The sequence below is a fragment of the Rhinolophus hipposideros genome (genome assembly GCF_964194185.1).
Source record: "Rhinolophus hipposideros genome assembly, chromosome: 16".
NCBI lineage: Eukaryota > Metazoa > Chordata > Mammalia > Chiroptera > Rhinolophidae > Rhinolophus > Rhinolophus hipposideros.
The window spans coordinates 49,926,389-50,063,827 of record NC_138062.1 but is presented as its reverse complement, the minus strand read 5'-3'; the positions used below and the strand labels follow the sequence as shown (position 1 = coordinate 50,063,827).

The window sequence follows — 137,439 nt, the reverse complement described above, 5'->3', positions numbered from 1 at the left end:
GCTCCATGGCTCCTGGTCATCACTGGACTCTCAAGAGTCAGGGAGACCCCAGCCCGTGGGAAGCCTCCCCAGGCAGCCTAATGCCCACCCTTCCCCATACAGCCATCCCGAGGCAGGAGAAGAATCGAACACGGGGTACCATTTCTGGTATGTGCTGCCCACAGGAACTGGTGACTGGCCGTATACTTAGTGAACTGGTGGCCCGTTTGCCACAGGGTTCAGACAATGACCTGGCCAGAAACTTCTCCCAGGGTTCCACAGACTGCAGCCTACATGTGAGCAATTCCAAGAGTTCTTTGTGCAGTTGCAGTTCACTCAGCCTTTCCACCATGTCTGTGGCCAGCCTGACCCCTGTCGACCTAGTGGCGGAAGAGTCCTGGGAAGTCAGCTTGGATGAGGGATTCCTCTCTGGGGAGGCCATGGGGAGGTCCCAGAGGTCTGGGGACCTGGAAGAGACGGACAGAGCAAGCCATGGGCACATGACCCCAAACCTCTGCCACCCGCCTCCCCCAGCCTCAAAGCTGATCCCCATTCTGCACCTCAGCTCAGTGCCTGGTCACATGACCTTCAGTGTCCACTGGGACTCAGGTGGTCAGGATGAGACGGAAATGTCCTCAAACCAAAGCTCCATGGGTCTGAAGGAGAGCTGGTTCCAGAAACCCTACAGGACAGGACTGAAAAGAAGTCTGTCTGTGGGTAATGTGGTACCTCGCTTATATCAGCAGCCATCTGTGACCAGTAGGTTGATCCCAAACCCATCCCAGCCATCCGTAGCCAGTAAGGTAGTCCCAAACCCTGGCCGGCTTTCTATGTCCAGCACGTCCACTGCCAGCCTTTCTGAGCCTTCTATAGTTTGTAAGGTGACCCTCAGCCTTGGACGGCCATCTAAGGCCTGTGGGGTGAGCCCCAGCCTAGCTCAGCCATCTATGATGAGTGGGGTGGCCCCTCGCCTAAGCCGTGCGACTCTGGGTAACAGTGTGGGTCCCAGCCTAGGTCAGCCATCTGTGATGAGTGTTACGGGCCGTGCCCGTAGTCACCCAATTTGGGACCCTGGGGTGGGTTCAGATCTAGTGTCATTGAGGGTGAGAGCTGTGGCCCCTTGTCTGCGTCATCCATCCTTTCTGACCGAAGTCACCTCAAATATACCACATGTATCTGGCACTGGCGGCATGGGCCCGGGGCTGAGTCAGCCATCTGTGGCCGCTGAGGTGGACCCACGTCAAGGTCCTAGGATGGGTTGTGGGGTGGCTCCATACCTCCAGGCCCCTGAGCTCAGCGAGGTGTCCCCTGGGTTTCATCACCCACTCAGTGTTGGAGGAAGGTGCCCAACCACAACAGAACATTCTGCTGTCACTGTTTCTGCCTCAAACCTCAAACAGACATCTGTGACCATTGGGGAGGACTCTTGTCTAGGCCAGGGAACCAGGATTTCTCAGGGGATTCTGTTGGGGAGCACGGCCACAAGCACATCCCAGGGCACTGTGGCTGCCAGCATGCTCCCAAATGTGTCTTGGGGGACCCTGGCTGCTGACAAGTCCCTAAGTATGTCTCGGGAACCTATGTCTCCTGTCACGACAAGGAGTATGTGCCAGAAAAGTGTGGCGACTGCTATGGGCCCAAGGCAATGTCAGGTGGACAGTGTCACGGCTCCCATGCCATCCTGGGCCTCTTTGGTTCATGAAAAAGCCTTAGGGGTGGGCCCTGGCTTCTCTCCAGGTTTAGTGCCCATCGGACTGGGTCTGAGTTCACCCCAGGTTTCCCTGGCTCACGTGGGCCCCAGCGTATCTCAGGTAAATGTTGATCTCCCAATATCTGTGGACCACCAGTGTCCTCCTGTGTCCACGGCCACCACATCAAGTGACCAACAATCAAATGCTTTCAGCCAAGATCCTGTGATGGGCGTGACCAGTCTTCTGGCGCCAGGTTCTGTGGCCAATAAGATGGTCCCAGGTATCGTGGCCAGTGGCATGGCCCCCAGTCTTCCCCCAGGGTCCATGAGCAGGGGTGTGGCCCACAGGCTTCCACTAGGTTATATGGTCAGTTGTGTGGCTCAGACCCTTCCCCCAGGGTCTGTGATCGGTGGTATGGACCAGGGCCCTCCCCCAGGGTCTGTGATGGGTGGTATGGGCCTGGGCCTTCCCCCAGGGTCTGTGATTGGTGGTATGGGCCAGGGCCCTCCCCCAGGGTCTGTGATCAGTGGTATGGGCCAGGGCCCTCCCCCAGGGTCTGTGATGGGTGGTATGGGCCAGGGCCCTCCCCCAGGGTCTGTGATTGGTGGTATGGGCCTGGGCCTTCCCCCAGGGTCTGTGATTGGTGGTATGGGCCTGGGCCTTCCCCCAGGGTCTGTGATTGGTGGTATGGGCCTGGGCCTTCCCCCAGGGTCTGTGATTGGTGGTATGGGCCTGGGCCTTCCCCCAGGGTCTGTGATCAGTGGTATGGGCCAGGGCCCTCCCCTAGGGTCTGTGATGGGTGGTATGGACCAGGGCCCTCCCCCAGGGTCTGTGATGGGTGGTACGGGCCAGGGCCCTCCCCCAGGGTCTATGATCGGTGGTATGGACCAGGGCCCTCCCCCAGGGTCTGTGATGGGTGGTATGGGCCAGGGCCCTCCCCCAGGGTCTGTGATGGGTGGTATGGGCCTGGGCCTTCCCCCAGGGTCTGTGATCAGTGGTATGGGCCAGGGTCCTCCCCCAGGGTCTATGATCGGTGGTATGGGCCAGGGCCCTCCCCCAGGGTCTGTGATGGGTGGTATGGGCCAGGGCCCTCCCTCAGGGTCTGTGATCAATGGTATGGGCCAGGGCCTTCCCCCAGGGTCTGTGATGGGTGGTATGGGCCAGGGCCTCCCTCCAGATCACATGGCTAGTGCTGAGGTCTGCAGCCTCCCTCCAGGTTTTGTGGCCAGTGGCATGGCCAGGACGCTTTCTCCAGGTTCTGTGGTGAGTGGGGTGCCCCCCAGACTGATGGTAGCACCTGGTGCTGGTGGGAAGAGGCAGAGTCCCTCTGTAAGACCCTCCACTAGTCTGACCTCTCCAAGCCTGCTCCTAGGTTCAGTGGCAAGTGGGGTGGGCCCAGGGGTCTCTTCTGGTTCTGTGACCTCTGGTATGGTTCCAACATTTATGGCTGGGGGACTGAATCAGAGTCTGGTTCTGGGGTCCACGGCTAGTGCAGCTGGTCCACCCTCCACAAGTGGAAGTGTGGCCCACAGCCCTCCGCAAGGGTCCATGCTCATTGGACTCACGCCCCGTCCTTACCACAGAGCCCTGGCTGGGGAGGAGTCGACAGCCCCCATCCAGGCATCCCATGCCACTAGCCTGGCTCAGGTTCATCCCCAGGCTTTAGAAACTAGCGGTAGAGCCAGAGGCGTGCACCAAGTGCCCATGGTTCTGCAAAGAGCCTCACAGTTGAGCTGCACTCCTGGAACAGTGGCTTTTGAGACTAGAGATGGCCAGGTCATAATGCAACCAGAGGACCTCGATGAGATTCTGTCCCAGGGCTCCGGATCTAGGAGGGAGTCCCTGGTCCTTGAGGCAACCCCATGGATGTCTGAGAGCCCCCTAGTCCCTGACCTTGACTACAGTCGTAAGTTCCTGGCAGAGGACAGGAGTGTTCCCCAAAGCCAAAGGCTGCCGTTGGAGGAGGTGGCTCCCAGCCAAGCCAAGTCTATGACCGGTGGCATGGCCCCTGTCCTTCCCCCATCCCCAAGTTTTGCCTCGCACACTAAGGCCAGCAGTGTCACCCCAACTCTGCAGCAGAGGTCAGCAACCAATTGGGGGGCCCCCAGTTCCCACTCTGTCGCTGCTCGTGAAGCCCCCAGTGTGCCGACAGAGTCTGTCAAGCACACAGGGGCCCCCTTGGCTCATCAGGCGTCCGTGGCTCACATCGTACCCTGGAGCCCCTTGGCCACTAGCGTTGTCCCCCAGAGCCCCTTGGCCTCTCACATGCCCCGGAGCCATTCCCATGAGCTGGTAGCTTCTACCATAATCTCAGGATCACACAAGCTGGCCCCTGGCAGTTCTGTGGCACCCAGTTTGCACCTGCGGTCTGTGTCTGTGATGGGGACCGCAAGCACTTCCCGGAGGTCAGGGGCTGCCGGTGTGGCCTCCCATGGGCTGCCTTATCCATCCAAGGCCAGCAGGACAGTATCAGGTGGGCTCCAGGTGGAAGCTGTCCCCAGTGCGCTTTGGAAGCCAGAGTCTGGGAACCTGTCTCAGAGCAGCCAACACCAGTCCCTCGGCCCTAGAAAGTCCTACGGATCCAAGCATGGAGGCATTGCCTCCAGAATGCTAGATGGTTCTGTAGCCAAAATTGAGCCCTTCCAGCAGGTTGGGGAGCATGCCTCCAGGTCCACACAGGGAGGTCCCAAAGTTTCCGTGGGTGCACCGCCGGCCATAAGGCCAATTATCCGAACTGGTGATCTCGCGTGTGACATGGCCATCCCTAGGCTGCACCATGGGGTTCGGAGGGTGTCTCTGGGCTATGAATCTTCACCCAATGGTTCCCAGAAGCCCCTTTTTAACTGTGAGTCGCTACAGGGACCTCAGGATTTCCATAGTGCCATCACTGCTGTGGACAGTCACAGGGCACCCCTGACTCCCACTGTACTCCAGGGCCCTGTGAACGCCGGTGTGGCTGGTGGCCCAGCACGGAACTCTGCTGCCCCCAGTGTTGCAATCGGCCCCATGACCAGTGCCGTGGCCCCCGGCGCTGTGTGGAAACCAACCAGGTGTGCTGTGCCATGGGATGCTGTGGGCAGAGAGGCGGCGCTGGACCCCGGACGGTCAGGGAAGCTGGTGACGTCCGTGCAGACTGTGGAAAAGATCATTGTGCGAGCTGTGGTCACGATCCAGGCGTGTGCACGTGGCTACCTGGTGCGCCAGACCATCAAGGTGTGGCACCAGTGGGCCGTTGTCATCCAGGCTTCCTGGCGTGGCTATCGTGTCCGGCGGGACCTCGCCCGGCTCTGCAGAGCTGCCACCATCATCCAAGCCAGGTGGCGAGGCTACTTCATCCGACGGAGCTGTGCCCAGGAAATGCTGCCCCTGGGCACATGGGCCAAGGTGGGCAGCAGGGCCAGGTCGACCCCCAGCCACCGCTGCTTCCAGTCCTGCCAGCCACAAGTCTGCGCCTTCTGCCAGCCATTGAGTACCGGGCTGGGGAGTTTCCCCAGTGTGGTGATGCTTGTGGGTTCCAACCCCCGCACGTGCCACATGTGTGGTCACACCCTGCCCACACGGGTGGTGCAGGGCATGGGTCAGGGCACCATGGGCAAGGCAGACGTGTCGAGGGGCTGTGACACCCAGCTGACCCATCAGAGTACTCAGCAGCTCCATGGCCAGAACAAGGCAGCCACAGTCATCCAGTCTGCCTGGAGGGGCTTTGTTGCACGTCACCAACTGAGGCAGCAGCAGGTCGCGGCCAAGATGCTTCAAGCCACCTGGCGTGGCCACCACACCCGGGCCTCCCTCACCACTGATGCGCTCCTGGGGCCAGCAATGTGGGACAACCCACAGAACACACAGTGGCCAGGAGTCTAGGACCTTGGTTGCCCGGTACGGGGACACCAGGGGAAGTGCCATGTGGCTCTCTGGGTCTAATGAATAAAGCCCTCCACAGCCTGGGTCTTGGTCTACCTGTGCTCATGGGAGCAACTTAGGTATGGGGGGGTTGGAATGGGGGGATCTGGGACATCCTGGATGGGGGGCTCTAAAGCTTCCAACCTCACAGTTCGCACCCAGGGTCAGTGTCTGGGTGAGGACGCAAGCCCTTCCTGGAGGCCAGAGGCCTCACATGTGTCTCTGTGTCTGTCCACGACTAGTGGGGCGGTATCCAATTGGTTCCAGATGGAAGACATCCCCTGCACGTTCCAGAAGCCGGTGTCTGGGAACCTGGCCCAGAAAGGTCACCACAAGTCCCTTAGCCCTAGACAACTCTACGATGCATGCATGGTGCCTTGTTCAGGAAATGCTAGGGATTCCAGTCTTGTACTCATTTGGGGGGAAGCAGGGCCCCACACCCAAGGGGCCCCAGTCTGACAGAGCCAGACACAGATGTTCCCAGCCCACAAGGACAAGGAAAGGGTTTGAAACCTCCCAGAGGGGGCAGCCTGGATGGAGGAGGGGCAAAGGGGGTCACGGCATGGTTTTGGACAGTTATGGAGGGGCCCACAGATGTTTGGTGGCTACAGGGAGGAGGGTAATGGGAAGGGACAGGGGCGTCCTGAAGGGAAGTTGAGGGCTGCAGGGTCATGATCTAGGCCGGATTTTTAGGGAAGGAGGTGTCCAGGTGGAAAGGGGGGCAGGAACGGCACTCATGGGAAATGGTAGCGCCCCCTCAGAAGCTCCGCTGAGACCTGATGGATATTTCTCTGCTTCCTCTGACACCACCATAGGTAAACAGGTGAGGAGGAGGCAGCCTTCTAGAAAGCTGAAGGGGGTTCATACTGCCCAGCCACACACCTGATGTCTAGGCCCCTCCCTCAAGCCATGCTAATCTTCCAGCCCTGCACCCCCCAATCCCAGCCTCACACCCCTGTTCTTTCTCCCAGAAGCAAGGTTGGGAGGGATCCTGAGAACAGCTGGAGCACCCCCACCCCTCCACGCGCCACCCCCACTCTGAGGCTGCCACTTCTGTGACCCCAGGATGACCTCAGCCAGGGAGAGGCTGTAACTGCCTCATACCTGGTATGAGGTCCCATTTCAATCCTGTTTCGGTTTGCCAGCCCCCAAGGGAAGGAGGACCCCAGGGGGATCATGGGAGGGGGAACAGGGGTTCACTGCCTGGTCACTAAGCATCTATGGCTCCTAGGAGAAATTCGCGGCGCCTGACTAAATTTTTTTCTGTTGCTCCGTAAGATGGTTCCTAGGGTGAAGAATTGAACTACTTTTTTCTAAAATTTATTTGATAGTTGACATACAACATTATATTAGTTTCAGGTGTTCAATATAGTGATTCAACAAGAGTTGAACTCTTGTATCACCTCTCCTCCTATGAAATCATCACTCGTTCTGACCTGTGTCCTAGCCCCAAACCTGTAATACCAGAGCAGAGGCCACCACACATGGGACACTTATTGAAGGCAAGGGCTTCACTCATAAAGTACCACATGTGTCCCCATTTCATAGCTCAGGAAACTGAGGCTTAGGCGAGTCTCCCAGGCTGGGCTGGACCAAATTAGAACCAGCTGCCTTGGCCTATGCCAGCCTCCTGGACACAGCAAACTGCTGGCACAGTGCATAGAAACGTCCACTGGATTTCTGGTCACTTCTCCAGCAGCTCATGAGACCCTGCCTTCTCTGTGCCAGGCTCAGCAGAGCTTGTATCCTCCTCCACCTGCTCTTTCAAAGCCCATTAGTTTTCCTCAGTTCACTTTAAAAGTTCAGCCCCCCAGAGTTCTGGCTTGGCTTAGGGTCCACAGTGTCCCCTGAGGCATCTTCATTTCAACACAAACTTCTCGTCATCTGGATGCTTTCTCAAAGGATGGTGGGAGACTGGCTTCTTAGTCCTGACTCCTTGGAGGTCCTTGAAGGACCCTCTTCCCACCTTCCCAGTCACCTCGAGCCAGACTCTTCCCATTCTGAGACTCACTTGCCCATCTGTAAAATGGGGACGAAGTCAGACCAGGGCACTATGCCTCTTCGAGGCTCAGCTATTATCCCCACAGGGCCTGGGAGACCGGACAGAGAAATGGGGGTCTGTGTGTGGACCCAACCTCTTGCTGGGCCCAGTGCTGGATATTATTTCCGCATTTCTGCTGCCTGGGATGAGGCAAGAAAGGAGACACAAAGACCTGTCCAGGGCAGAGTGTACAGGGTAGGGTAGGAAGTGGTCGATGAATGACTTGCACGTAGTGAAGGTACCCAGCAGCCTGGAACTGGGAAAGAAGCAATTGTGGGAGGTGGCCCATAAAGTATTTACCCACCCTCAGCCTGGCCCCTGGGCTCTGCCTCGGAAAGGTAGGAGGCAGGGAGCGGCTGGAACAAAGTTGAGGGTATGTGGTTCTGGAGCTTTGATCGCCGACTGTTGCCAGAGTCCAGGCCTCTGTCCCCTGATTGAAACTCTGAGCTTTGCCCTGGGGACCTTCCAGGTACCTGTGGAACAAGATTAGGGCAGATCTTCCCCGGGGAGTTCTGAGGCTGGTCTGTGTCGCTGAGCCATGTGCAGACCTGCATGAACTCTCAGAGGCACTGCCAGTGATGTCCATTTTACAAGGCTACTTGGAATCCTAGAAGGTTTCAAATATTGCCCAGCATGCTCCCTGGGTTGCACCCGTTTCCTGTACACAGAGGGCTTCTGGAGCCCTGAAGCAAAAGTGGGAGCTGGGAGGGTCCAATCTGGACAGGAACCTGGTCTACGGGACTTCAGACAAGGGCACCTCCTTTTCCCACGGAGCACTCGCATGGGATACTAAATCCTCTACGCCCCTCTAGGAGGTAGGGGATTACTGTCTGGGGTAATAGGAAAAGAGGGATTCAGAGAGGGGGTCACCCACCCTTTTTCCTAATCATCCTCTCCCTGTACCTTTGATGCTGTTTTCTTTCCAGGTGTTATGAGAGACACCAAGACCTCAGCTTCCAAACCTTGGACTTTTCCTCCTAGCCACAGCTCCCCTACTTTAATGGAAACTTCCACCAACCATTTCAGCCCCCAAAGTTCAAAGACAGGCTCTACCATCCACCCCAGTACCCTTAGTTCAGAGGCAGACTCCACTATCCCCTACAGCCCCTCAAATTCAGAGGCAACCGCCACCATTTATCCCAGCTCCGACTCCACAAGTTCAGCGTTCACGCCTGCCTCCCCACAACCAGAGACACTCCGCCACCCCAGTTCTGGCTCCCCCAATTCAGAGCTCACCTCCACCTCCCACTCCAGCCCCCTGAGTTCCATCACCTTGACCCTGCACTGGAGCCCCACTTCCTCCAGCCCCAGAACGGAGCCCCCCTCCATGCCGTTGGCCACCACTGAGTACTCTGTGGCCTCTGGCCCTGGTGAGTACTGGGAGGTTTGGAGGGTGCCAGGGAATGGCCGACGTTACCAGGCTGCAGGCCTGGGGTCGGCCACCAGGGAGAGCCACAGACCTGAGTATGTGTCGGGATGCGGCACTCCTCCACCCACCAGGGGCCTAAAGCTTTTCAGACCTTCTTCATTCCGTGCACATTTATTAAGTGCCTAGTGTGTATCAGGTCCTGTGGGACACAGCTCTGTTGAGAGACAGGTTATAAGTAAATTCCATATTTGTTTATAAAAGAACAAAATAGAACAGAATAAGGAGTCGGAATATGAGTGCAAATGGTTTGACATTTTTAGAGTGGTCAACAAAGGTCTCAGTTTGAAGGAAGTGAAAGAGGAAGCCCAGCAGGTAGCTAAGGGGAGAGCAGCCCAGGTAGCAAAGGTCCTGAGGTGGGACTGTGCCTGGAGTGTTTGAGGAAGAGTGAGGTGACTGGAATGGGGTGAGTGGTACTAGTGGGGAGGCAATGAGGATAAAGATGGGGCAGTGTCACCACACAGGGCCCCAGGGGTTCAAGGAGGCCAAACCTTTTTTTTGGGGGGGGGCGGGTTCTAGAAAAATCTGTTACTCAGACTAATATGTTGTCTCCAAAATGTTCAAAGAAGAGTGCGAACACGAAGTGTGATGACCCTTTTTCTTCAAGCGACAGGATAAAGAACATCTTCACAAAGTGTCCCATGTCACACGCATCCCCAGAAGGCTGCTGCGTTTGGGAACAGACTTCTAGATTTTTCTCATTTTGCAAGAACCCCCAAGAGTGGTGAACAAGGGCAGCGAAAAAGCAGCAAATTGAATGAGTTCTTTGTAGACAAAGACATTCAAAAGTGAAAGGCTACAAATGCACTTTGAAAAGGTTCCAGCAGCGACTACAGAGGGAAGTGAGCATGACTTCCGGGAAGGGATGTAAAAGGCTCTGGGCGCTGGTGAATGTCTCAGGCTTGGGAAGGGTGCGATCCAGGGCTGCCTCGGAACTCCTCCCCTCAGCTCCAGGGGACACTGGGGCCCCCGAGTTGCATAGGAACCCTGGTGTGGTGGTGGCCATGTGTCTGCTGGTATCCGTTTTGCTCATTGGGGTTGTGAGAACGGCCATGAGGTGCTGCCACCAGGGCGTGTCTGAGTTCCAAAAGCTGGATGAGGGGTCCATGGTGACATGGGGGCTGGGCTGGAGGGGGGAGTCACCCTCCCAAGCAGGATGAGCCCCTGGTGACTGCATACCCCCTTGTGTGTGTTCCTTTTCCGGGGGACCATGAGCCAAAGGTCATTCTTCGCCCATTGCCCACCAGAGTGATCCCTGTGGGGCCGAGAGAGAGAGGGGTGCTTGGATGGAGCCGGGATACCTGGGGAGGGGCAAAGCTTATAGGAATAAAGCCCCTCCTGTTCCTCTGAGGCCTCCTGAGTCATGGATTCATGTGACAGACATTTTTGGGTGACTACCACATCCTGGGGTCATAGTGGGGACCATTTCTCTATCCTCATGGTGCCCACAGTCTTGAGGGGCAGGGACAGACAACATCCAGGGGATCAAATCACACCATTTCAGATGGAGCTGAGGGCCACAGTCACGGGTTGGAGCTGTGGCCATATCCCAGGGGCCTGTGTGTCCAGGTTTGCTGACTAGGCAGGGAGGTCTCTGGGGAGGCAATATCTGAGCTGAGACCTCATAGAGGGGAAGAAGCAACCCCAGGGTGGAGGACAAAGGAAAAGGAAAAGCCGGGAGGGAAAGCCAGGAGGCTGTCCGAAAAGCAGGCACAGCAAGTGTGAAGGCCCCGGGGTAGGAAGAACTTCAGATGTTTGGGAAACAACAAAGGTGAATGGGACGGGGCAGGGTGAGTCAGGGCTCTGGGGTCCATGGGAAGGAGTGTGGGTTTTAGCCAGAACACCATGGGGGTGTTGAGCAAGTGCCAGAACCTGGGTGATCTTCCTTCAAGTCTTTAGGGGGCAGACCAGCAGAGGGAGAATGCTTTCCAGGAGGCAGGGGCAGTCCTATGCAAAGGCTTAGAAGCAGGAAAGTCCCGGAAGCATGCCGAGAACCGGGTGTCAAAAGATCCCTCCCACTGCTCAGTCCTGCTTTCCAGGTCTGAACCAGGTCCCCCTCTCTCCCCTCCTGTGGACAGGAAGGAAAACCAAGTCTGGGAGGGGCAGGCGCAGGGCTAGAGACCCTGGGCATGTCAGTGCATTCTTCCTGCTGCCCACCCCTGACTACTCCCTAGGACCTCCAGGCTTCTGTAGCAGGGACACAGAAGCTCTGTACTGCTTGGCCATGGCTCAGGCCTGGAGCTGCCCCCTTCGAGCTGGGTTTACCCTGATGGGAAATGGGTGGTCAGAGTCCAGGGTCAAGGTCACCCAGCACATTGGGTGAAACCCGCCTGAAGGAGGGTCATGCTCTAATGATTCTTGGGGGCAGAGGGGATGGCGGGGCCTCCTGGGCAGGTAGCAGTTCTGGTGAAACATTAACTTGTGGCAGCTCAGGAGGCAGTAGCACCACAGGAATCCCTTTCCCCTGGCCACAGGGCCCCGTAGTCTCTCCTGCGAACGTGGGTTTCCACTGCAGCTCCAGTGCCCGCTGTTTGTGGAGGGCTTGTTGACCAGAGAGGGTCATCAATCTGCCTGGGGCAGCACAGCATGGTGAGCAACTTTCCTGGTGCCTCAGGGATCCCTGAGGGCTACCTCCAAACCCGAGATCACACTTCATGGGCTCTGCTGTCAAGCATGGTCCCAGACCCCAAGCTGATAAAATCCTCCCATTCTTACATCAAAGCTGCACCTCTCTCTATCTTTGTCTCTCTCTTCTCTGTCTTTATCTCTCTTCTCTTTCTCTACCTCTCTGTCTCTCTCCATCTCTGTGTCTCTGTCTTCGTCTCTGTCTCTGTTTGTCTCTCCATCTCTTTGTCTCTCTCTCTCTCCTCATCTCTCTGTCCTTCTCTGTCTCTGTCTCTCTCCCTTTTTCTCTCTCTGGCTCTCCATTTTTCCATCTCTTTCCCTTTCTTATAAGAAAACACAGGAATAATTAAACTTAACACCCACCCATCCTGTTCCCCCCTACACACTTGGTCACCCCCCAGCCACTCTCTCTCACACTGGTCTTGGTGACACCTTGATGGCCTCCTGGTCACTCTACCCACCACCTCCTGGCTCAGACCTAAGGGTGGTATGTGGGTGTGTCCAGTCCAGTCCTGGCACTCAGATAGTTAAGGGGCTCCACTGGAGGGGACCCTGGACCGCCCTCTTGGGCAGGTCCAGTCCTTCCCTCCCCCGCTCCCTGGGAGGTCATAGAATTCAGCGGTGGCAGTGAGTGCCAGGCCTATCCAGGCCTCATAGAGCTTATGTGCATTGGGGGTGGGTCTCAGGTGGTGGATGGGGGTCCCCAAACCCTCCAGAGCTAGACTGGGACCTGAATGACTTCTCCATGGGACCCAGGGCCAGGGGACTTTTTCCCAAGGGTCCTGATGCTCCCTGTTGACCCGGCAGAGAGTGGGGCAGAGGCTTGGGAAGGCACAAGCTGCTGCCCCTGGACAGAGGCCCCCGCGGAAGTCTAAGTGGTCTTCCGTTCTGGTGTCTGTGCTGTGTGTGACCCAGGCTATCTTAATTGAGCATCTGTGAGCTCCAGGAGAGGGTGCAGGGTGCAAGAGTGAACTCCCCATCTAGGAGTGTCTCACAGGGGCATGACTGGGCTTCCAGGACCTTGGGGTCCCACATCCATCTCCCCAGGTTCAGAGACGCCTGCAGCATGAGGCGCAGTGGAACGGCACTCTCCTTCCTGCTAAGTGAGGTGAGCGGTGGGGGGTGGCCTATACACGGCATTGGGGAGGGGATCCCAGCACCCACCTACTCTAAAACACCCAGAGCTGCCTGGAGATCCGCTTACAAGTGGGGAAACTGAGGCCCACAGAGGCCACTACAAGTCTAGGACTCAATCCAGGTGTCCAGCCCAGCCAGGACTGCAGCCACTGCTTTGGGGAGTAAAGGACCAGCAGAGGAGGGTTAGCAGGGACTCCTCAGAACTGGATGCCAGGTTTTGGATTGCCCAAGGAAAAGAGGCCGCACCTTTGTGGCAGGGCCTCTAGCCCCATTTTTGGAAACTGAGACAGGATTAAAAGATGGTAGTTAGCAGGATTTAGGTAGGGAGCTCATCCCGCAGGAGCTGGATTTGAATCACGGACATCTGTGTGGCTGCTAACCTCTCTGGGACTATTTTCTTGTGTAAGAAAAATGGGTTAAAATTGTGCTGTTTGAGAGAGGTCAGGATGGTCCGGTCCCCTGCAACAGACAAGGTTCCACACATATTAACACATTTATTCATGCTCCAGCTCTCTGTGGGAGAAGGATAATTGTAGCCACCACTTACAGATTAGGAAACGGAGGTTAGCCCTCCCTCAGGCTGAGCCCGAGCTTTGAACCTGGGCCTTTGGGAACCTTGTCTGTGCTCTGAACCCCTGTGGTGGAGCCACGCCCTCGCTGCTGCGACTGCCCACACACCGGGTCTTCCTCTGTAACATGGTGTGTGGGAAGGCCCTGGGCAGGCAGCCCCAGGGACCCCTGGCAGCTGTCTCCTTCTCTGAGCTGCGCCTTCCTCCTCTGTAAGTGGGAACCCCCAGACACTCACTTGATAGCATCGGTCATCCCCAGGGAATGCCTACTGTGCGCCTCACTGCTGGGCATCGGGCACACAGAGGCTCGAGGGCTGGCGGGACAGATGTTACACGAAGAAAAAGGATAAAATATGGGGGCAGGTGAGTGTGAAGAAGGCTGCCCAGGTGAGGTTGGAAGGGCTTATTAGAGGAGGGGATATTTAAAGAATGGATGAAAACAAGCAGCCAGCCGTGGGGAGAGCTGGGGAAAGGGTGTTCTCTGCAGAAATCACATCTCTTGCAAAGGCCCCAAGGTGGGTTTAAGGAGCAGGCGCAAGGTGGCTGGTGGGGCTGGGGGCAGGGTGAGTGAGGGGAGAGGGAAGAAAGTGGTGGGGTGGGCAGGGACCAAGGCACAAGGGGCCTTGGGGGCTGCCATGGGAGGCGTGGATTTTATTCTAGGGGGGCTGGGAGCCACTGGAGCAGGCAAGGGACAGTTTTGGGGTTTGTCTTAGAGGCAGAACTTGGGGTTGCCACCAGAGCCAGCACATATTAATAACTTGAGCACCAGCAAGATGGACAAATCAAAACCAGCTGGGCCTTCCACAAGCCCAAACCCAAACATCTGGCTGTCTCCACTGGCTCCCCCTAGGAGTCACGTGACTCTTAAACCAAACCTGAATTGGCTCAGCTCGTAGTGCTTCCCCACAAATCTTCCCCATTCGGGGAAATCATAGCCCCACCCACCCAGCTAACTGTGACTACTAGTTCACTGGGAAACGACTAGTCACCTGTCATGATCACTAGTTACCTTTGAGTCCTCTGTAAGACCCCCAGAGCCATGGCCTATTTCTCAGACTCCAAAACACATCCTAAATCCATCCATGGGCCATGTCCCCCCAGCTGCTGCCCAGCCTCTGCCCGGCCCTCAACAGTCCCTGCTCCCTGAGGCGCACACAGGGGGCTTCTTAAAATCACAAAGCAAATCACATCCCTGGAAAGCTCTTAATCCACTCCCAGAATCAACTCTCAACGCCTCACCACACCCCTGCATCAACGGCCCACTCCACTCTCACTTTCTGCTGTTCCGTAAATCCGCCAGCTTGTTTCCACCTCCAGGCATTTGCACATGCTGTTCCCTCTGCCTGGTGTGCTGTTTCCCAAGCTCTCTTCTGGTCAACTCCTTCTCCTCGTTCAAGTCTTAGCTCAAAGTTACCTCCTCAGAAAGTCCCCTAACTATGCCTTAGTGACATTATCTCCCCCCCCACCCCATCAGTCTCCAGGCCATTACAAGACTTAATTTTTAAAAAAGATTCTATTGGGGAAGGGGAACAGGACTTTATTAGGGAACAGTGTGTACTTCCAGGCCTTTTTTCCAAGTCAAGTTGTTGTCTTTTCAATCTTAGTTGTGGAGGGCACAGCTCAGCTCCAGGTCCAGTTGCCGTTTTCTAGTTGCAGGGGGCACAGCCCACCATCCCTTGTGGGAGTCGAAACCGGCAACCTTGTGGTTGAGAGGACGAGCTCCAACCAACTGAGCCATCTGGAAGCTCAGCGGCAGCTCAGCTCAAGGTGCCTGTTCAATCTTAGTTGCAGGAGGCGCTGCCCACCATCCCTTGTGGGACTCAAGGAATCGAACTGGAAATCTTGTGGTTGAGAGCCCACTGGCCCATGTGGGAATCAAACTGGCAGCCTTTGGAGTTAGGAGCATGGAGCTCTAACCGCCTGAGCCACCGGGCCGGCCCACAAGATTTAATTTTATTTCTAGCATGATGGGAACTATCTTTTCATATCTGTTGGAAGAATACATGAATGAATGCAAATGTGGGCAAGTGGTTTTCCCAGATGGAACTCAGTTTCCCTGAGCAGAAAACGGGCAGCTGACATCCGTGGGCCTCCTGTCCTGGGAGGGGCCCCACTGTCCACATACACCCCACCTTCTCCTTCCCAGAACACCCTCCCAGCTTCTCAGCACCTGCCCACCAGGGAGATGCTAAGTGTTGATTACTTAGATTTCTGCATCAGAATTCAGGTGCCCGTGGGAGAGGGTAGGATGTGGGATATGGTAGGATATAGGGGAGGGTACGGATGGTCAGTCATGCTCAAATGGGGGAGACAGTCAGGAATCCTGGGTCCTAGAAGGATCAGATCGGTGCAAACAGCTGGGGATCACAAAGCTGAGGGCCACTCAGTGCCCGTGTGCATGTGTGCGCTGAGCGGCCCTCAGTTGTGTGACCCTGAACAGGTCATTTCTCTCTGAGCGTTAACATCCTCCTCTGTGACACGAGAAAAAGAGTAGGAAATGAGCTTAGCCGTATGCCTGCACCTAGCAGCTCTGAGGCGTCAACTCAAGTGCACTCCTTTCAACTTCTTCCCCAACCCTTTGCCCTGGCTCTGGCCCCAACCAGCCTTGAGGTCTTAGACCTTAGTTTCTCCATCTGAATATTTAGTCTGATGGTGGAGACAGACTCATTGGTGAGGTTCAGGGGGCCTCCCTTCTAAGCCCCACCTCTTCCACAGCTCCATTTACTTCTTTGACCCCTAGCACACATTCCCTAGGCTGTGGATTCCAGGTTTTGTGCCGCGTCTTGGGGTCAGAACCACGGACAGCGGGGACTAGCTCATGGGCCACCACCCACCCTGTCCTTTTATCACCAAGGACCCTGGGAATTGGTACAGTTTTCATCCCTGTTTCACATAGGGAGAAACTGAGGCATGCTCGCCCTAGACCACACAGCATGAATTGAACCCAGCTCAGATTTGTTGGGCTGGAGAGCTCACTCTCTGGATTCATCAATTCAACCTGATTGTTTGATTTTAAAATGTCTTAAGTGTTTACTCAGAGCATGCCTACAAACATCTCCTTTAATTTCTCCTATACAGTCCTTCCTTCAAGAAATAAACTGACTCTCAGAATCCAGAATCCCATCTCTACCATTTATTTACCAACTGCAACCTTGGACAATTACCAAACCTCTGAGCCTCAGTTCCCTTATTTGTAATATGAAGATAATGGTATAAAATGGCTTTATTGTGCCCTCGAGAGCTTGTACACTCAAGGGTCTGCAAGGGATCCTTAGAACAGTACCTATGTGGAGTGAGAGTGCAAGAAAGATTACCTATCGGTACTGTCCTTGTTATTCACTTGCTTACTTACTGCATGTTTTAGTTTTATATTTTGATCAATAATGTACATAGGATAGAATACCATTACAATGAATATTATTATAGCAAATAGCAGTATATATTACATGTTATAAATAATAAATATATTATGTATTAATTAATAAATAATTATTTCTGCAATGACTGTAATGGGCCAGACACTATTTGCACCCTGCAAGGTTGAGGTCCAACTTCCCATTTCATAGATGGGGCTCAGAGAATTAAAATCAGGGGATAAGTAGGGCTGAGACACAGCTCTCTGGGCCAGTCCAGGTATTTGGGTGAGGGAATCTCAGAGCCTCATGGTCCCCAGGGTCCCAGGGAGGTCCCAGGACTGGAAACACTAATGTCTTGCCACTGTCTCCCCAGCGGGTCCAAGAGTCTGCAGATTCTAGCTCAGCCCCCATGAGTCCCCTTGGCAGTGATATCATCCGGAGATGCTTCTCGTTGCTGCCACCACTGTCGAACCACCTCGGGCATCCTGGAGAGACTGAGCCCAGCGCTTGTGTGGTATTTACCATCGGAGCTCGAGGAACAGAGCAAAGCCACGGCCCAGCTGCAGGCAGGTGAGGAGGCAAATGGGGATCAAGGGGGCTGGTCCTAAGAGAGAAAAGCATCTCGTCTAGCTGGGCCTTTCATGAACTTGTTCAGAAAGCATTTATTAAGCACCTACTATGTGCCAGGCCCTGTACTGAGGACACAGCCATGGGCAAGCAGGTGCTCACAGGCTGATGGTGGAGACAGATTCATATCAGCTGGAGAGATCAGAGTGCCATGGAGCCTGGAGGAGACTTCTGACCCAGCATTGGGGGGGATAGGGGGTGAGGAAGGACTGCTTGGAAAAGGTGGCATCTAAGCTTAGCCTGAAGGATGAAGAGAAGTCAGCCAGGAGGAGCACAGGGAAGGGTATGCCCATTAGAAGGAACAGATTGTGCAAAGCCTCAGACTTAAGAGGATCAGGTGTATGAGAAGCTGAATACAGATTCGTGTGGTTGAAGGGTGGGAGGGGAGCCTGAGGAGTTGGTCAGGGGCTGGACCACACAAGACCTCATGGAGTGCAATAGGGAAAACCATAGGTGGATTTTCAAGGAGTGAGTTGTATGATTGGCATTTAAAAAAATTCCCTGTGGCTGCTGCGAAGAGAACTGTCAAGGGCAGGGGTGGAAGCAGCAGTAGCCCAACAAGGAGGCAGTTCTGGACAGAAGATGATGGTGCCTGGATCAGGGCAGGAGCCACGGGCTAGAGAGAAGTAGGCAGATTCAGAAGGTATTTACGAAGTAGACACACCAGGCATTGGTGGACACCAGCAGAGGATAAGAGAAAGGGGGGCCTGGTGTGGACAGCTCCTGGTCTTTGATACTTCACAGGTGACATCCTTTTTCATCCTTGAAATGATGCCAAGAGGTGGGGACACCATCATTCTCCCGACTTTCCAGAATAGAAAGCAAGGCTTTGGGTGGAGACGTGATAGCTAGCCAGCATCCGCACCCACGTCCCCCACCTCTGGGCCAAGTTGTCCTTCGCCGTCAGTTTTGGAGGGTAGGGGATTGAGAGGGAGGGCAGGGACTGAACCATGAAAGGAAAGTACAGAGAAGAGTCTTTTGTTTTGCATCACCCAACAAGATGTGACAGTCCTGGGGCTTGATCTTGATCTTGGGCTCCCTGGCCCAAACATTTTCCACTTCTCCAAACTGGGGACACAACTAGGGTGCAGTCTCCAGAGGTAATAGCCTCCTGAGCCCTCTGAAAAGATGAGGACTCTTCCTGCTCCCAAATGTGCTGCATCAAGTGGCCCCAAAGAGCCCAGAGCCCACACTGCCCAGGCCTGTTCTTGTCCACACTTACTTCTGATAACCATGATAGAAAACTTTCACCCTCCCTTTGCCACTCTCAGGAAATTATCCGTGAGATTAGAATGCCTGGTGGGCAGGACCTTGAGTTTCTAGAACTAGGGAAGGAAGGGGCAGGTCTGTGAGGGAGGGCCCGGGCTGTCACAGGGCAAATGAGATCTTGCTGTTTCTGATGAGGGTCTGGGCATTTGTGTGGCTATAAAAGGGTGCCCCTCTCCACCTACTGTCACTGTTGACAGGCCCAGCCAGAGGCAGTGCCCCAGACATGTGAGAGTGCTGCCACAGCCCTCCCCATTTCTCTATCCTTCCCGGCTCCCTGCCTGGCATGGGTGGGGGGGATGTATTAAGACTCCAAAGAAACCCCACCTAGGGCTGAACTGCTAAGCCTACCTTCCTGAGCTTGATGGAAAGACCGCCATTTGAGCTTACCTCTGAAGACCACAGCCCTTGACTCTGCTTCCAGACTCCTCTTGCTACGGTCACTGGGGAGGGTTGAGGACCCGCCGCTGTTAAGCTTTCAGCACCTCTGGGGCGGACGGCGCCCTGATCTGAAAGTGCTTTGGAACCGGTCTCCCTGCCCTGGCTTCAGCACCAATAGGTAGCAGACACTCCCTCGCTATCTCATCCACCCGGCGCCCCTGAATCTACTACCTTTGCCCCTTTCAACATCAAAAGCAGGGACAGAGCCTTGTCACTGGGGGCCTCCCAAGACTCTGTCTCCCTGCTCTCCATTTGGCAGCAAGAGTGAGGGCAATTTCTGTCTTCTCCATTCCAAGCGCATGTCTTGATTTTTTCTTGTTCAGCAGTAGAAGAAACAGCAGATCATTCTCAGCGCGGGGGGTCTCCCCAGCCCCTCTCTCCAACCCCCACGCCCAAGTTCTTTTTCCTCCGCTATCCTTCAGCACCACTGGGCACGGACAGCTCCCCTGTGTCAGCCCCACCGTGAGCCCCTGTTTCTACCTTCTCCCTCTCAGTACCGCCTGTGCGGACAGCTCCTCACTGTCGCCTCCACCCCTGGCCCTGGCCTGACCTGGGCACAGACACTCCTCGCTCCCGGGGACCGCTCCCACACCCTGCTCTCTCTGCTCCCCTCCTCTGGCGCATGGAGACCTCGGGGGTCCAAGAAGGGCCAGAGGCATCCAGCGAGCTGAACTGCGCTCTCAGCCTCCAACATTTAGCCCGATCCCCGAAACACCTGTGGCGGCAGCTGCGGCGCCCCATCCGCATAGAGCAGCCTTTCCACTCGGACCCGGACAAGGCCGCAGCGACTGGGACCGGGACCTCAGGCCCCGGCTCGGGAAGTGGCGGCGTTCCTGGCCCACCTCCTTCCACAGGCGGTAGGTGTGGGGGGGCCCTCCCTCGGCGTGGGGGAAGGGCGCGCAGGGCCTGGCAGGAGTGGGGGAGGGTCTTTGTTTCTTCAGGGAGCGGAGATCTCTGAGGCTTAGCTGAGGTTGGTGCTTTGGAGGAAAAAGCTGGTTTTGTGTGGAGTGGAGCTGGGGGTAGAAGTGTGTGCCCGGCTGTGCCAGGTGCAGTTGCCTCTGAGTGTGTGTGTGAGAGTGAGCAGCTGCCACCTTGTGTGTGCTCTGACCTGCTGTGAGACTTTCCACAGCCAGCCGCATCTCTGTGGGTGACCAGACGTATTGTGGTGCATGTACACCGGTTATGTATGTATCTGCGTGTTTCCCCTTGTGTTGCCTGTGGGTGTGTGGACGGGGGGACTGTCCTCGCTCCGGGAGAATCTTCAGGTGTTTGTGGGGTCGTGGCCACCTGGAATATCTGAGAGGGCCAGGGCAGGTGGTCCACAGCCCTGGGGGGAGGAGCCGCCTCTGTGGCCTGTCCTGCCACCACGGCCACCCAGCCCCCCCGCCCATGTAGCCTACAGGAGGCAAGGAAGCCTCTTGGGGAGCCTGAGCACAGGATGTTTCTTCTGTATAAAAAAGGATGAAATCAAGAGGAGGGGGGTAAAAGTGGGGGAGGGGCTGCTTCTGTTTCATATAAAAGGGGGGTGAGGAAGATAAGAGAGAGACAGAGAAACAGCAGGCACCTTGGGGGTGGCCAGAGGTAGGAGTCTCCGCCATGGCCTGAGGGCAGAGGACCAGTGTCCAGGAGCCCCAGGCCCTCCTTAGGTGGGAGGCGGAGCCAGAGAAGACCAGATCTACAGTCCTGGGCTTGAGGTCAGGCTGGTGACCTTAAATGAGTGGTTTTTCTCTCTAGACCTTCATTTTCTCTCACTTTGGTCCATGCACCTCCTGGGCCCACTGGCTTCTTGATTAACAAGCCTGGCCTAAGCCGCTAGCCTGGAGTTCTAGCAGCCCTAGGCGGCATCTGGGGCAGCTGGGCCCCATGACCCAGAGGGGTTGGAGCTATTCCCAGGTGACCCAGCAGGCCCCCAGCCCCCACCACCCAGCCCTCAGCTCCTCCTGCCCCCCCTCTCCTGGTGACTCATGATTTTCCATCTTCAAGAAAAAACAAATAGAGACTGGGTTTGGGCCCTTCTGGGGGTGGGGGGAGAGCCCACGTGGCTCTGGAAGGTTCTGAAAGGAGTGTGTTCCTGTGTGTGGGGGGTGACTGCGGGCCTGTGCGTCCTGTCCGTGGGTATATGTGCTGATGTAGGGGAGGGGCTCAGTCCTCAGGATGTTGGGTTCAAGGCCAGCCTGCTACGTGCTCCCCAGCAAGCGAGACTTCCCTGAACCTAGCATCAATGAGACTCAAACACACTTCTGTACTTTCTGCATTTTTTTGGAGAACTTTCTATAGGGGAGCTTGGTCCCCCACTGTGGCTCTCCTCCCCACTGCCCCAGGTGGATCATCTGGGTCTGGGAGGGTCCTAGCATCTCGTTCATCAAGCATTTATTAGCCACCTACTGTGTGCCAGGCCTGTACTGGGGAAACAGCCATGAGCAAGCAGGTGCTCACAGGCTGATGGTGGAGACAGACTCATACCAACTGGAGAGATCAGGGTGCCGTGGAGCCCAGAGGAGGCTTCTGACCCAGCATTGGTGGGTAGGGGGTGAGGAAGGACTGCTTGGAAGAGGTGGCATCTAAGCTTAGCCTGAAGGATGAAGAGAAGTCAGCCAGGAGGAGCACAGGGAAGGGTATGCCCATTAGAAGGAACAGATTGTGCAAAGCTTCAGACTCAAGAGGATCAGGTGTATGAGGAGCTGAATACAGATTAGTGTGGCTGGAGGGTGGGAGTGGAGGCTCTCTATTTATTTCTTAAGCATCTATTGAACACATACTGAGTGCTGGTCCCTGAAGGCACAGCTGGGAGCAAGGCAGACCTTGTCCTATTCTTGAGAGGCTGGTGGGCAAGGCAGAAACAAATCAAATAATCATTATACAAAATGTGAAATTGAACCTGTGAGAGGAGGGTGCTTTGAGAATATTTCTCTGGCTGGTCAAGGAGGGCTTCCTGGAGGGGGTGATTCTCCAGCTGTGACCTGAAAGATGAAGATTCAGCAGTGGAAGAGTGTTTGGGCAAGGGCATGGGGTGGGAATGAGCCTGGCTGGTTCTAGGAACAGCAAGGAACAGGGATGAAACTGGAGCAGAGTGAGCCAAGAGGAAAGGGGCAGGGTGGCCAGCAGGGGTCAAGCCTCACAAGAACTCCTGGAGAGGTATAGATTCAGATGAGGGGGCAATGGGGAGCCATAGGAGAGTGTGGAGCAGAGGAGGGTGAGATCAAAACCATGTGAGCATCTACGAATGTGACTCAGCCCCCACTCTCTTATCTCTGTCCAGACTCTCCATGGGGACTTGGGAAAGTCATCTCTCCTCTCCAGATCTCAGTTTGTCTGTAAAATGGGCATAACAGCACCTACTTCCTGTCTCGCTGGGGCCACCTAGTGGCAAAGGAGAAAAGTGCCTGCCCAGGGCAGGGATGCTCAAATGGGGGAAATAGAGACAGTGACACGATAAGGGCACCAGAGACTGCTGGGCACCTCCGCAGGTCATGCAGCACATAGGGACACCCCTCCTTCAGCCTCTGCCCTTTGCAGGGCAGGGTTTGGGGTCTCCCAGGGTCAGGCAGGTCAGAATTCCAATGCTGAGTCCCAGCTCTGTGGCTCAGATTCTCCATCCAAAAAGCTATTAATATCTCATTACTGTTAAAACTGTTAATAAAATATTTACAGTTGAATCTATTAGTGAAACATTAATATGAAACTATTGATAAAATATTAATGTCAGAGAAGCCTCTGGGACTTCAGAGGAGATGGAGCCAGTTAAGCATTACGTGGGAGAGGGCTCAGGCCAGGGATCTCACAAGCTCTACCACTCATGGCTGTGTGGCCTCAGCCAAGTGAACATACCTCTCTGTGTTTCAGTTTCCCCATTCCCTAAATGAGCATAATAGTCCCCACTTTTGGGAGTTGCTCCAAAAATCAAGTGACTTTTACATGCACAGCCCTTGGCTCAGAGCCAGGCAAGTAGGAAGCACTGTTTGTAGTTATGTGTTTAGTCTTAACCTTCCATTTCACATCTGTGACTTCAGGGGAGGGACTGAATCCCTCTGTGCCTCAGTTTCTCCTTGGGGACATGAGGCTATGCAAGCCCTTCCCGTGGGACTAGGGTGGTGTCAAGACTCCTTGGACAGACTCTGACCCCAGTGTCTCCATCAGGCCAATCCTGGCAGCCTCTAGCCCTTGGGGACCGGCTATAATTAGGTGCAGCCACAGCAGCTCCAGATGGTATTTTTGTTTTGGGGACAGTGAGTCTGGTTCCCACCAGGTGTCTGGTTGCAGGGCCATGGGGACAGAAGGGGGCTCCTGGCCAGGCGCTCGGGACTCCTTGTCCTCCTGAGCCCCAGCCTGACCCCTCTCTGAGGCTCCACTTTCTCATCTGTACAATGGGGATAATAGTGTGGCTGTGAGGTCAGGAGAGGGTCAGGGTTTCCTCCCTGTGGCACATCATGTTCCCCCACTGAAGCCCTGATCACCCCAAGCCGTATCTCATATTCTCCTAAGTGTGCCAGACATGTGGGTGCCCCACAACCGGTTCAGTCCCCCAGGGGCAAGGTCCAGGCAGTGGGGGATGTCATCCCACAGCAGGGGCACCATTGGGCTCAGAGCTTCTGTGTGGCCTCAGCTGGGAGACCCAGCCTCCCTGGGCCTCGGTGGCCTCTGCCTGTGACACAGGCGTTCCAGTTCCTGCCTCTGAGTGTGACACCCTCTGAAACTTGATTTCCTTTCCTGAAGAACAGGGCAGGGGCACCCCGACCCCAGCATTCCAAGAGTAGAACACCTGGTATAGGCCCCTGAATCTCCCCAGACAACAAAGGTGAGGCCTCCCTTGCCAGCCCCCCCAGGGTCCTTCTTGGGGCAGGGTGAGGTAGCTGATGATGCTTCCCAGAACGGAAGGTCTGGCAGGAGTGGAGTGCGGATGTTTGTCCAGTGGAGACAGCAAGAGAGGGGAAAGGATCCAGAGACAGGGCCTGGGGAGTGTCAGAGCAGGGGACAGGGGTCATGTGGGAACTTGTGAAGGGGGACTAGAAGAGGGGGAGCTGGTTTCAAGCCCCACTTTCCTGTCCTGAAGCTTTGTGTTAGTTACCACCTATGTCTCAGTGTCCCTACCTGGTAAAGGAGTAAGAGTTTGTTGTTTCTGGGCAGCCCCTCGGTGCTCTGGCCCTTGGTTTCTCCATCTGGAAAATGGACAGAGTGGGACTGGCATCTCTGTGTGGGATCTGGGCAGCCCCTCAGCAAACTCCCTGCCTCCAGTGCTCTGCTCATAATGGAAAGTGCTTCCCTTTCTGATTTCGGTGTCTCACTCTTTTCAGCCAAGTTAGCTCAGTGAGTTGCATTAATGTGGGACATGTTGACAGAGGAAAACGGCGAAAGATCAGGGTTCTGGGCCGCCCTCAAAGAGGGGAAGCAGAGTGGCTCCGGGCCTTGTGCCTCAGTTTCCCTGTTTGTCCCCGTGGAGGCGTCCCAGAGCGGTGCAGCGGTGAGGAGGGGCGGGTGCGCCCTCTGCCCTCTCCTCACCAGCTCCGCCCCCGCGGCTGTCCAGAAAAGGTCCCGCGCAGTCTGCACTCTGTCCAGCCTTCACGCTGTCGCAGTGATGCAGGTCCCCACCGCGCCCACCCCGACCCCTGGGACTGACTCCCCCAAGGAGTCCCCGCGCGGTTCTCCGGGGCTCTTCAGGAAGCTCCTGGTGAACCAGAGCATTCGCCTGCAGCGGCGCTTCACCGTGGCCCATCCGCTGTGGTGAGGCGAGAGGAGGGCTGGAAGGTCCCTGGAACCACCCGGCTGGAGGTGGGAAGGGCACTGTCAGGGCAGGGGGGTCAGAGCATGGACGCTCTGCTCCTCCAGCTCTTTCTCGGTATCTCTTTCCCCGTCCTATCTCTGTTTCTCGCAGATGGTGACTCTGTCTCTCCATCTCTGTCTCCCTCCACCCGCTGTCTGGACGCAGGCGGGGAGGGGGGTGGGGAACCAGCCGCTGTCGCTTTCCAGCTGTGCGGCCCAGAGCAGGACGGGCTGAGACTCACTTCTCCTCCTGACCCTTTGGCCGGGGGCAGGCAGCCTGAGAGTCCCGGCAGTGAGGGTCACTACTCCCCTTGGTGTCCCCTCCATCCATCCTGGCTCTGGTGAAGAAATGGCCTGGGGGCTTCACGGGAAACCCTGGGTGTTCCGGGAGGAAGATCTGGTTTGGTGGGGGCTTTTGAGGCAGAGTGTGCCTAGTAGAAGAGAATAGTTGCATGTCCCAGGCTGTCAGCGGACCCGCGCGGCCTCACTCGGTGGCGTCCTCGAAAGACTCCTCACCGCTGTGGGTTCAAATCCCGACCCTTCACAAAACCACTGTGACTTCGCAGCGGCACAGGGGCGAGGCTGGGGTCAGAGGTGGGGCTTGTGGGCACCGACTATGTCTGTTACATTGCTCTGGGTTAGTGCTGCATTCGCACCCCCTTGATAATTTGGCAGCTGGAGGTCTCTTCTCCAAAGTCACATGGTGGCCAATGACAGCTGGCGGGGGTGGGTACAATCGTGACCGTGGCCCCCTGATGGTGCTATTGCAGTCCGGGAGTTGGGTCCCGGGCCTTGAAAAGCGCCCCCATTGCATCAGACGCCTGCGAAGGGTAGTCCCTGCCCAGGGTTCTGGAGACACGGCAGGGGCGTCGAGGGAGTGCCCTCGGGTCTCAGAAGGTGAAGGTGGAGGATGGCGGGTCCCTCCGAGGACCCCGTGCCTCACTTTACGTGTCTAACCGATAGACAGAGGCGCCTTTCCCACAGTCAGGGCGACCTCACCACGCGCCGCTAGCGTCACGGAACCACCGCCTGACCTCCCCCCACTCCCCATCCCCCGCTCCTGGTAGTTTAAAGCAGAAAGAAAAATAGCTTCCCCCGCGGCGACCAGACCTTAACCCTCTGTGCCCGCTCCTTGGATTCGAACCCAGCACCCTGTGGCCTCCCCCGGCCTCAGGTTCCCTAATTATTCATAGATGCGCTTTCCCAGAACCTTTGAGGAGAGGCGGGAAGGGTCGCTACCCCGAGGCCTCCCCCTCGGAGGACGGATTAGGGTATCCTCTGCTAGCCGACCCCTAGGAGCGTCCCTCCGCCCTCCCCCGCGACCCTGCCAGGCAGGGAAGGGTTAAGAAGCCCTGCCCTTCCTGTGACGTCACGAAATGGGCGCGCGCGCGTGGCCGGGGCTTCTCTTGGAGTCGCTGAAGCCAAACTGGCTGAGAGCAGTCGGACAGAGCCGAGCACGTCCGAACTTAACTGAGTGAGGCCGGACATAGCCGAACTTTCCCAAACGTATCCGAACCTGCCCGAGCGCGGTCGGACGTAGCTAAGTTCTACCGAACTCACCCAACCGAATTCAGCTGGACCAGGTCCAACCCTGTGTGATCAGCTAGAATTTAGTCAAACCCGGCCCTGCTTGACCTAGCTAGCCCGAATCCAGCTGAACCAGAGAGAATCCAGCCGAATCCCGTGATGGGGTCACCTGGCGGAGGATCAGGTGGACACTGGCTCTTGGCCAGAAGCCCCAAGTCGTGGGTGGTCCCTGTGTCTCCCTGTCTCCTTCCTGACACCCTCTCAAATCCCCTGACCCATAGGCAACCCCTTTGCTCGGTTGCTAACACGCCCTCCAGCACCTCTGTTCTCGCCCCACACCCCCTCCCACTCTCTGATCGCTGACCCCACTGGGAATGAGCATAGATCCCCCCTTACTCAGTCAGAGTGTGGTGGGAGGGAGAGGCAGGACTGAGAGCTGGGAAGTGGGGAATGGAGGTTGCCTGGAGATGGGGGCGTTGTGGGGAGGAGGATGGTCTCCTGGGAAGAGGGCGCAGCCTGTGCCAAGGCCGGGAGGAGGAAGTGAACAGTCAGGGCATACCCGAAAATGAAGCAGGGGAGTCCGGGAGTGGGCCAGATTGAGGAGGGCCACGTAGGCTGAGGGTAGGGTCTGGGGCTGGGGGAGGGGACAGGTGATCCAAGGCCTGAACAAAGCTGGTTGGGGTTGAGGGAAGGTGCGCGGTGGTCTCCTGGCTGTGGGGGGCCTTGGAACTGGCAGGATCTAGGCAGGACCCAGGCCCCTCCACAGAGGGGAGCCGAGAAAGTCATTTCCAGTTCCTGTGAACTTACCATGCGATCTGGAACTCTGTTTCTTCCTTAGTAGTATGGGTGCCTCGTGAACTCCATCAGTGAACTCCTTAAAAGTGACCTCAGAGAAGAGTCTACCATGCTCATATTAGATGTGGGGTGGCTGATGTCCAGAGAAAAGCTGAGACCTACCAATGGTCTCATGCAGCCACTTGGGGAGAGACCTGAAACTCAGATCCTGGAGTCCAGATTCGTCCTAGTGGAAAGACTGGGTACAGATGTGCAGACCAAGGCATAAGGGGTGCGGGGTCCCTGAGTACAGGCACTGAATAGAGGTGTGACTGTGGGGCAGGTGAACAAACCGAAGGCTACTCCTGCCCGGTCCACCATGTGACCTTAGAGCAAATGAGGCAGAACAGATATGGGCCACCACTAGCCATCAGCTTGCCAGGATCCTCATTCTGACCACGCCACCTCTGCTTCCAGCTTTGACCTGGACAATGGGCTCTCATGCAGGAGAAGCGCCCTGGACCCTCAGTCAGGGCCTGGCCTTGGCCGGGTGGTCCAGACCCCTGGCCAGTACAGTCAGCGGCGAGAATCCTTCCTGTATCGCTCCGACAGTGACTATCAACTCTCACCTAAGGCCATGTCCCGGAACTCTTCTGTGGCCAGCGACCTGTGAGTCCAAGGCTGGTGGGATGACACCTCCTTGTCTCTTCTTCCTTCCTTTATTTCTCCATTCAGCACACCTCCTTCAAATGGCCATTTGAACTGGGCTTTGAAGTTTAAGTAAGAGTTCGGCAAGGCAGCTCACGTATTCAGTTGAGCATACCTAGAATGATATATGGTGATCTTCTGTGCTGGAATTTAGGCTGGGGTTGGGTGGCAATCCAGAAACATTAAGTACAATTGGCAGCAACTGAAAAAATACCTTGATTTGAGCTTCCCAGTAGCCATAATGCAAAGGGAAATATAATATCTGTCTTCTAACACCCCTCCTGCCCTGGACTCAGTTTCCCCATTTGTGAGGTAGGCATAAAGTGGTAGGAGGGGCTGTGGTGGGTTTCAGGGGAGAGTCAAGTGACGGGAGCCCAGGGACCAATAGGACACCCCAAGGAGGAGTTGTGAAGGAACTATGTGCTCAGCTGAGGGCATAGTGTGAGCAAAAGCTGGAATATGGGAACGCGCAGGAGGTCTCCCTGGTCACCCTTTCTGATGTCCCATCTCCCCACAGACATGGAGAAGACATGATAGTGACACCCTTTGCCCAGGTGAGTGCCCACTCCTCCCTCTCCCCGTGTGAGCCATGCAGGCAGAGTCGACCCTCCCTTTGCAGTTCTGATCATACCCCTTCCGACAGGTCCTGGCCAGTCTGCGGACAGTTCGGAGCAACGTTGCGGTGCTAGCCCACCTGCAAGGCCACATGGCAGCCAAGTATGCAGGGGATGGGCGGGGGTGGGGCCTGGCAAGGAGGAGAGGCCTACAGGTGCAGCACCGGGGAGGGGCTGTGGAAGAGAAGGGCAGGGCCAAGATGAGGGGGTGGAGCAGGCACACAAGATGGGCTGGGGGCGGGGCCAAATGGGTGAGGCGGGCCACCCCTGAGCGGACTGTACTGCAGGCAAACATCCATCGGGAACCCTCCATCTGGCAGTCAGCCCCCTCCACCTACAGGTAATGCTCCGGCTCCTACCCCTTGCTCCCACTGTGGGTACTGCTGTGAATTTCCTCCCCAAAGTGATCTCCCCTGCCCCTGAGTTCTTAGGCTGTGCTCATTGTAACCCCTTAAAACACCCTCGGGGATAGAGTCTTATGGGGTGGCTGAGGCCCAGAGAAGGGCAGAGACCTGCCCATGGTCACACAGCCACTTGGGGACAGATCGGCAACTCAAATCTTGGGGTCCTGAGTGGCCCCATTGGGAAGGGCTCCAGAGTCCAAATGTAGAGAGGGAGGCATAAGGGACATGGAATCCCTGAGTGGGGTGGGGCAGGCCCCTCACTGACTCTGCCCCCAGAGGACACTGGGCAGAAGCTGGCTTTGGAGACATTGAGCGAGCTGGACTGGTGTCTGGATCAGCTGGAGACATTGCAGACGCGGCACTCGGTGGGGGAGATGGCCTCCAACAAGGTGAGTAGGACCAGAGGCCAATATCACCTGCCTCCGCCCCCAGTGTCCCCTCATCACTGTCCTTACTTTGCCCTGCAGTTCAAGAGGATGTTGAACCGGGAGTTGACTCACCTGTCTGAAACCAGCCGTTCTGGGAACCAGGTGTCCGAGTACATCTCCCAAACCTTCCTGGGTGAGCTGTGGTGGGTCACTGTATGGGCAACATTACAGAGGTAGGAAGAAGGAAGAAAAGAAAGACTTCTATTGCAGAGCTCAGTTTGGGGAAGACAGAGCCAGACGTGAACACCCCCAGCTACATGAGTGAAGGCTGGACCAGAGGGAGGAACAGGAGGAACTTTTAGGAAGAGGAGGACATTAAAGCTAGAGTTTTGAAGCATTAGTAGAAGTTTTCTAAGAAGGAGATGGAGGAAACCAGATAGCTGGGTCTTCAGCTTGGGAGATGGAAAGGACATTGGGCTGTTTGGGGAAAAATACTGAGCCCAAGGGGCCATGTCCAGTAGAAGTGGTCACCAAGATCAGCCATGAACAGAAGAAAGGGGTAGCTACAGTCCAGACAGGAACTTTACTCTGAGCTTACTTTGATCCAGGTGAAAAGAAATAGGTTGATCCCAAGGCTTTGCAAAGTCCGGGACCTGAGGCTAGGCAGGACAATTCTAGCAGGTAATTTGGCTTCTCTGAGCCCCACCCTGCCCTGCCTACAGACCAGCAGACTGAGGTGGAGTTGCCCACGGGAACCCCCACAGAGCCCCTGAGGCCCATGTCCCAGATCAACAGCCTGCGTGGGCTCCCCCACAGTGCCAGCCTCTCCACAGCAACCATCCCACGCTTTGGGGTCCAGACTGACCAGGAGGGGCAACTGGCCAAGGTGGGTCCCCAACCAGAATGCTGAGACCCGGGTTTGAGTCCTGGAACTATTCGGATGCCCTATCTTAGGCCTCAATTTGTCCATCTGTGTACTGGGCAAATGGGGCTGAATATAAGTCCTAGGGTCTGAGGGGCTGCAGGTCCAGATCTGGGGAAGTTGGGCTGGGGTCAAGCTCTAATTCTTCAAATTTTAGGAACTAGAAGATACCAATAAGTGGGGGCTTGACGTATTCAAGGTGGCGGAGCTAAGTGGAAACCGGCCTCTCACAGCTATCATATTTAGCATCTTTCAGGTATTTCCTGTGCCCTTGGCTTCCAATACCCTTGGGTTTTCTTCACCCCTCCCTACCTCAAAACCTCAGGGATACATATACTTCAACTCCTCCCTAACTCCCCTGTATGGGATCATTTGAGCAGGGCATTGAAGGATGAATAGGAGTTTGCTAGGTTGTACAATTCATTGCTGATTGTCAACAAGCCTCAGCCCTGGGCCAATGCCTGGATAGAACAACTGTGGGGGTCAGGGATGGACCAGAGAGGAAGGACAGAGACAAAGTGAGTTCAGAATTGAAGGCATCCTGGAAGAGGGGGCATTTGTGAGATGGATAGGAGTTCAGAAGGAGAGAAGGCGTAAGAACAGGACCCAGAGGCTGAGGTCCTGACTGGGGACCTGTGATGGACCAGGAACGGGACCTGCTGAAGACATTTCAGATCCCAGCGGACACACTTGTCACTTACCTGTTGACCCTGGAGGATCACTACCATGCCGATGTGGCCTACCACAATAGTCTGCACGCCGCCGATGTGGCCCAGTCCGCGCATGTGCTTCTGGCCACACCTGCACTTGAGGTATGGCCCTGTGGGCAGCCTAGGCAGGTACAGGGTGCAGGGAGCCTGCCCCTCACCTATTCTGTCTGTGCCCACTCAGGCCGTGTTCACAGACCTGGAAGTCCTGGCCGCCATCTTTGCAAGTGCCATCCATGATGTGGACCATCCTGGGGTCTCCAACCAGTTTCTCATTAACACCAGTGAGTCAGGGGACCCTGCCTCCACCTGTCAATCATGTGATCTCCGGCAGTCCCATCCCTGCGTTGAGCCTGGTCTCCCTGTTCATGAAAAGTTGTGACAATCTTCTCTCCCTTAGATTCTCAGAGTGGGTCCAAGTATACACTCAATAAATGAGAGAATAACAAATGTGACAGACCTGTCCTGGGCCCACTGAGATTTTAAAGTTTAGGGTCCTTTGAAATATCTGAAAAACTCAGTTAATAAGTAATTATTGGGCACCTCTTGTATGTAAATGACCCAGGAGAGCAGGGGATGAGAGTGGAGACCTCTCATTCGAGGATCGCAGAATCTAATTAGATGAAAACTCAGTTGTTCATTCAATCAGCACTCATTATGCACTGTCCCCTGCCATGCCAAGTCCTCAAGGAGTCCCCAGTCTCAAGGAGGCAGAGCAGAACACAGACGCCCCCAGCCCTGTGGAGTCAGGACATGGACAGAGGGAGAGACAGGACCCCAGAAAGCTTCCCGGAGGGGGAGGGCATTGGAGTTAGGGCTTCAGTACATGAGTAGGAGTTTGCCAAGTATTCACCAAACCTGCCTTTGTGGAGTGAGTTGGGGGCGCAGTTCTTGATGCTCTCCACCTCCCCCCCAGACTCAGAGCTCGCGCTTATGTACAATGATGCCTCAGTACTGGAGAACCACCACCTGGCTGTGGGCTTTAAGCTACTGCAGGCAGACAACTGTGACATCTTCCAGAACCTCAGCACCAAGCAGCGGCTGAGTCTGCGCAGGATGGTCATTGACATGGTGAGGCTACAGAGATGGATGCAGTGGGGCAATCTGGGCCTGGCTGGGGGTTCAGTCAGACCTGGACATGTCCCTATTCTGAGTCTGAGCTTCCTGGTCTGTAAAATGAGGTAATGACCTTCCAAGCCCTAGGTGGGGTGTCCAAGTCCTAGGTCCTAGCTGTGGTTACAGACAATTGATGTGGAAACTGAACTTCTGGGGTTTCAGGTGCAACTTTTTCTGAGCCTTTAGTCTGTCGATTTGATATTTTTCAGGCTGGAAGATACCAGTAAATTTTGGGGTCTTGTGCCACATCCATTCATTTTACAAGCATTTATTGAGCAACTATTGTGTGCTTGCCCTGTTCAATGACCAAGACAGTTCTGGTCTTTCTGAGACTCTGCTTTGTGGGGGGAGATGGACATGTGGGTGGGAGCCATGATGGAGAGCCATAGGCAGAGCTGTGATGGAGAGATGCTCAAGGTCAAGTAGGGGTTCCCCAGGAAGAAACACTGAAGCTGGGCCCTGCAGGGTGGAGAGGGCCATGGGTTTGGGAGGAGTGTTCCCAGTAGAGGGAACAGCATGTGGGGAGGGCTCAGAGGAAATCAAGGATCTAAGGGAAGAGGAACTAAAAGTTTGGTGAGACAGAGTCGGGGCCTTGGGCGGTGAGCACCCCAGTGGGAACATCATTTATGGCAGATGGAAGGTTTGGGAAGAAGTTTTGAGACTTATCAGATTCTCAGAGTAGCCCATGGGCCATGTGTGGGTCACTTCTGGGCTGGGTCCACATGAGCCCGGCAAAGTTCATTTTTAAACAGCCAGAGTGCCCTCCAAATGGCTGAAAACAGCTCTCCCAGACACGTAGTGGCCATAGGGAGGTTTGGGGAGCACCAAGTCAGGTCCCTCTCAGTTTCAAGTTCACCTGTGGCCCCCATGTCCCTCTGGATAAGTCCCCCACTCCTCTCTGAAGCCCTCTCCACTCCCACCACCCTCCACTGCCCTTGTGTTCTCTTGCTCTAGCCATAACTGCCTTCTCTATGTTCCTCAGCTTATCCAGCCCCAGGGCCTTTGCACAGGCCATGTCCTGGGCTGGGCCTCCCTGCCGCCCTCAGGCACATCTCACCTCAGCTCCCACATTTAATCTCTAACAGGTGGGTTGCACTGTGTGAACCCAACAGCCTCGGAGATGGGACCATTGACTCAATCCCTCTTGTGAGCTGGATTTGCAGCCAATCTTGTTATATCCCACCATTTCACAGATGAGGACACTGAAACCCAGAGGGCTGAGGGTCCAAGTGGGTGTGATGTCTGGGAATGAGGGGCAGGAGCAATGCTTACTCCTGGCATGCCCCCCTCACCTGGCCCCAGGTACTGGCTACTGATATGTCCAAACACATGAATCTCCTGGCTGACCTCAAGACCATGGTGGAGACCAAGAAGGTGACGAGCCTGGGAGTCCTGTTGCTGGACAACTACTCTGACCGCATTCAGGTGTGTAGCCAGATAGACCCTGGGGCCTCAGTTTCCACGCCGCCTCTCATTTAGCTGCATTTATGAAGCATCAACAGTGCCAAACTTGAAGAAATGGAGGCACTGAGAATCATGTGATTGTGCCTCAGCCATTCCCTCCCCTCCCGGGCCTCAGTTTCCCCACCTGTAAAAGGGGTGTGTGTCCATGGTGCCAGCCTATAGGAGACGGTTAACCGGGCCTGGGGGTGTCTGGCCTGAGCCCTCCTAAGCTTCAGTCTCCCCAGGTCTTGCAGAACCTCGTGCACTGCGCTGATCTCAGCAACCCCACCAAGCCACTGCCACTGTACCGCCAGTGGACGGACCGCATCATGGCTGAGTTCTTCCAGCAGGGTGACCGTGAGCGCGAGTCAGGCCTGGACATCAGCCCCATGTGCGACAAGCATACCGCCTCGGTGGAAAAGTCCCAGGTTGGAGGGCGACAAGGAATGGGGGAGGGAAAGGAGTAGGCAAGCCGACACGTGAGTTCCGGCTTGAGCCCTGGCGGGCCAATGAGGGAGTGTGACCTAAGGGCATGGTCTGCCCTGGGCCAAGTGGAGTCAGCCTGGGCTGCAGGGAGAGGGATCTGCACTCACAGGGTTTGGAAATGTCTGTTCTGAGTAGTGTGGGGGACCCTGAAGGGGCTCTCAGTCTGGGGGACACGTACATCCAGCGATGAGGGGTTAGGGCTGAGGTGGAAGGAAAGCCTTAAAGGTTGGGAGAGTCCAGAGGTGGGGAGGGGAGGCTTCTTAAACGAAGGGTTGTTTGAAGAGGGTTTTGAAGGATGAGTAGGAGTTGGGAAATGGCATTCCAGGCAGAGAGAACAACCTGGGCAAAAGGCCTGGAGGCTGGACGGGTCTAGGTTTCAGGGTTAACCTCTTCCCCCACAAGCCTGTACCACCCTACAGGTGGGTTTCATTGACTACATCGCCCACCCGCTGTGGGAGACATGGGCTGACCTGGTCCACCCAGATGCACAGGACCTTCTGGATACACTAGAGGACAACCGCGAGTGGTACCAGAGCAAGATCCCCCCCAGCCCTGTGGAGCCCATCAGCCCAGAGCACGGCGGCCCTGACAGATTCCAATTTGAGCTGACTCTGGAGGGGGCAGAAGAAGAGGAGGAAGAGGAGAGAATGTTGGCCCAGGAGGCCTCGGCGTCCCCTGACACTGAGCTCTTATCCGCTGAGGCCAGACCAGACCCTAGGGACTTATGCCTGGACAACCAGAGGACCATGGGCAAGCCCTGCGTGGACCATGAGGGCAATGTGATGGCTGAGCCCTTTGGCACCTAACAGCCGCTGGTGAATGGGGAGACTTTCTAGGAAGAGGTCCCAAGTGACCCACGCTTTGCCTTCTCCACACAGAGGGAGACAACCAAGCTTCTAGTTATAGGCAAGTCTCAGGGTCAAATTGGAGGCGTCTGTCTGGGGTCCACTCTGACCCTGGGCTCTGCTGAGAGAGCTCTCCTCCTCCAAAGTCAGCTCTGAAGCTGGGGCTGGGTCAGGCCCAACTTCTCCAGTGATCACTTTTGAGCCACATCCATCACATTTTACTTCCATTCCTTATCAGATGTTTATTGTGCACCTACTATGTGCCAGGCCTGCACCTGCTATGTGCCTCTGGGGTAGCCCTGCACAAGGGGGTGGGGAGTCAGCTCCAAGGAGATGCTCTCCACAGGTGCCCCCTATTCATCTTCTGGGCAGCTCCCTGCAGGAGAACGGAACCTTGAATGGGGGAATTTTTGGCACCAAAGCTTTGTCCAGTCCCAAGCCTAGCTCTGGAGCTCTGGGGGAGGGTGGCAAGAGAGCAGCAAAGAGAGGGCTCTATGTGGGGGCATCTCTGAAGACTGATGTGGCCTGTCCCTGCTTGTGTATCGATTATTGCTTTAAGTCTCTGTAATTTCTGTTTTAAGGATGCCCCTGCTCCCTGTTCTCTCTGGCTGCAGGACCTCCTGCTGGTACCCACCCCCCCACACACACACATTATCCCTCTTATAGACCAGCAACAAAAATATGCAACCCCCCCCATGATGGGTCTTTGCATCTCCTGATTCTGAAGGTGCCCCAGACTCCCCGTAGGGAGGCCTTTTGGGCCTCAGTTTTCCCAGTACTTGGGGGAAACTCAGGCCCAGATCCTAGTTTGGGCCTGATCTGGTCTTATGGCCTGATCCTAGTACTTGGGTAAACTTTGGTTGAGGGGTGGTGTCTTTGACCGCCCTGAAATATCTTAGAAACGTGGGGCATTGAATGTTTCTCTAGGGTTAAATAAATCCTGTTACCCTAAACTAGCATCACACCTGCTTCACAGATGGGAAAACTGAGGCACGGAGCGGTCCTTTTGTCTGCTCAAGGCCACGTAATTGGGCGCTGGACATAAGCCAGCGGGGCACCCTGGCGGCAGGAGGTGTGGCTAATTGGGGGGGCGGGTCCTCCTCTCCTGGCCGGTTGCCCCTCCTGCATCTCACCTGTTGGAGGTCAGCCTGGGGCGGGAGTGACCTCACCCGGAGCAAACGAGTTGGCTCTGCATTCAAGTCTCAGGTTCTTTTCCAGTCTCTGGAAGGCTTAGTATTTCCCACACTCTTGCCTCCTTCCCAGAGTGCCTAAAAATGTATACGTGACACGGGTTTTTGCAGTAGCCTCTGGCTTCCAGAATAGAATAGCTGGCTTCATTCCTAAATGATTCCACTGATAATTCATCATCATCACAATTAATGATCAAATTCCACAGAGGGAGAAACGTCATCTGGGTCATGAACTTGATGCATTTCCTTCCAGACCTTTAAAAGGCAGAGATTTAGGGGATGATTATAATTTTTTCTCCCTCCCCCTTTACAAGTAATATATGTTCACCATAGAGAATTTGGAAAGAATGGAAACATAGAAAGAAGAAAATAAAATTCTGTTATAACCTCATTCATAGACCTTCTGCCTTCAGCATTTCACCTTATTTTCCTCCAGATTTTCCTCTACCTGTTCATAAGAACACTCATATAGTCCCCTTCAATTTGGGCTACAGGCATCCTCCTGCTCTCCCTTACTGATTACACTCTACCCACATTGGCTTTCCACACCCCAAGCATGGCCCCACCTCAGGGCCTTTGCACATGCTGGCCCACCAACTGTAATGCTTATCTTTCCCCTCATCCTCATCCTTTGAGTATCAGCTCAGCGACCTCTCCTCTGGGAAGTCCTCCCTGACTCGCCACCCCAGGCTGGCACTGGTGGAATCTCTGGGGGGATTTTTTGATTCGTGTCTGCCACGTTCTCCATACCATGATTCCAGGAGGCCTGGGTCAGGTCCTCTGTGCTGTCCCCAGTGTCCCCAAAGATGGATTTTTGACAACTTCAACAAGACCGTTAACCCCCTGAAGCCTTGGTAATTTCACTGGTAAAACAGGCTCTTTGCAACAACAGGTAATGTTTGAGGAAAGCGTGACCTGAGCCAGGCACTGAGATACATGCTCAAAGTGTAAATTAATTCTGCTTCTTTCTTCTCCCATTTTACTGATGTAGAAACCAAAGTCACTCACATGCTCCAGGTCCCCTGTATTCTCCTGTTTGGGGTTCTTGGCTTTGTGGCTCACCCTAGACCCAAAGAGGAGGATGGAAGAAGGGCTACAGGAACCCTTGGAACTTCCAGCCCTTGGGAAATGGTAGGGTGACTCTCAAGACTTCAGTCTGCCCTCTGTTAAGGGAGAAAATGTTGCCTGCTCCACCTCCTCACAGAACTGGAGAGGGGCCGTCCCTTGAGCTTGTTTAGTAAGTTTCAGATTCAGGGTCGTTGCACTTGCTGATCCCTCTGTTTGGAGCACTGTTTCCCCACTCTCCCCGTGGCCAGCTCCTTCTCCTTCAGGTTCCTGCTCAAATGTCATTTCTTCAGAGAGGTCCTCCCTAAATTCCCTGGTCAAAGTCACTCTCTCTCCAATCATTCATTCATTCATCTGTGTCATATCATCACAGGATACCTATTGTGTCATAGGTCTAGGTGCTCTCAGAGCTCTCAGATGGCTAATGGATAAAAAACATAATCACTTCTGATGTGTCAGGAAGGAGAAATATGGTGATGTGATAGGAGGTGACAGGGTGAAACTGAAGAAGGTGGGTGTTGATCAGAGACCTGAAGGGGATGAGAGAGCCAGGACCAGAGAGAGCTGGGGAAGCAGTGCTCCAGGCAGAGGGAACAGCAGGTGCAAGGGCTCTGAGGCAGGATCGCACCTGGAACCAGAGGAAGGAATGTCAGACTGGGGGAGAAAGATGAGATGGGAAGCAGCTGGTGCGGACCTTGTGGCACCTGGGCTATGGGGAGGATTCTGGACTTTACTTTGAGTAGGACAGGACCTGGGAGGGTTTAGGGCCTTTCTCCGACATGGCTCTGCCCACTCCCCCCACCCCCGCCTGCCACACAGAAGACCCCCCAAAGCATGCAGCCCCCCCCCCCCCATGCAGCTATCCCTAATTCCAGAGCGGAATGCTGATTTTTAGCAGTAAAGGCCTTGAATTATTTCGATGTTAAAATACAAGTTCCTCTGGGTAGAAGCTGGTGCACATTGTTGTGGGTTTTCCCTCGGGGGGGGGGGGGGGACAGGTATTTCCTAGTGCCACCCACACGGGGGAAAAAACAGGTATTTCTGAGTGCCGGCGAAGCCCAAAGCAAGCATTTGGGAGGTCAGGGAACCAAGCGGTCCTGCACTTCCAGACCCTCTACCAGCTGCGCCCCAAGCCCCACCCAGAGCTGGAACTCAACTGCCAGTCTCCCCTTGGGGAGAGACTGGGGTGGATTTATTTTTATTTTTTATGTTTTTCTGAATTTCCCCAATTCTCCACAGTGGGTTCGTGGTACTTTTACAGTCCGAATGGGGAAGAGGGACAACAATGTTACCCTTAGAAAAAATAAATGCAAGCAGAGCGGGAGGGACGACCTCACATTTCCAGGGCGCTGGGAGCAGGCGTGGGTTGGAGGGACAGCCTCCAAGCGCAGTTATTCTGGTCTCTCCCGCGCCTCTGCAGCTGGCAGACTTTTTATAAACAGGACTAGCCCCTCCCCCCGCCCCCCCCCCCCCGTTTCCTCTTGGGAAGGAATCAGAGGGATCAGGATTCTCCTGGGACCACGCGCACTCGGGGGACCGGAGGAAGTGGGGGGCAGGGACCTCGTGTGGGAGCCAGGGTCTCATTCTCCCACCCCCGCAATTCTGACTTTTCCTCCTCAAGATTTTGGGGGGGAAACGCTGGAGAATCTCAACCCCCCAAATCTCCACTTTGAGTCTTGTTTCCCCAGGACGGAGGGGGTGGGGGTATCGGCGGCCCTGTCTTTAATTCAGGAACCAGGGAGCGTTGAATTCTCTTCCAGCCTTGCATCTTTATTGTTAGGTCTCTAGGTATCGCTGTTACGCTCCCTGTTTCCAGGTGTTAGGTGATAGGTCGTTTCTCTGTCGTTGTTCCGCCTTTTCTTTGAATTTTTTTTTCTGGAAAATGGGGCGCAGGGAAGGGAGGGGTTCTTGGAGCGTCCATCAGCTCCTTTCCTTCTTTTCTGGGAATTGGTGGGGAGGGGTTGCCCTCTTGATGGCTATCTCCTCTTTCATCTCAGAAACAGGGTGGTGCATCTACCAGCCCAGCCCATTTTGGGGGTTTTATAGCTCAGAAATTGGTTTCTATAGACCCCTATTTCTTCTCTTTCTTCTTTTTGTACTTATTTATTTTGAGCCCCATAAATAGGGGTCATGGAGCAGCTCTCGACCTCTGTTCCTCTTTTCTGAAACTGGGAATAGGTCACAGAATTCTGGTTTGAGTGGGGGACGCCGGAGTGTCCAACCTGAACCGGCGGGGGCGGGGAAGGGGAACGCCCCCTGAAGATCCCGGCTCAGCGAAGGCCTCAGCCTCTCGTCCCTTCAGTCACCAGAGAGCCACCATTGGACGCAAGGAGGAAGATAATAATCTTTGATTGGCTACTCGGCCCGTCGCTCGGGTGCTTAAGCCAGTGAGAGAATGACGCGCAGCCCCGCCTCCATGACACTGAGGAGAGGCGGAGCCGGAAAGCTATCCTCCCCCTCCTGCAACGTTCCCACCCGTTACTGGATACGCACGCTGGGCCCCGCTCCCTTTGTGCGTCAATCTGCGTGGGAGCCCCGCCCCTCCTGGCTCTGCGAGCATCAGTGGGCCATATCTCCATGCGCGGCTCCGCCCCAGGGTGGTGTCACGGACTTATCTGCATGTGAGGCCCCGCCCCACTCTTTGCAGGACGTCACCGCGGACTGCAGGGGCCTGAGCCGCTGCCACTGCCGCCGCTGCCGCGCAGCCCCACATCAGCTCACTGGGGGCCAGTCACCACTGCTGCCAAAAAAGTCGCTGCCGCTAGAGTCACCACCGCATCGGTGCAAGGCAAGGTGAGCCCCGGGGCCGCCCGGTGCGCTCCCGCTGGGAGCACCTAAATAACCTTCATTTGACTGGTGGGCTGGCGGGGGTCGGAGACGAGGATGGGGGTATTAAAGGGGGGAAGGATGCGGTGGTCGCAGGCCTGGGGAAGGATAGGGCTCTGGCTCCGCTACTTGTCCGATTCTCACCCCCCCGTACCCCCCCACCCCCGGCTCTGCGGCGGAGGGGGAGGGGAGACGAGTGCCTTGCGGGAAGCTGTGCGTGCGCGTGCGCGGGGTGTGCACACGCGTGTGCGCGCTCTTCTGTGCCGGTGGGTCTTTGTGTACCCTTGCGTGTGTTCCTGGGTATGTTCGTATAACCCTATAGGGACTGACCCAAGTGTGTGCCTGCTGCACGCGTGTGGAGGGAAACGCGTGGATTGTGTGTGTGCGTGCACAATCGTGTGCATATGTGCACGGGGATACTTGACCATGTGAGTGACGTGTACACGCCTGCATGGGGGGAGGGCGCCACGCGCACGGGTAGGTTTGCACATTTGTATATGCGTGTCAGTGTGCAGGCAGGTGTCTGCGTCTCTGTCCTGTGCGCCGACTATTCGACCCTCATATGTGCACTCGCCTGTATGCGTGTGTGTGCCCTGTTGTGTGCACGTGAGCGTGTGCACGCTCCGCCCCCATCATGTGATGCAGCTGCCTCAGATTGAGCTCTGCCACCCTGGGGGCCTGGGGAAAGAGGGGCTGCAGACGTCTATCCCCTCGTGGACCATCCACGTGTGTACGAGTGTGCACGTGCACTGGCTCTCCGTTCTGAGAAACAAATGATTGATGGTAGGTCCTGGCGGCAGTCGTAGGGTTACAGCTGGATCTGGGGTGCAGGCCTGCTGGAGGGGGCTGCAGAGGTGTCCCCATCCCTATTGCTTTGAGCTCCTTCCTGAACCCCTCACCCCCACCTTTCAAGGTCATGCCCCGCCCTCTGCCTTGGGCTTCACAGTTAGTACTGGGACTTCTGATGGGATGAAGGTAATCTTAGCATGCTAGTCCCTCTCTGTGGCTCTGGTGTTCTGTACATCCCGAGCCTGGGAATGGCAGGGGACCCTTCACATTAGCCTGTGCCCTGCACCTTTAGATGGCGTCGGCCACAGACTCGCGCTATGGGCAGAAGGAGTCCTCGGACCAGAACTTCGATTACATGTTCAAGATCCTCATCATTGGCAACAGCAGCGTGGGCAAGACGTCCTTCCTGTTCCGCTACGCAGACGACTCCTTCACGCCCGCTTTCGTCAGCACTGTGGGCATCGACTTCAAGGTCAAGACCATCTACCGCAATGACAAGAGGATCAAGCTGCAGATCTGGGTGGGTCCAGCTGGGGAGCTCCCAGCTCCATCACGCTCCCTTCCCAGAAAAGCAGCCCCAGCTTTGCCTATCTCATTCTTGTCTAGATTCATTCATTTGTACACTGGGCATGTATCAGGTGCCTACTAGATACCAGAGGCACAGAAGAGAGCACCCCTGCTCCTCCATCAGAGCCTAATCAGTGCTCTCCAGGGCTGGGGGAGGAGACAACGCTGGGTCCTCTCCTACCTCGATATTGGCAGGAGCATGAATGGGCTTGGTGCCTCACTTCCCCCATCTGCAAGCTCTTCCATATGTCTGAGGTTTCACCAGATCTTGGTCCCCAAACTCATTGCCAGGTAGAGGCACAGGTACCTCCCCTAGGGTTGTCTGGCTACTTCCCCCAACCACACAGAGGCCTGAAGGAGCCTGTTAGTTCCAAGCCCTCCCAGGGCTCCCATTTCATGCAGGGGAAAGCCGGCATCTCTCCCCAGGCCTAGGAGACCCTGCCTGGTGTGTCCTTGTGATACTTCCCCCCGGTCTGTCTTCCTCCATCCTCAACTTATCCTCCTTAGTGTTTCTCAAACATAGTAGACCGTCCTACATCAGCATCTTTGCTCTGGCTGTGCCTTTTGCCTGGGCTGTCCTTCTCCTGATCTCCACGTCTCCTACACTGCCCATGCCGGTCAGGCTTTATTTTCCTCCTCAATCCTATATTTTTTTCTTTTCACGTTTCCTGCCCTGAGCTGTCAGTTCCACGGGGACAGTGATTTTTGTCTACTTTGTTTACAGCTGTGTCCCCAGTGCCCAGTGCAAGGTGTGGCCAAGGGCAGTGTCCTAGACATGTGTATTGATGAGAGGGAACAATTCTGCAGGTACTGAGCTCTGTAGGATGATTGAACACCAGTTCTCAGTGCAGGCAGCTGGCTGGCTCTTCCTGACTTCCTGTGTCTCTGGGGAAGCCCCTACTTCTCTCTGGGCCTCTGGGGTGCTGGAGTGGACAATTGCAGAGCTCGTTTCCACTCTGTGGAGCTTCCGTATGTGTCCTCTCTCATCTTCTCCTCTTCCATAGGACACGGCGGGGCAAGAACGGTACCGAACTATCACCACAGCCTACTACCGGGGTGCCATGGGCTTCATCCTCATGTACGACATCACCAACGAGGAGTCCTTCAATGCTGTGCAAGACTGGTGAGCACACACCTACCCCCCCTCAGACTGTGTTCTGAGCTGGGCTTGGGACAAAGCCTGGGGCAAAGGCTGATGAGGGAGCCCCCGCCTCCTGGTAGAAATGTAAATGACAATATTGGGGTCTCAGACCTGCTATCAATCTATAATCATTAAAACACGATGTCATTGGCTCAAAAATAATGGGAAAAAAGGATTTCAGGTGGAAAAATGAAACTATAAACATATAGAAAAAAATCTAGAGGGGGGTGCAGAAAATATAAGGACAGTTTGCACAGGTTGAAGGACATGAACATTTACATTTTCTGCCTAAAAGTAATGATAAATTTTTAAAAACTTCTGGTTTTGCTGAAGGAGAAATTCTTCTCTCCAGAGGCAGAGATCTGGGAATGATGGGAGGCTGCTGGAAAAGTGGGGTTTCCAAGTCAGGGAACTGCTGGAGCAGAGACACAGAGGAGAGTGCTCTTGGCAGGACAGAGGCTGGAAGAACTGAACCTGCCGTGTTCAATGAATAGAGTGGGGTGAGGAAGTGGAGCTCGGATCCTCCAAGCCCTAACCTGCCCCTGTGGCCCCCTCCACCAGGTCGACCCAGATCAAGACCTACTCTTGGGACAATGCCCAGGTGCTGCTGGTGGGGAACAAGTGTGACATGGAGGACGAGCGGGTGGTATCATCGGAACGCGGCCGGCAGCTGGCTGACCACCTCGGTGAGTGCCCGGTGGGGCGAGACACCTACAGGCTAGAAGAGGGACCCTGAGGCCCTGAGAGAGGAGGGGCACACCCACGGTCTCTCAGCAAAGCCAGGCTGGGGCCTGGATTCCTATCTAGACAATTTATATTTTCTGCAAGGTGGACCTTGACGGATGTATATAATTTACTCTGCAGGAAGTTACTGATTCATTCTGAGATCCTCACTGCCCAACTTTGTGCTGGGTGTTGTTGGGCCCACGAAAGGCCTCCAGTCTTGTGGGGGTAGAGGGAGAAGGACCTGGGCGGGGGGGAGTCCAGCGGGGAGCCAGGCTTTGCCTGGCATAAGTAAGGCTTCTTGGATGGGGGAGACACTGTACCTGGTACTTGAAGAAAGGGAGGTCCTTCAGGGAGAAGAGTTTGGGCAAAGATCCTATGAATTTTGGCAAATAGTCTTACATAGCTGCCACATGAGGCTCACTGGGTGACTGATCACGCAAGGCCTGGCCCTGTGAAGAGCTGGGACTGTTCTGAGGGCAACAAGGAATGAGAGTGTGAACAGGGGAGGGCACAACCAGATCTGAGTGTCAGGTCCCACCAGGGTCAGTGCATGGGGCTGGGCTGAGTGGTGGGGAAGAGAGGAGTGGGTCTTGCCAGGGTCCTGGGGACAATAAGGAGACAGTTTTAGGGTCAAGAAAGGAGTGCAAGAAATACAGGGCTGACTCAGTTCACTGTTACTTTCCCATGGGGCCTGCCAGTGCCTTTCTGGTATGGTCAGCACTGGGAATCTCCGGGTATTTCTGGCCTCAGAGGATCGTCTCTAGGAGTGGGGGGGGTCCAGGGTCTTCACCCCTCCCTTCCCTGACTACAGGGTTCGAATTCTTTGAGGCAAGCGCCAAGGACAACATTAATGTCAAGCAGACCTTTGAGCGCCTGGTGGATGTCATCTGCGAGAAGATGTCTGAGTCGCTGGACACGGCCGACCCCGCGGTTACGGGCGCCAAGCAGGGCCCACAGCTCACGGACCAGCAGGCGCCTCCACACCAGGACTGCGCTTGTTGAGCGCGAGCTGGCCCATCCTGGTCCCCATCCCTGCCTCCCCCCCTACCCTGCGTCCTCCCCCAGGTCTGACCTGGACGCCCCCACCCCCGGCTGTGGGCACGAGACCCCTGCCCCCGACTTAGCCCGTCACCCTTATTTATTACTGTAGCTATTTATTTATTTATTTATTTATTGGAGATGTCCACTGGGGGCTCGGCACCCCACCCACCCTGTACATATAGCCCTGTCCCCCGCTCTGCCGTGGCGTGGCGTGGCCCCTTGAACTTACCACTCACCCTCCTCTCCAGACCTTACCTTTTTAAAAATTCACCCCCCCCATGAATAGTTCTCGGTTTTTAAGAGGGACCAGATGATACCCAAGGGCAGGGTAACTGGATGATGGGAGGTAGCCAGGCCTGCCAGACCCTTGGCTGTGACATGGGGGGCTGAGGCCATAGTGGGGTCTCAGCAAGGACCACAGGGTGGGTCGGAACTGGGCAATGGCCCTCGTGGCTCCTGGACCCCCAAGGTTGTACCTTTTTTCTTGGAGGGGAGGCTGCTGTGGGTACTCAGCACCCTAGGACCCCCCACCCCCACCAGACCTATCTGATGTCATGAGTGTCAAATGTGCCCCCACTCCCCCAGGAGATGTCATGACAACACTACACACACCCAATAAAGCAAATGGACAATGCTGTGTCCCTACGAGTGCCGCCTTCCAGCACTGGCGTAGTCATCCACAAGACTTTCAATTACAGATAGAATTTAATCGTTTCCACAGTTCGTGACCAGAGCATGACACTGGCGCTGCCTAGCCCTGCCCAAGGCTCCAGATCCTGGGGGCCGACTCCAGGCCAGGCCCTGCTCCGAGGGGATGGGCGATGTCCCCACCTTGGTTCCAGGGCCCAGAGCCCAGCCCACAGTAGTGCTGTGGGGTTGGGGCTTGGGACTATCTGGGTAGCTGGGGCCCAGTGCTGAGGATGGGCCATCCTGGGCCCTGAGGCTCTGGGTGAGAAGGGCTGGGGGATGACTACCCAGCTGTATGGCTGTGTTCCAGATGGTGAAATTGAGGCCTGGTAGTAGGCTTGGAAGGGGTATGCCAGCCAGACGCCCAGGAATGGGGGTGGGGCTGGGACTTGGCCCAGGACCCTAGCCTGGCCTGCTTCAGAAGCCCACTCCCCTTACTGCCCAGGCTGGTGGTCAGCTGGAGGTCAGTCTTGCCCAGTCTGGCATCCAGTTGGGAGGCAGGGTAGCTCAGTCTGCATGTTGCCCAGGGGCACTCAGCCAGGTGGCGTTAGGGCACCTGGGATCTGTCCTCACAAGAGGGTCTGGCCACATGCTGCATTGGTCCTTCAGGTTCCTCTTCACGGAGCCCTCCTCCACCTGTCTGGGGGCTGGGGTCAGCCTCACTGGAAAGATGCGGCAGGGACCTGGCCAAGGTCCCATCAGATAGCTGAGAGAGGCTCGGTATTCATCCCGTTGGTGATCAGCTCCCCACCCACCCACTCCAGGATGCAGGCTGTCAAGGGCACAGGAGGCCTCCACGCTGGAGGGTAGCTGTACTGCCATGTGGGGCTCACATGTGTGGCCCCTGAGGAGTCCCCTGGGAACTGGGTCCACCCACTGTGCTCACCGGTACTTCAGGTAGGAGAGGTATGTGTCCCAGCCCAGTGTCAGGCCGTTGATATAGGTGACTCGGAATTGGGGGGGCACGAAGAGGAAGTTCACCAGCTGCGCAGCGGGCCACACGCACCAGTCAGCCTGTGGGGAGGTGCAAAGTACGGTAAGGGATGGGCCAAAGGGACCTGGGGGGGGGGGCCTGATGGCTGCGAGGCGTGGGGCAGGATAGATGGAAGGGAGTGGGGAATGAACAGGATGGGAGGTGTTTGGGAGAGTACGCCTACCTTGTAGAATTCCCAGAATTTGTCCCGCAGCTCCTGGCAGCTCTGGTCCAGGGTCTGGCCCTCTAGGCAGCCAAGACCTGGGAAGGAAATGAGAGTGTCAGAGGCTGGTGAGTCCCAATAATGAAGTGGGCGGGACCCTGAGGGACAGTCTCCCAAGCTGAGGAACCAGGACATTTAAAAGCTTTGCAGTAGGAAGAGCGGTACAGTAGGGTGGCAGGTGTGAGGAAACAACACTGAGCAAGTAGGTCCCAGTGAGGGAGACGGGTTACAAATAAACACATACCAGGAAGGATAGAGACACACCCTTCCTAATGCTGAGGCTGTTTTATTACCAGTCCTGGGGGATGGGAAATGAGCAACTTTCTTCCCAGAGCTAAAAACTGGGATGATTGCGCGCCATCAAACCCTAGTCTCATTCAGCTCCTCTTCCTTCAGCCTTAGGGCCTTTGCATGGGCTGTTCTGTTTCTCTGGCTGCTGATTCCTATTTCAAGTCTCAACTGAGTTCCTCTCCTTTAGGAAGCCCTCCCAACAACCGTCTGGGGCTGTCCCATCAGACAGACACTCTCCTCATCCCTCCTACATTTAGAACCATTGTCTGTGATTCTGCCATTCACACCTACACCTGCCCCACTGGGTCTCTCCTGTCACCACTGTGACCCACACTCCAGTCCAGGGCCACCCACACAGGAGGTACATCAGAAATGTACCTCTGCATCCTTCTTAACCCAAGTCTGGCTTTGTCCCTCCCAACCTATGAGCGTTTGCAAAGCCCAAGCTCACTGGGCTCCTTACCCAAGAAGTACCAGACACCCAGCATGGGAGAGGCCACCAGCTGGTCCACAAGGACCTTCCTGAGGATGTTTGGAAGGCCACGGAGGCCAGATGCAGGGAGCAGGTGGTCCAGCCAGAGGTACCAGTAGTGCAGGAAGGGGCCCATGCTGCAGCCCACCGCAAACATGCTCGCTGAGGGTAATGCAAGAATCAGGGGGGCCACGTAAGTCCAGCAAACTTTTTTTTTTTTTGTCCAGCAAACTTCTTAATCCACTCCCTCCCTGGCTAAGACCTGGGTAAGCCTGACACCCTCCCAGAGCCCATTACCAGCTCCACAGCCAGGCCTCCTTTCACATCTCACCTCAACCCTTCACCCTGTGAGGGTGTTCTACCTTTGCCCTGCTTTCCAGAGGAGAAAACCGGGCACAACGGGAAGGGAACTTTGGGGCCAGGATGCTCCCAGACTACCCCGGGTGCAGCCTCGCGTGCTCAGTGCTCGGTCCCTCAGTGCAGGAGGGAGGGAAGCGCCCGAGGGGTGGGCGGTGACGAGACCCACGGGATTGGAATAGACAGAAAACGCTGCTATGGGAGGGAACAGAAACCCAGGGGGGTGGGAGGGGACGACTCAGAGGGTGGGAGTGAAGAGAAACCTCAGGTATGGGAGAGGACAGAGACCCGGGCTAGGACGAGATGGAGACCCGGAGAAGGAAGAGGACAGAGATCTGGGGTGGGAGGGGGACAGGTTATAAACACGCGTGAGAGGGGAGACCCGGGGGCGGCTGTTAGGTTCTAGGGTGCACGCGGAGATCAAGGGTCCTGCCGAGGACTAAGGCCACAGGTTAAGGGTCAGGCCCGCGGATCTGGCCTAGGGGTCTTCAAGTCTGAGGTCAGGATCAAAGGTTCTCCGGGGTTAGGGGCCAACAGCGCCCGTCAACTTACCTGAACGCCGCGGGTCGAACTTCTGGCCGGGCCGGGAGCGGATCTCCCAGGACTGGCGCACGCCGTCCCCGGTCGCCATAAGAACGCCGCAGCCCAGCGTGTTGGTGACGAGCAGCGCACGGCCTTGGAACAGTGGCTGCCCCGCTGCCCACAGGCCGCGCAGCCAGCGCCCACCGCCCGACGCCATCGCACGCCAGGACCAGGAACCCGCGCCCGGGGCACCGGGCCAGCGCCCAAGGGTCGTGCGTCCCCGCCGCGCCCGAAATGTCCGTCCCGCGCCGTGTTGGCCAATCGCTGACCGCTTGGCTTTCCACTTTGCCCACCCCAAGAGGCATTAGCCAATAAAAGACCGGCATCCCATCCTTCGGCCAATCAATCACAAGTAAGCGTCACACTGCACCACGCATGCCAATTGCTGAAGTCCCGCCCGGGCTTCTTCGCCTCTTTCGGCGCCCGTCTGTGGGTAGCCGTGGCCATATTCTTACCAGCTCAGTGGCCAATGTCAGGCCACCGTTATGCCTGTCGTCCCGCCTCCCACGTTGAAATGGCCAATCTTAGCAAGTTAGCAGACTTCTAGTATGTTACCTGTGCAGGGGTCCTCGCCCCTGTCAGAACAGAAAACAAGAGCGAAACAATTTTGCAGAGAGAAAGGTTTATTAAAGCGAAAGCTTGATGCACCAAGGGAGCACACTCGGAAAGAGAATGGATGTGGCTCCCTCAGGTTTACAGATTCAGTGGTTTTATAGGTTCTTGGTATTAGGAGCCACCCCTTTCCTTTCCCTTCCCCAAACTATATTGAGGTGGATCCTGCACTGCACCTGCGCTGTGTACCTACCTGCTCCTTCTTGCATCGCAGGTCTCATTAGCATCCTAAATCTCTGCCTAGGGGAATATTTCTTATTATCATAATGAGGAAAAGTTAATTATAGGACTGCTCTTTTAACTAATGTGCAAGCGTGATTTTAGCAACTTGCCCTGGGCCCGCTTATCTCTTCTGCGATTATGGTTCTGTCCGCTCGTTATTGGCTAGGGGAGGTGAGTCAAGGTTCTGCATGACTACATTATGTGACCACAGACTATATTCCCCTCTAAGAGATTTTTATCCTCCTTAATCTTAAGGGGGTTGCTTCAAAGGTCTTATCTGAAACTACTTCCTGCTGATAGAGGGACTCTGTCAAGACCGTAAACCCAGGAGAAGTAGAAATCTCTGGCAACCTGATCCAAGGGTGGATACGCTCCTGAGCCTGGTATTTCATTGGTCAGGATTGGCTGGAACCATTGCACGTGTTTCATGAAACTGTTCGTTGAAGGCTGGAAGAAACAAACTTGACAAGGAGGTTAAACAGACAAGGACCAAAGAGCAGCGATAGGATAGTTATTAAAGACCTTAAAATGGGTAAAAACCAAATAAGGCTGTAGATGGCGCTCTTAATCACCGACCAGATTCTGTTAGGATTCGGTCTCTTGGTTATAGCGATGTAACCTGGATGTTGGCTTATCGACAGGTCTGTGTACTTGTTTTGACTCTCCCTGAGTTGTTAATATAAGTGTAGCAGGTTTTATTAAAGGCAGCGCAGATTACATCCCCCGCTCCGCCAGCAGATAGCCGGTCTATTGTCAAGGACTACATTTGCCGGTGAATCTAAGGAAGTTTGAAGGCCCTGGAGGGCTTCATATGCTTGGAGGAAGTGTTTTTGCCTCTATTATCCAGTTCAGACTGACAATAGCATATTTTGTTTTTTGAGTGTTTTTTGTTTTTGTTTTTTTTACAAAACTGCTGCCATCTGTCAACCACTCCTCATCTGGGTTTCCCAAAGGGGTATCTTGTAGGTCCATTCAATTAGGGTTTTTACATAAGAGTGTTTTAAGACTTTGCTCGTAGCTGAGGGAAGCACAGTGGCAGGGTTTCAAGTCTGACATGCCCTTAAGGTAAGGTCCAGGGTATCTAGCAATAGAGCCTGGTATTGAGTAAGCTTCCCTCCAGTTAGCCAGGATGTCCCTTTACTTCTAACATGTCCTGGATCGGATGAGGTGTAAAGACTTTGCGAGGTTGTCCCAAAGTCAATTTGGGGGCCTCCCTGACTAGGAGGGCCATGGCCACTATGGCTCTGAGGCCATCCTTGGGTCACAGGACCAGTTGTTTTGAAAAATAGGACACTGGTCTCTGTACAGGTCCCAATCTTTGGGTTAGAAGATTGGCCTAGTCTTTTGTGTACATAAAGGGAAAAAGGCTTTTTTTTTTTTCTTTTTTTAATCTGGAAGCCCCAAAGTAGGAGCTCGTCCTAATTCAGACTCTTACAGTCTCATAGGCCTGCTAACCAGTTTTATTCCATTGGAGAGGCTCCCAATGTAGACAATAAGTTGTGGCCAATTAGAGGAATGGGACACTCAGGAACATATAGGAAAGGAGTTATAATCTTAGACCCAGTATCATAAATAAAGGAAAAGTAAATTGTCTTACCTTAGGCTGGCCCTCTATTCCCGTCACTGTGCAGTTCGTATTAGAGAGAGGCCCAATGGGCTGGACAGAGTAGGCAGCTCCAATATCTAACAAAAATGTAGTTTTCCTACCTGTCATATTGAGGGTGACCGAGGCTCCGCTGTTACAATGACCATGGATCTTTCTGGGACTGGAGCCGGGCGAGTGCTCTGGCCTCCTCAGTTGGAGGAAGTGGTTTTCTCAACCCAGAGGCTAGCCATGAGGGGGAAAAACTTAAGAGGCCCCTTCTTTTTGCAGTATGCACATTGATTGTGCCTCAGTTGCAATGGCACCCTCTGGGGTGTGTATGGGGAGTGCATCCTGGCCTGAAAGTTCTCTATTGTCTGGGGTCACTTTGACGTGGTCCCCGGGTTATGGCAGCCAATCTTTATCCCTTCCTTTTTTCTTTTCTTTTTTTCCTCTCTTATTCTTTTTAGTCTCCTCCAACCAGTCCTGACCATTAAAAACCTTGAAGGCTTCTGACATCAAGGCAGCCTGCGGGGTCCAGGGTCCAGCTTCGAAATTCTGGAGCTTCTTCTGAATATTTGGCACAACCTGAGTTATGAAATGTATACCCAGGAGTGTCTGGCCCTCATCAGACTTTGGGTATATGTTAGTATATTTTCTAAAGGATTCAGAGAGCCAGTTAAGATATATAGCAAGATTTCATCCTTGCAGACAGTTTTGTTTTTCGTTTTTTTTCCCAGGATCCATCAGCTTTCAGTCAAGTAGTTGTTTCAATCTAGTTTGGAGAGCGCAGCTCACAGTGGCCCATGCAGGGATCGAACAGGCAACCTTGTTGTTAAGAGCTCTGTGCTCTAACCAATTAAGCTAATCGGGTAGCCCCCACCTTTTCTTTCTTTCTTCTTTTTTTTTTTTTTTTTGAACAAGATTGTCTAGGCCCAATCTATGGATGATTTTGCCCTGTTGTCATATTCTAAGGTTTGAGGCATAAGACATGCAAGGTAGTTCCTCTGGCATGGCAGCTCTGGCTCCATTTTAAAGTGGCTCCTTTTATGTTATTGTTTATAGTTTCTTCCTTTTGATCAAGACCTTGCTTTGAAAGCATTGCTGATTAATCTTCAAAGAGAGCCACTAATCAGTTTTTAAAGGCATCATTGGTGTTCCATTGTCAGGATGCCTCATTTTGAGTATGTCATGCTAATGTCAGTCCCTCCTGGATTCCCAGTAAGTCACGTCCCACTTAGGAGGGAAAGTAGTCTTCTAGGAGCCTTAGACCACATTTAAGCAATGAGAGTGCCAGCACAGAGGCCATCATGGTTTTTCTCTTCTGTGTGTTTTTTTTCAAATTTGTATTTATATTTGTATTAGTTTTTCCACCTATATCCAGAATCCACCAACTGGATTCCTTTTGGTAACTTTGCACAGGTTGGAAGGTTTCTTAGTGTTTTTGTTTGTTTGTTTTTCCCCTTAAACAAAATGCTAAGTCCAATTTAAAGACTAGACCTGAACCAAGAGACAATACTTAAAGGCTGAGGGCAGTTATCTGTATTTATAATCATTTGGCTTGTGCCCAGATTTTATCTAGTTTCAACTCTAGTTTACCAGAGGTGCTTTATCCAAGTACAACAGAGCAAACCCCATCTTGCTTAGCTAGGATATAGTCAAGAACAATTTTATAATCTAATATTGCTGTGGTGGTCATTGCAATACCTGTCCAAGGAAAGTATTCTTTTTTTTTTTTTTTATTAAAGATTTTACTGGGGACGGGGAACAGGACTTTATTGGGGAACAGTGTGTACTTCCAGCACATTTTTTCCAAGTCAAGTTGTTATCCTTTCAATCTTAGTTGTGGAGGGTCCAGCTCAGCTCCAGGTCCAGTTGTTGTTGCCGTTGCTAGTTGCAGGGGGCGCAGCCCATCATCCCTTGCGGGAGTCCAACTGGTAACCTTGTGGTTGAGAGGACGAGCTCCAACCAACTGAGCCATCCGGGAGCTCAGCGGCAGCTCAGCTCAAGGTGCCGTGTTTAGTTGCAGGGTCCAGGAATTGAACTGGCAACCTTGTGGTTGAGAGCCCACTGTCCCATGTGGGAATCGAACCGGCAGCCTTCAGAGTTAGGAGCATGGAGCTCTAACCGCCTGAGCCACTGGGCCAGCCCCGGATTCTTTTAAATCTGGTAACTTTATTGGGGCTGATATCACGAGGCATTAAATAGCCAAGAATCACTCACTATCTTTAAATTCAGTCACATATGGATTTGTTGAGTACCTGAAATTTTGTGTCTTAGAGTTTCAGGGTTCCCCCCCACCCATGAACTTTTCTGAAGATGAAACATCATGGTAAAAATAATAATTGTCTGCAAATGACTAAATACTTAAAAATGACATAGTTAAAGATCTGGTGAGAGTTTACACATAAATATGCATATAAATAATGTAGTTGAGTCAGTTACCTGTTCCAGTATTAGTTTGACTATATATGAAAATTTTTTCAACAACAGCATATCTCTATCTCATACGTTTCTTTACCAAAAACATATATCTTATTTTTCATATACAGTCATTTAGTAGTTTTATAAAACCTGTAGCTCTTTTATAAATTTTGGCAAGGGAACTTATATAGCAGTTCGCATTTTTAGAAAGTCCACTTTTTCTTCAGTCTCTGTGGGCAATGTTTTGGTTAGTTACTGGGACATGATAAATGTCATAACTTTCAGAGACAGAAAAACTGTAAATTTTCTAACACTTATATTAACATAGCTATCTAACATAATCAAAGGTTAAGTATCATTTATTTGGCAATGCTTACCATGTCATTTAACATATTTAATAGGCCTAATTGTTATTATTATTGTTGTGTTGTTTTATAAAGAGATGAAACAAGTCTTTGAGGTGTTTCAGGGATCCTTCTGGAAAACTCCAAAGTTCTTAAAAATCTCAATAAAATGACTGCCTTTAAATTTTGAATCTTGAGAAGTCTGTCAATCATACTTGATCAAAAAGTTCATATCGGAGCGGCCCGATGGCTCAGTTGGTTAAAGCACAAGCTCTTAACAACAGGGTTGCCAGTTCGATTCCCATATGGGCCAGTGAGCTGCGCCCTCCACAACTAGATTGAAGACAACGAGCTGCCACTGGGAAGCCGGATGGCCCAGTTGGTTAGAACGTGAGTTCTTAACAACAAGGTTGCCGGTTCAATTTCCTCATGGGATGGTGGGCTGTGTCCCCTGCAACCAGATTGAAAATAGTGACTGGACTTGGAGCTGAGCTGCGCCCTCCACAACTAGACTGAAGGACAACGACTTGACTTGGAGCTGATGGGCCCTGGAAAAAGCAGAGTTACCCAATTGGAGGAGAAAAAAAAAAAAAAAAGCCTGGGCCAAAACAAAACATTAAAAAAAAATTCATATCATTATTGTGAAACAACATTAAATTATTTACTTACACAAAGTGACAATATAAAACTTTAAATATAAATACAGAAGTTTACATAATTAACAAAACTTAATTCTTACTATTGGGGAGATTTAGTTTTCTTAAGTAACAAAGAACCTGACTAAGACAATATAAAACACAGAAAATTATTTTGATGACATGTAGAATCTTTGCTTTTTAGGCAGAAAACTTTTTCATAGTATCAGTAACAGATCAATAGTCCAAGAAACTTTGTCCTGTTTAGTAAAGAGAGGAAAGCAAACTCTAATTTTGCATCAACTTACTTTTGATATTCAAATTTATTTACTTAATCTTATTTAGCTTAATCATATATAAAATTTCCTCTTTCAAGATTTCTCTTCACAAACATTCTATAACTTTCCTAGTCCATTTTAGTTTACATCTTTTTATTCAGAAATAACCAGATTCAGGACAAACACTTTCCTTCTCATTTCCTCAAAAAATGTATATACCTTATTCTTTTATTACCAAAAACATATAGTTTCTTTCCATCTTAATTAGAACTTTTAACTCTTAGAAACCTTGATTGCTAAAAAGTAAGCAACTAGTATTCTTCAGATTGGCAAATTTATGAATATATTTCATAAACTCTAGAAGCATAGGCTTTTGTTGGCAATATATATACAATTTTTTAGAAACATTTTTAATAAAGTACAAGACATTCATCAACAGATTCTAATTTATCTTTTTGCTTCTCTGAAATAAAAAGCCAAAAGTAGGGCCAGCCTGGTGGCTCAGGTGGTTGGAGTGCCGGCCTCCTAACACGGAGGTCGCAGGTTCCATTCCCACATGGCCCACTGGGCTGCGTCCTGTACAGCTAAGATCGTGAGTAACAGCTCTCCCTGGAACTGGCCTGCCACAGTGCTGCATGAGCAGCGGGCAGACTGCCTCAGTCCCAGGGAGCCCAGGGCTCACAATACCAGCATGTCGTATGTGTAGGAGCATGTCCACTGAGAACGAGTCGGGGGTGGGGAGGTGGAAAAAGGGGGGGGGAGCCAAAAGTAAGTGAACTCAGACTTATCTAATAATTAATGTTTTAGCATTTTATGTTATTATGAAATATCTAGACATTCAATAATTTTTATCATTTAACTTAGTAAAACTCTAAGGTTTCAAATTACCGAAAGAATTTGGGAAACTACGTTTAAGCATGTATATATAACATTATTACTGAAAAGTTTTATGAACAACCTTTTATTTTAGTTATATCTTTATTTTTAAATAACTATGAGATTTCAAAGTCAATTATGAACCAAGCTATTTTCCTGACAAATTTTGTAACAAAGGTAACAAGAGTTTATTTTCTAAACCTGGGTGAAACAAAAGATGCCATATTTAATGTCAATAACTCTAAAAGTCATGTCCATTTAACTAAAGCTTCAACCAGCCTTAGTATCAAATATTTTCCTAGATCACATGATTCTGAAAAGTACTTGGGTCAGTTTCCATTATTTATTAATTTATGTAAGTGCTTAATTTTTTCAAGCCAATTAAACATTATAAACTAGTAATACCATCCAGAGGCAAAAATACCATATCATATGTAAAACACAGACAAACACAGATATCAGAGATCATACACATAGACAAAATTACCAATCATTGTAGAGATTTTTCATTTGTCCTTGAGGCTGGCCTAAGGGGGGTGTCCAGCTTGTGAGATTAGCTGCTTGTGTTTTTAAAAGTACCTTTCCCCTCCTCCCCTTCAGTTATTTCAGCCTCAGGCAGTAGTGGCTGTTTATATTTCTGGTTGTATCTGTAAAAACCTGCAAGTTACTGAGAGAAAAATCTTGTAAGACTTTTAATTCTGCCACGTTTCTGAACATAGAGTTGATGTCCAATTATAAGTGGACCAAGAGGCGGTGGACTCCCCTACTTTTAGCTCTTAAAATTTGTTGAATCGTCCCTGGTCCCAGAGTTTGTTCCCAAAGGGGCAGATGAAATCGGTGGAGGTAGAAAGAGTTAGGACACCTAAGTAATGCTGGCCTATGGCACTTTGCCAGAGAAAGATGAGGGACCCCAAAGATTTCTTGAAACCTTTGTCCCGGATGAAGTCGTGAAAACAAGTCAAAAGATGTCTGATGAGACAAACGAAAGAGTTGGTGGGGGTGTGTGTGTGGGGGGGGGTCAACAACAAAACCTTTCTGCCAGGACTTGGCAGAGTTCCAGGGATAATGAATGTAACACAGATGACCAGAGTTGTGTCGTGAAAGTCGAATACACAGATTGCAAAAATCTCGACCCCAGAGAGAAGTCAGTAATCAAGGAGAATAATCAGGCGACTTGAAAGCCGCCGGCGGGAGGGGATGAGAAAGGTGGGCAACATAGATATATGGCCAGCTCAAAACCAGACCCGGGGTAGGGCCACTACAGAAACAAGCACTGGGTTTCTAAGGGGGACACCCCTTCTTACCTAGGCAAACAGTGTGCACCCTAACAACAGGGCCTCAGAAGTTAACCAGGACGTCCGGATAGTCAAGGGGAAGGGGAAGTGAAACCAGGACTCCAAGGCACAGGAACCAGGATCTGGCTGACCGGAAGAGGGGGAAAGAAAGAAAGTCAGAGATATGTAAAGAATTAAGGGAGGAGAAATCAAGTTCGGAGAGGCTGGGGTAAAATGACTCACCGAGTCCAAAGAGCGAGACGTTTAGCACGGAAAAGTCTGGAAAATGAGTCCCCTCTGAGGTAGCCAGGAATGTCATTGTCGTGGGGGGTCCTTGCCCCTCCCAGGATAGAAATCAAGAGAGTGGGCGAAACAGTTTTGCAGAACGGTTTATTAAAGCGAAAGCTTGATGCACCCAGAGAACACGCTCCGAAACAGAATGGATGTGGCTCCCTCAGGTTTACAGGTTTTATAGACTCTTGGGATTAGGGGCCGCCCCTTCCCTTTCCCACCCCCAAAGTATGTTGAGGTGGGTCCTGCACTGCGCCTGCGCCGTGTACCTACTCCTACTTCGTGCATCGCAGGTCTCATTAGCATCTTAAATCTCCGCCTAAGGGAGCGTTTTTTATTGATAGTGAGGAAAAGTTATAGGACAGCTCTGTTAACGAATGTGCATGCGCAACTTTAGAAAATTTCCCTGGGCCCATTGATCTCTCCTGCGATTATGATTCTGTTCCCTCGTTGTTGCTCATTGACCAGGGGATGTGGCTCAGGTTGTTTTCCCCACTTGAAGGTTGTTTTCCCCAGCTGTTTTCTACCCTACGTGAACACCAACTACAAGTACACCAGATTTCCAAATGTTCGCGGAATTACTGAGAGGCGTCCGACCTGTGGCCATGACAGCTACCGGGGTGCAAGCATAATCCCAGAAAAACTCACAGAAGTGGGGGCGGGGCTACAGTTGCCCTGCGCACAGCCCCGGCAGAGTCAAGTTCAGACATTGATGTTGATCCTGACCTTTAGCAGGGCATCTGACCTCAGTTCCAGAATAATAATAATAATAATGATAATAATGATAGGCACTATTCTTGGTACACAATGTACATTAACTTATTTCACAGCAACTCTGCTACTGCACAAATAATTATATCCCCATGTTACTTTCTGTGTTGCTGTAGGGGAAAATGTGAATTTCAATGGAAACCATCACCTCTAGGAACAGGGTGTCACAAACTACAGAAACAATGGGCCAAATCCTGTCACTGCCTGTTTTTGTGAGGCCCACTAGCTAAGAGTGTTTCTTACAGTTTTTCATTGGTCAAGAAAAACCAAAATAATCTGAGGGATGTGAAAATTCTATGAAATCCAAAAGTCTGTGTCCTTAAATAAAGCTTTGTTGGAACATAGCTGTGTCCATTTTTTTCTGTATCATTTACTCTATCACTACAACGAATAGTTGCAACAAAAACTATGGCCTACAAAAACTAAACTATTTATTACACGGCACTTCATCAAAAAAAAGAAAAAAAAATTTGCCCTGTATTACAGGACCCCTTTCAGTATTTTCTGGTTCTGCTTCTATGGAAACTTTTTATAAACCCTGTAGTTATAACTGATAACAGCAAAAAAATAATTTTTGCCTAGAGACATGCAAATGAATTCTGCCAGGTGGAAACTCCCCTGCAATTATTTTTTGCCTTACTTACCACGTTCATTTTAATATTCCTGATTTGTCTGTTCTTTGGATCCCCTTTGAAATGGTAACACCTGACTAGTTCTCATTAATAATGAGTTAACACTAATTTTTAACACGTGTTCATTTTTATATCTGTATGAGTCATGACTTTATCTTTTTTGGGGACAGGTATCCTTCAGCACTTCCTATTGCTGTCAAGTACCTCAGCCTGGTAAAGTACCTCAGACTTTAGATTTTATTGAATCTTGGTGAAAAACCTCCAACATGGTTAAAAAGTCAAATTATGATTCATGGGACTGAGTCAGGTAAACTTTGTCAACAACCATGTTCAAGGAACCAAGTTTCGTTTTGGGGAGCCAGTGTTTATAGAGTGCTCCCAGGAAAACTGACTCATACTGGGCTTGCAGGCAGTCTTCCAGCTCAGTCCTGGCCCGCCAGACCCTTACAGTATTTTGGGGACAGCAAGAAGAGAGCAATTTGCTGAGAGGCATAGATACTGTAGGTGAAATTTAGTGGAGTTTCTCAGTTCGAGTTAGTCAACGATAGAGGCTTTTCTTTTTAAAATTTTATTTATTTAATTATTTTTCAATTACAGTTGACATTCAATAATATTTTATATTAGTTTCAGGTATACAGCACAGAGGTTAGACATTTCTATCATTTATGAATTGATTCTGATAAGCCTAGTACCCACCTGGCACCATACTATTATGACAATATTATTGACTATATTCCCTATGCTATGCTGCACTTCACTTCCCCCTGTTTTATAACTACCGATCTGTACTTCTTAATACCTTCACTTTTTTCATCCGGCCCCGGCAATCCACCTCCCATCTGGCAACTATCAATTTGTTCTCTGTATTTATGAGTCTGTTTCTGTTGATAGAGGCTTTTCAAAGTCAAACCTGAGAGTCCTTACAGAAACTTCCCGCAAAGCAATCTGAACACCTGCTGTTCCTGTGTAAATTATCAGGGCAAACTCAATGAGGCCTGCCGAGGAAGGTCTTTCTCTGAGATTCTTTTTAACAAAAAGGACAAGGTAAATATTATTCAGCTATAAAAAAGGAAGGAAATCCTGCTATTTGTGGCAACATGGAGGAACCTGGAGAACATTATGCTGAGTGAAATAAGTCAGACAGAGAAGGACAAATCCTGGATGATCTCACTTATATGTGGAATCTAAAAAAAGTCACATTCGGAAGCAGAGGAATGGTGGTTGCCAGGGGCTGGGGAGTGGGGGAAATGAAGAGATAGATGTTGTCACAACATCCAGAAGGGTTTATTAAACTAGTTTCAATGTAGCACCATTCTCACTAAGGCAAGATTCTTGATCTTGGGGCAAAATGTTGTTTGGGCTTCACAGAATGCATAAGTTATCCAGATGACAAGCAATAGCTGCTGAGCTGATATCAGAAAAAATGGGGGCAGGTGGGATCTCTATCTTCCTCCATCAGTTCCCTCCAAGGGCAACGGCTGTCACTTGAGGCAGACATCCCGGCGGGATCTGGCCATGAGTGGGCAGACCTCTGGCTTCTCACCCTGGAGGAGGCAGCCATGAGTTGGGATCCTGAAAGGAGACCCTACCCCACCCGCTGAATCCCTCTGTTGCCCGTCCAGCTTACCTGGTACAACTCACACACGAGGGATAGGAGCTGGCTCATATCTTCCAAGGGTTTCTGCACAAAGCAAGACAGGTGGTCATAAGTGCCACCTGCCCTGACCAACCCCTGCCTGGCCCAGAAGGGGCTGCAAATGGCCAGTGCCTTCTGCCTCCCAGACTGGTGGGCACATCCATCACCCTGGTCCCTGTCCAGATGCTGAGCTGAGGGCTGCAAGGGTTCTTACCCCATTGACGACGACCCAAGGAACATACTCGTGGGGTGGCTGCAGAGCATCTGTAAGCTGGGCATTCATGTGCAAGAGCTGCATGCCACGGTCCCCCAGTGCACACTCCATGATGGTGTCGGAGGACACTTTTGGGGCATAGAGCTGCAGGCACTGAGGGCAGAGGGAGGGGCCAGTGAGACTCAGTTTCCTCCCTGTTATCTCCCCAGTAGCTCCCTCCTGGTCCTCCAAGCGACCTTTCTGATGCCTCACTGGCAACAGTGAGGCAGCAGGTGCTTCATATATGCCTGAGAGGGGGCTCCTGAGGCAGGGGCTCAGGCTGCTCCTCCCTCCCCTATGACCAGCCCCTGATCCCTACATTTTCCTCAGAGCTTCCATCAGTGCTGTTCCCTCCACCAGGGACACCTATCCTCCAGCTTCCTCAGCATCTCCTGAGGGCTCCCTCCTCTGCCCTTCTCCAGCCCCACTATGGCTCTGAAGGGTTTGGGGATGTCTCAGGATGAGTCCTCCTGGGTGGCCCAAATGTTTGATGAATGATTAAACTATCAGGGCAGATGAGTCACTCCTTTGGGAGTTTTTCTAATTCTCCAAGGAGGCAGACAGGCCTGTCCTGTCACCCCATATCCCAGAGGAGGATCATTATGTGTCCCTGCACGTTCCTGTTCATCCGAGCCCAGCTCAGTGGCTCCTCCTAGAGAAACCCCGCCCCATATACTCACACCTTCCCCAGAAGATTTTCCTTTCCTTGATTCAGAGATTGAGCCTATGAGGGGAAGAGCGTTTTCCTGGGGCTATACAGTCAGGGCCAGGATTTGAACCTAGGTCTGCGTGGGGTCAGAGAAGACCAGGGTCCCCACACCCAGGCCAAGTAAGAGGCGTCACTCACTGGCTTCAGATTGTTCTCCATGTCATCCATTTCCTCTATGCAGACAATGGTCAGGAAAGCCGCATTCTTCTCCAGCTGGTCCAACAGGCAGGCCTGGGGGTGGGGATGGGCAGGCAAGGATGTGAGGGGGGCCCAGAGCACCCCAAGACCACTCTGGGAATAATCACAGGGGTCCACTAATGAAGCGGTGAATGAAGTCGTGATTAAATGGTGGCACATGGGCAGGAGATGGAGCTGGTTCCAATCCCCTCTGAGCCTGGATTTCACCCTCATTACCACTGCAGCTTTCCCGGCCCCCACGAGGGACGCTGGGGCCACTTACTTCGACCTTGTTAAACTTGCACTCCTGTTCCCCGTGCTGGCATGTGAACTCCCACTTGCCACTGACATTCTGTTCCTGCAAGGCAACGGGGTGGATGCTAGCCAGTCTGCCGGGTGCCCCCAAACCGTGGCCTGTTCTCAGTTTCCCAGCTGCCCACGTACCTTGGCATTTCCATAGGGCACCAGTGTGACATTGAGGATCTCCAGGACCATCAGCCACGTCGGGAAGAGCTCTCGGACCAGGAAATACCGGCAGCCAGGGCACAGTGCCTCATAGTAGAGGCTCACATTGACAGGTGGGGAGTTGGACTTCCGGAGGGGCACCTTTGGGCACAGGTCACCGGCCTGCGCAGGAGGAAGGAGTGTGAAGTGAGGGCAGCCCTGCTTGGTTCGCTTGTAGAGAGGGAGCCACAAATAATAGGTGCTCTGTCCCGTACTCCAGACTGAGGCTTTACCGAGTCCCTGAATCTGTCGGCAAAACATGTGAGACTTGCAAACAGTAGGCACTTAATTTAGATACAGCTCTTGCTTTCCTCCAGGTGAGGTGAAACCTCTGGATCAGGGGAACTGTATGGCATAAGGATTCAGGACAAGCACATTTCTGGTCCCTGACCTCAGTCCTGCCTTCTTGGGAAGTGCATACCACAGGAGACTAATGCATGCTCATTTGTTGCCACTTCATGCCCAAAGCCTTGGCCTTACACCCATGCTGACTCCTCTTCCTCTCAACAGGCTCACGTGAACCCCACCCAAGCCCACTGCGGAGGTGGCACCTAATAAGTGCTGACTTCCGGCTTCAGCTGAGGGGTGGCAGGCACCCAGATCTGTGAACAAGTCTTTCAGCCTCTGGGGCATGTGGTTGCTCCTCAAAGAAACATTCAAGCTCTTCCCTGGCTAAAGGGCACCCTAAAGGGAGCAGGTACCAGGGGCAAGCTTGTCTGGTCTTCCCTGACCGCCAAGAGGAGACCCCGATTCCCACCCCAGAGGTACACAGTAGGTCTCAAATGCACCCTCGGGCAAGGCGGGAGGGGACGTGGTGGGAATAGCCGAGCGTCTTAGCCCGAAATGGGAAAGCGAAAGGAATCCGAGAGTGTGGCCACAGTGCCCGGGTTACACAGGGGAGGTTCTGGAACCAATGGCGCGCGTTCCCCTCCAGACCCCCGGCAGCCTTGGTTAGGTCTGGGAAAGAGGATGAGCCGCCGGCCCGCCCGGCGTGGTCCCCGCCGGCCCGCCCGCAGCGACGCGGGGCATACCTTGCAGGGGGCCGCCCCCTCGGGGAGCGTCTCCAGCGGGGATGTACATGCCGCCGCGGGGACCTGGAGCAGCAGCAGCAGCAGCACCGGTAGGAACGGCAGGAGTGGAGACCAAGTCATCACGGGTGGGCACCGGCGTGACAGCGGGAGCAGCGCCGGGGGGGAGGAAGCGGCCTTTAACCGCGCGGTGGCCCTGCCCCCAGGCTGGACCCGCCTCCCTGGCTCACGTCCTTCGGGGCTGGCTAGCGTCTCTGGGTGTTGGCACTTCTCTCTCTGGGTCTCCTTTTCCAACTCCCTCACCCCCACCCGGTGCTGGGCCAGCAATCGCCCGGCCGCGGGGCGGCTCAGAGGTACCTCCCCCCCCTCCCCCACACACACCTCGTCCCCGCAATCAGCCCGCCCAGTCATGTGAGGCTGGGACCAGAGCGCCTGGAAAGGACGCGAAGCAGGTACTCCAGAGACAGAGACACAGAGACCATAGGAGACGGAAGGGTCTCGCGCCACCGACACCTTTAGGGCGGTCAGGGTGATCTAGCCCGTCTCTAGCTTGGGTCTCCGTGCACTAAAAGGGCGATCCCCGTCTGGGTGGGGGCACCGACTGCACAGGCCGGCCCCGTCCCCCTAGCCTGGCCCGGGACGCCACTCCTTCCCAACCCAACTCGCCTGCCCCTCGTCCCCGCCCCCTCTCCGGCTCCCCAGCCGGAACGCTGGGTCCCGCGGGGCTGACTCAGGCTTGGCCACAGCTGGCCCAGAAAGCAGAAGCCAGCGCGGGAAGGGCGCTCACTTCTCTTGGCCCCCAACCCCTGGCTGTGGGGGAGGGGAGAGAGGAAAGCTGGAGTATCTTCTTTCCCACCGTTCCAGGCTGGGGAGGGGTGCACCCCGGCCCCCAGCGTGCTCCCTTGGGGGGAGAGAAGCCAGGGGTTGGAGCAGTAATTACCAGAAGCCTGTACTATGTCCATGGGGAGGGGGAAGGGGTTGGGGGTGGCCATGTAGGAGCTAAACCAGCAGAGTCAGCCAGACCCAGTTGGCTCCAGGATGTGCCGGGTACCTCAAGTGATGGAGTCTGTTTCCCAGTCTGTAAAATGGGAGAAGAGCGAGGTTTGGGGAATGAAGTCACATGGAGGGCTTAGAGGCAGAGGTTGAATTGCTCCAGGCTGGGGGTGGGGGTGGTGCAGCTGGGCTGTGAGCCTGGCAGTGCCAGCAGACAGAAGAGCCTGGAAGAAGCTCGGAGGATGGGGGTGTTGGGGGAATCACCAAGACCCCCACACTTTGCAGGACCTCAAATGCCAGGCAGGATACAGGATTGGATCCCACAGGAGGAAATGGCCACACCTGGATCAGAATACAGCTGAATCCCCAGCACCACAGCCCACGTCGCCCTCCAGTCTGAGGAAGGCCCAGCCTGAGCAGCCACACGCGACAGCAGTTTGGGAGCCCAGCTTTCCCTCAAGTCCACAGGGCCGGATGGTACCCCCACACCATCCCTTTGGACCCTTCGCAAAATCCATGTCCTTCCTGAAGCCTCTGCAAATCAAAGCAACAAAGCTTTGGGAGCTAGTGGACTGCTCTCCCTGTGCCGGACAGGATGAAAGAAATAATAACTATAATTGCTACAATTCCGGATGGATTCATACGTGTAACCCACCGATTTGATCATAGGACTCTCAGAGACATTTAGTTGGGGGCCTAGGTAGCAACTATTGACCCCACTTGGTAAGAGGAAACAGGATCAGAAAGGGGAGGTGACTTTCCCGAAGAAACACAGTTGGGGGTTGAGTGCAGGCACTGGCCAGAGGCCTCCTGGGCTGCTACCATTCGCCCCTAAGTTCAACCGTCTGGGGTCAGGGGACTGCGGTCACCTTTATTCTGTGAGTGCCCATGCAGTGGGTGAGTGACAGAGGAGAGACCATTTAGGTTGCAGTTATGGGGTACCTCCTGACTGGGCACAGAACAGGGACAGTACCTGGGAAGGCTGGGCGGGGGGGGGGGTATCTCTGAGGTCAGGCAGGCAGTTCCTGTTCCTCAGAGAGCCCAGTGGGAGAACCAGCTGCCCCATGTATGTTGGGCCCTGACCGGTGCGATATGGCGTGGGGAGGGCCAAGGGAAAGGGATCTCAGAGGTGGGGGATGGTGAATAGCCTAGGTCAAAGACACGGAGGACCCAGCTCAGTGTCCCCTGGGACCTGGCAGCCTGAGTGTCAGGGATAGGTGTGAAAGGGTCAGAGAGGCGCTGGCCCTAAGGGCATCAAGAACATGGAGGACCCCTCTGGGTGGCATGGAAGAAGTCATGACTGTTGACCCCATCTGGCAATGAGAAAGCTGCGCATCAGAGGGCACAGCTGGTGGCTTGAGTGCTGGGACTCAAGCCTAGGGCGTCAGCTTGGGGGTGGTGATTAGGAGCTGGGCTGGGTGGGGTCCCTCGAACAGGCAAGGGTGTGAGACAGAGCTCAGGGTTTGAGCCTCTCTGTGTGACCTTGGGCAGGTTTCTCAACTTCTCTGGACATGAGCAACTAAACGAGGGAGCAAGGGTTGTCACCCTCAATGGCATCCTGAGTATGACGCCATGAACGTCCAGGCCCCCAGCACCGTGGCCACAGAGAAGCCCCCTGACAACAGACGCATCCACCGAGTATAATGTCTTATATTCACATCAGTATCAACGTACCGTACAAAACCTGCCTTCCAGCCTAGCCAGGCAGGCAGGAGGGTGTCGGCGTCCGCATAGAAAACCGGGGCTCTCGTCCCAAAGGAGGAGAGGAAATGGGCCTTACAGGGAAGGAAACAGAACCCAACGTGAGCGAGCAGAAGCCGTGAAACTGTACTGAGCGGAGGTGCTGCGGGCAGCGGCGTATCACCCCTGCGCCAGCAGCGCCAGCAGCACGGCAGCCTCGAGTCCCAGGAGGCCGGCGGGGGCTGGGTAGGGCCAGCTTTTGAGGTTATTTTTAATCACTTTCTTTTCCGGGGCAGCTTCTTGGTAGCAGCCCCATCGTGGGGATAACCCATGACAGGTTTCACTTCAGGGTTTGGAAGGGAAGTTGGGGTCTGTGGGGCGGGTCCTGCCCGGCCCCTCATGTCACGGCCAAGGATCCTGGAAGCAGTCCAGTGAAACTCCTTCCTGCCCCAACCCCAGGTCTATGGCTTAAAAATCAGGGCGCCCAGACTGGGGCTTAGCAGCCTAGGGGCCTCTGTAAACATGGCAGGTGCAGACAGGTGGGGCTTTGGGGACCCCGGAGACCTGCGGGGGCAGCCAGAGTTGTGGGGTGGGCAGTACCTGTGGGGGAAAGGGGCATGAAGTGGAGGAGGCAGGCCCCTTGAAAGAGACTTAGAGGGACAGAGACCAAGAGAGACAGGACAGATGGGGATAGAAAGAGAGTAACAGAGAGATTCGGAGAAAGCAAGAGACAGACAAGCAAACAGAGAGGAGAGATGATGGAGAGAAACAGAGTTCAAAGAAATGGAGAGAAAAAGAGATCAAGAGAGAAAGATTCACAAAGAAGAAAGACAGACGGACAGAACCTGAAAGAGATCAGAGACAGAAAGATGGAGCCCATGGGCTCAGTTGCTGGGGCCCAGATAGCTCTGCTCCGTCCCTGTCGGTGGGCAGCGGGTGGGCGGGGGGCCAGGGCCAGGGGCGCGCACGGGGTGGGCCAGCGTGACGGTGAGCGCGTCATTGTGTTGCACGAGGGAGGTGTGTTGGTAGTGCAGCACCAGCTCCTTCAGGGACCCGTACAGGTTGTAGGGCTCTGCAAAGCCCAAGCCGGTGACCGTGCGGTAGATGACGCAGTGCTTAGTGTCGCCGTCCACCCTATGGGTGGGCAAAAGTTTGGTCAGGAGGGCCCCCACGGGTTCTCCCAGCCTCTCCCTTAATTCCCAGACCCTGACCTGGTCCAGACCCTCCATTTCTAGCCAGGACACTGGCCCACCTTCCTCCCCTGTCCCCCGTAACCCCTTCTCTCTGTGGCAGCCAGGGGGGGTCTTCTTCCCAGCTGCCTTCCCAAGGCCTAGCACACAGTAGGTGCTCAATAAGAGCTCTTGGAAGGAACATGCGGCCTCCCCACCCCTCCCCCACAGGCACTCACACCACAGAGCAGGCATAGCAGCCCCGCTGACTGCTCTCACGGATGAGGAAGGTGCCATCCCGCTTGCCACTCAGCATTTCCTCAGCCTGCGTGCGGTTGATCTTGCCCACGTACCAGGTGCGTTCCTCATGGTGAGGTAGGTCGTCTTCGTCCTCCATCAGTGAGTACTGACTATGGGGGAGGCAGGAAGGAGACCTGGTCACTTACCCGCCAGCCTCTGAGTCCCCCCTGCCACCTGGACAATGCTCCCTCCTTGATGAACTCCTACTCATTCTTCAAATCCCACCCAAAATAGCCCTTCTTCTGGAAAGCCCTCCCTGTCCCACTCCAGGTAATCACTCACTCCTCAGTCTCATTTTTGATCCCCAGCCACTCGTTGATTTTCTTCTGCCGGGCACCTTTCTGGGTGAGCCACCTGGGAGGAAGGGGAAAGGTGGGTTGTGCAGCAGAGGTAAGGAGAACCCACAGGGGGTCAGTCCAGCCTGGTTGGAGGAAAGGGCTGACCTATAGGAGGGTAGGTTTGGGTGTGATACTGCCGGTTGCCACAAGGGGTCAGCCTGGACTTGGCCAAGGGCAGCTTGGGCGTGAGGTGGGGCGCCACCTGGCGGGCTCCGCCAGGAAACGGCCTATGTATTGTTTCTGTTAACACGTATTGAGCCCTCAGAACCTGCTACCCAGGCAGGATCTTCTATCACCACTAGCGGCTCAGTCGCAGGGGCTGCACGGCTGTGCTGCTGGCCTTCACACAGGGCAGTTGTCTGTTCTGCTCCTCAGTTTCCCCAGCTGGAAAGGGGACACTTTACAAAGGACTTGGAGAAGACAAAATGGGCTAATATGTGCACAGTTGCTCCGCACAGTACCTGGCATCCAGCAGGTGCACAAAAGCATCTAAGGTCCGGGAGGGAGGGGAGCCCTTGCTGAGCTCTTCACCATGGGGCTGCAGGCGAGCGCAGGGCACTTACACCAGGTACTGGTCTCGGATCTTGCGCAGCTGCATGAGGTCTGGCTTCAGGCTGTTCATGCGCTTGTCAATCTCCCTGTTGTCCAAGGCCTGTGCCCGCAGCTCCTGCTCCAGCTTTGTGCGGCTCTCATGGATCTCGGCGATGCGAGACTTGAGCCGCTCGGAGTTCAGGAGGATCCTAGGGGAGGAGCAGCTCAGAGGCCTTGGATGGCTCCCAGCCTCTAAGCCTTGGCATATGCGCTTTCCGTGATTTCTCCTTCTGACCAGCTTCTATTCATCCTTCAAAGTCCATTTTAACTGATCCTCCCTCCCGCTGTCCCCTCTATTTCCTTTCTTTCCCATCTTGCGCTGCACCAGATAGTTGGCGTAGGGCAAGGCAGAGGAGCCAGACTCACCTCTGCATCTCTTTCTCATTGCCCTCACGTCGGAAGCGCTCTAGATATTCCTTGCTGCACTTCTCTTGCGTCTGGCCCTGTTCTTCAAAGATCTTGATGGTTTCATTGAAGGCCTCAATTGCGGTGCGCTTCATCTGCAGTTCCTGGAGGAGGGGGTGAATCTGAGCGCCTCCTGGGACTCCCCGCCAATTCCCTCATGAGGGTGACGACAGATCCCAATTCCGATATGGACACTTTGCTCAAGCTATTCCATTCACCGGGCATGTCATTTCTCCAGCTTCTGCTGCCTCAAACGAACTCCTCGTCAACCTTCAACCCCCCACTCCGCAAACCTACTCCTCCTTTATAACCTCCTTCGGGCACCTTACAAATACCTGGACTTGTCAGCCTTGCTGCGAGTTAAGGGGAAATCTAGATGCTCCAGTTCACAGGGCTCCTTCTCGAGGCAGATGCTGTACTGAGCACTTCCCACACAGCATCTCACAAAACCTGCCAATAACCTCCTACAAAGTCAGAACTGTTACCAGGGAAATTGAGGCTCAGGGGGCCTAAGTCATGTCCAAGGTCATGATGTGCCTAACTGATCCCAGACAGGCATCTTGTCCACTTAGAGCCTCAGCTGACCTATCAGTAAAAAGGGGACAAGAAAGAACTCCTTCGGGGACCCCAGGGGAGACTGAGCCATTCCTAGACTGTGACAGACATTCGATCTGAGTCAGTTGTGTCTCCATGTGCGAAAGGAGTTTATCAACACAGGCTCAGTGAGAAAACCTCCCCTTCCCGTTTTAGAACATGCTGCTCTTCGCCGAGACTTCCTGACTGTCTGTGGCGCCCCTCGTCAGGTTATTGTCCTCACTGTGAATAACCTCCAGGTTGAAGGGGATGGAGAAGGAATTAAGACCCAGGGCTCCAGTTTACAGATGGGGAAACTTAGGTCCTGAGAGACTCATAGGCTCCTCCCAGCTCCTGGCCTGGCTGTTCCTGAGAGGCTGGCTGGTACCTTGTCATCTGTTTTTGTTTTTTAAACCCTGTACATTTATTTCTATGTTTTTAGGGCCGTCCCCAGCACTACAAGTGCTTGCTCTGTGACCTGGAAGTGACTGCCTGTCCCTGTGGCCTTGCCACTGCCCCTCTGTGCCTTGATCTCCCTGTGTGTGCAGGCCCGAGGTACCTGAGAGGTACGTGTGTACTCCTCGTAGAGTTGGTCATACTCGCGGCTCTTGTCCTGGTACTGCTGGTGGTAGACTTTGAGCTGGGCACCCACTGCCTCCACACTGTCCTCCTTGACGACCTGGTCCTGAGGACACCCAGTGTAATCAGCAAAGCCACCTGCTGGTGAACGGAGGCCCGAGGCCGCCCCCCCCAGCTCCTGCCCGGGCCCCAGACCTGCTGGTACTTGGACACGGGATATAGGAGCCGCGTGTCCAGTTTGGCATTGTACTGGGCCAGAGACTCATGGCGGTAGTGGGTGATGAGGTCCACGACAGAGCAGAAGGTGAGTGGCTCGGAGAAGCCATAGTGCCCATCACGGTGGAAGACTTTGATCAATTTGTTGTTCCCACCTTTCCTAGGGGTGGATAAGAGAGGCTGTCAGCGCCCAGTGGGACCCCCACTCTGACACCCAGGTATCCTGGCCCTGACACTGCACATGCCCTCCTCCCGCCTCTCACAACTGTCATCCCACAGGGGATAGGCCCCTACCTGAGAGTCAGGGTGTACTCCCCTTGGATCTTGCTGGAGGCATCTCGAACCAGGAAGGTGCCATCAGGTGTGTCCCGGAGTTTCTCGTTCACCTCCTCCCTGTAGGGACACCCAGGATTAGGGCTGCCCAAGACCCTGCCCTTAAGGCTCTAGCCACCACGTGGCCCTACCCCACAACCCTACCTGGAGATGTCACCCCAGTACCACTCAGCATCCTGTAGGGAGGGTGGGCTCCCCTCATTGGCCAGACCTGTAGGAGCCGGTTTTGCCTTAGGTGGTTTGGGCGGCAGAGCTGGGGGACAGGAAAACAAATGCACGTTGAGCACCAACTCTTTACTGTGGTCAACTCCCACTGCAACTGAGCCTGCTGACGCTGTGGGGGCCCTGAGTCAGCACTCGTGGCCCTCCAACAGTGAGAGGATAATAATACAAAGGTGGGGGGTGGTCACCTGGGGGTGCGATCTCCTGTTCCTCCAGGTGCTCCTGAAGCAACTTCTCCACCAACAGAGCTGGGAAATCGGGGGAGGGCTCAGACCTGGGGGAGGGGAGTGCAGTAAGCGCTGGGTAGGGCTGTCTGCAGCCGGGTGTGCACATGGTCCTGCATGTGTTTGCACACCTGGAGGGTACACGTGAAAGCTGGTAAGAAGGGCTGATGACGCGGGCAGGTGTGGGAGGCCAACTGCTGCTACCGGTATGTATGCTGTAAGCGCTCAATAAATGCTCACATAAGAACGGAATGAGAGTCCAGCACCTGGGGTAGGGGGAGCAGAAGCGAAGGTGCAGGCACCAACCACTGCGGGGATGGGGCCTTCCTGGAGCCCAGGTTCACTCCTTGTTATCTTTCCTAGCCACCCTCATCGCAGCAGCTCTAGCCTGCTACCTATCCTACCCCCACCCAAGCCTCTGACCTTTCCTCCATCTAAAGCCCCGCCCCCTAAAGTACCGGCTGCTCACCCGTCGGGTGCGCCCCCTGGCGGTGGCGGCGAGGGAGGCGGTGCGTGTAGCAGCAGCAGTGGCCCGAAGGCAGTGCCCAGGGCTCGCACCGCGGGGCCCGGGGCTGGGGCGCGCCGGGCCATCCGGCCCAGGTGCTGGAGCAGGAAGCGCAGTGTGAGTGCGTGGTGCAGCGGCAGCGTCGGGGGCTCCAGTGCCGGCCCAACAGGTCCCGCGGCCTCTGGGGACAGAAGGCCGGGCAGGGTGAGCCGGCACCCGCGCGCCCTGGCCCCCTTCCCATCTCAGGTTCCACCCCAGGCTCACCGTGCAGGGCCCGACGAGCCTCGGCCGCGGCCTCCGGCGTCACGAGGGGCGCGGGAAGAGCCAGTAGGAAGCCCTTGACGCCATCCGCCAGGGCTGCCGTATCCCACTGCTCTACATCGCTCAGGGACCAGTCTGCGGGTGCAGAAGGGCTGCGTCGCGGGGGCTGTCCAGGTCACCCGCCCCACCCCTGCCCGTCGAAGCGCCCCCTCACCTGTGCGCTGGGCTGGCAGCTCAGGCCTGTAGACGGATTCGCTGTCTAGCCCTGGGGTGGGGGGGAAGGGAAAGGATGGGCCAGCTGTCAAATGCTGCCCTGACCCCATATGGGGTCTGGGGTGGCTACTCAGCCTACCAGAGATAAGAGCAGAGGGAGGAGAGGGAGATGGCAGCATATGCAATGGTGGGTACGGTGTTCACAGTCCCGTCTTCCCCTGGGAGTTAGTCCCTCCTTCGTTCAACACGGAGGCCCCGAGTATCCGGGCCCAGCTTCCTCCCATGCAGAGTGAGCCGAGCAGCTCTGTGAGATGACTTGCCCATCACCAGAGGTAAACAAGCAGAATCCAGGGGCTGCAGCCAGGCCAAGGCTCACCTGTCCGCTCAATGGCTTCCACAAGCTTCACCAGGAGAGGGGGAGCCACATCAGGTGGGGAGAACTGATCAGGCAGGTCGGGGAGGGTGAGACCTGGCAGGAGGGGACAACATGTTGGCGGGGTCCCTGAAAGGACCCTAGCCTCTCTCTTGGCCTGCTGCATCTCAGCTGGGGCATCTGAAGGCAGGGTCCAGCTCAGGCAAGGGCTTGGCATCTGGACCACCACCCAGGGGAAGCCAGAAGCCCTGCAAGTGGGACTGGGAGGGCCGAGTTAGAGGGAAACAATTTTGTGAGTTAGGAGATCAGCCACACCACTTCAGAGATCGGGTGTGGTGGGTTGATTAGGGTCCCCCGCAAATCACGTCCACATTCTAATCCCTGGTACCTGTGACTGTGACCTCATTTGGAAATAGGGTCTTTGCAAATATACTTAAGGGAAGGATTTCAAGTTGAGAGCTTGGATGTAAGGTCCTAAATGCAGTGACTGGTATCTTTATAAGAGAAACCATGTAACAAGAGAGACAGATACTGGGGTGATGTGGACACAAGCCAAGGAAGCTTGGAACCACCAGAAGCTGGAAGAGGCAGGAAGGATCCTCCCGTCGACCCTCCACAGGGAGCGCAGCCCTGCGGATACTTGATCTTGGACCTCTGACCTCTGACTTGCCAAACTGTGAGAGAATCAAGTCCTATGGTCTGAAGCCACCTGGTCTGTGGGGGAGTTCATAACTGCAGCCCCAGGCCACTCATACAGCAGGTGTCGCTCTGCAACCTCGGGCACAGGGCCTGCCTTCTCTGTGCCTCAGTGTCCTCCACAGAGAAACTCATATCACCTTTTTCTTAGTGGGAACGACAAAGTGGTTGAGAAAGAAGAAAAGGAAAATAACCCTGTCGAGGCCAGAACGCCTCACTCTGAGGAGCTTCCTCCACTTTCTAAGTCATTTTCGCTTGAAAATGTTATCTTGCCCCTTTTGAAAATGCTGAAACCCTTCCCAGGAGGTGCTAGGGGCCTCCCTGGCCCAGCCTCTGCCGGCCCTGAGTTTCCCGCCCCACCAGGCCCTTTGTGTTCAGAAGCTCTGCCTGCATTGCCACCATTGGATGCGGCTCTGGCCCTCGGCGCGACGCCCTGGCACACAGCAGGAGCAAGCTGGGGCCTGCGGGGCCTCCCTGAGTGATGGGCCAGGTGGTGCCTCTAGCTGGAGAAAGGCCCAACTGCACTGAAAATGAAAAAAGAAAGAAAGAAAAAAAGAAAGAACAAGGGGAGAGGAGGTAGGCAGCCACGGTTCTGAAACTTGACTCTTGTTTGCGACCAGTTTGTGAAACGGGGAGGGAGGTTCGGTCAGAACAGGTGTCACCCTATTTTATGGATAAGGAACTGAGGCTCAGAGAGGCAGCAACCTCCCCATGGGTGGACAGCCAGGAAGAGGCCCACGCAACACTCGGGGGCTGCACCCCTACGTGGGGTGGAATGGAGGAAATGCAGGCAGCTACAGCATACTCCCTGGTGGTCCCAGAATCCCGGAGGGGCAGGGCCTACAGGCACCAAGGGACGGAGCCTCCACATTTCCAGATGAAGAAACTGAGGCCTGGAGAGGGTTAGCCCCTGGCCAATGCCACCCAGCCCTGAAGATTTGGAGGGCGGGGCTGCCGCCCTGAGTGGGGATGTGTGTGGAGGCTGGACCCAGGCCAGGCAGAGGGAGGCGGCTGTTACCAGGGAGAGAGGCAGATTTTGGCTGGGAGCCCAGATGGGGCTGCCTCCTGCTCCTCCCAGGCCAAGGCAGGACGCAGGCCCAGGCCCTAGAGACACCAGATGCTGCAAGGCCCAAGCCAGTGCCACACTGCCTTGGTGGCCCCCATTCCGCCCCAGGCTGGGGGACTCTGTGGGCATTAGTGTTTCTCTGGCACAAAACCAGGCAGGTCATTGGTCAGAGCCATGGTGCCTCCCATGGCCTTGGCCTTCACTGGGTGGTCCTGAACGAGTGGTCTGACCCCCTTGCGCCTTGGTCTTCTCGTCTGTAAATGGGCCTCCCTGGGCTGCTGTGAAGATGGAGCAGACCACGCCCAGTACAACACTTACAGCTTCTTTCCCACAACCTGAGCCTGTTTCCCTGGCTAGAATCAATGCCCCCTGCCCAGCAGACAGCAATTTCAAAGTATGCTCAGTGTCCCGGAGTCTCCATTCCCAACACACCCCTTGGAAGGGGGGATGGCTGAAGGTCTTTGGGGAGGCAGTGGGGTCCTCAGACAGAATGCTGCATGGCCTCAACTGAATGTCCCACCCTTTCTGAACTTCACAGCTCCCTTCATTTTGGAAACCGGGTAAAATCAGTAATAAAGGGGTTGCCTCAAGGGATCCTGTCTGCAAACCACAGAATGAAGCTAAACTGAGCCTCTGAATCCTACTGAACACTCCCCATTGTCTTCAAAATTAATCCCATGATGCACCAAAGTATGGCCCCTGGAAGCTTCCCCTTCCTCACTCCACCCTGCCCACCAGCTGTTCCCGGAACCCATTACATTCCCAGCTGACAGCCTCTACCCTGGTGGGCCTGCTACCTGGAATCCTTCACCCCCAACTCCTTCTCCATAGCCTTTATTGTCACCTAATCACATTCTTGTCACTTCTGGAACCAGATGGCCCATGAAGGCAGGATCAGACCTGTATCCACCCCATGTCCCCATGACTGCGAACAGCCCAGCCCTTGGCTGACACTTGTCAACTGACCAAAAGTCCTTATTCCCCTTCCCCTGGAAGTTTCCTCTTTATTGCCTCACTGGAAAGAAGAGGAAACTGAGGGTCTGAGGGGACCATGCCCACCCTCAACAGGGACTCTGCATGCTGCTCACCTGGCTCCGGGGGCCCTTCTCGGGGCCTGGCTGGCAGTGGGCGAGGGCCGCGGGGGCGAGGGCCAGGCCGAGCCAGGGCCACAGGCCCCAGGAACTCAACGTAGGTGCCCGGAAAATCGCCACGCTGCCTCGTGCGCTCGTTGAGGCCAGGCATCCAGCCCACATTCTGTGGGCAGCGCTCATTGCCCTCGGCCACACCCAGCACCTGCAGGGCTGCCCGGCTTACCACCAGTATGTCACCTGGAAGTAGCTCCAGGTCTTCTGGCCGCTCCCGGCGGAACGGGTACAGTGCACGGTACTGGAAGCCCTCAGCGCCAGCCATGGTGGGCTGGGGGTTGATCTGGAAGGTCAGGCAGCTATTCAGGGCCCAAGTGGCCCCATGAGCTGGGGTGGGCCGGGAGGGTCCACTGGGTTGCCTTGAAGTACTTAGACCTCTATTTCCACCAAGAAGTTACAGCAGACGCTCACGCCTGGCTTCCTGCCATTATTCTAAGACCCTGAAAAGGGTCACTCGTTGCTCCATCCACCATTTGTCAACTGGTGGGAGGGGGTCAAACATAAGCGTGGTTTCTGGTCACTCAGCTGCTGTGTTTCCACTCGATCTGCAGAGCCAGGTCAGGTCAGGCCAGGCCACTCACTCCCTTATGTGGGGGGCCATCGGCGCCCGAGACTGGCGGCTCTTCCGGCTGCGCCAGACGAGGGGGCCGAGGGCACAGGCTGTCACCATGCTCAGCGGGGGACGCTGACCTAGGAAGAGATGGCAGAGCAGCATAAGTCAAGTGGGATTCCTCCCACCCTCAACTTAGAAACAGATCCCAGGTTGGAATCCCTTGACTCATTGGGTCACCAAGAGCCACTGTAAAGTGGGTGCAATAATAGCCCTCCCTTGGGGGTACCTGCCCCAGGCATACTGCATGTTCACTTGGTAAACAAGGTCTGTTAGAGATGGGGAAACTGAGGTTCAGGGCAGTGAGGTCTTTCTTGGTCTAGGAAGCTGGGACTCAAAAACTCAGATCTGTTCAACTTCAAGGCTCAGGATGAATGAGAGGAGACAGCAGCCAGATAGTTAGACCTAGAGCAGGTAGGGTAGGGCAATATGGGACACTCAGGGTGCTGTGGGAGCCATGAGGGAGGGTCGGGCCAGCTGAGCACAGGAGGAGGCAGCAGGGGCACAGAGGGGTAGGAAAGGAGTTCTTGGCAGAGCTCACCTATACAGGCAAAGTCCTAGGGGTGAGTCCAAGCAAAAGGATCTCTGATCTCTGCAGGGGAGGGGTGAGCAGAGGTCCTGGCAGACTCAGCATGGGGGCCCACAGTGGGCGCTCAGAACATGAAGGGATTGGTGGGAGGCAGAGGGGACCTTAGCTCCAGGGAGACGGGTGAATGGCAGGAGGGCAGTGCAGCTTCCAAGGGGCAGGCTGCTGTTTGCAGAGTGATGACCACCCCCCAGGAGCCCCCAGTCTCAGGAAGGCAGAGCCCAGCACACACACATTTCCAATCTCAGCTCTGCAGGTTCAGTCCTCTGAAGATGTTGGGGTGGGGGAATGCTTTTCTAGAGGGCAGGTTCTCACTAAAGACAGGAGGGGGCACTGGCCACATGCAAAGGCTTGACAGCGGAAAGTTGATTGCCAAGAGTTCAGGGCCGCTCTAAGAAAGCCACTGACGGCACAGGGCCTCGAGTGCCAGGCAGACGGTCGGAGCTTTACTGCCCCCCAAAACACCACAGGAAGCCCCAGGAGATGTCCGAGCAGGGAGCAGAGACTCCACATTCTACAGGTGGGGAAACTGAGGTCCAGAGAGGAGATGTCCAGGAAACCGCCTGGACACGTTTGCACATGCCCGGTGCGCAGGCCGGGGACCCAGCACTCCCCAATCCAAGCAGCGGGTTGGCGGAGCCAGGCCTGGCTGGGGGCTCGGCGACTAGACTCAGGGCCTGTGCGCTCACGCGTGTTCTAACGTGCACTCGACCCGCGTGGACCCCGCAGCCCAGTCCAGGGACCGGAAGCGCAGCCGACCCCCGACCCTAGCACCCCACTATGCCCACACGATGCCTGGGCACCCCTCATTTCTGATCGGCGCCCCACTCCCAGCAGGGCCTCCCTCCATTCCGGGCCGCGGCTCCAGCACCTTATCTCTGCCTGGAGGTCTGCTCCCACCTTCCGGGGCGGCTGCACGGCTGCCAGGTAGAGACTGAGGCCTCCTGCTCTCTGTGGCCCGCCCCCCCCACCGCCCCCCGTCCCCACACTACACTTAGGCGCCCGGCATTTGCGCTTACCCCAGCCCCGCCAGCCGGCGGGGGCCTACCTGGTTGTGGCCGCCGCCGCCGCCGCTGCCGCGGCCGCCGTCACGCCGAGCAGAGCCCGACCGGTGGCTCCACTGCGGCCGTCGCCGCCGCCGCCGCCGCCGCCGCCGCCGTTCCGAACGGCCGGGCCCGCCCCCGGCGGAAATAGCCGAACGTGTTCGGGCCGCGAGGACGGAGCGAGGCCAAGGCGGAGCCTAGGGACGTATGAATGCTTCCGGAAAGAGCCAAACGTACCCCCGCGGGACGGTACTGCAGCGGGTGCCCCCGAGGTAGCCGATCGCTTCCGGAAACAGCCGAGCACAGTCGGGTTGGACGCATGACTCCCGAGGCTGGGGTCGGCTGCGCTCGGCTGCGCTCGTGAGATGAGAGCCACCCGGGGGATTCCGGAAATAGCCGAGCGCAATCCCGTCAGACGAGTGACCCCGAGGCTGGGGCCGTCGGGGCTCGATTGAGTTTAGAGACACCCGAGCGATTCCGGAAATGGCCGAGCGTGCTCCAGCACGACTGGCGGAACAGAGACTGAGGAGTTTGTGGAAGGAACCGAGCGTGCTTGGTTCCAAATGAGGCCTAAGGAGTTCAAACCCAGAGACAGAAATTGCCGAAATGGACGGTTCCGGAGGGCGGGTGAGGCGGCCCCGAACTCAAGGAACAGAAAGCGGCGTAGAAGAGAGGCTATCACAGAAACATAGGGCCGAGGAGCCTGGGTTGAAGGCGTTTCCATGGCAGCCCTGAGCGTCCGGAAGCAGCTGAAAGAACTCCGGCCCTGCCACTCACTGCTAGCACACGCCCAACTCGGGACCAGATGCAGACGACTGTTTCCGGAAATAGCCGAAGACACTCAGATAGGGGCGTGGCCAAAGGTTTCGGACACTAACTAGAACTCCGGAAGTAACCGAACGCTCGGTCTGGGCTAGGTTTGGGTGGGGACCAGGGAACTTTTGGGGACACAGCCCAAGCGGATATAGAAAGGACACAAAACTTGTTTATCAAGGTTTTATTAACACAGCCCAGAGCCCCAGATGGGTGTCTGGATGAAGCTTTTAAGGGTAGAGCCAACGATGGGTACTCAGAGAGAAGGTAGCAGGAGGCCAGGACCAGAGAATCTGTGATGAACTCCTGAGCAGCCTTCAAAACCCATTTCAAATGACTTTGAGCCAAGGGTCTGTTTTCACCCCGCTCCCCTCACTCTTTCCTTACTCTTTTTTTTGTCCCTTCACAAATCCAGACACTGGACCTCCTGTTTGTCAATGTGGATTTTATTCACTGTCAGCTCCGGGATGGAAGAAGGGAGCAAGTCATGCATAGCCTTGGTCTAGCTCCAACACCAGGCAATGCTGGGCCAGGGGGAGGGACGCAGATAGGGCTGCGGTATTTGGAAAGTGCCATTACCATGTGGGGCACAGCAATCTTGCCAGCCACCTCTAAATGGGAAACGGAGGCTCTGAGATGCCCCTGTGGTCCACACGACATCACAGGCTGGCTGGAGTCAGCTGTATCTGATACCAGACTCTGCATTCAAGTTCCGTTGACAAGGCCCACAAGAAGGCCTGGCTGCATGACTCTCCACCCACACCAGGTCTCAGCTATTTGTCTGTAAAATGGGGGTGACGATACCACCTCCAGGCTTCTCAAGGCCAGCTGAGGGAGAAGCCACAAGTAAAAGCGCTTGGCACACAGTAAGTGCTTAATCGTCATTGGGATTAGTTTTGTAAACATAAGGAAACTCAGGCACAGAGTGGGAAAGCCATTTTCCCAGAGCCAAATAGTGAAGCCAAGATTCAAACTCGGGCCTCACTGCCTCCCCTCCCACCCCCATTGGGTTTTCCCACTCGAATTTCATCCCAGGGAGGCTCTAACATATCGAGGGAACCATGATGTGTTTCAGAAACATCATGGTCCACAGCTAACCCTGGTGGGCATCAAATATGTGAAATCTTATCCAAGGGGGATATTCTTCTCCTGCCCTGGCAGTGCCCTTTGAGGCCTCTGCCTCCTGGGGCATTAGTGTCAACCTGTGGAGTGGGTGATCCTTTGCCTAGATCTATTCATCTATCAAAGCCCCAGTTTCCATATCCCCTAAATCCACAGGACTGGAGGCAGACTCTAGCCAGGCTGGACCACAGATGAGGTTACCATGGTGGGAAGCAGCCGTCAGCATCCAGTCCATCATGAAGATGACTTTGTTTTGTGGTGGAAGGGAATCAATTACAGATTCTCCCGGTCACATCCAAACTGGGTCCAGACAATTGAGCTGGGCTGCAATCCTTCAAATAGGTGGGTCTTGCTTGGGTCAAGGATGGGATCAAGTAACACACAGAAAACTTTAAAAGTACAGAACAACAAGAAAATACGAACACATGTGACTTGTCCAAAGTGCTTCCTTTAGAGTCCTGGGGGCAGGGTCTGCATGGGGCAGGCCCTGGACAGCTGCTGTCACAGGGGCAGCTTTGTCTAGCCATCGCTTATAAAAAGTAATAAATTAGTCGCAGGGATTTGCTGCTATTTACAGTGCCACCATCACCTCCCATTCCTGCCTTATAGCCCCTGATGGATCAGAGGCTACCAGAACACCAGGGAGGCGCTGCATTCCACCTTCCAGTAAGGACCATGATGGCTTCCTGCCTTCTGGGTGACACAAGCTAGTGGCTTAGTCTCCATCCAGGTGCCACTTGACTTGAAAAACCTTGCACATTAAAAACCGCATGACTTCCAGGCCGGGGGGAGGCCAGGTAGGAAGGATCAGTCCTTCGCTGCGGGTCCCAGGGCTCCAAGTACAGCCTCGGCACCCTCCACTGCAATCTGAGGCACCACAGCAGGTACCCCAGCGGCCTCCTCTGGCGGCTCGTCAAAGCTCACCTCCTGCACAGCCTCCTGCTTCTTGAAGGAGTCTCGGCGCTCGGACAGATGCAGCCGTCGCATGACCACCAGCTCAGAGTCTGGCCCGCGGCTGCGACGACCCGGCTCCCCGTCCAGCCGCTCCCCTGCACCCAGCTTGTCAGCTGACTGGCCCCGGCGCAAACTTGGGGACCAGGCAGGTGTGGGCGGGTGCCCCGGCAGGGGTGAGGGTGAGCGGGGTGGGGGTGCAGGCACGGGTGGGCAGGCCAGCGGGGAGGGCGGGATGCTGCTGGTGGACTTGCGGCGGCCAGCCTTGGGACGGGGTGGCCCTAGCTTGGCAGCCAGGCCGTGCAGGGAACTGGGGCGGGTGTGGCTAGCAGTGGCTGGAGAGGCAGGGCTGCTGGAGTTCGGAGATGCACTGGGTGGGGATGCAGTGTCTGTGGGTGACAGGAGAAAGTCAGGGCCACTGGCCTCATGTCCCCAGCCTCGAAGTGGGGCCTTGGGACTGACTGCACCTGCCAAAGCCCACATTGTTCCCTGTGGCCACCTATCATGCCTGCTTTTCCTGCTTCCTGTTTGCACAGGCTGTTCCCTTAGCTTAGATGTGGTGAACTCCTATTCATCTATCAAAGCCCTAGCTTTGATTCACCCACTTCTCACCTAGTAAACCACCACTCACTGGGCCAAAGTTACCCATTCACAGTCCATCCTTCCATCCAATGAGCCATCCACTCATGGGCCGCCAAAGTTACCCAATAAGGGCCCTGCCTCCTCACCTGAGCTCACCTCCCCATTCCCAGGCCTCCGTCCCAGAGGACCCCTGGTGTGAGGAAGGAAGAGATGGCACAGATCCCACTCGCTTTACAAGGTCAGGGTGGGCAAGAGGGAGAGACAGCAGCTGGGGTTCCCAGGGGGAGAGGGGCGTAGCCCTGCGGTCGTCCTCCAAGAGGCCTTCCCTGCCTCTCCTCTGGGCTGCCTCAGCCTGTCTCACAGACTGGGAGACCTCAGTGTTGGACCAAGTCACCATCCTTTCCTGCCCCGCCCTCTTGCCACGCCCTCTCTGGCTCATACAACATCCATAGCTCCCCACAGCCCCCTCCCCACCAGTTGAATCTCAGCTCTTGGGCTTGATCCATCCCCCAATGGCCCCTCTTCAGCTTTCCCCCAGTTTTCACACCCCTCCTGTCTAGAACCCTTTGCTCATGATGTTCCCTCTGCTGGGCATACCCTTCCCTTTTCCTGTACCTGTCTCTGCCCCTCAGCCCTCCCGCTCCCAGGTTGCCTCTTAGACTCCAGACAGCTGGAAAAGCCCTTCCAGTCATCTGTGGTCATAGCGCCATTCTATCCTCCCATCTGCCTGCTCTCTTCCTGGGCAGCCCTGGGTGCACCCACCTGCTGGGGCATCAGGAGCTGGGCTGCGGCAGGGTGTGTTGGGGCTGGGGGAGAGGCTGTGGGTGGGCGAGCCTGGGAGGCTCTCGTTGGATGACAGGGAGTGGTGGAGGCCGGAAGAAAAGCTGCGGCTGGTGTGGAGCACGGAGGACTGTTTTGAGATCTTCTTGAAGAGTGACTTCCGCCTGTGGGTGAGAACCCAGGGTGCTTCAGGATCCCGCCCCTAGAGGTCCCCCACCCCAGCTGAGAAAGGTCCCCCTTCCACACTCCCTGGCTGCTCACCGGTCCTGTGTCTCCCGTCGGCGGCTCCGCTTGCTTCTGCGTGCCATGCGGCCCTTGGCTACATTCTTCCGGGCGGGGCCCACCTTAATGGATGTGTTCTCCAGGGCCGTGGTCCGGAGGGCAATCTTGTTGCTGCTCTGTAGGCACGATGGGGAGGGGATGCCTCTGTGCTTCCATCCCATGACCCCCACCCACCCGCTTCCTATTAATCCTTCAAAGCCCTAGATCCTATCTATCCAGGTGTCACCTAACGACTCCCCACTCACTGGGTCAAAGATACATGCCCACCATCCGTGTACCCATCCAATAACCTGTCCCCCCACCTGCTGGTCCCAGGAGCTACCCAACCAGGGACCTGCCTTATCTTGTGTCCCCACCCTCAGGTCTCAGCCCCCAAGGACTCCTGGTGGGAGGGAGGCACAGATGGTACAGCACCACAGGATCAGGAAGGGTTTCCTGGGGGAGTGGCTCTGAAGGGTGCTGTTAGGGGCCAAAGAAAGAAGCACATTCTAGGCTGAGGGGAGAGGGGTGCAAGGCTTGGAGTTGGCATGACTGTGGAACAGTGTGGGTAGAGGGGAGACCCAGGGAGAACCAGCAGCAGAGGCCACACAAGAGGGAGTGTGGGGGTCCTGAAAGCCCAGAGGGAAGGCAGGGGGTGGGGGTCCTGGGAGCACTCAGTGTAGGCAGTGGGAGTGGCACCTTCAGCAGCAGCTCCACAACGTCCATGTGTACCAGCCCCAGGACAGACTCCCCATTGATATGCGTGATGAGGTCTCCGGCTTGCAGTCCTGCCTCCTGGGCGGGGCTCCCCTCCTCCACGCTCTGGGGGGAAATGGCAAGGTCAGCAGCCAGGCGAGGGTCCAACAGCAGGAGACCCCATCAAGCTGCTGCCACTCATGCTGACTCAGTTTCCCTGACCTTGGGTGCTGTTCAGAGACTGACCAGAGGGGAGAGGACGGGCAGAGTCCTGGGCTGGGGGACGAAGGACAACTCACCCACTGTGCGCCTGCCAGCAGGGGTATAAGCTTCATGCCCATTTAGGGTCTCTTTATCCGGCCTTGTTTCTCTTGCCCAAACCCCTTCCCATAACTGATAGCAAAGGCACAGAGGGCATGAGCTCCCTGCCCTGGGCCCCCAAACCTCACAGACTAGAAAACACACCTCACCAGGCCAGAGGCAGCCTCAGACCAGGTCAGGCTGTCCCCCCCACCGCCCCAGGCCAGCTCACCCAGACGACATGGTGTACAGTGTAGATGTCACTGTCGCCCATGTAGACACGGATGGCCCGCAGGCTGAAGCCGTACTTCTTGCCAGAGCTGTGGATGATAATGGGGGGCCGCAGGCTGCCACACACAGGGGACGGGTCTCGGCTGGGAGATGAGTCACGGGACGACGGGTTTGAGGACAATGAGCGTGGGGACAGGGGGCTCATGAGGGGGCCACCACTGCCATCATCTGCAGGAATGAAAGTTCGGGAGAGGGGTCACTCCCTCGTGCGCCTCCCCATAGGGCACCTTCCCCTCCCACTGCGCCGACCACTCCAGCTGTTAAACTGCTGCTCCAATGCCCCAAGTGTGGTACCCCACCGGACCTTTGCACATGTAGTGCTCTGTGCTAGGCATGCCAGTTTCCCAGATCTCCTTGCGCCCAGCTCCTTCCCCTTTTCTGGGGCTCAGGCCCTGCATGACCTTGAAGGTCCCCTTCCAGCTCCAGACACCCCAGCCAAAGCAGACCCCACCTCGTGGTTAAAATGGACATGGACCCCACCCATGGTTAAATTAAGCAGAGATAAGGCTGGGCCATGGGCGTTACCGGCGGTGATGATGAGTGACAGGGCAGACACTGAGGCAGACTTGGGCACCCGGCCCCCACTGGGGGAAGCCCTAGACTTCTCAGGGGCTGGGTCTCGTGGGCCCCCAAGGCGGCGGCCCCGGCCAGCATCCAAGGCCCTGGGTGTGGACTGTCGGGCACCAGTGCTGTTGCTCCGTAGGCGTGCATGGCTGAGGGCGGCGGGATCGGCTAGGGGGTTTACAGGGTGAGGGGGTCAGTCTGGCACTCCCATCTCACCACTCGGCCCCTCTGTCCTCAGGAGGCAAGGGCGGCGTGGACACAGTCCAGCCTCCTGGCCTTTGTCCAGGCAGTTCCTTCTTCCTGCAAAACCTTCCTGCATTGCTCTCCCTGGAAAGCTCCACTCTTCAATTCCCCTCCTCCAGAAAGCCTTCTCTCCACCCATCAGACCCCTAGCTACTCTTTTGGAAGCCCTCAGCCCTGTCCCTGTCTCTCTAGTCCCATCCTGACCCAATGAAGCTGGGGCTCCTTGAGGGCCAAGCTGAGGCCTGAAGCCTCTCTAGAGCCCTGGCCTTTCCTATCTTAAAGATTTTATTAGAAAAGTCAATGTTCCCTTTAGAACTCCTACTCATCCTCAAAACCCATCTCAAATAGCCCTTCCCCGGGGGAACGTTCCACGATACCACCCCTCCCACCCTGGACACCACCTACCAGAGAGGCTTGAGGACTTGGGCATCACTGGAGTGGCAGCTGGGGGTGGGTCAGGCTCTCCCAGAATGAAGACGGGCTTCTTGGGGCCCACAGGGCCTAGGCTGGCTCCCTCATCCTCTGATGAGAAGGCAAACTTGGGCATCGTGTCCAGGCTGATGGTGCTCAGGAGAGATGGGCTGGGTCCCCGCTCAGGCTGGGAAGAGGATGAGTGGCAGGAGGAACTAGAGGACGTCCAGGACCTCAGCCTGAAAGGGAAGAGCCCAAGTCACACTTGCTAAGTGCCCTCACTCCAGGATACCCAGTCATCCCCAGTAGCCACAACTTAACTCTCAGCCTAGAGTCAGGGAAATGTGTAAATAAGTGTGAGTTCTCTCTGCTTGCTCCATTCTCTGTGTCTATCCGGAGAATTCTTATTCATCTTTTAAAACCCAGCTTCCAATGTCCATCCTCTAGCTGACACTGATTATTTCTATTGAGTCTGGACTTTGAAAGATGACTAGAAGTTCATGAGCAGAGGGTATTCTGGACAGAAGGAACAGTCAAGCAGAAGCCAAACAGTGTGATGGTGCATGGCTGTTTTATGTTGGGTGTGGTTAGAAATGCAAAGCCAAAGGGAGTGATGATAGGGGCCAGGGAGGCAGGGGACTGACAGGCTGGCCAGTATGTTTGACCCTTTTCTACTGGGCCACTGGGAAGCTCTTTCCAATGTTAGATTTTGTGGCTCCACCTCCTAGCAGGCTTGGAGGCTGGATCTGCTTATACTGCCCAGTTTACCTACCGGACATCAGTGCTCTGCTGGTGGCCATCCTCCCCCTCACTGCGTTCCCACCCTTCTTCCCGGTCCTCACTAAAGCTCCGTTCAGCAAAGGTAGGGGTAGGTTGCACAGCTAGGAACTCAGAGCTGCTGTAGACCTGGGAAGTAATAAAAAATAACAGTAATAACAACGGAGACAGGAGCCGCACCCGCTTCCTACATGCACTGGGCTCGGGGAGGAAGGCCAACCCACCCGCTTCCCTGTGATTCACTTCCTTAAATCTTTCCTCAGCATGTGCCTAAAGACAGCAGAGTCTGTAGCCTACTGTACAGGTGAGAAACGGAGGCTCCGAGGGGCCCAGCCACCAAGGGTGCCATAGCCAGGGTTTCTGTCGCTGGCTACCATACCCTGCCCAGGCCCACAAGTAGTGCAGAGGGTTTTTTCATCCAATTATAAACAAAGGAAGGAACTTAACGTAAGCTTGCGAAGTTACAAAATGACACCCAGCATAGGAGTTCTAGTTACAACAGCCAATAAGTGGCAACAACCCAAATGTCCATCAGCTAGCTGATGAAGGATAAACACAATGTGGTCCATCCACATGATGGAATTGTTACTCGGCCGCAGGAAGGAATGAAGCGCTAACACACGCTATAATATGATACATCTAGAAAACGTGCTGAGTGAGAAAAGCCAGCCATAAAAGCCCATCTAGTATGTGATGCCATCTTTATGACATGTTCAGAAGAGGCAAACCCACAGCGACAGAAAGCAGACTGGTAGTTGTCAGGGGCTGGAGGAGGAGGGATGGGGAGTAACTGCTGATGAGGTTGACAAGGTCTCCCTTGGGGGTGATAGAAATGTTCCGAATGATTCTGGTGAAGATGGCACAATATTGTTTAAACGTGCTAAATGTCACTGAATTGTACACTCTCCAATGGCTAATGCCGTATAGTTTACATTGTGTGTGTTTTACCACGATGAAACAAATGCAAATAACTAAACATCTCACGATATTTGCTGAGCACTAGTTGTATCCAGAGCCCGGCCCCCACCTTACTAAACCGGTGGGAGCAGGAGGAGAACTGGGGGATCTCCGTGGACGACTCCTCATCGTTGGTCTCCTCATCCTCAGAGCCCAGATGCCGGTACCGTTCTGATCGCGCTGCGGGAGGAGAGGCACATGCAGCCCGTGTGAGGTGGCTGTGAGGGCGGGGGGTGTGGGTAGGGGGTGAGTAAAGGGGGAGGGCAAGTGTGGCAAGGGCCACCACCAGGGCAAAGGCCGAAGGCTGCGAGGGGGGACCACAAGAGGCTTGGGCAGCAGAATGAGTATCTGAGAATCCATCCCAGCCATGTCCCTAAACGCTTTGGGACCATTGCTGGGAATTTTTGTGTTTGAGCCTTAGTATTCTTACTTTTGAAACAGGTTACCCAGAATTAGGAAAATTGTGTACCTAAAACATAAAGTATGTTCCTTACTTTACAGAAGGGAAACAGACCCTCAGAGAGGACCTCTGACATGCCCAAGACCACACAAGTTCTGGAGGAGGCGCTGGACAATGAGGGCCTTTGCTGTGTTTGCCCAGAACCCTGAGTGGGAAGAACCCACGGAAGTACCTGAGGGGACCCCTCCACAAAAGCTCAGCAAGGTACCCACCCTCCTGTGTGATACAGGGCTCCATGCTGGGAGGTGGAACATGCTAGAACACCTCAGGCAAGGGTCTGCCACACTCAGTGCCTTGGTTTTCTCTCCCGCAATTTGAGGGGGTGCCGTGCCTCGTGAACCCAGAAGTACAAGAAATCCCAGCGGGGGTGGGGAGGGCAGACCTGCCCTAGCTTCTCAGAAAGCTCCAGAAGTTGCAAGTTCCAGGTCCAAGGTGAGGCGCCGAGCCTGGGTGGAGACCCTAGCAGACAACCCTCCCCTCCCAGAACCCCCACTCACTATCGAAGTAGCTGGTGTCATCCTCGGCTTCGAGCTGTGGCACAAACTCGGCCTTGTGTCGCAGGAGACCAGCCCAGTCCAGTGTCCAGAAGAAGGGGTGCTGCTTCACCTCATGGGTGCCGCCTGCAGACACACCCAGCGGAGTTCTGTGGGTCCCCACCCCCATGGCCCCCTGGGCCCATGGGGGACCAAAACTTGGCTAACACAGAACCAGAAAGATGGGAGCGGAAGCCAGCAGCCACTGAAGAGCCCAGAGAATTGAGCTAGGGCTCGAAGCCAGGCCCTGCTCTTCCCTCTCCTGGATGTTGAGATCCCACCATCCACAGAAACCCCCGAGACTTAGAAGGGCTTCCTTCCCGGGCCCTTTCCACGTGCTTCCATGGAGCAGAGCTGACTGCGAAGGTTCCACAACCTCAGCCCTGACCATTCTCTCCCATGGCCAAGTTTCATCGTGAACATGAGCTGCCGTGGCCATGGTAATGACTGGCTGCACGTATCAAATAGTTCCTTAACCAGTCATTAAGTGGCTGGGAAAACTGGGACAGTGGGAGCCATGGGGCTGGGCCTTTGAGGACCTTAGGACACAGCCCCTGGTGATCTTACAGGCTCACATACTCACTCAGCCTCAGTGTCCCCAGTCTGTACCAGACCCTGCTACCTGCTCTTCCTTCAAGGTCTTAAGTTAATGCCTGGCAAATGCCTGTGCATCTTTCAAAACCCCAGCCCCAAGTCCCCCTCCTTCAGGCAGCCTTTCAAGTAGAGCTTTTGTTTGCCGCAGGCCCCATACTTACCAGTGCCCAGACGGTCCAGTGGGTTCTGCCGGAGCAGCCTGGTGATGAGGTCTTGGGCGTCAGCTGGAAGGGCCTCCTCCCCCTCTGGCCACAGGATCTCATCTACATTGAGGGGAGGGAGTGAGGGGGGTGGGATAGTCCTGCCAAGCACCTCCCACTACTGCCCCTCACTCACTGTGCTCCAAGCCACTAGCCTCCCCTGCTCCTCCCACACGCCAGAATCCGTCCCACCTCACAGCCTTTGCTCTGGCTGCACTCTCTGTCCAGAGCACCTTCCCCTCTTCTCTGTCTGTGGCTCCCTCTCACTCCTTCAGGCCTTTGCTCATAAGTCATCTAGGAGGCCTCCACAACTTGCTATTTAATGCAGCGCCCCCTCCCTTTGGTCTGCTTCTCCTTCTTGGCATTTTTGGCCTCTAATTGCTCCAAAATTTGCTTCTGTATCTCGCTGTCTGTCTTCCTGCTGGACCGTGGGCACCACAAGGGCTGTCTATTTTGCCCCTGCTCATGTCCCCAGTGCCCAACTTGGGCCAGGCATATCATAGGTGCCCTCTCCACACATGGGGCTGCTCCCCTCGCTAGCGTAGCTAGGGAAGAGCCCCTGTGTGGCCGAGACTCAAAGCTGGGGTGACAGAGGATGGAGAACGCACCACTGACCACCTGGCCAAAGAGTTCCTCAGGGGTATCTCCAAAGAAGGGCACGCAGCCCACCAGGAACTCGTAGAGGATGATGCCCATGGCCCACCAGTCCACCGGCTTGCCGTAGCCCTGGCGGAAGATTACCTCAGGCGCGATGTACTCGGGGGTCCCGCACACCTGGGCAGGCAGAACAGGGAAACTGAAGGCGGCCCCCAGATTGGGAGGGTCCTCAGGAGAACCTGAGAGGCCAGGGCCAGGCTGGGAATAAGGGGTGGGTAGAACTGCAGGGGGCATTTTCATTTCTCCTTTTCTCAGCCGAGTCTTGCCAGGTTCCAGGGTCAGAGTCCAGACCAAGGGGGCCCAGCACCCAGGACTCCTGCCCACCCGCCCACCTGCTTGTCCACGAACTCCCTGGTGTCCTTCTCGATGTGGCCCTCGTAGAGGTTGGTGGCCATGCTCATGAGCCCGATCTTGGACAGGCCGAAGTCGGTCAGCTTGATGTGGCCAAGCGAGGTGATGAGCAGGCTGTGGGCGGGCAGGCAGCACGCTCAGGGCTGGGGGCCCCGGCACTTGGTGCTTCCTGCTGCCCTTGAACTTGGCTCCACTCTGGGCAGGCCAGACCCCGCCCCCCCCACCAGGCACTTCCATTGCACAGCCACATTATCCCAAGAACCAATGGGTCTTGGGAAATATTACAAATTTTGGCAAACATCTCTGTGCACCTACTGGGTGTATCTGGTGTTGCTGTTGAGTACCTACTATATACTCGACTGCGTAAAAAAAAATTCCTCAGAATCACAGCATCTCCCAACTGCGTTAAAACATCTCCTGATCACCTGCTGTGGGGGGGTATACAGTGTATTTTTGTACTTATGTCCATTATTGTAACATTTTGCAAGCACCCGTTGTTGACATCCCAAGTTGAAAAATGAACATATCTTGAGCACCTGTTGTGTACAGAAATATTTCTGTGTACCTCAGAAGTGCATCCATTAAACGTGCACACCTACCACGTATGCTGCTGTTTTAACTTTTCTTGCTTAAATATATAAATGATTTGCTAAGTGAGAGATTCACACGCTCTATCTTTATAAAGTCCTATTTTCACGCACCTCTAAAAATAAATTTCTATAAAATGCACTGTGTATATCCAAGTTGTTGGATGAGCCATCTCTAATTCTGCGTACCTGCTGCTTTTTAAAAATAAGGGGTGTTTCTTGAGCAACTACTGTGTACACCAGCTGTGGAAAAAACAATACTTTGGTATAGCTACCAGGTACAGCCACACCTTCTAACACGAAGGCCGTGTAGCAGGCCTAAAGCCACTACTGTTAAGACAACCAACATTTCCTGAGCTCCTACAGGCACACCTATCTAAAAAAAAACATTCATTTATTGAACACTGACTATATCTGCTATTTAAAAATATTTTCCTTCTTATGAATGAAATGATACGATGCCTGGGATTTCCTACGAATCATCCAGTGGGGTGGGCGGGGAAGGGACAGAGAGGACAGAGAGGACACAGGATGGGTCGAGTATTGGTGGATGTGGAATGAGTAGGGGCATGGGGCACTGTACCCTTCCGTTATGAGCTGAACTGGGTCTCCCCCAAATTCACATGTTCAAGTCCTAACCCCCAGTAACTACAAATAGGACCTTATTTGGAGACAAGGTTGCTGGACATGTGATTACTTAAGATAAGGTCACACTGGAGCAGGGTGGCCCCTAGTCCAATATGACTGGTGTCTTTATAGAAAGGAGAAATTTGGACACAGACATGCACAGAGGGAGGAGGCCATACAAATACTGGAGTGACCCTGCCACAAGCCAAGGAACTACCAGAAGCAGGGAGAGAGACCTAGAACGAATCCCTCCCTGGTGTGTTCAGAGAGAGTGCAGTCCTGCTGATACCTTGACCAGAAACTTCCAGCCCCCAGGCTGAGAATAAATTTCTGTTGTTTAAGCCTTCCAGTCTGTAGTATTTTATTATGACAACCGAGGGAACTAACATATCTTCTCTTGATTTTGGGGTGTATTTGAAATCTTCCAAAGTGAAAAAACATACTTTTGTTGAGCACCTACTATGTGTGTCTATTCCTTCCTCAACCCTTCAAGACTGGGTACCTTCCCACCCCATCTTGCAGACGAGGGTTCTGAGAGGGGCAGGGATTGCCTTGGGGTCTGACCTGAGACACTTGGAAGACCCCACCCCGCCCTGGGATGATCATAGAGAGGCCTGCTGGGCACAGAGTTTTTAAGGCAGCAAGCACAGGCCCAGGTATACAGCAGGTGCTAAATACACATTTGTTTTGTTTCCTAAGCAAACTACAAAATGCCCTGAAAACACACAGGGATCTTCACATTTACGTTCACACCTCTATGTAGCCAAGTACCTGAGAAACATGTGGTTCTGGCCTCATATCCAGACGGTACTCAACATAGGGGTGGCTCTTTCCTTTGTACACAGCAGGTGCTCAATTAATGTAGGGGAGAGTGCTTTGAAAATTATGTAGAGGTTACAAAGCATGAAGGGTTATTCACATGCATGCTTGTGTTTCCCAGTCACCCACAGAGGACCTAGCACACAGTAGGTGCTTCCTAGATGCTAGAACAAAATAAACATCCCAAGGCCCAATAAACATGTTTTTTTCCTTTCTTTCCTGCACTAACACACAGCATATGTTCAAGACATGCACAGTCCCTTTCTTCACATATAAGGTCCTGCAACATGCATGTTCCTGTTCCCTCTCCATAGCTGGTGCCTCAGCAGTGCATGTTCTTTCCCCTTGTGTGGCAGCAGCTCTGAGAGTGCACGATCCCTCCCCACGTAGTTTACGCATCCTAAGTGTCACCTTCCCTCTCTGTGATCTGCAGCACCTGCATGAGGGCAGTCCTTTTCCTGCATACAGCAGGTACCTATTAAGTCACTGCTCTCCTCTGTACGTATCCAGTGCTCCACATGTGCAAGCTCCCTGCCTTTCTGCCAGCAGGGGCCCCCTGACGCCCACAGAATCCAGATAGACACGGGTTGCTGAGCAGAACCAGGCCGCACTCACTCCCACGCCGCTGGCCAGGCCCTGCCCCCAAGCCTCTGGGCCCCACCCCCTTGTGGCCCCCACCCCCTTGTGGCCCCGCCCCTCACTTGTCAGGCTTGAGGTCTCGGTGTACAATGCCGTAGTTGTGCAGGTATTCGAGCGCCAGCACTGTTTCCGCAAAATACATGCGGGCCATGTCCACAGGCAGAGGGCCCATGTTCTTCAGGAGCGTGGCGCAGTCGCCCCCTGCAAGGGGCAGACATTCTCAGTGGCTGTGGGCTCAGCAGCCACACCCAATGCCTCCACACCCTCCTGGCCAGGTCCGAAGGGTCCCTAGTGTGTCAGTCCTGAGTCAGGGTGGTAAACCGGGCAGGGGGTGGGAGAGGGGCAACCCTGACTCCCAGGCTATTAGTCCTTGGCAGGGTGGCAGCTCTGTACATACCTAGTCCCTTCCCTATATGCAGCTGGTGACTCGAGAGTGAATGTTCCCTGTCCTTGCCTGATAGCACCTTGGTAAACGCCTGTCCCTGCACTTACCTGAAGGCCCCGGTCTTTCCTAAACTGCAAACCCGAACCTGCAACTCCTCACCTTGGACGCTCCCACCCACCCCTCCCTCCCCTGCTCTTACTTCCACCCTCCAGGCCTATGCTCACCAGTTCCCCCTGCTTAGGACCCTATCCTCCAGGGTCCCATTCATCTTTGGGCTGCCCCAGCCCTGACCACCCCATCCCAGACTGACGGGCCCCAAGGCAGGCTGGGACCCCAGAGGACAGAGCAGACCCCAGCCTGGCCCAAGGAGGGACATTCTCCCAAGTAGGGGGTGAGCTCCCCGGCGCTAGAGGCATGAGACCCCCGAGACCGCACCTTCCACGTATTCCATGACCATGCAGAGGTGGCGCCGGGTCTCAAAGGAACAGAACATGCTGACCACAAAGGGGTTCTCAGCGAAGGTGAGGATGTCACGCTCTACAAAGACCTGCTGGATCTGGTTACGGAGGATCAGGTTCTGCTTATTGATCTTCTTGATAGCGAAGCGCTGCCGTGTGTCCCGGTGCCGCACCAGGTAGACGGCCCTGGGGGAGGGGGAGGGCGAGGGCTCCCTGAGGCCTGAGCGCCAGGCCCTGGTAGGCCCAGGACCCAACCTGCAGGGCTTTAGCGGGTGCTGCGCCCTCCACCTGGGACACATTTATGCATACCTGGCCCCGCTCCCAAAGTAGGTACTGAGTTTAAGTTGCCCTCCCTGGTGTCCTATAAATCCACTACACGTGGCCCCAGTATATTGGCCCTCAGATTGTTTACTTATTCACAGCAGGCGAAGACCCATTAGCTCAAAAGCCTACACTAAACTCAAAGTACTTTAAATATACTCCAAATATACAGATTTTTTTTAGCCAGTTAGAGTCTGCTTGCTTTGTGTACCCAGTGAAACTGCACCCCACTGCTCCCAGCCAGATACACGCTAGAGCTATAAGGAGCCCACACACGCTGCTGCTGACCTTTGGGGCTCTCTGACCCAGAGACTCTCCACTGTGCTGCTGGCCCCCTCTCCCATCCCCCTTTGACAATTTCATGCTGTCAAGGACACCCCTCCTAACCATCCCACTCCCCCCACCTCCACAAACCTGTCAAAGTGACAAATAATGCTCACTGCACGCTCCTGCCACCGTGTGGTCCTCTTTTCCCCTGTTCAGAACCCCCCTATACCTGGAGCAGGTAAGGGCCTAGATCGTGAACGCCTGTACAAGGCCATACTCTGCCACATTCCTCTGCAGTTGTCTGCACACTTAGGGGCTGCCGGGGCATCAGTCATCCCTGCTGGCATCTGAGAAATGGGTCTATGTGGGACCCAAGGACTCACCCGTAGGCCCCGTTGCTAATGAGCTTGATGGTCTCGAAGTCGCTCTCACATGGCTTCCTCCGTGACGGGCTGACCAGGACACGGCTCTGGGGGGCAAAAACGGTTCAGGGTCCTGATCCCCCAAGAAGCGGGCTGGGCTCGTCCAGCCCCCAAGTCCTTGTATCTGATGCTACTTTCTCCCCCACCCAAACTTCTCCAACTCAGTGTCAGAGTTTCTAAGCTTTTGCTCAAGCCATGCCCTCTTCCCAGAAAACTCATACACATCCTCCAAAATACCTTTCCAGTGCCCCCTCCAGCCCTGCCCTGCCCAACCTTCATGGCACAGCAGTCTCCCTCCCCGCACCTTCCTCCCAAGTCAGGAATTTATTAAGCACCTACTGCATGCAGAACTTCTGCAAACCCAGCCCCCCCTATGGCTGCTTGGTCTGTTCTGAGAAGAACAAGACAGGTGGGGGGCCCCAAAGCTCTGCACCTCACCTCCAGGGACTCAGGCGCTGGGGTCTGTCCTCTGTCATTGAGGTGACTCAGAGGCACCATATCTGCAAGACGGGGAAGGAGCCTTGGATGGGGCCTTCACCACCTGCCCCTCCATCATCCAAAGATTTCCTGAGGCCTCCAGAGCCCACCTAGGACTGGGGACATGGAGCCTCCCCTGACCAGCTCTCATAATACTGACAAGGAGCCCCTACTATGTCCAGTCTCAGCCAAACCTAGGAGGCTGGACTAAGCAACAACTGAAGAACCATCAAGAAGGGCCAGTGGGTCGCCCAGGCTCCACTTGCTCAGCTTTTATCAAACCCTGGCTCCAAGCCTTGCCCTGTAAACATAAGCTGTGACACGGGATCCTAATAACCACCCAGCTCAGGGTATGACTCTGTGGGTGCCCCCTCCAGTGCAGTCCCGGGGCTTGGCAGAGGGGTGGCCTCAGTGATTGGTCCCTGAACATGAGCCATGACAGTGGCATTGAAGAATGTCTCGTGGTCCCAGAGCCAGGCTGGGATGGGATGGTGGAGCCTCAGGGGTGAGGGAGGCCCAGGTTCACATGTAGCCCCTCCCACTCTCAGTGGGCCCCCTAGGATGCTGCGTCCATCCGTGAGCAGCCCCCACAGCCTCAGCCGTCACCTGCCTGGCCATTTCCCGTATCCTCTGACACCAGACCCACCCCCAGCACCACCTGCGTTATCTTCACTGGACAGACAGGAGGATGGCCACAGCCACAGGGCCAATCCAAGACTGGTATGGCCTTGGGCACCCGTGTCTGATTCCCTGCTCAGTCTCCTCTGCCCAGAATCTCAGTCTCTCCAGCTTTAAATGGGGATGATAGCAGCCCGGTCCTAGGGTTAACACAGCAATGATGCTCGCCTGGTGACCACTGGCCACTGTGGCCAGGCCCTGATGACCCCCTCGCCTCTCCCCAGCTCCCCTCTGTCCTCTGCTCCTCAGCCGCACCCGCTCCTTGCTGCTCTTCTGACACGCCAGACATGGTCCCACCTCAGGCCCTCTGTCGCCCCGGCCTGGTTCTCCCCGGCTCCCAGATCTCCACCTGGTCACCTCTCCATCCTCAGCTTCAACACCACCTCTTCCCAGAGCCTCCTCGATCACCCCCAGACCAGGCTGATCCAAGTTCTATGCCCCCCTTGAGCCCTGTTTTGGTTCCCCTGTCCTGGTTGTTTGGAGAAGTTCTCGCCTCCGAGTCCACCTCTGAGGCCACAGTCAGACGAAACTGGGAATGGGCTTTGTGAATTTGCAGGACGATAGGAATGTCATTGCCAGTGGTGGTCCCCTGGTGCCCTGGCCCACCTCAACTTGGCAGTTGAGGACACTGAGGCCGGTCAGAGGGTCCAATGTGCAGCCGCCTGACCCTGAAATCCCAGGCACTGGCCCCACAGAGGACCCCACAGGTGGCTGAGGGCAGGACACAGAGACACAAGGATAGTAGGGCTCTACCCCAGCCTGTCCTTAGTCTCTCCTTTCCACCCTGCCCCACCCCAGCTCACCCTCAAGGGGGTCCTTCGCCAGGCCCAGCTGCCCGATGATGTACTGTGGCAGGTCTGTCTTGATGCCCTGGCCCTCGCGGGCCTGGCCCTCGGCAGCCTCCAGCAGGTGGTAAAACTCCTCAGGGTCGAACTCCTGGAGGTGCAGAAGCCTGGTCAGCCAAGGCTTGGTCCTACCTCCAGGCCTTTGCACATGCTGTGCCCTCTGTCTTGCAGCACTCTGATTGGTGGCTCCAACTTGTCCCTGGGGTCTTTGCTCCTGGCTCCTCCTCCAGGAAGCCCACCCCAACCTGGCAGCACCCTGTGCCCCTCTCCATGTCTTATGCGATGGGGACGAGTGTCTTGTAGCTCAGGGGCCTGAGCTCAGGTCTGCTGGGCCCCTGCATCTGGCTGTGTGCGAAGACTCACCAGGCACTCAAGGAGCCTTGCTGGCCGTGAGATGATGATCAGCAGCTTCCGGACCAGCTGGACGATGAAGCTAACCTCCTCACTGTCTGAGCGCTCACGGGCCTGGGGGCAAGGTGGGGGGACATCAGCCGAAGGCCCTTGGCCCTGCCCTGCCCCTCCCGGGGATCTGCAGCCCCGAGCTTCCCCACGCACATCCTGCAGAAGCCTCTCCAGCTTCTCTTGCATCTCCAGGAAGTAGCGGGAAGTGACAAGAGCCTCTCCAGATTTGGCCAGGCAGTCGCGGGCCAGCTCGATAATCTGGTGATGGATGAAGCCCAGGACGCCGTCGGCCAGTGCCAGCCGAGCGCCAGGCGTGAAGGCAGTGAGGAACTCCTGCAGACGACCCTCCATCTGGGCTGTGGCCTGGGTGCAGATGGGCGACCTGGTCACTGAATGGGGCTGGGAAGCAGCACGTGCAGATTGGGGCAGGGGAGACAGCTGAGGACAGAGAGGGGATGTGATGATGGAGCCCATGGGGTTGGAGGGCTTGGGAGTGGAGGGGGATTTGAGACCCAGAGGGAAAAATAGAAAGGGACAGACATGGCAATATAGCCAAGAAGACAGAGTGCCTGTCTGTCACCCAGAGAGGGACAACAACATGGAGGGGCGTTGGGGTCAGTCCAGACACATGGCGAGGCTTACCTTGGGGAACCTCTCCCGGTACACATGATTCATCATGACGATCTCATTGTCAAAGGTGCCTGTTGTGCGTCCTGGACTGAAGGGGGGAGGGGAGGACCGGTCAGCCTGTGACATGGGACCTGAGACCAGGGGAAGGGGGCTAAGCCAGGCTCTGGCAGGGTCAGGGCCAGAGGAAGAGAAAGAGCCATGGTGTGAATCCCAAAGCCAGCCCAGGGAGTGGCTGAGGCAGCGGCCAGAGGTCAAGGCCCACCTGAGGCTTCGGGAGCGGGGCCGAAGGCGGGGTGAGCGATGTCCAACCTCCTCGTCAACCACACTCTCTGAGCTGCGGAAATGCTTGGACAGGAAATGCAGTTCGTCTGGCGTAGGCTGGAAAGGAAGCTGGTGGAGACGCTCCCGGGAGGATGAGCTTGACTGGCAGGAGGGGGTTATCAGGGCCACACGTTCAGGGTCAGTGCCAAAGCCAGAACCCCCAGCGCTATTCTTCAAGGCCCAGGATGTCAGCTGGCCACCTGATGGAAACCCTCACCTGCCTGGCTCCTATGTGTCCCTCAAAACCAAAGCCCTCCCTGTCTGCTCCATTGGCAGCCCTAAGACCCCCCATGGCTAGGCCCTGACCCCCACAGGCTAAGGATATCTGTGTAACCCAGACTGGGAGCTCCTGGGGCTGAGGCTAGAACCTCTCAGGGACCCCCCACATTACCCAGAATGGGGCACAGAGAGAGCAGTGAGGATGTTTACTGACTGAACAACTATCTGACCCCTTGAAAAAACCAAAGACATGTTCCCCTCCAACCTCGCACCCGCCTGTTTGCCCACCAAGGTGGGACTGTGGGTACCGAGACAGTAGAGCTGGGCGTGTTGGTTCCATAGCCAGAAGACGGGAGGGATGCAAGAGACCATCTTCTGCCGTCAGCCCTGGAGAGGAGAACCAGAAGAGTCGGAAGGAAGGCTTAGCCCCTGTGGTTTGGGGGGCCCAAGGACAGATATAGATTCTGGCTCCATTGGAGGAAGGATCCTCTATAAGGCTGGGAACAGTGATTCAGGGTGAGCAAGTTCACTGTGTGTTTCTTTCTCATCCTTCAGACACCTCCTCTGGGAAGTCCTCCCTGACTCCAACTGCCAGTGTGCCCAATTAAAGCTGCCACCTCTCTGAGTTACAGCCGCTGGGGTATATGCTGGCCCTCTCTACCAGACTGAGGAGTTCCCAAGGGCCAAAGTCCAGCTCCCCCTTCCTCAGTCCCCTAGCAGGTGGCATACAGCAGGCAGGCAATAAATATTGAATGAATAAGTGCTATTTAAATGCCTGGCACACAACAACTCTTGTTAAGTGAATGAATGACTTTCAGTGAATTAATGATTCTTAGACCTGGTTGTGGTCCTTCTTCCTCCCCAGGGCTCGTTGGAATTACCTGTCTGTGCGAGGGATGTGGCTGCAGAAGGCCAAGCCAGGGGCAGAAGCCAGAGGGAGGGATCACAGCAGGGCAGGGGCCAGGGGAGGGGGAAAAGGCCAGTGAGGAGGCAGGTCCACTAAGTACATGCCCCCTGCTTGGCCCTCACCAGTCAAGAGGATACCATCCCCCCAAACCAGGGACCACTAACCTCCGGGCAAAGGGGAAGTTGACAGCTGATGTTGCGTTGAAGTTCCGGGGACTTTCCAAGGGGCTGCTGCCTGCTGAGAAGGAGGCCAGGGGAAACTGAGTCATCCGGGCTGGAGATGGGACACAGCACACACCCACTTGCTCCCACGCTCATGCTCACCAGTTGGGACTGAGAGGGGCGACAGCGGCCTGGAAAGGGTCGGTGAGGGTGTTCCCACTATAAGGCTCTTGCGGTTCCCGCTGCGGCAGCTATGGGGGGAGGTGGGGACAAGGTCAGGCGCTGGCCCAGGCCTCTGGGCTCAGGGGACCACGTGCCCAGGCGGGAGCACCTGTGAGGCCAGCTTTGGGGCAGGATAGGAAGCTGGGCACGACCATTCCCACTCTGCCCCCAACGGGACCCCCCCATGGCCCTTCCTTCGCCCAGCCTTTGAGGCCCAGTGGGAGTCATATTGGACGCATATTACTATTATTAAATCTCCTGCTATTGTTGTTATATTATCCGTGGTGGCATGAAGTGCTGCTGGCCTCCTGGTGATCGCTGTGAACAGCCAGGAGTCCCTAGCCTGCCTTGTCAGGCGTCAGTATTCAGTCCCACCCTCACACCTTTACCCACCCGTGGCCATTGTCAGGAGCTCTGGCAAATAAGGAAGAGGGTGGAGAGGACCCTGCAGCCTGCAGGTAGGTTGAGGTAGTCCCCTACCCCATTCCGTGCACCCTTTTCCAGGGCCACTGGCGAAGTCTCTTGGCAATGTCCCTCCCCAAGGTCCCCCCAAATGCCAGTCTGACCCTTAAAAACCCTAACATCAGCATCTTGCACAGTTGAGTCCTGTCTCCAGTTCTGCCAAAGTGTTTCCCTCCTTCCCTCCATCCCAGCTCCTTCTAGCCATCAGCCCCCTGCCCAGGCAGTGCCCATTGGTGCCTCGGCCCCAGCCCCCACCCTGGCAGAGGGAAGTTGGGAGCAACATTGTCCCCCCCTCCCCCCCAGAGCAGTCACCCAGCAACGGCTCTGCTTGCTCTTGCTCTGCAAGTGCACCAGCCCACACATCCCATCCGCCAACGCGGCTCAGCCACAGCACACTGTGCAGGGAGGGAGATGAACCCTTGGGCTTCACAGGGCCAGGAACAGTGTCCCAAGCAGAAGGCAGTGCAGGCCAAAGTGTGGGAGGGCATGGTCACCCTCCAAGCCAGGAGACAAGACAGGCGGTGTGGGGGGGAGGGGGAACAGTCTGCCCACAGCTGCCCCTCTGAGCCTCAGTTGCCCCATCTGCATGCCTTGAAAGGTCCTGGAAAGATTTGATGAAACCCATACACCAGGGCTCAGCTTCAGACCAGCGGGGGTACATGGTGGCGGGTATGTGTACTGTCATTTTTCTCCTGACAGAGCCATGGTCTCCTTAGTGAATTAGGTCACCATTTGTCAATCTCAACAAGTCCGGAGGTGGGAGAGACCAGCTGCACCTATTTCCCAGTGGGGGAAACTGAGGCTACGGATGTCAACAACCACAGGGATTGTCCTCTAGTCTGAGGTGCAGAAGCAAAAGTGAAACCCACAGGTTCCTGCAAAACTTCCTGCCCACCCCCCTCCACTTACCAGTCCCACATCCTCTCCCTGCCCCTCACCTGCTTCCTTACCCCCACACCCCTCCCTTCGCACCCCACCGCAATGCATCATTTGTCACTTCCAGCATTTGGGAAAAACACTTGGCCACCTCCCTCTTACTCTCAGGCAGGGCCTTCTTGAAAACAGCCAAGTTGGAGGTGTCAAAGGGGAAGTGGGCATCATCTGTTCATTTCCTGAGCAACTATTGAGTGCTATTTGTTCAGCCCTCCCTGGAGGAGGTCCAGGACCCTGAGAAGTGGCCTAGTCATTCAATCACCTCTCCTGTGGTTCAACAGAGAACGAGAATATGACAGAAAATAGGGGCCTAAGGCCAAGTTCCTGAACCCCGCCTCTGAGGTGCCCAGAAGCCCTCTGTGGCTCCTCAGAGTCTGGAAGAAGAGTCCAAGCCCTTGGACTTGGTATTTGAGATCCCATCGCCAGGCCTCTACCTGTGCTCTGCTCTGGGAATGTCACAACCCAGCACCAATGAGACACAGAGAGGTGAATGAACTGCCTGAGGTCACACAGCCTGGCACTACCTGACCTTTCCTTTGAACCCAGGTCCGGTAGAGCCCATAGCCTTCACGTAGCCTCTCTGCTTTTCAAAAGGAGAAACTGAGACTCCAAGAGAGGCCAGGCTTTGCTCTAGGTTAAACCCAGCGATCGGCGTTCCTCACACCCCACATGCACGCCAGCCTCGTGTAGCAAATATTTGCTTGTGAACCAAGATTTCCGCTGACTGGGCCCCAGGGACAGACCAGCCTCAGGTTTTCCAAGAAGCACCTCCCCAGGTTGGCCCAGACCTCGAGCCCCGGGTTTAAATCCTGCCTCTGTCTCAACTCCCTGCTACCTCCTCACCACCTTAGTCGCGACCCCGACAGACATCCCAGTGAGAGTAACGAGGGGCACAAAAAGGATGTCTGGGAAGCTAGGGGATACCTCGATCCCAGAAAGTCCTCCCCCTCCTCCTACCGCCGCGCACAGGGGCCCTCGCCACGCCGCCGGGACACATTCCTGGCAACTCGCGTCTACTCGGCCGTTCCCCGCGCCGTTCCCCCTACCTCTTGGAGCGCTGCAGCAGCGCGCCCTTGGCCAAGCGGCTCCGGTGGCCGGGAGCCGCCACCGCCGTCCAGTAGCTGGGGTCGGACATGCTGCTCCTTCCCTTTGTGCCACCCAAGGCCCGGGAGGCGCGGGGGAGCAGCCGGCGGCAGGGCACGAACCTCCGCGGTGGGATCCGCCGGGGTAGCCCAGCGGCGCGGGGAGGGGAGGGGGGCGCGCCGCGGGGCTGGGGGCGGGGCGGGGAGAGGAGGAAGCGCGCGCTCGGGAGCGCGGCGGAGAACCCGGCCGGGGCGAGCGCGGAGGCGGGACCTGGAGGGGGCGGGGCGAGCGGCGCCGAAGGAGCCCGGCCGCTCCGCGTGCTCTTGAGCGGGCGGGGTGTTGCCAGGGCCGCGGACGGAGGGTCGGGCGTTGCCAGGGGTGTGGGAGGTGAGGGCGGGGCGTTGGCGGTACCTGGAGGTTGGGCCTTGGAACTTGGTTCTTTTTCCTTAAAATGTAAATCTGATCTCGGTCCCCCTTTCCCTTTCTCAGGCGGCTCTAACCCCTTCTGCTGAGTGCGACACTCAAGGCCCATCCCGAGGCCTGGCCGGGGTCATGCTACCACGCCCACACTGGCTCCACTTCTTGGAATGCCCTTCCTGCCCGGTAAAATCCAGAGTCCCTCTCCTCCAGGAAGCCTTCTCTTGTGTCTGTTGGGCTCTGTCTTCCCCAGGCCCTTGGGATCCTTGTGGTCTCTGCATCTCCCCGTACTGGGATGGCACAGACAGCAAACTGTTTAGCAAACTGAGTCAGGGCAAATGACACGCTCTGCCTGTCTGTGTGACAGAAAAGGCCATCAGCCTTCCTACAGTCAGGAATGAGATGCCTGATTTAACTTCGCAAACCTCAGTCTTTTCAGCAGTAAAATGGGAGGAAAACGGGGCTGACAAGAGGATTACAGGAGTTAGATGTAAATGTTAACATCTTCCAGGTCTCTGTTTCCCCATCTACACATGTTCCTGGTGAAAATGGAATAGAATTGAAGGCACAGAAAGTGACCGGTACTAGGCTGGGGATACAGTACCTCGTGTTCACTGTGGAAGGAGAAATATCTCATACAGTAGGCAGTGAATTAATGCTTCCTCCTCTCATGACAGCCCTAGGAAGTCAGGGGCATCGTCACTCTGAGGGCAGTCCTTTCACAGACCACACGACACTTTGGGAACTGACCCAGATCCCACAGACCCCACATCTGAGAAGGGGAGACTCAGGCGTAGAGGGGGTGCTGCTGTCCAGTGTGTAGCCCTAACCCTGCCCAGCCCTCCTGCCACCAATTTTGCTCTGCAGGTCTCTCCCAAACTCTCTACTCTGTCTCTTCCATGTCCAGTGTCACCCTCAGGTGGCCCTCCCTGTGGTCCAGATACCTACTGGGTATCTCCCCAGGAATGCTCTCCAGGTCCCCCAGACCGGGGCTCAAACACACATATCTGGCCATTCATTCACTCATCACACACTGATTGAGTACCTACTGTGTGCCTGCCCCTGTGCCTAACGCTGGGGACCCAGTGAAAACGAGGTCACAAATAATCCCTCTTCTCAGGGACCCGCAATCCCCTGGGGAGGCAGACAGTCAATGGGAAAGAATTAAATGAACAAGTTAATTTCAATCACTGAAGTCAAGGAAAACAAAAGCACAGGAGTAACACTGGCAAAAACAACTTTAGCTGGGCGGCCTCTCTGAGAAGGCAACTCTGCTGCCAGTGGAGATGTTGAGAAGGAAGAGACACCTGCCATGGAGAAAGAGTGTCCCAGGCAGAGGGCACGGTTTGTGCAAAGGTCTTGAGGCAGGACTGAGGAAAAGATGCCAGCAGGGGTGACAAGGTAGGCCTTGTGGGCTGCAGGGAAAGTACAGTTTTACTATAGGAGCCATGGGGAGCCATGGAGGATATGGGGACAGGTGTGGTCTGGATTCTGTAAACCTGCCCGTGTCTGCCATCGAAAACAGGAGCTGTGAGAGGCAGGCGTGGAAGTGGCAGGAGATTAGTGAGGGGTTGTGACAGGGCCTGGGAAGGGGACACTGAGGCTTAGATCAGGATGGGGCTGTGAAGACAAGTGGGTGGATTCTAGACTTGTTTTGACTCCAAAGGACAGGCCTTGCTGAGGGGCCAGATGTGGAGACGAGGATAGGTGGGGTCACCTACTGCCCTCACGTGTCCAGCGTCCTGTGTAGCGGGAACTTGAGGTCCTCCAGGTCTAGGGGACCCAAGTAGGGATGAAACCACGGTCTTGTGTCACCGTCTGCTTACATGCTGTACCCATGAGCTCCCCTGATGTGTGCACACAGTTAGGAAAGCAGCTGCCCTTCCTCCCCAGCTGCGGCTGAACTCTACCACCTACATGTCCGGTAACGCCCACTGCACTGGCGTCCCCAGTAGCTGTTTCTCCTACGCTCATCTGGCCTCAGTTTTCTTCCTCTGCAGAATAGGGCTGCAGCTGACAATCCAGAGGGCCTGTGGCCATGGCAAAGGCCTCCCGTGGAAGGCTGCCTGAGTCACCAACCTCTGGTGCCAGCCTACTGCCCACCAGATCACGTCTCTCCCCTGTTCACACAACCTCCATGGCTCTTTACTGCTTTTACAGCAAAAACACACTCCTGGCTAAATCCTTCTCCTAGGGTTTGGTTCCCAACCCTGTCTGTGACCCAGGCTTTGCCTCTCTGCTTTTCGCTAGCGATTGTAAATGGATAAGCCCCAGGTGGATGTACAGACCCCCACCCACTCATTGGTCTGATTACCTCAGCCCTTCCCACCTACCCACATGCTGTCCACACCCCTTCTAGCCCCATATCTTGTATGGCTCCCAGTACCCAGGGTAGAAAACCCAAATTCTTCCCATCCTTGGCATTCAAGGTCCCAGAGGGAACACTTCTCTGACTTGGAACAACTTGTCACCCCCTTGTCTGTGATGGCCCAACTCAGGACCTTCTTCAACTCTCCTTCCCGCCACCACCACAGGCAGTGCCTTCCCAGCTGCTTCCCATTTGTCCATCCCACAAGCATTAACTGAATACCTGGTGTATAGGTATATAGGTATATGCCCTGAGGGTATATAGGATGACCAGGACAGATCCAGGTCTGGCCCTCAAGGGGCCCCCAGACCTCTGGTTGAGAAAAATAACCCAATAATCACACAAGAAAACATGGAAATCACACCCATGATGGGATCCGAATGAGGGAAATAGATGGATGTAACCAGAGCTTAGGGGCTCTTAAGTGTGTGTATGGGGGTGTTCAGGGAAGACTTCCTATCTGAGGGCTTGATGGAGATTTGACAAAGAAAGGAGGAAATGGAGCTCTGGGCAGAAGGGGTAGCAAGTGCAAAGGCCCTGTGGCTGGACCAGTTCGCATTCTGGCAGTCCAGAAAGCTGCTTGGCTAGAGCAGGGTGAATGACGGAGAGATGGGCAGGGAGGAAGCAAAGGAGTCAAAGGGGCTGGACCTATGGGAACTTGGAGGCTGAGGGGACAAATGTGGGCTTATTCCTAGGGTGCTTGGAGTAGGAGAGGCAAGGACCCATTTCCTTACCTGGCCCAAGGTGACGTTGCTATGCTGCCCCCTGGTGGCTAGTGAGGGAGCCCAGTAGCCTTAGCTAGAGCCCCAAACTGCCTCCATTATTTCCTGGTAAAACTGGCTAAGGGCTCTCAACAGGTCCCTCCCTCATCCTGGCCTCTCCTGGGGTTGAGGCCAAGAACTCAGAGTCGGTTCTGGCCTGACACTCTCTTCCATGTGCCCCTGGACAACATAATCTGAGGTGTGGGCCACGGAGATCCTGAGTTTTCTCTTTTGCTAAACGGGGACTACAGCAATCCCTGCATCCCACTGGACACCCTGACTGGTCCAGGCCCACCATCTCCTAACCAGATGTTGCTGTAGCCACTTCCCTGCCTCTGCCACCTCCATTCCTCTCCTCTGTCCCAGCAGACCTTTCTTCCCTGCAATGCAGCCCAGAGGCTTTAAAAAATATCTCAGTTCTGTCTCAGGACCTTTGCACATGCAGTTCCCTCTTGTCTGGTGCCTCTCTTCTCCGTAGTTCTGCCCAGGCCTCGGCTCAAACATCACCTCCCTATCCCTCAGGAGGTCCCTGTCTGAAAGTATTTTGTTTTTCCATTCACTTATTCATTGCCCACTTCCTGAGAGACCCGTGAGGAAGGGACTGATTATGTTCATCTTGTTCACAACTATTCCCTTAGTACCTGGCAAACAGTAGGTGCCTAGTAAGTTCTTGTTGACTGAATGAAGGTGCAACCCACCTGTTGCACCTGGTATGGGTTCCAAATTGTTCTCTCTTCTCCCCATTAAAGGCCTGTGGGAAGAGCCTGAGCAGCTCATTTATACTAAAGTATAAAGGACTGATGGGTCACCAAATTCTAGACACCACTGACCCTCACATCTGTCCCCTCCCTGAACTTGTGCCCGAGCTGTGCAAGGAGGCCATAATAACCCTGTTATTACCTCCTGTATGGGGGCAAGACCCTGAGCCCCACCAGTCACAGAGTGTGACCCCACCTCAACAGACTCTGGTGGCCAAGCTGGCCCTGCTGCTTCGCCCGTAGACATACTGAACCAGGAGAACTGGTGTCTCCTCTCTGAGCCTCATTTTCCTCAGCTAAGAAATGGGGTCAGGAAGGGTGCCTCCCTCCCAGGGTTGAGGAGGGAACGGAAGCCTACTGCTTAGTCAAGCTGGTTCTTTTCTGCCTATACCTCTCTTCCTGGGTAAGCCACTGGACACCCTGACTGGTAAGCCAGTGCATGGGGCTCTAATGGTGGACTCAGTAGTGTGTGTGTGTGTGTGTGTGTGTGTGTGTGTGTGTGTACATTCAGAGTGAAGGTACACTCTGATTCGCACCTCAAGGCGCTTTCCCATTGAGTTGGGTGTGGGGAGAGTCTCTGAGGTGACAGCCTGGGAGCCAGGCCAATTCTACAAAAAGGGCCCTGAGAAGGCTGGGAACCCAGCACCTGTCTCGGGATGTCCTTGGGCAACAGCTCAAGTTCTGGCCTCGCCTTGGCCACCTGTCAGATAGGGGATCTGCTGGGTATGACTGAAAATGGAGTTTCCAGCTTTATTATAGTGCCATTTATCATAGTGCCATTACAGCTTTATCATAGTGCCATTTTATGGAGGGGTAAACTGAAGCCCAGAGAGGCGAGGTCAGAAGCCCACGGTACCTTGGGGAGAGAGCTGGGTCTGGGCAGTTTCCAAGGCTCTGGGGTACGAGGGTGATGTCTGAGCCCCGCCTGGCGCACTGTCACTTACCTCCAAGGGTGCAAGCCCAGCGAGGGGCTGCAAGGGCTGCAGGGGCTGCTGGGGCTCAGCAAGGATGGGCTCTGGCTGCTCGGAGACAGACTGCAAAGAAAGAGGCCAGGGACGGTGAACCTGGCAGTGCCCCCTGCATGTGGCCAAATCCGGATACTGGACCAGGGTTGCGGTTCCCTCCGGGAGAAGGGGCCCAAGGCCGGGATTCTGGGTCTAGCGCAGGCCTCGAGGGCGGGGCCAGGCCGATGACCCGGGATAGTTCCCCGGAGGTGGCTGTGCCACTATGGGCGACTTGAACAGAGAAACCAGGGAAGGGTGGTTGTCAGCCTGCTCCTCCCCACCACCGTCCCCTTCCCCGGCCAAGCACTCACTCGAGAGTCAGCGCCGGGATGTGCAGCTTGTCCCTGCGGGACTTCATGCTGAGGCCGGGGCCGCGTCTATGCTGCCGGGTACCGTCGCCCCCTTCGTGGCCCCCAAGCCCTTGTCGGGGCGCGATCTGACAGACGGACAGACGCGAACGCAGGGACAGCACGCCTGGCGGGAGCGGCTGACGCGGCGCGGGGACTGGGCCGCCAGGGGCGCGGGATGGCAGGGGGGCGGGATCTCTTTGCTTCGGGGCGGGGCTCGGAGTCCCGCACCTGTGCGCAGGCCCAGCCCAGTGGGAGCAGTCGGAATGCGTGAGGCGGGATCTGCCGGTGCCAACCCCTCTTGGGGAGGGACGCCGAGGCTACTAGGACCCAGGCCCTCGGACTGCACGGCGGGAAAGGAAAGGCAGTCACCGCTGGTCGGCCCTCATCAGTGCTCGATCGTCTGGTTCCGCCCGTTCTCGTCCTCTGCTCCCGCCCAGCTTTCAGGGGTCTCCGGTACCCAGAATCCGAGCGCGCTCCGCCCCTATCCCTCAACCCCAACGTTGGCGACCTCTGGCGGCGGGTCTCAGCCTCCACGCGAGGCCCGGGCGACGTCTCCAGGCCTGTTCTCCACTGGGTCCCTCTGCCAGGAACGTCAGCCCCTCACTCGCCCCTCCTCCGCGAAGCCGTCCCTACACGACCACACAGGGCACCCCGAACCCCACCCTCCCTCCAGCCCAGATTCCGAAGGACTGGGGTCGTGACTCTGACCCCCTTGACACCTCAGGTATACCTAGTCGGGCACACCGCAGCTGGTGGAGACTAGACAACCCTCAGGGAGTCTTTGTCCCGTCCTGCCCCAAGGCCCGGAACTTTGCCCTCCCCGTGGTTGACTGATTCACTGTCCATCACTCCTCCCCCAGCCTGGGCAAAGGTCGGGGACAGTGCCCACTGGGCAATGTCCGAGGCCCCGCCCCTACCAGGGCCTTCAAACACCTCCTCACCAGCTGCACTATCCTCTGTGCAAACACAGCAGATGGTCGGGTCTTGGGGGTGACTCTGTTCTGATACACCACCATCAGATTTCACACTCTCATCCAACTCCCAGGACCTCCCCTTTCTCCTCTTCCTCTGTCTCCCTTGTGCTCACTCTCTCCACCTACCCTTCTCCAAACTGTTCTTCCAATGTCAAGTTGGTTCGCGCCTCAAGACCTTTGCATATGCTGTTCCCTCTGCTTGGAATGCTGTTCCCCTTAGATATTACCCCTGGTCTCTTACTCCTGTTCCAGATCTCAAACATTTCCAAGAGGCCCACATCTTCAGAGCTAAAGCTGCCCCCAGCCATCTGTCTCTATTTCATCTCTCATAACATCACTTCACCATCACTTTCCCCAAGAGAGTTTGAGCTCTGTGGGCAGGGTATAGCAATGACTTGTCCCTGTGTCCTCTATGTCTGGAACAGGGCCTGGCACACAGTAGGCACTCAAAACACAGCTTGTTGCGTGAGCGATTTCACTGAGGGGCAAGAAATTTGTACCCCCAACTCAGGCAAACACAACCCCCCAAGAGGGAGTGTCTGCACTTACAAACCTCTAGACCACCAGCACAAGGCAAAACCCTACCCCCCACTGGGCTTTAGTTTCCCCATCTGTTAACTAGCAAAGGCATTGAATGAAACGTTTTTTGAACCTTCGGGGAATTCCAAAATGCCAACCTATAGGAACATGTATGTGACCCTGAAGGATACAATTTTCTGCCCAGGTTCACTGAAAGACAGTGAGCTCCCTGTATGGAAGCAAGCTGCTTCCATACTACTAAGTTGGAATTCTAGAGTCTACACTCTGGATGCCAGAGAAGTTTGACCCCTTCTGAGCTGCTTGCCCTTGAACCAGTGAGGCAACCCCTTTGCACCTCAGTTTCCTCATTTGCAAACTGGCTTGCGTTTCCCAGCCTCTCATAAGGCCAAGTGAGGCACTTATGAAGCACTTTGCAAACACCAGGGACAGGATCAAGGTGAGAAGCTTTGTTGTAGTTATTGAAAAAATTCACAATTCGGAGGCTGGTGCTGAAATATCCATGCCCAGGACCACAGGGCCCCCCCAGCCCACCAGCCCCAGGTGAACTCACCCACGACCACGGCGCGGCAGGCTTAGCTCCTTCTGAAATGAGATGAAAATAAGGGTCATTTCCAGGGAGACAAATACTTCTCATCCCTGGCCCTCCACCCACCTCACCTCCATATCGGCCCCATGCTCACCCTGCTCCAACAGATCCCTTCCTTCTGCTTGCCCCACACACTAGGCTCAGCTCTGCCTCAGGATCTTTGCACCAGTTGTGTCCTCTGCCAGGCCCACCCTCCTTCTCCTCTGGTGCTAGTTAATTGCAGCTCATCCCTCAGGTCTCAGCTCAAGCAGCCCTTCCTCCTGGAAGCCCTCCCAGACTCCCAATCTATCTCCCTGCCCAGCTTATAACCTACTTGCATTAAAAATAACTTCATTATTTAAAACAACAAATTAGTTATATTTATAAAGAAGCATGTCAATAGTGGCTAAATACTAATAATCTGTTGAGGAAAGAGAGATTCCTGAGTCAACCTCACTCTGCCCCTTCCAGATCTGAAAGCCATTCCCCCCTCATCCTCCGCAGAGCCTATGCAGGTTTAGGTTCTGGGCACTGGTGGGGAGAGGGAGCCCTGACCAGTGACTCCCTATTGAAGACCTTTTTAGAGCTCAGCAAGCTGACCTGCCCAAACCTGGGTGCCCTCACATGCAAGTCAAAAAAGCCCTGTGCTTGGGGTCCACTATGACCCCAGAGTCCACCCTCAAATGTGGCTCACCCAAGAGGGATTTTAAATTCTCAAAAGGCTGTGTAGCACAAGTTTAGAATCTGTGGACACTCAGACTTGGGTCCAGATTTATTATCTGTTCCTTCCTGGCTATGGGAAGTTGAGCAAGCGACTTGAACTCGGTTTGCTTATGTTCTCTGGTCTGTACTTTGGAGATCAGGAGAGTTCCACGGTAATAATGATCAGCCATTATTATTATTGTTGTTATTGTTGCGCTCAGCAAGGGCCTCCACGGACTATCAGAACACCTGCAAATTTTACATGTACTGAGTCGCCTACTGCGCTCCAGGAGCAAGGTCCGTTTTTCGCAGGCGGGGAAACTGAGGTGCGGAGAGAAGCCGACCGCCAACGCCTCCTGGCGGGGAGAAGGCTGAGAATCCAGATTTCTGGACACCCGCCCCCCACACACACACACACGCGTGTGCGCGCGCAGAGGCGGTCGCGTGGAGGACACTCGACTATTTTTATCTAGGTGGGCTCCCGGCTGCCCACATCCAGAGCCGGGCGTTTGCCATGGTAACCAGTGACATCACCGGCCCCCGCAGCCAATTGGAGGGGGCCGGAAGCTGTCGGGCGCGGGACAACCCCAAGGGAAAGGTTGGCAGGGTAGTGGGTAGCGGGAGAGGAGAGTATGTTGGGGTGCGGTGTCACCCCCAGGACACCCCAGCTACCTTGAGCTCAGGAAACTGAGCCATTAAAGGTGGGAGAAGGCTGACCTGTCACCCTGAGGTCTTCCTCTGCTTAAATACCTCTTGGAACAGAGAACTCACTACTATTCAGGGCAAGCGGTCATACAGCCAGCAATCACCACCACCTCCATTAGGGTCTCCTTCTGCCCCCCCCCAACTGAAATGGGATCTTATGCCAGCTCCCCACTCCAAACTTCTACTAAGCCGAGAAACAGGGAGGAGCTGGGATGGGAACCAAGGGTACCAGCTGCACACACACCCTTCCCCAGCCATTTTCTTCCAAAGCCCTGAGAATACTGGATTCCCAGTCCGGCTACCCCCAATCTGGGCTGTGTGACCCCTGACAAGCAACTTCACCCCTCTGTGCCTCAGTTTCCTTATTTGGAAAATGGCCCAGTTACATAGGGTCCTGGGAGGAATCAAGGAGCAAGCTCAGGGGCAGCTTCTGTAAATCAGAGCCACAACAATAATTTTGTGAGGTTAATAATAACCACCAATTTAACCACAAATATTAATTTGCTTCCAAAATACAAAATGACATGAAGTGGCAGAGAGAGATGAGGGAAGATGGGCTGCGCCCTCGCCTCCTTGCAAAGGCTCTGTGTAAGACCAGGCCTACATGGAACTCTCCCAGCACCGCCCCCGGACCCTGTGCTCCCTGCACCATCTGCTTCTACCCTCAGGCCCCTCTTTGCCGGCTGTTCCCCAGAGAATGGCTCCCACCTAGGCGAGAGTAGGAGGGGACCCTGATCCCCTAGAACCGCCCATTAAAGTTAATATTTACAGCATCCTCTTTGATGCTTTGCTGGGTTTGGCAACGATGCCTTCCCACCAGAAGTCTCAGCTGCACCTTGAGGAACCCCCAGTCCGGAGGAGACAGAGCAGGGCATAATTCCCATACTGGAGGCACTAGAGGGGACCCAGAGGGAGAGAAGGGGCTGGAAAGGGGCATCAGGCGGGGCCAGCAGGCCAATGGGAAACAGTTGGGTGGAGATGGGACTCAGCCCAGTGGGCACCAAGCCCTCTAGAAATTTCTCAGCTGGGGGAAATTGGGAGACATGTCAACAGGCACCATATGGCACAAGCTCAAGGGTTACTGGAGGAGAATAAGTGGAACTGAGCCATAAAGAAGCAGGTTGGACCTTCCAGGGAGTCTCCCTAGCAGCAACAGAGACAAAGTCCAGACACAGGTTCTTGCCACTTTCTCTACCCCAGATGCTCTGGGGAATCTGGTGTTTTAAAATTCTGTGGTTTCTAAGTGGGAAGTGATGAAAATAATGATAAAATAATAGCAATAGTCGTGGTTAGTAATAACAGCTCATGTTAACTGGCTCCTATAAATGCTACACAGAAGACGGAGCTTAACCCAAACCAGAAAGGACCAGTCTCACCTCTTTCCCTGACTCACAGCCAATCCAAACTAGTGGCCCACAAACTGGTGGCTGGCAAACTGGTGGCCAGTGAGCCAGGCCAATCCTGTTTACCACCTCCCAGCCCACAGTCAATCGCATGCCATACATTGCCACAATCAGATTGGCCAGGATACTATTGTGTGGGCTGGGCAATCAGCACCTGACTTGAGTCCCCTAGCTTCCCCAAGATTTTATGAATTGACTCTTTGGTCTTTGACAAAGATCAACCTCCAGGGCATCTGATTGGCTCTGACCAGCAGGTTGCCACCTGATTGGCTGAGGTGTTCCCAGCACCATTAACTGGTACCCCAGGTAAGGGAGTCTGTGGCTGATGCCCCAAACTGAGGCCCTTAAAATTTTTGCACCCACCCTCAGGTGCCAGACTGGTTAGAATTCCAACTCTGACTTCCAGGCTGTTACTTACCCTCTTGAGCCTCAGTTTCCCCTCTGAAAAAATCAGGTTAGTAACAGCACTGATCTCTCGATCTCTTAGGAGAATTAAATGAATGTACAGTGCTTAACATTTGTGGGGCCCGTTAATGTGAGCAGTTATTTCTAATTCTACTATTATTTCATTATTTCCATTGTCTCCTATTCGGTCTTTTGCTCCAGGTGTCCCCATGGCTTATGGCTCCCCCATTTGCCCCCCACCAGCTCCAGAGGAATCTTTCAAGACCTCAGACCTGGGCATCCCTCCCTTACTCCAGCACCTTCCATAGCTTCCAATCACTTCCCGGAGGTATAACTTCTTCAAAATCGGCGTCGAAGGCATTGGAAACAGTCCCCTTTCACACACTCAGCTCTAGCACTAACAAATGGCTTCTAGTTTCCTCATAAAACACATATAGTTTCATGTCTCTGGGCCTTTTTGCACATGCTGTGCTTTCACGCATGTGGGCTATCCCTCCTCATCCCTCCACCTCCCTGGATGGAGGCCTGTCAGGGCAGGGTTGCTCTGGAAGGAAAGTAAAACGTGCCTGGATTCAAATCCCGGTTCTATCACCTACACGCTGTGACACCTGGACAGTGGCTATGCTGCTCTGAGACTCAGTTTCCCATTTTGTAACATGGGAATCATCAGGGAATGGGTGCCTTCTTCCCCTGGAACAGGTCCCCACTTCTGACATCAGCAGCGCTCCCACTCGCCTACCCAAAGGCGGTTTCTCTATTTTAAGAGGCCGCGGGCGGGGCGGCTCGAGTCTTAACAGGGCTTCAGGTGAGGTCTGTCCCTTCACAACACCCCACTGCTCACCAGCACTGCCCCATCCCCTCCTTGAGGCTCCCCTTCCGCCCCCATCCCCTGCCGCGCTCTCAGGCATCTCTGCCCTGCAGCTCTGCTGGAGCCCTCCCTGAATGCCCCCCCCTCCACACACACACCTTCCCATCACCTTTGGCAGAGTTCGCAGTCCCACAGCAGCCAGGGTTCAAGACCCGTCTTCCCCGTCCCTGTCCAGCCTCAGCACCCTCTTCCCTCTGTCCTTTCTAGGTTCTAATTGCCCTCAGCCTCTTTCGTTTCTCCTACCCCCTGCCCACCACCAGCCGCTGCCTCCTCTGCCCCAAGGCTTGGTTCCCTCGCACTCTCCAGGTGTGCCTGAGCTTCCCTCTGAGCTGACCGCTGACAGGTCTAGAAGGAGGGCTCAAGTGGGTGGGGAACACCCCGCTGCCTCTGCAGAGCCAGGCACCCAGCTGGCACTCAATAAATGTTTGTTGGGTCAAAGACAAATTCCAGGTTCCCCAACTGCAACCTGGTGGCTCGGTGAGGGTGTGGTCTCAGCCCCAGAGGGAAATGGCTAGATCCTCTTAATTCCCAGAGAAGTCAAAGGAGTTACCGTCGGGGGTCCCAAGGCCCCTGCAAGGGTTGGAACATCGACCTCTGCACAGCTTCCTAAACACCAACCAGAGTTAGAAAAGGGGCGCCCTTATAGCGCATGGTGAAACCGAGGCCGGGAGAAGCAAAGGTGCCTCCAGCCGCCCGCCTCCCACATAGCCAGTGATCAGTGGCATGTGCCCTGAGAGCTAGTTAAAGACACTGGATTAAATTATCCCCGCTGGGCGACCTTGGTTAGTGACTTCCCCGGACCAGTTCCCTCATCTGACAAATGGGCGCCTGGACAGCCCCAACCTCCCCGGCTCGCTTTAGGGATGAGCTGGGGCAGGGGCGCAGTGGTGCAGCGAAGGCACGAGGCAGATTTTACTACCCATTAATTAATATTAGTATATCACTCTAATGGGATTAATACATCTGGTGAACATATGGTGAGCGCTCAAGGGCTGCTGTTACTCATATTCTGATTAGAGCAGCTGGTGGGGAAGGTGAAACCCTCAGCCTCTTTCTCTCACGCTAGCGCTTGCAGCCTCAGTGTCCCCATATGTCAAACAGGGCATACCTCCTTCCCACCAGACGAAAAGCACTTAGAGAAGCGGTTGGGCAATAGGGAGCGACGGAAGAGCGCCCGGCCCTCTGCTTCAGTTTCCCCTGGCACACCGAGGCCCCGCCCCCCACCCCCAGGCCAGGTCAACTAAGCTGCGCCCTTGCAAGGGCCTCACCTGGAGCCCGCGGCGCCGCAGGAGGCTCGGCTCGTCCATGGTCCGCTATTCCTTGCCGCCGGCCCTGCCCCGGCCCCGCCCCTGCCCCGCCCCGCCCCGCGAGGCACCACCATTGGCCAATCCAGTCAGCTGATGAGACCTGACCCGCCCCTCCCGGGAGCCCTCCTGGAAGGCCCCGCCCCCATTGGGCGAGCCGGCCCCGCCCTTCCAGGCCCCGCCCCAACCCCTCTGGAGCCTAGAAGTAAACATTTTTAAATGAATCCTCTAAGAAAGAAGGGAGCATTATCATCCCCATTTTGCAGATGGAGAAACTGAGGCTCAGAGAGGTTAATTTATGTGCCCAGGACACACACCAAGGCCAGTTCTAGGGTGAAGTGAGTGAGGGACGCACTTTCGTGAAAAATTTAAGTGCCCCCCACCAAACTCAGTAATCAAGATAAATAATATTTTAACACAATATTTTTAAAAATCAAAACTAATGCAAGAATGCATGATCTACTAAACATCAACATTTTAAATAAAGACAGGACCAAACTCTGCCCTTGCGTTACCCTGCCTCACTTGCTTTACCCTAATCCTGACCCCAGTCCCAGTAAAATGTTCTGTATTTATATAAGAACAAGCAACCACTGTAGTTGCCAGTTTCTTTTTTGAGGATGGCTGCCTTTGCTGAGTGCCAACTGTGTATCTGGCTAAGTGCCTCATGAGGAGCACCTTCCATAGGTATCTGATGATAATTGTTCAGCCCCACTTTGCAGAAGGGAAACTGAGGCTAGGAGAAGCCCAAAGTCCCAAGCTGGCACCCACATTCTCTTTCATTGGGACTCCCACTATCTCTGAAGCTGCAGATTCCTTCAGCTACACCATTGTTGGACCTGGAGGTTAGAGTATGCTGTCAGGCTGGAGGGGTCCCGAGGGAAGGTCATCCCTCCAATTGGCTGTGAGGTCCTGTAGTTCCCACCAAGTTACTGTGGCCATATTGAGCACATAAAAATACAGGAGTGCCAGGTAAAACTTGTTTTTCTCATAAACATTTTTAAATTGAAGTATAATTCACATACATAAAATTCTTTTAAAGTGTACAATTCAGTGGTTTTTAGCATATTTACAGAGTTGTGCAACCATCATCACTAATTCCAGAACATTTTCATTATCCCCAAAAGAAACTCTGTACCCATGAGCAGTCACCCCCCCCATTTCCTCTCCCTCAACTCCTGGCAACCACCAATCTGCTTTCTGTCTCTATGGATTTGCCTGATCTGGACATTTCATATAGATGGGATCATAGAACATGTGACCTTTTGTGTCTGGCTCCTTTTACTTAGCATAATGTTTTCAAGATTCATCTGCATTATAGTAAATGCCATCACTTCATTCCTTTTTATCGCCAAATAATATTCCTGTATAGATGTACCACTTCTTTATGCATTCATCTGTTAATGGACATTTGGGTTGTTTCCACTTTTTGGCCGTTGTGACTAGTTTGGCTGTTTGGCTGCTATAAACATTCATATACAAGTTATTGTGGGTATATTGCTTTCAATTCTCCTGGGCATATACCTAGGAGTGAATTCCTGGGTTGTGTGGTAACTATTTTTTTTTTAACTTTTTCAAGAACTACCAGTCTGTTTTCCAAAACAGCCACTGTTATGGGCAGAATTGTGTTCCCCCAAAATTCATATGTTGAAATCCTCATCCCCAGGACCTCAGAATGTGACGGTATTTGGAGATAGGAACTTTAAAGAGGTAATTAAAGTAAAATGAGGTCATGCGGGTGTATCCTAATCCAACATGACTGGTGTCTTTATAAGAAGAGGAGATTAAGATACAGACATGCACAGAAGGATGATCATATAAAGACACAGGGAGAAGACAGATGTCTGTCTATAAGCCAAGGAGAGAGACTCCAGACGAAAACAGACCTGCCAACATCTTGACCTTGGGCTTCCAGCCTTCAGAACTATAAGGAAATAAATCTCTGTGTTGAAGCCACTTAGTCTTTGAAACTTTGTTATGTCAGCCCTAGCTAACTAATACAGCCACCAGTTAAATTTAATTTTAGATAAACAATGAATAATTTTGCTGTACATGTCCTGTGCAATACTTGGGACACAGTTGTGCTAAAAATGTATGTGTTAATTTATCTGAATTTCTAATTTAACTAGGTATCCTGGGTTTTATCTGGTGACTCTACACTAACTGGACTTCAGATTGTGGCTTGCATACTCCAGGTGTTGGGGAGCTCTGTAATGGCCAAATGTTCTGTCTCTGGCTAGTTCTGCCTAAAAGGTTTCCTGTAGTCCAGACTGGGGTGGACATGTGACGTAGAGGTTTTATTCACCTCAGCCACCATGATTGGTTCAAGGTGAACATGTGACTCAAGCTCAGCCAATCAGAGTCTTCCCTGGGACTTTGGCTGGAATCCTGGGGAAAAGAGAGGTTCTCTGTATCAGAGGTAGATGGGCTGGACAAATGAAGAGCTACTGAAAGGGAAGTAACTAGAGAGGTCTCAAATGCCTCTGCTTCATCTGGAGACTTCCTTCCAAAATGACCCCTTCAATGGGCAACAGGGAGCATTATTGGCTGACTGAATGACTGAATGAATACAATATTTCCATGGCGTATCCTTCAAAATCCTATGGATCCTTCAAAATCCACTTCATATTCTCTTTGAGAAGCATCAGAAAACGTTTATTGAAGGAATAAATAGATTTGTTTCTTGTGAACTTCTACACATTTATCAAAACTTTCCTCAGAGGTCTCCATAAGGGGCATGAAGGAGTGTGATTGTTGAATGAATGAATGAATTTTTTCCTTGGTAACCTATGTATTCTTTAAAATGTCCTCAAATGATTCTCTGCAGGCATCAGAAAGTCCGGTTTGAATGAGTAAAATATGTTCTTACTATTAATGTTTGTTAAATAAACTATTAGATTTTCTCCTTGCAAACTCTTACTCATCCTTTAACATCCCCCTCAGATGTTCCTGAGGACCACCAGGGTTTCTTGCCCATACAGAGATAAGGAAGCTTAGCCCTCAGACTGAAGTTCCCTCTCCTGGGGATGAAAACGGAGGCGGAGGGGGTGGGGAAGTTCTGTGGTTCCTCCTGTCACCATTTCCGACTTCCGGGGGCCCTGTAACCCGATCCTTCCTGACTCCCCCTCCCCCCAGTTTGTGGGGCATCTGAAAATGGGGCAGCGCTGAGGGTGTATCCCAGTTGTGCTTCTAGGTCAGCTGGGAGGAGCCAAAAAGGGCCCCAGCGGGGCTTCCTGGCATAGGCAGCAGGCGGGGCAAGGGAGGTCGGTGTGCAAAGACTTTGCACAGGGTAGGTCCACTGCCCGGTGAACCTCAGGGTGAGCCTTGGACTATGATTTTGATAAGAGTAGAAACTCTGCCTCATATGTGGCTGGGGTCCTGCCCACACCCCCCCCACGGCTTCCCGGTGCCCTTGGATGAAAGCCCAGCCCTTCACCTGGCCCTCAAGGCTCTGACCCACCTCACCACCTTCATCTTGCTCACAGAGCCCAAGCTCTGCCATGTTCATCTTGGTGTTCCCCAAAACATGTTCCCTGACTTTTACCTCTGCTGTGCCTTCTGACAGGAAAGCCTTGTAATTCCATAAATCAAAAGCTCCTTTCTCTGGGCAACCCTCCCTGCTGCCCTTTGGAACACCCCCAGACTCTGCCCTTCCCTGCTCCCAACCCTGACCCCAAGGAGACGGGGGCATCTATGTCTAGTTCAGGGAGGCACCCCCCCACACCTCTCTCCCTCCCTCAGTGTTTTTCCAGCAGCTGCTCTGATGTTGGGGGGAAGGGAAAGAGGTGTAACAAGAGCAGAGGCCACTGAGGGGGGCTCCCAAAACAATGACTATCAGACTGGCTCTCTAGTGGGCAGCATATGCCATTTCCTTATCCTCACTACAGCTCATTGTGCAGCTAGGGAAGCTGAGGCCTGGCCTCCCAACCCAACCTTTGTGAGGTGGGAGGTGGGGGGTAGTCCTGGGGCAGGGGTCTTATTCCTGAAGAGGCAAATCTTGGCCCTACTGGAGGGCTGTCTCAGAGTTTGAATTCATCTCATCTCCAGCCCAGGCCTCAAGTGGTCAAGGTGCCTCTGGGCTCAGTTTCACCATCTGTGAAATGGGGCACATGATGGCATCTCCTGGGGTGGGAAGTCTTAGGATCACTGAGAGGGGGCCATGGGTTTGCCCCTGTCTCCAACCAACTCTTCCATCTTTCTTTATGTTTCTCTCAATCTCTGTCTCTGACTCTGCCCTTTCCCAAGGCCTCACACATCAGACCCGAAACCTAGTCCACCCCCTGGCCTGGCCTGGGCCCTACTGTGCTGCTGGTGAAGGCTACTCTGTGTGGGGTCACAGGGTCCCCGTCCCCACTGTGCCAGGCTTGGAACACTACCTCTTTGTTCCCGTGGCTCTGACCTCATGGCCTGCTGAACGCCTGACCCTGAGTGGCCCAGCTACCCCCTCAAGACTGGGAGCCTGTGTCTGTTCAGAAGAGGGGCCTCCTTCCCACCCACCTGGTCCTCAGTTTCCCCAGATGCTCTCTCTCAACAGAGACCTTCACCCTGCTCCTCAGTCCCAGGAAAAATTTTTTTTAGGTGAAACTCACATAACATGGAATGAACCATTTAAAAATGTACAATTCAGTGGCATTTAGCACATTCACTATGTTGTGCAATCAGCACTTCTGTCTAGTTCCAGAACATTTCATCACCCAAAAGGACACCCCCATCCTCATGAGTAGTCCCTCCCTATTCCCCCTCCCTCAGCCCCTAACAACCACTAATCTGCTTTCTGTCTCTATGGATTTGCCTGTTCTGGACATTTCGCCATGTGGTGTTTTGTATTTGGCTTCTCTCACTCAGCATCATGGTTTTGAGGTTCATCCACATTGCAGCATGAATCTTCTCCATGGACATTTTGGGCCTTTGTAGATAGTGGGGAGAGAGGGTGAGACATTGAGACCCCCAGAGGCTGAGAAACAGCCTTATCTTAGAGATAAGCCTAATCTGAGTCTGAAGGAACCCAGGAGACTCTTTAGGAGCCAGGAACCAGGGTGTCCTGAGGCTGGAGTTTGGGAAATGGGGCTTAGTATATAGCAAGCACCTCATAACAATTTGTTGGGAGAGGGACCTCAAGACATCCAAGGAGCTCCTGTGTCTCAGACGGCTAGAGACTCAGCCAAGAGCACAGAGCCCCAGGCCACCCAAGGGGCTGGTTCCTGGGGTCCAGCTTGGGTCTGGGGCCAGCAGAGCAGAACCTCAGACCTGGGGCCTTGGTCTGACTTGTCCCGTGGGTGCATTTGTGGCTGAGATGAGGCCATGACTACCACCGAGCTGACTTCCTGGGTTTCTCTTTCACTTTGACTTGGCCAGGAGGGGCCATGAAACCTAACTTTTTTTTTTTTTTAAATCTCTTTGGTTTTCTTTCTTGCTCAGCTTCAATGTGTTCTGAGGCATGGACAGGGCACTTGGGGCCTCACTGGCAGCTCAGAAGTTCGTCTGGGGCCACAGGCCTCTGCGTGGGCCCAATGGGGCAGCTGGTGGCCAGGCTGGTCCCTCTCCTCCTCCTCCTGCTCCCTGAGCAGGGCGGTGAGTCCCCCCATCCTAACACTATGGCCTTTTTTTTTTTTTTTTTTTGCTGGGGGGCATGTGTGTAGAGGGCCCCAGACCCTGTTCCTGAGTTGGTTTTGTGTCTCTGTGCCTGTCTTTCTCTCTCTGTCAAATTGATAATCAGTGATCATGGCTTCTGGAGTCAGATTTGGACATCTCCCTTCTGGTCTTGATTTTGTCTCATGTGGAATGGCCTGGATCTTTGAATCTTTTCCACCTCCCAGAGTTCGATGAGAAATCGTTAAGGAAGGGATAATGAGCACATATGTATATGATAGATATATCTAACATAGTATTATATATATATATATATATATATATATATATATATATATATATATATATATATATATATATATGTACTCTCCCTCCATCTTGTAGAATTGGGTAGAACAAGCTCAGCTTCCTGTGGATGGATGGGTTCGGACTCTCACCCCAGCTCTGCTGTTGCTGCTGTGTAACCTTTTGCCTCTCTGTGCCTCAGTTTTCCTCTCTGTAAACTGGGCATTAACAAGGTTTCAGGACCTTTGGGTGTCAGGCAGGGCTGGAGACCAGTGACAGAGGAGGGTTCAGTAGACTCTGGATTGCTGTGGAGGAGCAGCCCCAGAGGTTGATGGGTGGGTATGTGGGTGGATGGATGGATAGTTGGCTGGGTGGATTCATGCATGCAAGGATGGGTGAATGGATGGATGGATGGATGGATGGATGGATGGATGGATGGATGGATGGATGGATGGATAAGTGGGTACATAGATGGAAAAGTGGGTGGGCAGATGGATGGTCACTTCACCAATCCCTAGGCTGAGCCCCATTCCTCATGCAGTGAAAGATGGGACTGTCATTATCTCTTCATTATCTTTACAGCTGAAGCCTGTGGTACCAGTAGGTGCTGTTTTCAGGACCCACCATATCCGGATGCAGACTCAGGTTGGGGCAGCTTCCCACCATGTGTGTGTGTGGGGGGCGGTTGTGCTGGGCTCTGATTGATGAATCCCTAGCAGGTCCTCCCTCAGTTTCCTCCTGCCCAGCCAAAGATTTGGGCCCACCTGGGGTCTTGGGAGCGCCCACCCAAGCTCCTATGTCCTGGAGCGGTCACCCTCTCTGAGCCTGGCCTTCTCCCTAGCAGGGTCACAGGAATAGTGTCTGCATCTGTTCAGATTAGTCAACACATTGGGCTAAGTAGCTGTTAAATATTTTGAATTTTTAATTCCCCTTCCCCCAGGCAGACCTTGCTGGAACATTCAGGCTTGTAATGCTCTACAAAGGGTCGACCACTGAGCAGGCACAACTTCCATTCTTTTGTTCAAGAACTATTTACTGAGCACCTACTATGTGCACACACAGTCCTAGCCATGAAGGAATCAGCTGTAAGCTCAACTGTCCTCCTGGGGTCACAGCTGCGTGCGGGAGGTGGACAACAGATAAATACACGCGTACAGTGCCTGTGATGATATGCACAGAGCAGGGTGGAGGATGGAGAGGGAGGGGGCTGCTTCCGGTTGGCTGCTGGTGGGGGAGGAGACACTGAAGAAGAAACCAGAATGTCAAGATCTGGGGGAAGGGCAGAGCAAAGGCTCTGAGGTAGGAGTAAGTCTGATGTGTTTGAGGACACATGAGGAGGCTGTGTGGCTGCAGCGGGGGGAGTAGGGGCGATGGCCAGAGACAGGTGGGAAGGGCACGGCAGGGTTCTGGGAGCCATTCAGGCGGCAGTGACACCGGAAGACATCAGTGTCACAAAGATTCATCCCAAGGATGTGTCAGCATGGAGCCTCCTCCCCTGTTCTGATCTGTTCTCAAATCTCCAGGATCTCCTCCAGGCTCAGCCTCGGGCCCCAGAGACCTCAGCTGCTACCGGATATTTGATGCCGATTTTGAATGCTCCTGGGAGTATGACGGCCCTGCCGCCGGGGTCAGCCACTTCCTGAGGTGCTGGTGAGGACCCCTTCCCAGACCCCAAACATTCACCCACCTGTGCCGCTGTTGCTCCTGACCCCATACTCCTGACTTTACAGCCCAGGGCTGGTCTTTGCCTCTTCCTGGGCCTCAGTTTCTCAAGTGAGCAGGGAGGGCAGAAGTCTGTTGTGGGAGGTTCAACATGGATGGACATCCCGGTTGGGCAGCCGTCAGGGTCCCTCTAGTCCTTCCTTCGTCCTTATTCATCCATCCATTCATTTCTTCCTTCCCTCTGTGGCAGCTCATGTTGGAAGACTTGGGGTCTCCCAAGCTGCTCAGTCCTAGGTTGATCCCCCAAAAAACCCCAGGCTGGGGAGGGGAGCCAAAGGGGCAAAGAAGGATGCAGGAATGGGATGAACACTGTCTGCTGTGGCTGCTGAGACATTACAGGGTCCACTAGGACCTCAGAGTCAGCACCACTTCTTCCCTCAGCCTCAAGCCTGGGCGCTGCTGCTACTTCGCCGCAGGCTCCGCCACCAAGCTGCAGTTCTCCGACCAGGATGGTATATCTGTGCTCCACACTGTCACGCTCTGGGTGGAATCTTGGGTCAGCAACCGGACGGAGAAGTCACCTGAGATTACCCTGAATCTCTACAACTCCGGTCAGCACCCTGTTCTCCTTCTCCTCCCCTCTGCCTCTTCCTCACGCAGAGATGTCTCTGGTCCCCAAGCCTAGACCTGGGGGGATTCTTAGCCCTGGGCAAAGTGCTTGAAAATTTCAGCTGTTCACACATCAGACACTGTTGTGTGACTTGGCAGAGTCTTTCATGGTCTCCTTACCTATCTCCTACTGCTGGACACTCAGGTTGCTTCTGGTTTGTCCCTGACACTGCAATGGTCAGAACCCTGTTGGGTCTTTAAACTCTGTTTTTATGAGTCAACAACATGCATTTAGTGTGTAGTCGTTGTGTGTACCATGTGTGTAGTGTAGTGTGTACCATGCTGAGACATAGGGGCCAGGGGCAGGGTCAACAGAGGTCACAGCCTAAGGCTGGGTGGGACTAGAGTGAAGTGAGCGAGGCACCACCTTGGGTACAAAATTTTAAGGTAGTGCCAAAAAACCCCTCAGATGTCAATATAAACAACATTGTAAGGCAATAATTTTAAAATTCAAAATTAATGCAAAAATATCCATGATGATCAACGTATCCACATTTTAAATAAAGACAGGATCTGACCCTGTGTTTGTACCACCTTGCCGCACACACCTCACCCTAATCCCAGCCCTGCCTCTGCCTTCATGGAACCCAAATTCAAGTGGGGCTGATGGACGAGATGTGATCACTATACACGATGAGACACTGCCGGGAGGTCAAGGGAGGCCTCCAGCTCAAGCTGAGTCTTGAAAGACAAAATGAATACAGCAGGAAGAAAGGTGGGGAAGTGTGTTCCAGGCGGGGAAGTGTGTTTCACAGCAAGTGCAAAGGCCCTGGGGTAGAATCAGGCATGGAATGCCAAGATGCAAAAAGAATGATAGATGTCTCTCCTTACATCAGGTTGCTTGAAGTGAGGCTAAAAAATGAGTAAGATTTCCCTAATAGTCCTTTAGAAAAATAGAATCCATGAATTACCCTCTTGTCAGCAATTGACAAACGTGCCTATCTCACCACAACCTTGCCAGTGATGCATATTAATATTTTAAAGATCGCTTCACTAACAGGATCCTGTGTCTAAATTTTGACTCTTTGATCCATAGAATCTCAGCCTTATGTGGGACCTGCAAGGGTGTCCCTGATTCATGTTCGAGGGACTCAGTTTCCTACCCTGGCTGGGAGGGGTATGGGCAGATTTTATGGGATTTTCAGGACCCAAAACTCACACGCATGCGGGCTTACCCTTCCAACCCCTATCTTTGTTTCCAGTTAAATATGACCCTCCTCCATCAGGAGACATCAAGGTGTCAATGTCAGCAGGGCAGCTGCTCATGGAGTGGGAGACCCCAGCCCGCCAGTTTGGTGCTGAGTTGCAGTTCCGGCACCGGACACCTGGCAGCCCGTGGAAATTGGTGAGTTTATTCCCCAGGTCAGGAGTGGGCACAGACCTCTCCCTCCAAAGCCAGCCCTAGGGGCCCTCACTTGCCTCATGTGTCCTCTGGCACCCTCCTGGAATGGCCGTCATACTCATGCCCTAGATTTCCAGCCTCCTTGCCTTTGCACATGAAGTTCTCTCTACCTGTTTGACCCCTTCTCCATCTGAGCACATGTGAATACAGTCCATCCTCAGGATCCAGCTCAAGGGCCACCTATTCCAGGAAGCTGCCCTTTCACCCATTCCTTCCTACCTCCCTTCTTTTTTTAAATTCAGATGTAATTGACATATAACATTAGTTCCAGGCGTATGACATGCTGATTCAATATTTGTACATATTGCAAAATGATCACCACAATAAGTCTAGTTAACTTCCAACACCAGACATAGTTACAGATTTTTTTTCTTGTGATGAAAACTTTTAAGGTCTACTCAGGTAGCAACTTTCAATAGCAACACAGTAGTATTAACTATAGTGACCATGAGCCTTACATCGCCATGACTTATTTATTTATAACGGGAAGTTTGTATCTTTTAACTACCCTCACCCATTTTGCCTATCCCCCACTCCCAACTCTCTGCCTCTGACAACAATGAATCTGTTCTCTGTATCTATGAATTTTTGTTTATTTGTTTTGGTTTTTTAGATTCCACATATAAGTGAGATCATATGGTATTTGTCTTTGTCAGTTTGACTTATCTCAGCATAAGGCCCTCAAAGTTCATCCGTGATGGTACAAATAGCAAGATTTCCTTCTTTTTATGGCTGAATAATATTTCATTGTATGTACATATGTCATATGTGCTTTATCCATTTATCCATCTATGGACACCTTGGTTGTCTCCATGTCTTAGTTATTGTAAATAATGTTGCAATGAACAGAGAGGTACATATGTCTTTTCCAGTTAGTGTTTTTGCTTCCTTCAGATAAATTCCCAGGAGTGGAGTCACTGGGACATAAGGTAGTTCTATTTTTAATTTTCTGAGGAACCTCCATGCTGTTTTCCATAGTGGCTGCATAAATTTACAATCCCACCAACAGTGTGCGAGCGTTCCCTTTTCTCCACATCCTCGCCTGCATTTATCATCGCTTGCCTCTTTGATGATACCCATTCAAACAGGTGTGAGGTGGTACCTCACTGTGGTTTTGATTTGCATTTCCCTAATGATTGGTGATGTTGAACATCTTCTCATGTACCTGCTGGCCATCTGTATGTCTCCTTTGGACCTTTATTCATTCTTCTGTCTTTTCTCTGCTCTGTTCCCCCACCACCCCAGACAGATAAGCCTACACCTGCAAGAAACCTCAGCCATGCCGCAGTCCCTAAGGAGTCCCTGGTTTGAGGGAGAGACCCCCAGCCTCTGAATTGCGGCCAATCTCCTCCTCCCTCAGACTGGCAGCATCACAAGGGCAGGGAGTTGCCTTAGCTTTAGCCCCTCCATTGCCCCAAATGTTGGGTCCCTCCCTGAGTCTCAGTTTCCCATCAGGTGAATGGGTTCAGAGCAATCAGTGGCCCATCACATGGGACCTCTTTGTATGTTTTATTTCCTGTCCTTTAAGCACAGACTCTCTCAGCCCCCTTTGTAGATGAGGAAACTGAGGCTCAGGATGTCGGGGACCTCTCAGGGTCACCCGGGGAGCTTGGGGCAGGCTGGGTCTGGGCTCTCCTGATCCCCAACACTACAAACAGGTTTTTCCTCCTAAAATAAGTTTTTAGGAAATTATAAAATAAATGTTGCCTACGAAAATAATTCTTTTAAATAAATGTTTAATTTGGAATAATCTTAGATTTTCAGAAGAGTTACAAAGAAATAGAAAGAGCTCCCATAGAACCGTCCCCCCAGCTTCCCTCTTAGGATTAATAACATCTTATATCCCCAACTGAGATGAACGGGATACATCACTATGAACCAAACTCCAGAGATTATTGGATGCTCCCCGCCTTCCCAAGAAGGTCCTCTTTTTGCTCTTGGATCCAGTCCAGGATTCCACGTTACACTTAGTAAAATAATTGCTTAACGTTTCAAAAGAGCCAAGACTTTTTCAACACCAAAATGTAAAACCATATATAAATATGGTCTCGTCCTAGGGCGACTGCGAACATCAGGATGCTGCTGACTTCGGTGAGAATACCAGTGGTAAGAGCAACAGCTGCAGCAAGTTCGCATTAACGGAGCACCTACTGGGTGCCAGGCCAGTGCTAAATTCTTTGTGTAGCCGTTGTCCCACCTTGTAGTTGGCCAAAGTCACATTCCAAAAGATGGCCTTGTTGTGACTCAAACCTGGGAAAGGGGAAGAAGAGGGTAATCCTTGAGGCCCCAAGAGGACATGCCCTGGCCTATTCTTGCCATGTCCTCAGGGCCCACACAAAGTTGGCTGTTAGTGCACGCATGCATATAGTTAGCACTCAATAAGTGCGCAACAGCTAATGACTAGTGCCATGCCCTATGCACCCCCAAGTATAGGACAGCCCCCTGGCCTGATGTTTGACCTGTTTTTCCCCCAGAGTCATGTCTCTGCCCCCTGGAGATAGACACAGCCCAGGAATTCCAGCTACGGCGAAGGCAGCGGCCCAGGCCAGGCGCCCCAGCAAGTCCCTGGAGCAGCTGGAGCCGCCCTGTGTGTGTCCCCCCTGGTGAGAGCGCCCAGAGCCATGGGAATGGGGACAGAGGGTATTAGCACGAAGGCAACAAGCATTAGAAACAGGGTGACAGGTGTTCAAAATAAGGCAGCGGGAGAAATTAGTGAAAATTAGTGACAGGTGGCGGTGAGAAAGTTTCACTTTGTAAATTGGGGTGAATCCATTATCTACAAAGAAAACATTTCTCAATCTTCCTTTTTCCAATTCGTTTGGTGGGTTTTATTCTTTTAAAGCTGCACAAGGAGTTGACAGGTGAAAGTGACTGTGTCATGAAGATGTTTTCCTGAATGACACAGGAGGTTGGAGCCTGGGCAGCTCTGGAGTGGAGATGTGTCCCAGGTGGAGGGAGGGGTGGGGTGACTGTCAGCATTTGTCCCTAGCCCTGTCAGCGGGGGCCTCCTCTGCCCACGTGCCTATCTGCTGGGAAATAACTCCAAGAGTGGTTTTCAGATTTTTCTTTAAATTGTGGTCAAAAACGCATAACATAAAATGTACCGTGTGACCCATTCTTCAGTGTACAGTTCCATTGCATTAAGTATATTCATGTTGTGGAATATATCTATGTTTTCAGATTTGGAAAAGTATTTAAGAACCCATGAAATCCTGTGTCTCATGGGAGGGAAGAAAAGGTCCCCAGGCCCCACCCAAGGTCTGAAGGAGGTTGTGAGGAAGGGCACCTCCATCCCCTCTAATGTCACTGTCTTGCTGTCTCATGGCAGGAACCCCCCCACAGCCCGAGGTGAGGTTCTTGGTGGAACCGCTTGCCTCAAATGGGACGAGGCGAGTGAGCCTGCAGGTGCAGGTAATGGGCCTATCTGGCAAGGCTGTGCGGTGGCCTGGGAATGGGGGGGAGGGAAGAGACCAGAGGCTGGAGCCGGGGTGTGCAAGCGGGAGATGGAGGGAGACAAGACGTGGAGGTGCAGGGACAGGGAGGACCGTGGGTTTAACTCTACAGGTGATGGGGAACCATGGAAGGTGTTTGTACAGAGGAGGGATATGGTGGACTCGAGTGTTCACAGGCTCCCGCTGGCTACCATCAGGGGAACAGATTGTGGGGTGGGGGGCTCTGGTGAATGCTGGAAGGCTAGGAAGGGGTCATTTGTGTTGGTCTGGATGGGAGATGATTTCTTTGAAGTCCCAAAAACAACCCATTAGTACAGTTTAATTAAACCCATTTTACAGAGAAGGAAACTGAGGCACAGAGGGAAAATTTGTTGCCTGAGTCAGGGGTAAAACCACGACATAGTTCTCTCACTGGCTTCACCATAACTGACCCAGCCAGGTCCCCAGTGGGCCATCACAATAAGTCTACAGGGAAGCTCCTTCACTTCCAAAGTTTCCTCTCATTTGAATTCCTTTCATTAGAAAAAATTTGAAGTCACTGGATCCAAAGATGGAAAACTTTTTTCCTGGCTCTCAGTAGAACTAAGGCAACAAGTGTTAGAAACAAGGTGACAAGTATTCAAAATAAGGCAGCGGGAGAAATTAGTGAAAATTAGTGACAGGTGGCGGTGAGAAAGTTTCACTTTGTAAATTGGGGTGAATCCATAATCTACAAAGAAAACATTTCTCAATCTTCCTTTTTCCAATTCGTTTGGTGGGTTTTATTCTTTTAAAGCTGCACAAGGAGTTGACAGGTGAAAGTGACTGTGTCATGAAGATGTTTTCCTGAATGACACAGGAAGCTGGAGCCTGGGCAGCTCTAGAGTGGAGATGTGTCCCAGGTGGAGGGAGGGGTGGGGTGACTGTCAGCATTTGTCCCTAGCCCTGCCTGTGGGGGCCTCCTCCTGCCCACGTGCCTATCTGCTCGGAAATAACTCCAAGAGTTATTTTCAGATTTTTCTTTACATTGTGGTAAAATTACACCATCCCCCTGCCCCGCCCTAAAAAAAAAAAAAACACTCAACATGCACTGGGGCATGCACTTGCCAGCACTGGGGTTTATTATTTTAAAAATCTTTGGTGCATATCATTGGCTGTGGCCTGTGGAGGAGTCTGAGTTCATGGGCTGTGCCCTGATGTCAGCCCACGGGGACAATGAGCATGCTCAGGTCCCCATAAACCATCTCTCCCATTTATGACAGCGGCCCCAGCTCCAGCTTCCAGAAGGCTGTCGTGGGCCCAAGTCTGGCGCAGAGGTGACCTACCACCTGCACCTGCACATGCTGTCCTGTCCCTGTAAGGCCCAGGCCACAAAGACCATGCGCTTCAGAAAAATGCTTCACCTCTCGGGTGCTGCCTACGACCTGGCTGTCTTCTCCTGTAATCGCTTTGGCCCAGGCCCCAACCAGTCATTGCATATTCCTGCCGACTCACACACAGGTGCCTCCTCCAGTTGGGGAGGGCTATGGGGGGGTCCCCTTGGAGGCGAGCACCTACTCTGAGCCTCGGCTAGACTAGGGGGAAGTGGGCGAGGCACAAAAATGTAAGGGAGTGTCTAATTTAGGGGTGTATCAAAAGTCAGTAATCAGGATACATAATATTTTAATGCAATGTTTTTTAAAATTCTCACTGCAAACTACAGCCAAGGCCAACTGCCTGTTTTATAAATAAAGTTTTATTGGGACATGGGCCAGGAAAAGGATGTGGCGAGTGAGGCAGGATCACGCAAGTATAGAGTTGATCCTATCTTCATTTAAAATCTTGATGTTTTGTTCAATACATATATACACATATATTAAATATATACATATATTTACATATAAAATATAAAAGATTTATAATTATGTATATATGTACGAGGTGTGATCAAAACTATGGTGAATGTTTAAATTAAAAATATTTATTACATTAAACGACACATTGTCATTAATCCCCTTCAAAATACTCTCCCTCGCTTTGAACATACTTATCCCATCATTCTTGCCACTTTCTGAAGCAGTTCTGGAAGTCTCTTTCTTGTCTGTAGTTGCGCTGTCGTGGCTGCCTTGATGTCCTGAATCATTTTGACTTTGGGGAAGAGCCAGAAGTCACACGGTGCCAGATCCGGTGAATAAGGTGGATGAGGACACACTGCAATGTTTTTATTTAACAGAAATTGCCGTGTACCAGAAGCTATGTGTGACACAGAATGTTGTCATGATGGAGGATGATTTATGACACGTTAAAACACAACTTCTCTCAACCGTAGCTCAAACCCAACCAACAGCACCCAACAAGTTGAAACTTGTCCCACACTGTTGCTAAGGTTTGATGCCCTGCTTCCCACATTGAAGATCCCTGCCTCTCCATTGGCTGGCACTCGGCAGCAGCATTCACCATATGTTTTGATCACAACGGATCACACAGGGCTTCTGGTACGGCAATTTCTGTCAAATAAAAACATGAGTGTCTCCTCATCCACCTTATTCACCGGATCTGGCACCTTGTGACTTCTTGCTCTTCCCCAAAGTCAAAATGTCCATGAAAAGGTGAATGTTTTGAATCGATTCAGGACATCGAGGCAGCCACAACAGTGCAACTAAAGACGCTCACGAAACAGGATTTCCGGAACTGCTTCAGAAAGTGGCAAGAACGATGGGATGTGTGTTCCAAGCAAGGGGCAATATTTTAAGAGGGCATTAATGGCAATGTGCCTTTTACTGTAATGTTTTTTAAATTTAAACATTCACCGTATTGTTTGAGCACACCTTGTATGTACCGGGGGTGCCAAAAAAATGTATACAGATGGACACTTTGGTCAACATTGCTCAAGCAGTAGTTTGCCGCAATCAGAAGTGTCTGGATGCTGATGGTAACCATGTTGAGCACCTCTTGTAATTGCAGAAGTCAAACATGACTTGTATTCATCTTTATTCTTGGTATATATCGAGTATCACAATTTTAATAGTTTTTTCCTTTCTTAAAATGTGTGCACATTTTTGACTCTGTATACACTCACATATTTTTTCCAGGTGAAATTCACATAGCAAAATTAACCATTTTAATATGTGCAATCCAATGGCATTTAGTGAATTCACAATGTTCAACCACCACCTCTAATTCCAGAACATTTCTATCACCGCCAAATGAAACTTCATTCCCATTGGCAGTCACTTCCCATTCCCCCTCTCCCCGGCCCCTGGCAACCACTAATCTACTTTCTGTCTCTATGGATTTGCCTGTTCTGGACATTTCATATCAATGGGATCACACACTATGTGGCCTTTTGTGTCTGGCTTCTCTCACTCAGCATCGTGTTTTCGAGGTTCATCTGTATTGTAGCGTGTGACAGTGCCGCAGTACTTTTTATGACTGAGTAATATTCCATAGTGAGGATGGACCACATTTTGTTTATTTGTTTATCCACTGCTCTACATTTTTGCAATTATGAATAATGCTCATCACATATTTTTGCATTAATTTGATTTTTTTTAAATTGCATTAAGGCATTGTTTCTCTTGATGACTGAGTTCTCCTCCTCGCCTCCTTGAATTTTGTGCCTGAGATGAGTGCCTCGCTCGTCTCACCTGGTCCCAGCCCTGCTGGGCAGCCAACAATCCTGCAAGGGCAGGGCTGCTATGATGATGCCCATTTCAGAGCTGAGACAATCGAGGCTCAGATAGGTGAAGGCACTTGCCAAGGTGGCACCGCAGTGAGTCTGCCAGCCTCTGACTTGGTTTGGGCCATGGCCTCACTATATGACATTGGGCTAGTGGCTTTCTCTCTCTGAGCCTCAGTTTCTGTGTTATTGGGGTGATCATAGTCCCACCCCTAGCCAAGTGGTGTCCGTGCTCAGCACTGGCCTGGCGTGTATAGTTGGTGTTCAGTAAATGGTAGTTATTGTCTCCAGAATTGGAAGCAGCACCTACCTCTCTGAGGTGGCTGCAGATGCCCTTGTTCTAGGGGATGGGAGAGATGTGCCCCGGGGACTGAGTGGGGAAATCCTCGCTTCTAAGCTCTAGTCAGGCGCCACCCACTGATGGGTGAGGTGGACGGGAGTGGCCAGGCATCTGCTGGAGCAAGGGAGCGTGTCCGTCCAGGGAGCATTGATGGGGCTGTACTGGCAGGGAAGCTGCGGTCAGTTTGGGGGAGGAGTAAACTCATTCAAACCACCCACTGGTCCCCTCTGGGCCCAGTCCCCCACTCTGCCACCCTCAGTGTGAGGAAACACTGAGGCCCTACGGGGTAGAGCTGGGCGAGGAGGTGGACAGGGGCTACGGGAGCCTTGAGTGGGGAGACCGAGGCAGCTGTCCTGACGTGCTTCCCTGTCTCCTTCCAGAACCAAGAGCTCTGAATATCAGTGTCGGGACCAGTGGGACCACTATGCGTTGGCCAGCCCAGGCCTCGGGTCTGACGTACTGCATTGAGTGGCAGCCCCAGGGCCAGGACGGGAGTGCTGCCAACTGCACCCTGACTACGCCTGAAGACCAGGACCCTACTGGAATAGGTACAATGATGGCACTTGCCCTCCATCTGACTCTGTGTCTTCCGTGAGAGTTCTGGGTCAGCTCAGACCTACAGGGACTGCACATGGTGTCTGAGGCCCAGAGAGGTCTTGCCATTTGCTTGAATCACACAGAGGTGGTGACCGCCCAAGACTCAGACCCTCCACCCCCATGCAAGCTGAAGCCTCCCACTGGGAACTTGTGGTGTCAGGGCTCAGCCCTGGGCAGGTGATACCCAGGCGGGTAATGAGTCTCACATTCCAGGGTGTTTCTTAAACATTCACCCTCGCCAGGGAAGGCGGCAGCTAGCAAGATACTAGGTGGCAAATTAATGAGGTCTCCGGAGGAAAAGAGGAAGTACCATATGGCCCAGGCAGGCTCTCATTCTCCCACTTCTTGCTGTGGGCCTGGCCGGGGCCCCGGGAAACCTCAGCCTCAACCTGTCACTCAAAGAGCTCCCAGCCTGGGGAGGGAGAGAGAGCTGGATACAGATACCCCTACCCCGTGGAATAAAGGCTGGGTTGGAGAGGGTAGGGATGGGTTGGGGATGGCATAGGGAAGGGATCGTGGAGGAGGGGACATTGTTGCAAGGACTTTGGAGCATGAGTAGGAGTGCTCTGGGAGTTCCTGGCAGATGGCACAGCCAGTGCAATGGTGCAGAGGTGGGAACACAAACTATTAATTGGCCTGGCCCTTGCTAATTCTTCCAGTAACCCACCACTGGAGCCAAGCATCTGGGGCAATGCAGCAGACAACATGCTACCACATCACCATCTTCTCCTCTGCACGCCCAGAGAAGCCCATCTCATGGTCCACACTCTTGTCTGCTTACCACTTTGGGGGCAATGGTGAGTGACCCAAGCCTGCAGGCGGATATCCTCAGGGGGACTCAGCAGTGGCCTTGGGGGTCAGGAGGATGGAATAAGCATTTAGAGGCACCTACTGTGTGTCGGGCCCTGGCCAGAAGCCGGACACATAGAGTCAGCTCAGTTGACTCGTACGATACCCTGAGAGGCATTGCCCCATTTCACAGATAAGAAAACTGAGGTTCAAAGAGGGGAAGTGAAAGGGCCTGAGTGGTGGAGCTGGGATTCTGTGGCCAAGGTTACCTGGACAGTCCTGGGCTGGAAGTGCTCATGCAGTGCTTTTAGAGCTGACTGTGGCAATGGCGCTGGCTGCAGCCTCGGTGGCCGGGATCCCGCAGCACGTGTCGGTGAATAAAGGTGGCCTGGACTTTGTCTCTGTGGACTGGAAGCCGTCCCCGCTGACCACCTGTCCTGGCGTCCTGAAGGAATATGTCATTCGCTGCCAAAACAAAGACAGCAACCAGGTGTCTGGTATGTGGGGGAGAAAGGGGTCTAGGCTTGAGTTCCACCTTGCTGTGTGACCCTGGGCACCTCACTGCCCCTCTCTGGGCCTGGTTTCCCCCCGATAACACAAGAGAGTTGGACTCAAGGGTCTTGACTGCCCCTTTTAGACACCCAGAGAACTCCCCATGGGCATTGGCCAAGTGCTCATGATATGCCAGGCGCATCGATGGCAATCCCTCAGGTGTATCAGCAACTTGATTCCCATCGTGTGACATCCCAGCTGGGAGGGACTCGGAACAACCCACCACCTGAGCCTGGCTTCCTAGGAGTAAAGGGGATCCAGGGACCCATGGCTACCTCCTGTCTGCAGAGCTGTCCGTGAACCCCACAGAGACCCAGGTCATCCTTCGAGGTTGCTTACGGGCCGGTGCAAACTACAGTGTGCAGGTGCGAGCAGACACAGCAACACTGAAGGGTGCCTGGAGCCAGCCCCGACACTTCCACATGGGTGAGTTGGGGGACAGGGGCAGGGCTTGAGTATGCATTCAGCATGCACTGCCTCATCCCACCTGCATCTGCGAGCAGTCCCACTCTCCATGTGTTGCCCTCTGGAGAAAGTCCCAGCCTGATCTGCTCCTACTGCCTCCACCAGCCTTGTCTCCTATAGCTTCCCCCTTGAACCTTCTCGCATACTCCTGTGGCCTTGATCATGAGGGCCCCTCCTCCTGGAATGTTTGTTCTCCTTGTTGTCAAACTCTTATTCATCCTTCAAAACAGAGCCGAAAAGCTCCCTCCTCCAGGAAGCATTCTGTGCTTCCTCCTGGATGCCCCACAGCTGTGACTGCCCATCCTCCACACCTGACACCTTGGGAGTGCATGGAGGTGTCTGTGACTGTCTCTGCCTCCCCCAACTGGGGGCTCCTGGAGAAGAGGAGGGAGCAGGGAGACTGTTTTTTGAATAAGTGAACGAATGCATATGAATGAATGAGTGTCTGTCTTCCTCAACACAAAGATAAGGAGGTGGGTTCCATTGTCAGGGTGTGTGGCTATGAGAGATTTGGAGATGAAATGATCCCTGTTCCTGCCATGGTCCCTGCCTGTTGCCCTTGCAATGACTTCTGTTCCCAAGAGAATGAACCAATAAGTCAGGTTTGGTGTGGGGTGGGCAACCCTGTGTCCAGGGGAGCTACAGAGTTCTGAGCACTTCCTGTGTTCCAGGCCTTTACCTGCAGTCACAGGGCAGGCGGATCCCCTGGTCTCCCACTTCACAGATGAGGAAACTGAGGCATTGTGGGGCCTGTGGTGCGTTAGGTTTAGCAGCAGTGGAGGATCCAGCCTACCCAGCTCCCTCCCTGACTAGAGGCAGGAGGTATCATTCCCCTAACCCAAGCTCTCCTGCCCCCAAGAAATCCAGGTTTTCCAGTTGTCCATTTTGTCCATTGTCCTCATATCTCTGGGGAGCTTCCTGAGCATCCTCCTCCTGGGCGCCCTTGTGTACCTCAGCCTGAACAGGTAACTTGCACCCTCTCCTTGACACGATCCCCTGACAATAGCGATAATAATAGTAATAACTGCTCACACCAAGTAGGGATTTGTGCCCATTTTACAGATGAGGAAACTGAGGCCCTCATGGTCAGGGCATCCAGCAGTGGGGGCAGAGCTAAGATGTGACCCCCGGTCTGTTGGATTCCTGCACTCCCCTCCCCCAATCCATATCCTCACTCCCTTTGTAACATAATGAAGATGAAAAATATAAGTCAGAACAATGAAATAGTAAAAAACAGACAGAAGCACTGCTCCTCTGACCTGCTTGCCTCCCTCCCCAGGGCCTTTCGGCACCTGTGCCCACCCCTGCCCACACCCCGTGCCAGCACTGCTGTTGAGTTTCCTGGAAGCCAGGGGAAGCAGGTAAGAGGTTTTTTTTCCTAATCCCAAGTCCTGTATATTGGGTCCATACTCTGGGCCAAGGCTCTGCTGAGTAACGGTCATGTATTAGCTTGTTTTATTCTCCCCCAACCCACTAAGGCAGGGACTTCAAAAACCTGTCCTATTTTACATACGGGAAGGCAGAGGCCCAAAGAGGAACTTCCTGTGGGCCATTTCCTAGCAGCAGAAACAGAACTCAGAGTGGCTTCAACCCAATGGGAATCTGATAGAAAAAAATCCCAGGGTGGTGAGCTTTAGGAATGGTTGGATGCAGGAACTAGGAATCCATCTCTCTGTGTTGCTGTCCTTTCTACGGGCATCTTTCCCAGTCATGCTCAGCCTTCCCCCATGGAAGAGAATGTCCATTTTCTCCATTGACTGGAGCAAAATTCTCAGGGTCATCACTGATTGGCCTAACATGGATCACATGCCCATCCCTGAGCCTGTGGCAGAAACCAGGGGCCTGGAGTGATCTGACTGACTGGGCTAGGGTCATAGGCCTGATCACATCAACTTAGAGACAAGCAGGGGCAATTTCCCAAAGAGAAATGCGGGAGGGGGTCCTTCCAATGGATCCTCAAATTGGTCTCAAGATTTTAGAGAATTTAGCCAGTGGGGACCTGGTCCACCCCATCCTTATATGGATGGGAAATAGGGCCCTGCCCACAGCCTCGGCCCCATCCTCCCTCTCCAGTCTTGGCAGTGGACCAGTCCAGCAGACTTCCTGGAGGAGGAGGAAGAGGAAGAAGCCCTGGTGGTGACCATGCCCTGGGACAAAGGCGAGGGACCTGACCTGGACACATCCGGGCCTCTCAAGGACAAGATGGAGCTGCCTCCAGGTGTCCCTGAGCCAGCCCTAGACACAGAGCTGCCTTTGGAGGACAGGAGACAGGTGCAAGGATATGGATACCCTGAGGCAGGGGCTCTGGGGCCTACGGAGCAGGACAGTCTGGAGGGCAGCCCTGCCCAGGCAGCTGGACTGCCACTGCTCCTAAAAGGCCTAATGCAGAGCCCCAGGTCCAGTGGCCCTCAGCATGTGGGCCTGGAGGCCTGAGGGAGAGAAGAGAACATCCATCCACCTCATCTTATGAACAGAAAGACTGATCGCAATGATGGCGGCTGGTGATTACATGAGTATTGCATACCTGGCTTGTTCCATGCAGACACTCACATGAAGTCTGAGGTACATGGATATCCTATTTTACAGATGTGACCACCACCAAGGTGCAGAGAGGGTGAGTGGCTCGCCTGAAGCCACACAGCACAGGAGTTAAACTCCAGCCAAGTGACCCAGACCCCCATTTCTGCCTCCCAGATGCTGCCATCATTGCACCTCCCCCCCCCCCCCCCCCCGCACAAATACTTTGTCCAGTACCTGTTGCAACATGTCCTGTGAGGGGAACCTTAGAAACTGCCATGAAACAAGCTGTTACATACACCAGGCTGGGCCTGACAGGTTGGGCAGGGACAGGCAGTGTCATTGGCCTGTTGGGTTGGAATAGACTGAAGCGTGGCCCAAATCTGATTTCAGGACCCTGAGCTGGGCGTTCTGTCCCAGCAGCACTGGATGGGGAGTCTGGGAGCGCTCCCCTACACTGCAGGTTTCCAGGTTCAGAGGATCTAGGGCTCTAACATTCCTGGGGACATGATAGGCCCTTCCCAGCCTCAGTCTCCTCCCCTGTAAGATGGGGGTGATGATAATGTTGACTCCTCACAGAGCTGTTAGGGGGTCTAAGCCTTAATAAATGAGCATTCTCTTTGGTGTCTTTCCCCGGCTGAAGCCTGGATTCCTGCTCAAAATCCCCAAATGGGAGCTTGAGAATTCATTCATCCATTCATTCACTCCACATGCATTTATCAATCTCCCTTTCTGGGCTGCTCCAAGAACATCCATTCTGAGCGAGACACAGATGGATGATCTCTCTGCAAAGTCAGGGCTGGACGGGGGGAGACGGCCCCAGGGAGAGTGAGGCTGTGTCTGTCACGCCCCCCCATCCCCTCCCAGGACTAGGTCGCCTGTCCTCCATGGGCTCAGGCCGGACCTGGGGTTCCTCCGTCCTTCTCACACCCAAATCCTGGCACAGGACCCATGTCTCCCACCCCTATACACACCCTGAATCCGCTGCTTCCTGCCTCTTCCCCGCCTGTCCCCCCCGCATCCTTAAAGGAGTTGTCGCGGATTCCCCCCGTGGCCACCAGGTGGTAGCAGCGCCGCGTGTCTCCCAGGCCTAGCCCTCTCCGCCGCAGCCCACCTCCCACGGAGTTTGCAAAACAGGCAGGTTTTTAAAAACGGGGTGGGAAGCAGAGATTAAAACTCAGAACAACTGAATTTTATGGCAAAAGGAGATAAAGCCTCCGGGTGGGTGAGGGAGGTCGGGCAGCCGGTAAGGCCCGTGGGCGAGAGGTCCAGGCCCCGCTGCTTTAGCGGGGGTGGGGGGATGGGGGAGGATAGGGGGGTGAGGGGTAGGTGGGGCAGGGGGAGGGTGAGGGTTGGAGGAGGGGGGGCGGGGAGGGGTCCGCCCTTGGATTTGCCACCTCCCAGCTTTTGCACAAGCTGTGCCCTCCACCAGGCATGCCATCCCTGGAGGGTCCCCCTCCTCATTCCTTAGGGCTGGGCTCCAGCCTGAGAAGGTGGCCCGGACAGCGGCAGGGCCACGTGGACAGACAGGAGAGGATGCTAGGTTAGCAGCTTTATGAGAAAGACCAGAGTGACCTGACACGCCCCTCAATTCCAGAACCCTCCATCCCCACCCCCCACAGTGGAGACCCCAGGGAGCTAAATGACCCCATGCCAGCAGTCCCAGTCTTGGGCCTACCCAGTAGCACAAGACCCAGTTTGGTGGCCCCTAGAGTTGGCTAAACACTTACCCCTAGGCATAGCCCCCTGTATTCAAGAAGCAGCAGTTAAATACTTATCGAGCCTTACCTGGAACTCTTGCTGAAGTTAATGGAAAAAGGAACATCCTGCTTCCATTGGAAAGGCTGAGCCTTCCTCAAAGAGAAGCCTGCAAGGGGGACAGCAGTACAGAGAGAGAGAGAGAGAGAGATGGATCCTTAATCCCTGGATTCAGCCATGCCTGAAATCCACCACACTGGGATTTCTTTTCTTTTTATCCCCCCCATCAGATTCCCTTTTTATTAAAGCCAATTTGAGTTCTGTTTCTGCTGCTAGGAAATGGCCCACAGGAGGTTCCTCTCTGGGCCTCTGTTTGCCCGTCTGTATAATACGAAGGAATTCGGGGCACTGGTTGCTGTCTCTACCTTAATGGGTCAGGCAACCCTATTTAGCAGAGCCCTGGCCCAGTGTTTATTGAGCGCCTACTGTGTACTCATTACCCTGGGTTCCTCTGAGTGTTGATTCCTCAGCTCCTCTCAGCAGCTCTAGGAGTCAAGATTAAGGTAGACCTCATTTCACAGCTTCATTCATTCATTGATTCAGGAAGTCAGTGTTGAACACCTACTGCCTGCCAAGCCCTGTCCTGCACAGGTCCCATCATGAGGGGCTCTGGGTTGGGTGGAGAAGGCAGATGGTAATCGTACAGAATTATAATACACCTTAGGAGAGCGACAAGTTAAAGTGTGAAAAATGGGGGTGAGGGAGGACTTCCTGGAAGAGGTGTGCCAGGGCCAAGACGGTGAAGAGAGGCTAGAACAGCAAGAGCAAAGGTCCTGAAGCAGGTGTGATTGGGGAAATGGGTGAGGGGGAGATAGAGGTCACAGCCCATGGGGCTGGAGTCATATGAGTTTATTCTGAGTCTGGGGGTGGGCGTATCATGGAGCAGAGGAGTCGAGACCAGATTCGTGACTTGTCCCGAGTTTTCCTGCTGTGGTTCGGCACAGAGCAGGTGATTGAGCTTTGCTGGCCCTAGTGTTCTAGCTGTAAGATGGGTAAAGTGACGTTTCCAGAGCCCTTGCGCCCTCCTCACCTCCTCTTTATTTATGTCTTGGGCCGACTTTCCCTTTCACCATGGCTCCCAGCGTGAGTCAGGAAGCTTGTCTTCATCAGGGAGACAAGCTGCCTCAGTTTACCTCCCCAGATACCTCCTCCCTCTGTCTCTCTG

At 54.0% G+C, this 137,439-nt stretch overlaps 8 protein-coding genes across 29 annotated transcripts in view; 4 read left to right on the top strand and 4 right to left on the bottom strand.

Annotated features, from left to right (window-relative positions):
* The window catches only part of IQCN (IQ motif containing N), a gene marked incomplete at its 3' end in the record, with an annotated part of 11,221 nt that extends 5,690 nt beyond the window's left edge, over positions 1-5,531 (top strand). Inside the window, 1 exon segment of the mRNA XM_081077393.1 lies at positions 4,605-5,531. Within this exon segment, the coding sequence (XP_080933519.1) occupies positions 4,605-5,531 (927 nt within the window).
* A 14,149-nt stretch (positions 5,532-19,680) lies between these two features.
* On the top strand, positions 19,681-36,319 carry PDE4C (phosphodiesterase 4C; the record flags this gene model as incomplete). The annotated part of the gene is given in 16 exon segments (XM_081076907.1): positions 19,681-19,831; positions 19,834-19,915; positions 27,594-27,785; positions 28,342-28,378; positions 28,468-28,541; positions 28,726-28,778; positions 29,119-29,231; positions 29,310-29,403; positions 29,933-30,096; positions 30,290-30,388; positions 30,780-30,944; positions 31,024-31,123; positions 31,756-31,910; positions 33,258-33,380; positions 33,644-33,826; positions 34,304-36,319. Coding segments are annotated over 16 exon segments (2,172 nt in total). The 3' UTR covers positions 34,691-36,319.
* A 3,302-nt stretch (positions 36,320-39,621) lies between these two features.
* RAB3A (RAB3A, member RAS oncogene family) lies at positions 39,622-44,708 on the top strand. The gene is made up of 5 exons (XM_081076906.1): positions 39,622-39,777; positions 40,892-41,119; positions 42,171-42,289; positions 42,869-42,993; positions 43,845-44,708. Exons 2-5 carry the CDS (start codon positions 40,892-40,894, stop codon positions 44,033-44,035), a joined length of 663 nt encoding a protein of 220 aa, XP_080933032.1. The 5' UTR covers positions 39,622-39,777; the 3' UTR covers positions 44,036-44,708.
* Positions 44,709-44,740: 32 nt separating this feature from the next.
* On the bottom strand, positions 44,741-49,422 carry MPV17L2 (MPV17 mitochondrial inner membrane protein like 2; the record flags this gene model as incomplete). 3 transcript variants are annotated; one of them, XM_081076892.1, is made up of 5 exons in its annotated part: positions 47,630-49,422; positions 46,712-46,882; positions 45,919-45,995; positions 45,648-45,775; positions 44,741-45,444 (listed from the first exon to the last, which is right to left on the bottom strand). In XM_081076892.1, exons 1-5 carry the CDS (start codon positions 47,814-47,816, stop codon positions 45,309-45,311), a joined length of 699 nt encoding a protein of 232 aa, XP_080933018.1. In that variant the 5' UTR covers positions 47,817-49,422. The 3 variants fall into 3 exon arrangements, with proteins under 3 accessions (XP_080933018.1, XP_080933020.1, XP_080933019.1); XM_081076894.1 differs by lacking the exon at positions 46,712-46,882 and having other exon boundaries at positions 47,630-47,904; XM_081076893.1 differs by lacking the exon at positions 44,741-45,444 and having other exon boundaries at positions 45,644-45,775; positions 47,630-47,903.
* Positions 49,423-58,162: 8,740 nt separating this feature from the next.
* On the bottom strand, positions 58,163-62,605 carry IFI30 (IFI30 lysosomal thiol reductase). Of its 2 annotated transcripts, none has more exons than XM_081076889.1 (7): positions 61,911-62,275; positions 60,820-61,125; positions 60,659-60,733; positions 60,337-60,429; positions 59,451-59,603; positions 59,228-59,281; positions 58,163-59,144 (listed from the first exon to the last, which is right to left on the bottom strand). In XM_081076889.1, exons 1-7 carry the CDS (start codon positions 62,028-62,030, stop codon positions 59,082-59,084), a joined length of 864 nt encoding a protein of 287 aa, XP_080933015.1. In that variant the 5' UTR covers positions 62,031-62,275; the 3' UTR covers positions 58,163-59,081. The 2 variants fall into 2 exon arrangements, with proteins under 2 accessions (XP_080933015.1, XP_080933016.1); XM_081076890.1 differs by having other exon boundaries at positions 58,164-59,144; positions 60,820-61,002; positions 61,911-62,605.
* Positions 62,606-64,534: 1,929 nt separating this feature from the next.
* On the bottom strand, positions 64,535-76,167 carry PIK3R2 (phosphoinositide-3-kinase regulatory subunit 2). 3 transcript variants are annotated; one of them, XM_081076874.1, is made up of 16 exons: positions 76,034-76,167; positions 73,733-74,479; positions 70,886-70,978; positions 70,511-70,561; positions 70,300-70,431; positions 70,000-70,216; positions 69,495-69,580; positions 69,229-69,337; positions 69,046-69,144; positions 68,731-68,911; positions 68,516-68,641; positions 67,345-67,487; positions 66,951-67,127; positions 66,332-66,403; positions 65,989-66,159; positions 64,535-65,714 (listed from the first exon to the last, which is right to left on the bottom strand). In XM_081076874.1, exons 2-16 carry the CDS (start codon positions 74,052-74,054, stop codon positions 65,465-65,467), a joined length of 2,229 nt encoding a protein of 742 aa, XP_080933000.1. In that variant the 5' UTR covers positions 74,055-74,479; positions 76,034-76,167; the 3' UTR covers positions 64,535-65,464. The 3 variants fall into 3 exon arrangements, with proteins under 3 accessions (XP_080933000.1, XP_080933002.1, XP_080933001.1); XM_081076876.1 differs by having other exon boundaries at positions 73,959-74,479; XM_081076875.1 differs by having other exon boundaries at positions 73,973-74,479.
* An 843-nt stretch (positions 76,168-77,010) lies between these two features.
* On the bottom strand, positions 77,011-112,598 carry MAST3 (microtubule associated serine/threonine kinase 3). Of its 17 annotated transcripts, none has more exons than XM_081076870.1 (28): positions 112,525-112,576; positions 107,159-107,190; positions 104,685-104,774; positions 96,899-96,987; positions 96,740-96,812; positions 95,977-96,055; positions 95,391-95,551; positions 95,141-95,216; positions 94,652-94,936; positions 94,460-94,561; positions 94,055-94,187; positions 92,535-92,596; positions 92,058-92,143; positions 91,064-91,272; positions 90,306-90,444; positions 87,553-87,685; positions 87,172-87,337; positions 86,525-86,626; positions 85,734-85,856; positions 84,847-84,956; positions 83,815-83,948; positions 83,037-83,281; positions 82,350-82,556; positions 81,766-81,992; positions 81,237-81,359; positions 80,538-80,674; positions 80,259-80,440; positions 77,011-79,303 (listed from the first exon to the last, which is right to left on the bottom strand). In XM_081076870.1, the coding sequence occupies exons 1-28, from the start codon at positions 112,561-112,563 to the stop codon at positions 78,771-78,773; spliced, it is 4,077 nt and encodes a 1,358-aa protein (XP_080932996.1). In that variant the 5' UTR covers positions 112,564-112,576; the 3' UTR covers positions 77,011-78,770. The 17 variants fall into 17 exon arrangements, with proteins under 17 accessions (XP_080932996.1, XP_080932999.1, XP_080932997.1 ...); XM_081076873.1 differs by having other exon boundaries at positions 94,652-94,861; XM_081076871.1 differs by having other exon boundaries at positions 96,740-96,809.
* Positions 112,599-118,070: 5,472 nt separating this feature from the next.
* On the top strand, positions 118,071-135,146 carry IL12RB1 (interleukin 12 receptor subunit beta 1; the record flags this gene model as incomplete). Its single annotated transcript, XM_081077392.1, has 16 exons — positions 118,071-118,131; positions 119,017-119,079; positions 119,970-120,084; positions 120,538-120,707; positions 121,968-122,110; positions 124,225-124,273; positions 124,642-124,770; positions 125,496-125,578; positions 126,861-127,098; positions 129,977-130,144; positions 130,853-130,990; positions 131,324-131,479; positions 131,823-131,960; positions 132,859-132,964; positions 133,279-133,360; positions 134,073-135,146. The coding sequence occupies 16 exons, from the start codon at positions 118,071-118,073 to the stop codon at positions 134,430-134,432; spliced, it is 2,199 nt and encodes a 732-aa protein (XP_080933518.1). The 3' UTR covers positions 134,433-135,146.
* Positions 135,147-137,439: the final 2,293 nt, after the last annotated feature.

Excerpts from the sequence above, each read along its gene's own strand:
- RAB3A (XM_081076906.1), top strand. The coding sequence starts at position 40,892 with ATGGCGTCGGCCACAGACTCGCGCTATGGGCAGAAGGAGTCCTCGGAC. Across the intron at positions 41,120-42,170 it reads GGATCAAGCTGCAGATCTGG|GACACGGCGGGGCAAGAACG; the intron begins GTGGGTCCAGCT and ends CCTCTTCCATAG. Across the intron at positions 42,290-42,868 it reads TTCAATGCTGTGCAAGACTG|GTCGACCCAGATCAAGACCT; the intron begins GTGAGCACACAC and ends CCCCTCCACCAG.
- IFI30 (XM_081076890.1), bottom strand. The coding sequence starts at position 62,318 with ATGACTGGGCGGGCTGATTGCGGGGACGAGGTGTGTGTGGGGGAGGGG. Across the intron at positions 59,604-60,336 it reads TGGAGAACAATCTGAAGCCA|TGCCTGCAGCTCTATGCCCC; the intron begins GTGAGTGACGCC and ends CTCTGCCCTCAG. Across the intron at positions 59,145-59,227 it reads TCGTGTGTGAGTTGTACCAG|GGTGAGAAGCCAGAGGTCTG; the intron begins GTAAGCTGGACG and ends TGCCTCCTCCAG.
- PIK3R2 (XM_081076874.1), bottom strand. The coding sequence starts at position 74,054 with ATGGCTGGCGCTGAGGGCTTCCAGTACCGTGCACTGTACCCGTTCCGC. Across the intron at positions 67,488-68,515 it reads AGTACACACGTACCTCTCAG|GAACTGCAGATGAAGCGCAC; the intron begins GTACCTCGGGCC and ends CCCCTCCTCCAG. Across the intron at positions 65,715-65,988 it reads TGCTATGCCTGCTCTGTGGT|GGTGGACGGCGACACTAAGC; the intron begins GTGAGTGCCTGT and ends GCCCACCCATAG.
- MAST3 (XM_081076857.1), bottom strand. The coding sequence starts at position 99,968 with ATGGGCCTTGAGTGTCGCACTCAGCAGAAGGGGTTAGAGCCGCCTGAG. Across the intron at positions 87,338-87,552 it reads GGGAGTTCGTGGACAAGCAG|GTGTGCGGGACCCCCGAGTA; the intron begins GTGGGCGGGTGG and ends CTGCCTGCCCAG. Across the intron at positions 81,360-81,765 it reads CTGTACACCATGTCGTCTGG|AGCGTGGAGGAGGGGAGCCC; the intron begins GTGAGCTGGCCT and ends ATTTCCCCCCAG.